The following is a 122,078-nucleotide window of genomic DNA, read 5'->3' as shown; positions in this document are numbered from 1 at the left end:
TGTAGCAGAAAAACAAATATGGAAACTGAACGTCTTGATGTATTCTCAATCATCCAGGAAAGTAAATCTCCAAAAGTTGATTCTGTTCATCTGGATGTAGCGTTTTGTGGGAGAAACGTTTCGTCACTCATCCAAGTGACTTCTTCAGTCTCAGCTGACTGCAGGTTTCCCCAATCTTATAAACAGTACATTTGCATAATGACTGAAACCAGCCCACTGAAGGAACAATGGGCTGGGAGGTCAGTTCCTTAATCATAATTATGCAAATTCTCATGACCATTGATCAACAACCACTGACCAAACCCACTGATCAAAGACCACTGATCAATGGCCATGAGTACCATTCACAGAGAGTTGGAGAATGGCTGCAATCACAGCATCCACAGCAACATCCTGGACAGGGAGGGACGCTGGTTTGAGCGCGGAGTCAAGGAGGCCATTTACGTGAAAAGGGGAAGACCATCTCTGAATCGAGGAGGGGGCCTAAGGGTTCATCTTTCGCCATCTTACAATGCTGTGAATGGTACTCATGGCCATTGATCAGTGGTCTTTGATCAGTGGGTTTTGGTCAGTGGTTGTTGATCAATGGTCATGAGAATTTGCATAATTATAATTAAGGAACTGTCCTCCCAGCCCATTGTTCCTTCAGTGGGCTGGTTTCAGTCATTATGCAAATGTACTGTTTATAAGATTGGGGAAACCTGCAGTCAGCTGAGACTGAAGAAGTCACTTGGATGAGTGACGAAACGTTTCTCCCACAAAACGCTACGTCCAGATGAACAGAATCAACTTTTGTTGATATGGAAACTGAACTTTTTAATATTTTTATATTTTAATATTTTGTTATGGTTTAATTAATTAATTAAATATACAGATTTCTGCTGAAAGCATGGTGTGTGATGTGGTGATGGTGGGGGGGGGGGGGTCTGCACTTGCCTCTAATCTGCTGGCTTATACATCCGTCCAATCCCCCCGTTCTGTAATGCTGAAAGACAGCAGGCTGAACCAATAAAACGTCGCTTTAGCAGAGCTTTCAAGCAATCATCGACAGCAGCGACTGATTTGGGCGGGTCCCTAACAGAAGCGACAGACTGGCTCAGCGGCCATTGAAGCATCTTTATCTTCAAAAGAACAAGCAGAGATTTTTTTTGTACATCTGCGGAGTCCTGCGGACTGAAGCCATGGTCTATCATTCTCTCGCCCTGCCGATGATCTGCTTCACCACGTTATGGGCGTTGGTGGGGGTCGTAGCTCCGTTTTTAGTGCCCAAAGGACCCAATCGGGGGTAGGTGGTGTAACTGCTTTTAATTGGATACAATTAACGACGCTCCCTTTCATCTGACAGTGTTATTATTATACTTTGTACCTATAATTGTATTTTCCTTGCTGTTAGTGTTTTCGCTGTGTCGGTCGGAAAGAATCTTTAGACATATGCGACGCGCGCGAGCGTGCTCCTGATCCTCTTCTGGTGATGGAGGCCCAGCGTCATCCAAGAAACAGTCATTCAGCCATCCCTCCAGCCAAACACACACACACACACACACACACACACACTACCAGTAATTTCAAAGGTCGAGTCGGCAGGGATAATGTGGGCTCGTTTGGACAAAAGTCATTCTGATGGTTTTATTTGTAAAAAGCAGAGTACGGGGAAGATTGTAAATCGTGGAGGCAGGGCCAATCTCCTGGAAAAACTGTGTGATTACAATATTTCTATCGTTTGTGCGTTAATGTCCAGTATTGCTCAGTATGTGACTCGGGATCTAATGTTAATAATGTTTGCTTATGAATGTTATAATAGTAAAAGTGGGCACGTGTGACTCTGACTCCTCTGTTCTCTCTGACAGTGTGATTGTCACCAGTCTGATCCTTACAGCGATCTGTTGCTACTTGTTGTAAGTACCTACTTGCTTACTCTTCTTTGGTATGTAGCTGTTGTCATTTTGCATGTTGGCCACTTTGTTAAGTACACCTGCTCAAGGGCTCATTAATGCAGGGATGTAATCATCCAATCACATTCGAGCAACTTAAAGAATTTAGGTATGTAGACTCCTTGCTGAAGCTCAAACTGAGCGTTAGAATAGATAAGAAAGGTGATTGAAATATGACTTTGAATGGGGAATGGCTGTTGGTGCCAAGCAATGGTGATCCAGTGAGCAGCAGTATCCTGGGCTAAAATGCCTTGTTGATGCCAGAGATGAGAGGAGAATGGCCAGACTGCTTTGAGCTGATAGGAAGGCAACAGTAACTCAAATAACCACTTGTTACAACTGAGGTATGCAGAAGAGCATCGCTTAGCACGCACCACTTTGAAGCTTCAAGCCGATGGATTACAGCAGCAGAAGACCACACCGTTACCACTCCTGCTCTTTTATTTATTTATTTGGGGCGATCGTGGCTCAAGAGTTGGGCGGTTGCCTTGTAATCGGAAGGTTGCCGGTTCGAGCCCCGGCTTGGACAGTCTCGGTTGTTGTGTCCTTGGGCAAGACACTTCACCCGTTGCCTACTGGTGGCGGTCAGAGGGCCCGGTGGCGCCAGTGTCCTCTGTCAGTGCACCCCAGGGTGGCTGTGGCTACAATGTAGCTTGCCATCACCAGTGTGTGAATGGATGTGTAAAGTGCTTTGGGGTCCTTAGGGACTAGTAAAGCGCTATACAGGCCATTTACCATTTTTATTTAGCACAAACTCACAAAACATTTTCAAAGGAAGACTGTAAAAACAATGTCTGGTCTAATGAGTCTTAGATTCTGTTGCAGCCTTCGGATGGTCTGGTCAGAATTTGGCGTAAGGAACATGAAAGCATGGATCCACCATGCCTTGTGTCCCCAGTTCAAGTTAGCTGTCGTGTAATGATTTGGGGAAATGGCTTCTGCTACACGCTGGAGCTCAAATCGTCTCAAACTCTTGAACATGACAGTGAGTTGACTGAACTCCAATGGCCTCCACAGTCACCAGATATTAATCCAATAGAGCACCTTTGAGATTTGGAGAGCGAAAGATAGAGATTGTTAGTGAGGTGTAACTAATAAAGGGTCTGATGAGTGTATTTGCCACAGGGTTACTAGCAAATTGAGAATTTTTAGAGGCACAGAGGGGACAGGGTCTTTTTACCTGGCTCTCCAAGGGTAACTTATGCCAAACACATGACATAATAAATAAATAACATGGTTTCATAAGAATATGAAACCATGTTATTTATTTATTTTATTTTTTTACTGTAAGTAAAATGTTTTTTGTGGCTGTAGCATTTTAGTGACTAACATATGAAGTATGAAGATAAACATCAGTGTTTCCTCACACACAGACCAGTTCAGTGACCTGCCCAGGAATGTTGACTGCTGTGGAAATATATTTGGTCACTCACGTTAGGATTTATTTATTTATTTTTTTACAATTTATCTGACAGAACAACACCATCAATGATCAGTTCACTAGCAGGCAGTCCCCTTGCTCTTATTTTGAAAGTTCACTCACTGCTTACCATTGAGGTCTGCCCTTCCTGTGTGTTGTTTCTGTGCCTGTTGAACTCTTGCCAGGCTGATATTGTGCCACTCCTCAGTGTCATTCAGCTGCTTGCCCACTGAGGATCTCACTCCCACAGTCACCCACACTCCAACATCTGGGACTGCAGCTGCACACGTAACTCTTGCTCTACTCTTTAAAATCTGCTCTGTGCTGGAGAGTCACTGTAGTCAGAACCTGCAGCAGGTTGTGTGGTGGAAACCGGTGCGTGCTGATACACATGAAGCGAGAAGATCTACAGCTACGTTTTAAAAAGCAACAGTGATGAATAGGTTGTTAACTAAGCAATAATGTTCGTCATAGTTTTCTTCTACAAAAACAAGATGATAATGCATGAGGACAAAAACTCTGATGAAATGTATTGACACTTTTGTCAGTAAACAAGGTGAAAATAGAGATGAGACCCAGACAGAACCAGTTAAGTTGTGCAGAAAGGCGATCCAAGTTTGGAAGTGGTAAGGATAGACGTGCTGTTTGATGTCAAGGAAAATAAGACGCTTTGTAAACCGTGTGGATCAACTCTCACCAATAAAAACACAACAGACTTTTACACTTTGTATTTTGCTCAACGGAATCAACTACAATCCAACTTTTAACTGGTTATTTCTATCAGCTAACAGCTCCATGCTGCTTTCATGGGAGGCGAGGGAAAAGGATGGGAATGGGATCTAACAGACATGGCGTTACTGCGTTACAAAATGGATGCTCTCTTCCTTTCTTTCTCTCAAAAGCATTAATTATGCCCAATGGGACATCTGTTTTACATTTTATGAGGAGGATACTTCTGCATTGGGTTAACAACATCCCGTGTGTGCTGGAGGTCCTACAAGTTACACACTGATAACAAACCCTGTAAAACAGGGGTGTCAAACTCAATTGCACAGGGGGCCAAAACTCAAGGCACACTTTAGGTCGCGGGCCAAACAAGATAAACATTTATTGAACACACTAAAACAATGTTTTTTAAACATAAATATGAATAAAAACAGACAGGAATATCATTCCAGATTAAATAAACTTAAAAAAAATAAACTTTAACTTTAAATATTTTGCTCTTTATAAAACTATATCCTGTCAAAATTATGCAAGTTAGAAATATGAACATGCTGCCAAAACCCCAGAAAAAAATAAATGAAAGCATACACAAGGTTCGAACTGCATCAGGAATGGAACTAATAAACTGTGCGGGCCATTCAGTGTCGTACTTTGCCTTGAGTGTATCATTACACTGCAGCTCCATCTGAATCTGCACAGGTGCAGTTCAGCAAAGTCCGCTGACTTGGTTCAACATTACTTGGCAACAGGGAAAGTGAGGCAGGTTGCACTGGTGCATTTGTGACAGCTTCACTTGAAATGCCTTCACCGCATCATACAGGCCATGTCCATGAACTGACAGATTTCCTTGCTGAGCTCAAAAACTCTATTGAGAATTTTTATCCCAACTCAGCCAACGGACCTCTGTATGATAAGGAATGTTTTTCAGCTTACGTTTTGTCTCGTAGTGCCATCTTGAATTAAAATCCTTAATTACAGCCACATTAGCTCCACTAATAAGACACACGGGTTTACCGGCAATGTCTGTAAACATATATTCAGTCACCCACTGGCGCTGAAAGGCTCTGCTTTCAGAATCAACTTTTCTCTCCACCATTGTGAGCGGCTAGCTTCGCAATAACAGAAGTTTGACTTGATTGATGCGGGAATGTTCCCAGTTAGCCTAGCGTTCAGCAAGGAGGCTGCAGCGCTGCATTATGGGATCTGTAGTTTGTTTATTATTAGCGCCTCACATCGCCGGGCCATGCATAACAATAATAATACATCTATATAAAATGATCTCGCGGGCCAGATATAAATGTACGCCGGGCCGGATGTAGCCTGCGGGCCTTGACTTTGACACATGTGCTGTAAAACATCTGCCACCTGACGAGCTGAGTCACAGCAACGCTATCAGCCAGCTGATTCCTGCTGAGACACAAGTTTTATTTTGTTTTTGTTTTTCCCAAGTGCAATAAGAGAGAGAGAGAGAGCACAAATTGGGGTTTGGTTGAGAAAGAAATCAGAAAGCTGAGAAAACTAACCAGGCTTGTTCTCCTCTGATAGCACAACGAAGGTCAAACTCAAAAAGATATGAACTCTAAAGTGTCCCAGTGTTGTAGATACATATGTATGTGTATGCACCTAGTGGGGCTGTCTCAAATCTGTCACTTGGCCTTCTGTGTCTGTAATTTGTCCATATCCACATTTAAAATACCAGCATACTAATAAGACTACTGAAACACAGGAATGAACCCAGACAGGTAACAAAGACTGAAAGATCAGATGATCTCAGTGCCAGGAAGCATCAGCTAACGGCTCAGTTATTTTCCTTGATAAATCTCATAAAGGGTTTGCTGTTTAAGCTCATGTAGCCTACAGTTGGTGCACAGCTGCAAACTGCTTTGCAACCCGCAGCCTCCCCGATCAATCAGTGTGGAAAAACCAGCAGATTATGTTGATGGCAGCACGTAGCCAAAACATCTTCATCCCCCTCAGCATGAAATAAAAAGAATTCATAGTTTGTGTTTGTCTGCAGTCTGTGTGTTTTAATATTTGTATTCATATTTCATCAATGTGTTTGTTGTCTCTGATATCTGCTCTGTACTGCGGTTAAGTCCTGCTTCTTCTATCACTGCCTCCAGCTTTGTGTGTAATCACATGAAATGGTCAAAAGAGGTCCCAGAGGAGAGCTGCGCAGCGAAAGTAAATTACAGCAGATGAAAACGACCACAACAGTAACAATATTCTTCTCAGCATAGTGGTCCCGACTGAAATACTTTATAAAACAAACAGCAGTTTGGCATATACGCAAAGTAACATGGCAATCAGCATTCATTTTCAGGGAACACCAGTACCCTGCACTCGTTTGGCTATGGCTCTGTGGGGGACCTGCAAATGTGTAGGAGGGCTCTGGTCCTCTGGTCTATCATCAGAAATGTTCAGTTTGAAAGCAGTCAGCGTTTTAAGGGGGATTAAAAAATGGGGATGCAAGGAGAGGTGGGATGTGCATAAATAAGATTATCATTCCACCACTAGAGGGAGCTGGGCACCCTCAGGATAAACCTCCACCAACAACAGCATTCACACTGTAAACATACACTGTTTGCACAGTTTTAGCCTGGAAATGATGTACCTGGATCAGCCGTACAGATCTGTCCCACAAATCTCGCTGTGTGTCGTGAGTGTCTGCTGTTCTTTTCCCAAAAATAATAACAAGCTTATTTATGAAGAGCATTTAAAAACATGGACAGATTGGCTTACAGGAAGAAAAATAAAAGCAGAAAAGGTTTTAACCGGTTTATTAAAAGCGCAGTGAACAAACGAGGACACTTTCTTTTCCATTTCGTGTTTCTCTGCATTGATCAAACTCTTCCTTCGCTCAGGCTACAGACTGCTTTCTACAAGCGTCTACAGTTGGCTTCAGCTAATTTATAACCCAGTTTTCTGCCTCTGGCAGAACTTCAGCAGTACTTCAGAAGATACCGGTTACAAATAGAACACTACAGCCAATCTGTTTTCTTTTTCTTATTTTTGGTATTTTTACTGAAGCCCTGAGATAATAACAGAAAGTGTTTGTGTAAGCTGACACTGATGCAAACTGTGTTGGAGGGTTTATAACACATTGACATTTAGAGGAGCCAGATTGGAATTTCATCTTTCTTCTGTTTTTCATTATTACTATTATTATGTGGGGCAGTTCTACATCCTGCTTTTAACAGTCAGTCGTTGCCTCGATTCTTTGTCCACATCTTCTGAAGTGTCCTTTTGCTTTCATAAAGATAAAAAGTAATTTTGTCGTCTCAGTCGAGACCACTCAGAGAGACTGATTTTTAGACCCTCACCACTCCTTTTTCTTCACCTTTACAAATAAGCATCCTGCTTAAGTTGCTGTGCCTGAATCTTAATCAGCTATTAATCACTTTTTCTAAATTGACTCTATAATAAGTTCCCAGAAGAGTGTCTGACTTAAAGTCCAGTAAAGAGGGATGAAGGTCACACTCCTCTCTCTCATGTCAGTTTTGTATTTTAAAAAGATAGAGATTATGATGGTATTGAAGTCCTTGTTTTTCTTGTTAGTAATGATTGGCATAAATAACTGATAACATTTTATAACAGAATCATTTTTTTAAAGTTGCTTCATTTGGAATCAGATTTTTTTTCCTGCTCGTACGATCGAATGGTACCGTGACCTGGTTACAACCAAGATAAATGCACCCATGTTCTTTCACCACACTGACAGTGCTTTGTCATTTATCTGCTCTCTCTCCCTTTCTCTTTCTAGTTGGTTGATAGCCATTCTGGCCCAGACCAACCCTCTGTTTGGTCCTCAGCTCAAGAATGAAACTATATGGTACCTGCGCTACTTCTGGGAGTAAACAGGGTAAGTTTGGCAGAGCAGGACCTCAGAGGCGATCAGAATCTAAGCAAAGTGGGTAACTGGCTCACTGAATGTCAGTCCAACACAAGAAATTGGCATTAGCACCATTTTCCTGTCTCCACTATAAACAGCTACAAATAACTATTTAAAAAATAAATTTATTTAGTTATTTATAATGACTTTACTATTATAATGGTAAATGGTCAAATATTCTAATAAGACGTTCTGTGTTATGTACAGGTAATCTCTGCCAGACAGAAGTTCAGTCTAAAGACTACTTAAGGTGGCTTTTTTAAGAGGCTGCCCCACAGCCTAGTATAAGATATATAAGGATTATTTTGAACATAATCATGCAAAGCTAGTCTAGATGACTCCATGCGTTATCCAAAGGCAGCACGGTGGTGCACAAACATGCATGCAGGGTGTAGTACAGTCCAGGAATAAAAGTGTGGAACTGGAAATGAGCTTAATAGGTCTCTTTTATTTATATAAAATCTCAAATTGTTTATATAACTGTTTCTTTTCCTCATAATTTTTTGGGGGGTGTCACCTGGTCGTATGTAATGTCCTGCTGTTACCAGAAGGTGGCAGTTGAGGACTGCTCGGATATGATAAGCGACTGTAATTTTGCTTGAAATGCCCATCCCTGGTAAAAAATTAAATACAGTCTGTACAGTCGCTGCAGAACCACAGATCTTTTTAAGTACACCCACACACTGAACATCACCCTTCAAAACAAAAGCTCACTGCTGATTTTTTTTTTGTCATAAAATGACCATTACTGAGTAAAAGCAGTGGCTGTTCATAAATGTTTACTGTGGAAAAATGACTTTAAGTGTAATCAAATCAATGAATTGGATGAATTACGGGGTAAGAAATACACAGGTTTTTATGTAGAGACCTTTTGATACATATCACCATGTGCATGTGTCGTATATGTGGACCTTTAAGAGTTTAAATGAATGGTTATTTCATAGCTGTGTGGAATCATTTTATGTTTTGAAGAAAAAAACCAAGCCGTTACCATAGGCAAACAAATTATTGAGAAGAAACCTGAGAGCTGTTTTGTTTTTCTGTATTTCCTTTTCTGCCACTCAGTACCATCAGTTCCTGCGCCTTCATTTGTTCTTCGCAAATTAAAAAAAGAAAAAAGGGAAAAAAAACTCAGTTTTTCAGTTTTAGAGCACAGTGGGGGGAAGAAGGGGAAAAAAGAAAAAAAAGCTCAGTACTAAACAGCCCCTGGGGACAGAGGTGGCATTCAGGCGTGAATATTTATCAACTCCATGGAAATATGAGCCGGGTGAAATAGAAAATAAGGGCACTTTTATGAATTTTCAGAGGACATGTTTGCCACACGAGTCCCCTGATGCTTTTGGTCACGCAGCGCTGACAATATTTGAAAGAGGCTGTTCGGGGAGGGGGTATTGTTGGCTACAACAAACACGCTGGTTAGATTCAAGCCTTAAGATGACATATTTGTGATTATGCTGAAATGTTTGCTTTCCTTTCTGTTGCAGGGCTGCGCGATGTGATGCCTCTCATCTTTCCTGTCCTCTGGTTTGCTCGCCTTTAGTTTCAGCATGTCCTTAAACACCCGAGCAGCCTGCAGAATGGGTGGATTCATTTTGTTTTGCCACCTTGTTTTTTGTAACCTTGAGGAATCTTAAGAATAATAAGAGTTTTTAAAAAAAGCTGATTTCATCCTGTGACTCCAGAACAAACCAAGATGAGGAAAGTGAAGCGTAACCACCCCCCCTTTGAAATGTGCAATCCTTTAGTTTAGTTTCCGTGTACATATTTTCTTTTTGCGTTGCTGCCATCGTCAGCGAGGAACATGGATTTCTGTGTGTATTTATTTTGGCTTGCCGACACTGATGTAAGCCCGGTGTAATCACCTCAGTGTCCGCGAGGTCCTGTTATATAAGTGTTGTTACCCGTGATGTAATGGGGTATGAGTGTGAGTGCGTGTGCGAGCGTGTGAAGAGTTCATTAATGTGGGCGCTTGGACCGCGGCCACGAGAATCTCCTGAAAGCGCGTAAAAAAATGAGAAAAAAAAAATAAGCAGAGAGCGATTCCTTCCACTTTGGGGGCACTTCAGCGTGAAACTCCCTCCCACATTCCCTCGTGCTCCGCACCGCGGAGGTCCTCGTTGCCATGGTGATCTCATCGCCCAACTCAGCCCCTCTTCACTTGACCCCTTTTGATGAAATCCTGCCCGATTCTCGCCTGCCTGTGTACAGATGTACTGTAGGTTGTACTGTAGGGACGTGTTTTTGGAGCGAAGCTGCAGATAGATTGGGTGTTAACATTTGCTATTTTTAAAATGTACCTTCAAACAGCGCTTTCACTGCGTTCCTCATTTTAACTTCAGCAAATGAACTCAGACTCTCGGGAGCTTTTAGAAAACAAAGCGACGAAAATGTGCGTTATTAAAATAAGATGTGAAGAAACCTGCAGCATTGTAACCTCTGATAGGCTGAATATGATTTTTTTTTCTAATTCAAAGGAGAACAATGCCTGTGCATGCATCACTAATTCTTGTTTGGGGAAATAATGACAAGTGCTCTGAATTTATTTTAATATAAGAAGTCTTATCATTGCAGTTATTGGTTATTTATCTTATTTCATCTGCAGTCCCTGCCCTTATAATTGCACACAGAAAAAAAGCATGTACACAATAAAACACCCCCCAAAATTAGTTCATTGCACCTTACCAGCCACTGCCACAATTACACCTCCCCTGTCCAAACCTTGAGCACCTGTCCTTCCCTCCTCCCTGGCACTCGCCCTCCCTGTCCTCTTCTCTGAAACCGCTTTGCTTCAGCCAAAAAGAATCCAAATCAAAATACAGCTACTTTTTAGAAAGACCAAATTGTGTTCTGTCTTTCCCCCCCCCTCCCTTGCCTTTTTCTGTAGTTGTGGTGGTGGTGGTGTGAGTCTAAAATCGGATGTGTAACAATGTGTGCATTACAGCAGTTTACACATGCAGAGCCCCGTGTCAGTGGAGTGCAATTACACTTGATTACACTCTCAAAGTAGCCTTTGCTCACCAGTAAAGTTTGTTGTAGTTGGTATTTAGTTTCTCTCCAAGTAAACCAGAGTGTGTAAACAAACATCACATGGACTCCCAAGTAGCTCACTTATTCGACAAAGTTTTGGTGACTTTTAACTGCATGTAAAAGACGGGCGTGCCCACGGCGGCGTCACGCATTGGTTCGTGAACACCTGCTTTTGAAGCGTCGAACTGTCATCGTCTTTGTTTTTTGAAACTGGACGTGATGAGCACGGGGCAGAACTGACTGAGAAACCAAGGAAAACTGCGGGCTCATAATTTTCTTTAGTGGCTTTTTTCTTTACATAGAACTGTATTTACAAAAAGTGAACACCATGTTGTATTAAATAATACTTCAAATTTTCAAACTGAGACTAGAAACTCATCAAGAAGGTGTTTGTTAGGGTCACAAGTTAAGGGTCAAAGTAGTCTGTTAGTGTTGGTAAACCATAGACTGGAATATATATAAAAGATAGATGAAACCACCATAACGTCACCCACATGGATGTGAAGACCAGTGTACAAGCCTCAAACTGAGCATTTCAGCTGTTAGCAGCATGTGTGACATCATCCAGTGGTTTTTCAAGTCCCAATTTGATGCCTCCAGATGTCCTGGTTGCAAAAAAAAATGGCTGGCATAAAATCGTTAGCCAGTGATAGTTTTTCCATTTTGAAACACGATTCGACACATTACTAAATAAACACATTTTTTATTCGTGTGACCCAAGATGAGTGACTGAGCCCATACACTTTTTTTTAAATACTCAAAAAAAACAACAACTAGCCAATGAAAAGGTGTCCATGCTGTGCAACTTAGTCAGCCTTTTCATCTATTTTACTCTAAATTGGACTATAATTTGCAAGGTGAACATGCTGTATTTTTTTTAAAGGCTTGAAACTACTAATTGACATCATAAACTTACAAGATGAAAGAATGCAGGTTCAAGGCATTTCTACACTGGCTTTCAGACCTAAACCACCTACATCTTTTATATGCAGTCTTTTGTCAAAACAAATCTGTAACCATGTCTTGTAACTTTGGCACTGTTTTGTCTTTGTGCCAGTTGACTGCATGTGAAGAAAAGCTGAAAATGTCTCTGGTTTTGTCCTGACATCTGAATTCTGTTAGACGTTCTGACCGTACAGTTTTGTTTTGGGTTTGTTTCCTTTGGTTAGGATTACCATATGAAACAAAGCCATTACATTACAGTATCAATCCCACTCATCATAAAACAAACCACAGTTTGCTTGCAGGGAAGCAAAGTCAGTCCGTCACTGGACACCAAATGTCATTATTCTCCCATATCCAAGCTAATCGACCTAAAGGAGGGAACCTCTGAGACGTCAGATAACCCGTGTAAAATGTGCAGAGTATGAATGCTCAAGAAAAACATTCAAATTTTCAATTTCATTTCTTTTTCTCGTGACTTTTTTTCCTTTTCATTTTTGATAACTGGCTACTGTTCATTTGTTAAATGTTCCTGGCAGCATAGACGAGGATAGATTTTTTTTTTTAAGTGTGTTAAGAGTCACCATGGTAACAAACATTCAATAAATCACAAATCGGATTGTTGATGGATTTGAGACCCTGTATGTAACCTTGTATTACTGTGAAGTAAATGCTTGTATGTGAGTGGCACTGTATGTGAAATACTTAATAAAGAACTATGTCTCATAGGATACAATTGCACTCTTCAAGTTATTTATGTTCCATCTGAGCAGTAGCTTTCAGTTGTGGAAGAAACATTTGCAGACACACCGAGAATATACAGGTATGAACTGGCTGGTCAAACATACAAACACTGACAGGCAAATTTAAAGAAATCATTAAACTGACTACACTTTGTTGCACACTAAGCCACACCCCCATGCAAAACTGTTCGCGAATGATTCCAAAATACAAAGAGCCCAAAGTGATGCCCCAGCTTCTAAATTTGCCACGTCATAATCCAACCAAGCATATGTGACTTTTTTTTTTAAATTTCTGTGAATACCAAGAACACTGATGGGAAGTTGTAACAGGATTGTAGATCTACTGTATCGCTGTGTATTTGCGCTAAGAATAAAAATATCATTGAACCTCCCTGGTGTTGACCTTTTTGCAGCATCTCTGTTGATATTTTTCCACTATCTCTAAAAGGTAGGAGGTCTATGCTGTAGGGCTGAGCTAGTTTAGGTTACCTTGGTAGTCAAGGACAAGGTTGACTCCCTCATGCAAGATTGTCACAACAGAACAGTAAGACAAGCATGCATCTATCAAGAGAAAGTGCATTGCTAAAAAAAAAACTAGAGAACTCATTAATTCAAGTCTTTTTAGGAGAAATGTTAAAAGGAGCCTGAACAGATGGAGGAGGACCATATATATCATTTAAAAATAAATGATAAGTCTGACCAGTGTAATATTTAACAAATATTTAACAACAAACCAGGCAGTTGTGGGGATACTGGGCCCCAGCCAAACTCCCATGTAGGGCTGGGCCATATCATACCGTTCACGGTAATACCGGTATAATGTCGGGCAACGATAAGAAAATGAAATATCCCGATAGAATATGGGTAAAATGCATATGCGCAGTGCCTTTGTTTTCATATGCACATGGCGGAAAAAGCATGGCGGCGACGGAGAATGAGAAGGGCGAAAGCGGATCATTGAATGAAATGGATGGATTGGATTGTAAAAATGCTGCAACTCCAGTGGTGCGGGACTAGTTTAGCTTTCGTCCATCAGATACACAACAAAGCACTATTTTTGGTAGAGCATGCTAGCGGGCCGTCGTTATTACCGTATTGTTTGGAAAATACGGCACACTTAAAATCAATCCTTTGATTTTTCTGAAAATCGACAGTGCCCCTTATAATCCCGTGTGCCTTATGTATGAATTCTGTTTGTGTTTACTGACCTCGAAACGATTTTATGTGGTACACGGCGCTCGAAAATCTGTCAAAAGTTGTAGTACGACTTTGCTAAGCTACAAAGCCGCACCGCTTGATGGATTGTCGGAGCATTACGGCTATCGTAGGCAGGAGCTTCGCGGAGTGATATGTACTGTGCTTCAACATAGTATTACGGTATTGTGTGTGTATAACCTCTTTTAAGTTTTGTGGATATTATACATGGTTATGCTGCGGATATGTCGGCCAATTTCCACTGGAAATGCCTTTTGGTTAAACTGTCAGCGAGGAATTTGCATTGTTAAAGTTTATATAACTTTAATGCACATAAAAAACAGCTGCTTGTTTAAGTGAAAATGCATTGATGTTGGGGGGTGTTTTTGCACTAATAAAGTTGTGGAGTCGTAAAGTATTTTGTCTAGTGTCAATTACATCGTCAGTTATATCGTTATCGCAAATTTTCAAATGTATATCATGATAAATATTTTTGGTCATATCGCCCTGCTCTACTCCCATGTCCAGAAGGATTTTGCTTGCATTGCAGGGGAGACTAGGGACATATTGTTCGAATACACTATGTTCAAGTTCTTTATTGCAGGGGTGGCTGACAGGAGCTGTGGTTGTAAGACGATTGATGTCTGCCATGGCAGAAAACTTTGGGTCCCTCTGTTGGAAACCAGTGGTAGGGAGGGTCATCAGCTGAAGAAGGAGGGTTTCTGGACTTAGCTTTGAACTCCTGGAGCAGGAACGTATTGGAAGACCAAAAATGCAACTGCTTTATAATTGTAGAAGCAAAAGTTCAGGAGTTGGAAGAGTTCAGGGAGACCATGGTAGAGGCGCTCTCAAAGAAGTTCTGGCAAGCCATCAGATGATTCCAGAAAGGAAAGCAAGGGTTGGCTCAGGACATATTTGACTGGGGAGTAGAACATCTGCCCTGGACTGGGGATATTGTTGTTTGGGGGAAAGAGCACTTTGAGGAATTCCTAAACCCAGTCAAAAAATCGTATGTGGAGAAGGCAGATCCTGAAGACTAAGGCAAAGCCTCACCAATTACACTGGCAGAAGTCACTGACAGGGTAGATGAGAAGAGCTATGACAGGAAGCACCAGGTTCAGATGAGATTTGCCCTGAGATGCTAAAGCCTCTAGACATTATGGAAATGTCTCAGTTGACACACCTCTTTAATGTTAGGTTGTAATCTGGCATTGTGCCTGTGGAGTGGCAGACTGGGGTGGTGATTGCAATTTTCAAAAAGGAGATCCTGAGTGAGTGCTCCAGTTATTGGGGTATCGTACTGCTCAGGCTCCCGGCAAAATTTCTTTTAGGGTGCTGGAAAGGAGGCCCCAGCTAATGGTGGAACCTCAGATTTAGGACAAGCAATGCAGATTCCAGCCTGGTTGTAAAACAGTTGCCCAAATCTTCACCCTTGCAGGACTTCTGAAGGGAATAGAAGAGCATCTGACCATCTAGTCTACTGGTGCTTTATAGGCACAGAGAAAGCTGACAAGTATGGAGTTCTGGGTCCGCTGCTATTGGCTATCAGGTCCTTGTAAAACCAAAGTGAGAGCTGTATCTGCATCCTTGGTATAAAGTCAACCAGTCAACCATGTTTTTAATGGATGTTGGACTCCACCAGAGTTACCGCTTGTCTCTGATCCTGTTTTTGACGTTTATGGACAGCGTCTCAAGGTGTAGCCAGGCTGAGGAGGGCATCTGCTTTTTGAAGCTCAGACAAGCATTTCTTCAATTTGCAGAAGATGTGGTTCTATTGGCTTCATCAGAGAGTTCCCATCAGCATGCACTGCAGTGATCAGCAGCCAAGCATGAAACGACTGGGGTGAGAGGTCAGGGTTCTCCACTGAAAATCTCCTCCTTCTGCTCCTTCTGAGATACAGAAGAGAGGAAAAAGAGTTAAAATATGTTGATCTCATTTAGAAGTGATGAGAAGATGAAGTGTGAGTTGGACCGGCAGATTGGTGTAGTGTCAACAGAAATGCACATACCAGTCTGTGGTAGTGAAGAGAGAGCTCAGCTAAAAGACAAAGTTTTGAATTTACCAGTCCATTAACCTCCCAGCCCTTTCATGTGGTTATGAAATCTGGGTGAATACAGCCACAGCTACTGCATGTCAAAAGAAGCCAGTGGAGGTGGTTTGTGAATCTGGTTAAGATGCCTCCTTCACTTTGAAGCCACCTTTATCAAATTTTGCAACCACCATCTCAGTTTTTGGAGTCACCAATGAAAACAACAGCTAATGCAAGCAACTTTGGTTAGCAAGGTACTTCCACAGACTGTTTAGAGGCACAAACACAAATACCTCCTAATTAGTAACACAAATTTCCAATGCAGTATAGAAAAATACAAAGGAAAGAAATTCACCAATTCAACAAAAACACTGCCAAACATTTTATTTAGCTAAGTTGAAGCACAGCAAACGGCTAGAAGGCTAGCTCCAAGAAACCACGCCTCTTAAGATAACTTTATTGCCGCCTAGACAGACGTCAAGAAGGGGTAAATTAAGACTACAGAGAACTAAAACCTTTTTGTGCTAGGTTGTAAACATATTTGATTTCTGCTGTAAAGTTTATGGAAGTCTATGGAGATTTACTTGTTTTGAAGCAAACAACCAGTGGCCAGTTAAGAAGCTGCAGTTTTTTTTGGCACTAAAGCATTAGCCAGCTGGAGATTGCCATCTTTTCTGGAGGCATGGTTGAAAACCCTGCAGACATAAGTAAAATACATAAATTCATTTGTTTAATTATATAAAGATTTAGTTTTAAGATTTGGTTACCAAAACACATTCCAGAAGTCGGGTGTCTCAAGCTTATGCTTTGTCTTAACCCTGTTTTTTGCTAGCTAACTCAAATCCAGCTTGGGGTGACACTGAATCATAGCTGTACCTTGCTAATGAAACAAGATAGCAGTGCTGGCAACAGCAAATCACACAGCCAGTTATGGGCTCTGCACTTTAAACATAGCAATCTTTGAGAAGAAATAGTAGTTCATAGTCAAAACAATAATGTGTGTTGAATGCAATCACCAAAGAAAAATTTTTTATATTAATTATTAAACCAGTATTGGTGTTGTTGTTGAAATACAGAGCCATGGAGAGCTAAAGGCTGATGTCATACATTGTGGATTTTACACCTTATACTTTTTACATTGTTATTATTTTACTGTGCCTATAAATCAAAATCTCTTTATCAGAGTAACAAAAAAGGTAGGTGATAGGTAGACATTTAATAAATGAACTTTGAACTCATAGATGACACATCGAGATGTATCAATTGAAACAGAACCATACAAAGTAGAATGCAGTCATGTATAAATACTAAGAAAAAACATGATTACAACCTTAATATTTTGAAATGTAGCTTAGAATATGTGTAACAGAGTGGCAGCAGAAAAAAAACATTCCGAGTTCAGAAAAAATAAGAAAATCTCATTTTGCATGTGTATAAATATTAATACTTATTATTGAGGGACTACTAAGTAGCAATGTACCTGGAGGGGCAGTTCAGATTGCTGTGCTCGGCTGTGACTATTACTCATATTTCATTGCGATATAAAATTGAAAATATTAATTTATATTTCTCAGCTGCAATTAAATTAATGGTGGGGCAGAACTGCAATCTCACCATGGACATAAATTAATGAGTAAACAATCCTTTAAATCTACACAACCTTTTGAAAACACAGGCGTGTTTTTGGTAAATGATTGACTAATAAGGTGGGTTATAGTTCCCAGTGGTATTTTGGTTGAAAAGGTTAATATTGTTCTTTAAGTGTGTATATATCTATATATGTATGTATGTATATATGTATGTATGTATATATATATATATGTATATATATATATATATATATATATATATATATATATAGAGAGAGAGAGAGAGAGAGAGAGAGAGAGAGATAGATAGAGGGCACACATAGACATATTCACAGACAGTTGAGAGGGCAACACATATGGGCTTCAACTGGCAGACACAGATAATCACAAACACCACACAGCTTATCCTCAGTAATATTCATAAAATGTGGTGTAATGTGCTCATGCACCATGACAACCTACTTTCCTCTGAGAGTACATTAAGAATTAACTATCTTTACACAAGCAGCTATAGCTGACCTAAATATCGCTGCCTGAACTGTATGGCTGTCTCTGTAATATAAGGCAGCAGCCAGCTTTTGCTATGTCACTGCTATGTAACTGATATAATATAAACATAATCTATCAATATGACATAAAAATAAACCATGACTGTAAGTATAATGTTGAATTAAATGCAGTTATTAAATGAATACAGTGTGTAATCATGTGCAGACTACAAAAGTAAGAATTTCTATTATCAAATTATGACGGTAAACCTGGCTTATCAATAGCTGCTCTATACACCCCAGTTTCCTAGGAGGCTGGAATACTGTGTGTAAAATAAACAAATGTAGACTGCAACGACCTGCAGATGAGCCGAAAGATGTTATCTCAACAGCAGCATATTTTGTTCATATATATGCATGTATAGATGCATCATACATGCATATCATGAAGCATTAATGGTCACACGCATTGAAGTTCTCCATACCATATGTGCTGCTTGGAGCAATTATTTTAAATAACCTGCAAACCATTGCTCCATGAATCTGCATGTTACAAACCATTATTTTTGTTTTTGGAAAGTGGTGGTTGTATATCCACAGTAATCAAACAATCATTTAGTTTTTAAACATTTCAAATTTTATTAATGCTCTTCTTCTGCTGAATTGACTAAATGTTTGCTAAGCGTATAAAATTAGCATAGAAACACAGTTTCTAGCTTGCACATATTTACAGAGTTAAAAATATCTGTTGCCTCTGTTTGTAGTTCAAAGAAAATATTTGTGATGGAAATCTACTGCATACGTTTCTTACATGTTAAGAAATTGTTCTTTATTATTGTGCAGAATGTTTGATCTGATTACAAAATAAATGAATGTTGTTATTGACCATGATGAATATTAATATTACAGCTTATCGTCTTATGTTTACTGAACACGTTCTGTCAAGTTCGATTATTCTACCTCAGTTGTATCTATATTCACAAACCGGCCTGTCTCTAACTGGTTATTAATGCGAATATAAAGAACTGGAATTATATAGTACTTTTATTGCTTTACAGAATAGTACTTTAGAAAAAGACTTGCTGGCTGTTCAGCAACAGTAAAGACGTCTGCTCCTCTGTTTGACATGTGGGTATGTAGGTGAAGTGGTTCCAGCGGGGTTCTGCTCTGAAGTCGCCCCAGAGCCCCGCTGAGGTCAGTGGGTTCGTAGCGTGAATCCTCCCGGTGTCCTTAAAGACGGGTCGTATGACCACACCCCTATGACGACACCGTGTCGTAGATCAAACTGTATCCGTTTTCACTCGTGGGTCAAGTTATAAAAAGTGAACGAGCGCAAAACCGGCTGGTCTGTCTTTCATAATAAAAGTCTGATCTCACGGGACCCTGGGCACAAAATCACTGCTATCATATAATACATTTTCAAACTCGTGATGAAATGTCTTGAGGTTAGAATGTACTCTTTTAGCTTTTACCTGGTATCTGGCTTGTTTGTCATGAGAAAACAACTTAACATATATAACTTATAAGATTTCTATTTTCTATCCAAATCAGGAATCATGTTTTTGGCCTTACGGTTTGTATGGATATATCTTTTTTCTTTTCATATCCTACATTTTGTTACAGTGAACATATCCCCAGGGCAATCACAGTAGAATGCATGCTTTTAAAATTGTATTTTATGTGTGGAAGAACTTCACTTCGTGTTATTCCGAGGTATGTAATGGGAGAGGGTTACAGATGTGAAAATAAGCTATAGACCTAACAAATACAATCCTTGAACACAACAGATATGAAGGGATATCAAGGGGAAAATAGTTATAAAAAGTGTATGTACCCCTTTTTAATTGATTTAATACAAATAGGTGAATATTATTTAAAAATGTTGCATTATAAAAAAGTATGTCTTTAATATAACCCTAAATTAATAACATACATTTCATATCTTATTCTTCATCGCGACTTTTATTTTGAAAGGCCATGCCAGAAGTGCAGCCTAATCTTTTAGCTCTGACACTCGCTCTTCGGGATTATTCGTAAACTCAAGTGCCCCCCAGCCCACCGATGAGAACTGCAACTGTTTTTTACAACTGGCACACTTCCCATTTCGATCAGGTCAGTCTCTTTTTCTCTACTTGTATGGCTCGCTGAACCCTGAACCTAGTAGCTAACCACAGCATAGCCAACAGCAACAACAGCGCTGTTACTCAGTGACAGCAAACAGGACGCACACAGCACGCGCGGATCCACGCCCTCTATCTCTCTGCTTGTGTTTATATTTCATTCTGAGCCCGTAAAAGTGGTTCTAACCCGCGGAGCCGACTCCAAAAGTGTCCCCCAGTGTTATTTTGTGAGTCCCGCGGACGGCACCAAGTCAAACACAGAGGGGGGTCTGCTGTACGAGCTCGTAAAAGTTTATTAACGACGGAATTAGCTTCAGAGGAGAGATGAGTGCTTCTGTTCTCCCACCCTCTCATCTCCAAAACGTTTGGTTTCTGCACCAATGAAGGGGAGGGAGAGACAGGAGGAGGAGGAGGACGGGGTGGTGGTGGTGGAGAAGGGGGTGTTTAACAGTCCTACAACCATCTTCTGTCCCGTTTATCCGCCATATAGGCCAGCTCGATACTGCTGTGAACTAACTTCCTGCATGTGGCTGTAGCTTGAACGGGATTTCTGGGCTGAGCGGTCACTGCTGCTGTCCATGCGTGAGCCTCTTCTCCCCCCTCCGTGGATGGTGCGGAGTAATATCATCTGGAGAGGCCGAGGCCGACATTTTACCCCGGTCCGGAGGAGCATTAACTCGGAGGGGACATCCGAGGACACGCGTTTAGGTAAAGCCCGTCTCGCAGCTTTGTGCCTTTGGACAAATACATAAGCATTTACGTGAAGTTTTACGACCGAGAATTAACTGACAAAATATTTAAAGCACATATAGAAAAAAATATGACGGCTTTTAACGGTCTTCTGTGATAAAAAAATGGCTACTTTCACACGGATTTACACACTGTAGCTGCACGATAAAGAACTATACTTTTGAATTTGGAATAATAAATGCACCACGTTCACAAAAACATCTGGAAATATGTTATTTGCATGTGCGATATACGTAACAAGTTAGCTTTTTTATTATTTTTTTTAAATGTACCAAATTACACTTTTACTACCCCATTTCACGCTACATAAGACATTTATACCGTTTTGTTTATGTTTCCTATATGCGCGGACAGGCAGCTTTTGCTCCCGGTGTTTATTCTCAGTAATGGCTCAAACTTTACAGTTTCTCGCCGACAAAGCCTACATTTAATGACGGGCATAACTTGCCTCGGCCTGTAGCAGCCACCATCAATCGGCAGCAGCACCTGCAGGTGGACCTACAGAAGCCAAAGTTGTTCTGAGATTTATTCAACTTTAATGTAACGAAAGTCCGAGTCGGTGTGGACAGATAGCGGCCACCTGACCGCAGCTGGGGCCGTTAAAGTGCCGGAGCCCATCCACAGGCTCTCAAATCGGCCGTATTAACAATTAATATTGGACATCCGGTGGCACTGCCAGCTGCGCCCCATTTTTATTGTCTGTGCGCTGAAAGGATCCCTGTTGTCTCGGCTGGATACTCCGCGAAGCGTGGTGGCTGCTTTAGGTAGGAATATTTCTTTCTGCGTTATATTGCAGTTTTAAAAAAGTAAAGTGAAAATGCATAAAATGTGAATGTGAGGTGTGAAAGAGAAAGGAGGGAGGCTGGATGTGGGAGCGCGGCTCTCCGGCTCGCCGTGCCATGCGGGACACGCTGCTGGCTGCCACCATGGCACCTTCCCTTCGTGCTCTGGCTCTTTATGTGCTGCTGCTGTTGTTGTATCCAGCTGTGCGGAGGCACAGCACCGTTGTGCCCCGTCAGTTCGATTCCACCGTTTGGGTCAGTGATTAAAAGGTTTATTCGGGAATATTGCAGACGCGCACTGGATGGACGGGGAAGATAGGCGAGGGGCGGCAGAAGGGGGCCACTTTTGCTCTCCATCGTTACGGGAAACGGAGCTCCAAGGACACGGAGAGGCGGGGGCGCATCCAGGTCGTTTTGGGTGTTTGTTCTTGTATTTTTTTTCTTTGCAGTTATTAACATGTTTTAATTTTATTACTGGAGATGCGAAGATTTTTCCCAGGCAGACCGACCTTTGTCCGCCGCCCAGATTTTTGGAGCTTTAATTTGGCAAATTGGCTTCCCAGACAGACTGACAGCCAGATCGTCTCTCCTCCCCGCTCTCCCGCCTCCTCCTCGCTGTTTTCGGCCACACTCTCTGCCATCACAGCCTCTCACTGGGCTCCTTCTGAATTTACTTTTTTCTCACTTTCAGTCTCTCTCCCTCGTGCGTAACCTCCATTCATTCGTGCAATTCGCCATCACCCTGGAGTTTTTTTCCCCTGATTATTTCTGAAGAGGCCTCCAGCTGCTAAAGGTTCAGTGTCTGGTCAGACTGCTTTAAATTTGCCTCATGGTCCAGTGTCAGAATGACTTGCTTCCAATCTCAGATGTGTGCGTTTTACCCAGCTAGCACTATACTACGTTAATTCTGAAAGTGCAAAAACAAGTTTTTATGGAGAAAGTATGGTAGTTTAAGGAACAAAAATACCATAAGTTATCACATGACTGTTTGAAAACTTCAAATAATAATAATAATAATGAAGAGAAATAGCTTGCACTCCTGGGGCAGACGCTATACTTATATCCTTGCTTGCAGACTGTCATGAGGTAAGCTGCCACACCATGGACATGTAGTCCTTCCTGTTATACTTTCAGTTAGGTTAGGGGCCAATTTAAGCAGTTATGTCTAGTTGTTCCATTGCAGTGTTTCATTAATGAACTTCTGAATACTCAAGAACTCTCACTCTCTGGACTTTGAGTTTCATGTGGTGAGATAGTCCACAACTACTGGAGCTCTACAAAAGGCAGAAAGTGAAAAACTGAAATTTTGACTTTTGACTTTTTTATTCTGGTAATTTTAGCATTTTTCATTTTTTAGTTTTTTCTCTCTGTTTTCCAGGTTTCTCTATTAAAACACCTTTCTGTGAGTATTAGGGACCTCACAGCTCCAAGAGCCACTTTACAGTGACATCTGCTGTATTGATTCCAGACATAAAGCCATTGAGTTCAGTTACATTTTTATTTATATAGAATCAATTCACCACAACTATCACCTTATGTCTCTTGACATTGTAAGGTAAAGACCCTATAATGCTAGAGAGTAAGCACCAACAACCAGATGTTCTCATGTGAACAGCGTTTGGTGACATTGGGAAGGAAGAGCTCCCTTTTAACAGGAAAAGACCTCCAGAAGAACCAGGCTCAGAGAGGGTCAACCATCTGCAGGAGAGAAATTAGCAGTGGCCACCTGGTAGCAGTCACTTTCAACCACCATAAGCTGCTGCTTCTTATAGGCACATGGAAGTTTCAGTTGTGGTTGAGCTATGCTCTTGATCTGTTTTAGTTATCTTTTGGAAACAGGCATCGTCAGGGCAGACTCCTCTGCCCTATTCACGGAGCAAAATTAACATGCATTTGCGAGATGCTAGCATGCTTTCTGAGAAAAACTAAGACATAAGTGTCATTTCATTTCAGTTTGGACATTACAAAATATATAAAACTTCACTACTGTTCATTGAGCTCCCTCTGCTGCAGTCTCACTTTCACAGCAGCCAGTTTCGTTCGACAATGGCATTAAAAGGACGATTTCTGAGAGAGTAAATTGGAAAGCCCTCAGATTTCTGTCCAGAGCCTCATTAACCCTCTGATAGTGAAGTCCCCCCACACTTACTTTCATTCTTGCAAACAGGGGAGCTGTAACTCTGGTGTCATGGCGATGCTCTTTACCCAAATAAAAACCCCACCACAGGCAAACCATTTTTAACAACTGCCCGTGTTGGAATACAGTGGGGCTGAAACAACTCATGGATTGGTCACCTAGTTCATCAGCTGAAAATAACCAAGAACTCATTTTGAATTTTAATGTTGTTTTCTTTTTTTTTAGTTTGAAGCAAGAAGTGCGTCCTTTTTCCAGGACGTCATTTGAATGACAGTAAATAGACTGGATCTGCATTCTTCATTGTAGCTTGAGTGAAACAATGTGTCAGTTTGGAATGTAGGAAATTGTAAATAAGTTACGTGCCTTTTTTATGATTATTTTCACACACAACAATTGAGAAAACAAATGCCAGATGAATCAATAATAGTGCAACTGTTTGCAGCTCTTGAATGTACTGTAGATGTGTTTTGGAAGGGTACGTTATGGCGTGACACAGATTCTTTTGAATACTCTGCCCCGTGTTACATAACAAGCTGTTGCAAGGATATGGGTTCAGTTTTATTTTGCATTTTTCTGTGCCCACACAGTGTTCACAGGATAATTGCTCCAGTGCATTTATAATAGACTAATAGAAAAGTCAGCTCTAAGTGTACATGGGGTTAGAAATGGCTGCAATTACTGTAAGTTCTGAAGGCATCGAAAGGTCCTCTGTGGCGGGGGATGGCTGTTGGGGGGGGCTCCATAACAAGGAAAAGTAAATTTCGTCATGCACCACCTGCACTACATGAACCATTTTCTTACCGCATTGTGAGTGTTAGCATATATATTTACTTTGTCAGTGTGCGTCCAGTGTTGTTACATAAGCCACAGTTGTGCAGGCATCCTCTTTGCTTGCGGAGTCTTGTTTACAAAGCGCTAAATGCATCGTTGGCTGAATGTAAAGCCTATGGTTATTGGTTGCTGTTGACTTCTTTGTTTCCCCGCTGCCTTACTGTGAACTCTGTGAGTGTGTTTATGAGCAAAGAGCCCTTTGGACCGTGCCCTATATTTAACCAATGTGCACAAAAGGATTTCTCAGCTGTTATTGCATGAAGCCACCTATATCAGCCGTGGTGTGAACAAATATAAATACAAGTCTGTTTGGTGTATCTGTTTCATTGTGCAAATTTCCCCTGTAGAGGCAGCAAATAGCTAGAGGAGCACTGTGTTCATATAAACAAGATTAAAAGAAATGGTAAATAGTACGCCATGGACACATTTGCATGTGCGCTTCGCTCCTGTTTGCAGGATATATCAGCACCAATGTTGCATCCAGCAACAGAGGGGAAAGTGGCTTGGTAGCCTACTAAATGCCATTTTGATTTATCATATTCAAAAGCTTTTTTTTGCTCTGGGTAAGTGCAGAAACATTCAAAGCTGGCACTCAAACAACTTTATTGTTGGTACAAGTGAACTGCTTCCTTAATAATCTACATAGCTTTAACCCTTAGCGCAAACTCCCAGAGCTTCGCGTTTCAAACGGTCCCGCTCTTTGTGCTGTAAGCTTTATGATAAATAATGTGTATCTTTTATTCATTTGTATGAAGCCTGGATTATTATATTTGTTCCACCCGTTGGTTATCAGCTTCAGAGCCCTGTATGTGTCTGATAAGTGTTTGTGTACACAGTATGTTGGTAGCTGGCTTGGCTCATGTGCCAAATACCAGTTTTCCATTTGGCGTGCCAAGGCAGTGTCATAACCGCCCAGCCAATCCTCATTTCCTCATTCTTGTGTGCCTGAGGTCAATCCACAGAGAACATATTATGGCATTGTTCTCAAACACTGAACCAGGGTCTGTGTGAGCTGCTTTCTTCGACTTTTCCACAGGTACTGAACAGTAGGTCTGCATTGTTCCTGCAGTGTGTGTGTGTGTGTGTGTGTGCGCGTTATGTTGCTCGGTATTTCATCATGTTGCCATCTGAAAAGAGCCGGGTGTATTCGGCGCCTGCAGTGCGGCCTCCTCCCTTCTCCTTTAAGGGAGAACCAGAGTTTTGGTTACACAAACATTAATGAATGGAGCAGCTGAAAGCAACGTCAATGCTCAAGTTTACCCGTATGAGGCGGAGCTAAAGAAGCAGTTCTTCAGTGGACCAGTAAGATAGTCCGATGAAAAGCCATTTACTGTGTGTGTTCGTCTGCGCCGCTGTTGCTCATAAACAATTAAAACACATCAGTGAGTCACACTGTTGCACTGTGACATGTAGCTTCAATATTATGAACACACTGCGGAGGTTTTTTTTGTTGCTTTTTTTTAATCTGGCGTGCAATCTGTGCATCTGTACGTGGCTGAAAATGGTCCCCGACAAATGCACCATTTCTTCCTGTTCAATGTGGAATTGGTTGAAATCTGTGAATTTTCCACCCGCCTGTCCTGCACCTCTTGCCTCTCTTCCCTTTCTATTCTAAGCCCCTTCAAACAGACAAGTACACGACACATGCTTCATGGGGCTACAAATAGGTCAGTGCTGACTTTTGACTTTATAATTCCTGCGATACCGTATTCAGATATGGGTCCAGTCTTTACTCAAAAAGCTACGCCTTATATCAGTGACAACGTGCAGATCTGTGAGGTCAGTTGTTTAATTCTGTGTTTAACACACCATCCGTCAGTGTCGGTGGGCCAGTTGTTAGCAGGAGATGTAACATAGTGTGAATGAAATTATCAGCAGAGGGTTAGAACTTTGTAGTATTTTACAGTAGCATCGGTAATAACTTTGCTTGTGCATTACTGTCCAAAAGTCTTGACTCACCCCTCATTTCTTTATATTTTGCTTGCAAGAAGCCACACTTTATTTTTTAAAGAGGTCTTGAGCTACAGGTTTTTTTTTTCTTATACTAATTTTCAGTTCTTGTACCTGTGTGAATCATTCAAACATAAAAAGGCATCTGACTCAAGGGATAAACCAATGTTCTGTTTACACATAACAGACAGTTTGGTGCCAGACAAAAGATCTGGCAGGCGTAAAAACTATCTGCAGCAGATGAACTGTATCTGAAGGTCATGTCCTTAAGAAATACGAGAAAATCCAGCAAAGACCTGACACTGGACACAAGAGATGCATCTGGTCTTTCTGATAAACCATCGATGTTTACCAAAACCTCATCAGAAGTCTCAGTGGAAGGGAGGTTGTCTTGACAGAGAGAAAGCGCTGAAGCATGCCAAATTACCCAAGAACTCGACTGAAAATCCGTGGCAACAGGTCTTATAAAGTAGATTTCAAACTTTAAATTTTTGGTTCAGATCACTATCAATATGTACAGAAGTGGTTAGGAGAGAGATGCAACAGTAAGTCTCTGCAGCCACCTGTAAAACACATTGGAGGCCCTGTCGTGTTTTGGGACTTGCATATCAACCAGTGGCGTTGGGGATCTTGTCATAATTGGTGGAATTATAAATACAAGAAAACACAAACAGATTTTGAGCAACCTTGAAATCTGGAAAGTATCTTATTGGCAATGGAAAATAGGCTGCCAATTCAGTAAAAGAATACCTGGATAGAAAAAAACACATTGGAATACAACAGTTTTGGATTGGCCTCCTCAGAGCCAGGCGTTATTGAAAGAATGTGGGATCATGGTGACAGAAGACGTAACAATAGGCTGGCAGCAAAGCCTGCTGGAAAACTATTCTGCTCCGAGAAATTCTGAAGACGACTTAAAGGAATGACAAGAAACCTTACCTGATATTTCAGGCTGTGTTGAAAAATAAACATGGTCATACCAAGTATTAACTTTAAGCTAGTTAGAATTGTACAAACTCCAGTTTTTGCCTTATCTACTGCATTTTCATGTGTTTGCACTGCTAATTTCCCTTTTTTCTAGCTAAATGTAAAAAAAATAAGGGGTGGCTCAAGACTTTTGCACAGTACTGTATGTTTGGAGCGGTTGTTCTCAAGTTAGTTGGCATGACTGAAAGCTCTGATTATGATGCTATCCCTGTCAGGCTCTCTGTCTCTTCCTCTTGGGAAGCTTTTATTGCACTCAAAGTTGCAGAGCGTTTTGTCATCAATGCATTTATTATTGTTTCACGTCACCTTTCTTTTGTGATAGCCAGTCTACATGCAGTGTGTGCAGATAGCTGGCCACGGTATCTGTAAGGTACTGAAACTGGAAGAACTGGATGCATATCAACTTTGTACTTATCACCTGATCTGACCTGAAAAAATAGCAGTTTGTCAGTATGTGACCACTTCAATAATATAATGCTGAAACATTATTTAGGGTTTTAAGTAAGGTTACTTGTGATGTTTTTAAAATGTAAAAATAAAACAAAAACTTCTTTTTTGATATTAATAAAAGAAGGAGTGAATCAGTTGGGCAGTTAAGAGAGCAGACAGAGATGGACTGACTTCTTTCTTTTTTTGTTTGTTTGCTCATGACCTTGGCAGTCATGATACAAGCTAACACAGCTCAATTCAACTTGTCAGCTAAGCTTAACTAGCCTGCTTTGCACATTTTTCACTTAGCTGGACAAGAGCTAATATTTAGCCTTGAGGATATTGACTTCCTGCTGCCCTGCATACTTTAGCCTTTTGATTCCATAGCATACAAAGCATGGAAGCTGTGTTTTATTGACAGTTTAAACTTAACTAGTGCATTTGAGAGCTGTTTAACTTTAGCACTAATCTTTAGATTATCTATCCAAACTCTTCTCCTTTCCAGCTCATTGATCCTCATCCCACACTGGTCATGTAATGTTTAACAAATGAACATCAAAGTTCTCCTTTAATGCACATAACAGTAGAAATAACAAATGCCAGTGAATCACATGAATGCTTTGACACACAACAGAATTCAACCTTTATCTGGTGCATGAAAGCTTTTGCATTTGCTGTTTTAAACACTCATTGTTAGCAGGGGTTTCTCAGGAAGTGATATGTCCTACATTTTTGCAGCACCAGCATGTTTTTTTTTCATGTTGAATGAATGGATGTATTAATAGAAAGCTAGCCAACTAATGTAAGTAACAATAGCTGCCGCTGTTGAACAGACAAAGAGCTCTGAACTCATTAATGTTTTGCTTTACAAATACAAAATATATATAAAAAAAACACCACAATAAACAAACAAAAGTGAATTTCACAGATTGCCCTTGTGAAATGTTTTCTGTCAAAGAAGCCCATTCATCTAAGAGCGGCACTGTGGATCTGTTATTAAAAAGACACATTTAAAACCTGCATTTTATCATCTGTACCGCTGTCGTCTCCTCCTTTTGTGCCGATCAAACAAACTGAAATCAGTAGCAGCAAAACAGACAACTTGTGCTGCACGAAGCCAACAAAACAATATAAGGCTTATGTAACACTGTAACATTTTTGTGTTCATATTATGTATTGCATCCCGAGGTTTCATTGTCACATTGATTTGCTCCCTTTTTTATTGTTTTCTCCTTCAGGCTGAGAAATCGAGAGCTGCAGAGCTGCGACATGTGAAAAGAGCTCACCCACTTGGCCCACTCACCTCTCAATCTTAGGTAAGTACTTTCTTCTATTTCTCTTTGTCTCCTTTTATCTTCCTTCACTTCTATCTTTGTGATGAACTCTTCTTTCCCTCTTGTGTCTCTGCTGGTGACATCTCAATGCTCAGACCTGAACTCAGTCGAGTTTTTGCTGCCGAACTCACTCACACTCACGTTGGGACTGCGACCTGACAACCTCCTGCCTCGGGCATGCCTCAGGTAAAGTAGGAAAGCTACAGTGGCTCTCACCCATCACCTCTGAATTATCCTACTACTTGCTTCGGTGTTGGATTTACTCTGTGTCTGTGTGTGTGTTTTACCTCCTTTCCAGCCGGGTATGAATGGGATGGAGCCTGCATTTGGCGAGGCCTACGGGGGGCACAGGGGTCTGATGAGCCCCTACCCTCTGGCCATGTCGCCACAGGGAGGCAGGACAGAGTACGACCAGGTAAGACAGCACAACATGGACAGAGCCAAAGCTCACGCAGCTTATAGTGTGACCTCAGGTAGTCAGTGTATAGGACACACAGATATATTAATAGCTGCCTAATTTAAGTTGGTGACTCATTGTAGCAATTTAAATGATGTCATTAGTGATTGATCTATTAGTGGACAATACCGTGCTCTTACTTTGAAAGTATATCTTATTGGCTAGCTTGCTGGCTGTCAGTGCAGTCACGGTTCAGTTGCTTCCCCAGAGAGAATTTCACCCTGATGTCAGATCCAGATCCAGCATCTGCACCTGGTGATACTACAGGAGGAGGAAACCTGGTTCATGTGTCGCGATGCTCAGCTCAGCTCAGCTCACTGAGGCTGCAGAACAGAATAAGCACTGTGATCACCAGCCTATTTGTCTATAAAGTGAAAGACTTACAGGAGCAGCAGCTGATTATAATGCTCAGTTATAAATTTGCCAACCTGCCAAAAAACAATTCTTAATCTCTGGGAAAAAATGTGTTTTTCTTTAAGGACAACAAAATATGACCTGTTTTTTATTTGTAATGTAGATTTTTTTTGCATTGTTCAATCTGTACTATAGTTTTGTGTTTATTTTCTTCAGGAAAATAAACACGGGCCACAGGCTTGATGATGATTGGATCATGAACCATTTCCAATCCACTTGATCTTTAACCATTACAGCTTTCACTACACCGCACATTAGAGCCATTTCTCAACTGTATTTAAACACATGCTTTTATAACAGCACGGGAAGAAGTCTGGAAAGACATATCATTAAACAGATGCCCAGGTAAACTGTGCTTTTATGATAAAGCCTATATTATTAGGTTACATACAGCGATGAAGTCATCCTTCCGTTTCAGTGCTGTCACATAATCCTCCTCCTCTGTCTGTGTGTGCATTGATGCATTAAGCTGCTGCATGTCTCTTCTCTTTAATGTCCTATCATACCTCTATTAGGAATATAATGAGAGCTCAGCAGCAGTAACCGCAGTGGCAGAAGGTCAGGTGGTCAGGCTATGGCAGAGTGGGAAATATAATTGGGACACGAGACCGTTGTTTGTATTCTGCTTTTGGTTTCTGCTTGAAAAGCCATTAATCCTCTACCACTCTCAATCTTTTTGTATGTACATATATATACATCGCAGATACAGTTTATTTATTTATTCAGCAATGTTTAAACATCATGCCTCACATGAAAACAAGACAGAATTCTTCACGTGGCATCTCAGTTATCAACAGTCAGTGTATGTGGGCCAGGTGTGAAATAATCCTGACAGGATTACGGCACTGGGGGAGGGTGGGTAATTTTGATTAAGGTTTTTTTTTTCCCACACACAACTCATTCTGTCCTGTTTTAGTAGCAGAAGTAGATTCACAATTTAAAATGCTAGTAAATGCTGTCATTTTACACCAAAATAATTTTTAAAATACTGAATTATTTAAAAGTTTGTTTATTTTTTTGTCACAAATCATATGTTTAAGTGTCATTTATCTCTGTCCCCCTTTTAGAGTGTGCTCCTTATGCTGGGCTCCCCAGCATTGCCAAGGAAACGGCCCTTTGAGTTGCTAAGCGACCTGGTGGACGATGGAGGCTTTGGTGAAGACCTGCACCCAGAGCGCTGGGATGTGTCCGCGCTGGATGAGATGGCTCGTTACACCAAACTGGGCCTTGGGGTCGGAGGGGAGCTGCTGCCCTGCTCCGAGGAGGCTGTGCTGATGGGCTGCTGGGGGAGGAGCCGGGAAGAGCAGGAGGAAGAGGATGAGGAGGAGGAGAGGAGGAGGAACAGACACGCAGCCCCTCCTGGCACCCCGGAAGTCCAGAAAACTGCTTCAGGGAAGGAGGAAGAGGAGGAGGAAGGGTGTATCTCTGTTGCCCGGACAACAGAGCTGTGTGTTTCAGGAAGAGCGACTGAAGGTGGACAGGATGAGGGGGTGTCAAGGGAGCGCACGGTGGAGGTGTATCAGGTGGCCCAAGAGGAAGAGGAAGCAGCAGCAGCTGCAGTAGGACTGGCTCTGGAGCACTGCAGCGAGGAGCACAACTACTCCCTGAGCCAGGGAGGGGAGCTGGGGGCAGGACCTGCTCACAACTCCCAGACAGAGGAGGTGCAGGTGGTGGAGAATCAGCAGGAAGAGCAGGATAGGGAGGACAGCCAGGCCGAGACCAAACTGAAGCTGGAGGATGAGGATGAGGAGCAGGACGAAGACGAGGAAGAGGAAGAGGAGGAGGAAGAGGGAGAGGAGGGAATGGAGGAGACAGTGGTGGAAGCTGAAATTTCGAGCTCCTCGGAAACTGAATGTGGTGAGTTCTGGCTTCAGTGTGTGTGCGTGTGTGTGTGTGATGGCGAGGACATCTCGGCTCATCACAGCGCGGCCAGCAGCCTGTCTGCCCACACACAATCCATTTTGTTCTGTCTCCAGTCCAGACGAGACCTCAAACCGTCTCGTCTGACTGGGTTGGCTGAGCACAGGCACATGTGATACCAAATTTTGCGGGTGTAATTCCCAGACATCACACTGCTTCAGTGACTACAGTGTTACTGTTATAAAATGGCTTTGAGGGCTGAAGTGTCTTTGGGTATTGAAATACCATCTGTAACAGGCGCGCTGCTTTGTTTCTGGGATGGGGTGGGGGTTTAGCTGAGCACGTTAAATAGGGTATGAAAGTTGGTACAGATTGTTAAACAACCATTACAGAAGAACTGGATTTCTAAGCAGCTTCAAAAGCAACACAAACATGCCAGCTACAGACTGCAGCATTCAGCTGGTGGCTCATTAAGAACCATTTTTCTTGCCTCATTATTTCTTTACAGCCCACTTATCTCTCATTCACAAATATCAAAGGTATGTAGTACGACTCAAAAGCAGACTTGATCAGTTAATTCTACAACTATTTTGGTAATTGCTTAACTGTAAAGATGCCAAACTATTCCAGGTTTTCTGCTTCTGTGTTTTATGTAATACAAATAGTAGAAATAATCTTTGCTTTTCAGACTCTAAATGACAAAAGAAGAACTTTGAAGCTGTCACACGCGTTCTGTGAAATTTGGCATTGTTTCATAGTAATTGATTTGTTGCTGTTGTCTTCAGGATGCACAGTTTGTGTGCTAAAAAGCATTCCTATAACGTGTTTCAATGACCAGTCAAGTGGACTTTTTGTAATTACTGCCAAAGAAACATTTGTTTTCTATGGCGGATTGAAGTCTCCTAGTCATAGCACCTTCGGGTGTGTGCCAGTACTGAGTACCAGAGTTATCATAGATGTGTGCTTTCTAATTACATATTTTCAGTATTTTTTTTTAAATTTTCAACTCTAGTTTCAGTTAAACTCTGGCGTGAGTTTACTGTTATTGTTGTTGTTGTTGTTGTTATGTTTGGTTTAGCTTTCATTCGTTTTAGTGTCAGTTTTTGTCTTTTTAATTATTATTATATGAAAGCTATTTGTTTGGGACAGAATGTTGAAGTGTTACATTACAGACAGATAATATTTTGAACTTGATTTGAATTAGTTTGTGAGGACACTGTAATGTTTCTGGGGATGTTCAGGCAAATTATTTGCTAGTTGTTCATTCTGACAAAAACATTTAAACTGAGCTCGCTTTAAGAGGATGGAGTTAAATATTGGCCTAACAAATATTTTGTGGGTATTATAGGAGCTGTATGAAATTTGTAATCACATTCCTCCTTAATCAAATGTTGTTGAAATGTGTGGCACTTTGAAATGTGTGTTTGCGCTCTGTATGGTGTTGCAAACACACACTATGTCAGATTAGTTTGGCTAATTTTAGCAGTGTTATCAGCAGTAGCCTGACTTTCTTCCGTGCTACTGTCCACATCATGATACAAAATATGGTTATATGTAGCTTTGGTTGCTTCGATATATTCCACGTTATTCTGACAAAGCTGACATACAACTGCTCTGCTTTTTTTTAAAACATCAAAGTAATGCAGAACAGAGCCGGTTAGCACGCCTGTCATCTGTTTACTTTCACCCTCGCTCATTTACAACTTCCTTTTTTTAACATAGATTTCCCACCTGTGTATAAAAAGTGTGCCACATAAATGCATACAGCTAGATAAAGTAGATGTGTGTACAGTAAAATAGTAAAATGGGTAGTAAAAAAAGGCATTATTAAAAAAAAAAAATGTTAGTCACCTCATCAGCTTGTACTTGTTTAATATTAGCTCAGTGTGACTTTACTGTCTTTACTGCACTTTCTCTTCTTCAGTGCACGTGCACACCCTCTCTCTCTCTCACACTCTCTCACAGACACAAACACACACACACAGGTGTGGGGTGGAGCAGACAATAGATAGGTGATGTGAACAAAATATTCAGTTTGAGCACAATCTGTTTAATTATTGTAAATGTAATGAAAGTTTACCCGCAAGAGTTGAACCCAAAATAAGAGAGATAGAGTGAAGCCAGCAGGGAAAGTCATCAGCTTTTCACTCAGCTTTAAATAAGTTAAGAAAAGTTATGAAATGAAATTTGCACTTAAACCACAAACTAACAAGCCTGACATTAAAAGCACCTAAACTGCTGCTGGTTGGTGTTAGCTTCTTTCATGCTGTGTTAATATGAAGAGTACACTGGTGCTGTAGAGCACAAAAGTGCCCACCCACTTTTTGAAGGTCTCCCATGAAGGAAGTGAATTGCCCTTTCATTTTTTCTATTGACATTTCAGACAATTCCTTTTTTAAAGGTAAAGGTACAAGATAGTGTACATAGATACTTTTAACAACGAAGGAGCTACTGATGCAACAATGCCATACAATTCCCAGACTCTGCATTGAATGACTTCCAGCCTTCCCAGATTTACTCCTTTTCATTATTCCAGTATTGTACAATATCCATCCACCCCTCCATTTTTTTCAGCTTCATTGATTCAGGATCATAGTTGGGCTGGACGCTATACCGGCTGTCGGTGAGTACACCCTGGATGGGTCGCCAATGTAGCCGACATAAAGAGAGAGAGAGAGAGACTATTATTCACACTTACATTCACACCTACTGCCAATTTAGGCTCACCAGTTAACCCATGCATGTGGGAGGAGGCTTACATGCCCCCAGGGCCCATGCAGGAAAGGTCTATATGGCCTAGTTATCCGTATGTTACAGTGCTTGGTTCCTGACTGTCTTCACTTTTAAGATTTCTGAAGTTTCATCCTTATTCTGACATTGGTGAGTTGACACATTGCTATGGCAACCGTAACCTCCACCAGTCAGAGACGTCACTGCTTCAAGGTAGAGTTGTGGGTAGAGTAGTTATTTTCTGCAACATCATGAATTAAATTCTTTTTTTCTTTTCATATTTTTATATTAATATTTATATTTTTATATTTTATTTTTATTCTTTTTATATTCTTTTTAGAAAAAAGCTATCACTAGGTCACTATCACTAGGTAAGTCAGCGGTACAAGCTGATAATCAGAGAATATGAATATGGTTTTTCACTTCTTGAACTTAAGTATTGGGGTCTTTATATCAATACAAGCTATATGTTGTTAAAATACATACTGCCACCAGTTTGCTGCATGACTATGACTGAAATGGATGCAGTGTTGTTGAGTTTAATTTCTGCTGCATGAAACTGAGTAGAATCACTGTGATACTTCAATATCGTCACTGTTTATTGACTTGATGCTGTAAGGCTGTTATTTACTCTCCTGCTGACTGTTTTGATTAGATGAAAGTGAAAGAAAGTCAGCTTTTTAAATGTCACTCTGGTTTGCTCATAAAAAAGGAGCTTTCATTGTATTTCAGAATTCAACTGAGTATCTCTTATGCAGATGTGGGGATGTTTATTCTGGAGGAAATTTGAAAAAAGCATGGAGGTCTTATTAGGTCAGCACAATATGAATCCTCCCTCCCATATTTGCAACCTGTCAGTGTGAGTTTTAGGGCAGCAGTTACCACTGAGACCTCAGTGATATTTTCAATAGGAAATTGCTATATCGCAATTCTGATCACTTTCAGCGATAAACACAGCTGTGATTTATTTTTTTCATTCTTGCTACTGCACAAAAAGATCTGGTGCCATGACTTTTAAAATCCTGCTTACAATCCAGACAGTAAATACCATCGATTGGATTTTCAAAATTAAACAGATGAAAAATTGTTGGGCTCATTCATGGATTTTATGTTTAAAAATAGTACAAAAATGTCACTCAGAATTCTTGGATTGGCCACAACAAGCAGTCAGTTGTTGCCTGAGTCATGGCTTGCTACATAAAGGCTGATAGAAAGTGTGCTCTGATTCACATTTCTTTGTCTTTGGCTTCTGAACACTTGTCTATGACGTGTTGCTGCTCTGGAGAAATTTACAGATAGCTTGCTAAAGGTTTTTGTGTTAACAGGTAAAAGATCAGGTTACATTGACATTACAGGGAAGCAAAGGATGCAGAGGTTTAGAGTTGAAAGACTTTGTTTTGTGATAACTAACATTCAGACTAACAGGACTAAACTGGAGGCTTCTTGGCGGCGTAAGTAAAATGTTGTAGTGTAACAATTAGGTACATTGTAGCGGCCTAATCCCTCAGTAATAAACAGATGAAGTCACTGTTTGCCGAGAGCACAGAGCATCATCAGAACCCTTTAATGTGAGAAGAGTTGTTATTCCCAAACTACAAGCCATGAAACATAAGCATGTATGTTGATAACACCTATGTAAACTGACTTCCAATCAGATTAGCATCTTTTCCCAGGCCTTTTCTGCCTCTGATCGGCTTTGCGTTAGATAAACAAATCTTAGGCTTCTCGTTACAAGGTAATAGAGAGGTCGGTGGCTCGCTCTCAAGGAGCGGTCCAGCTCATGTTTCAGCTGTCGCAAGACACAATTGTTGGTCCTTTGTTCCTGTGGTGTGTGTTTGTGTGTGTTTGTCCTGTTGAGCTTTTATTACCATTAGCCCACAGCGATGGCAACGGTATGAATGACGGATTGTAAAAATGTGATGTGTACTCGCTAAAATTGATGATGGTTGAGTGAGTTTAGGAAACCAGACAAAAGGCTGAGAAACAGAAAACCATGGAGCAAAAGATCGAGTTGAGGGGGGAGCGCAGACAATGGCGTTATCTGCAGACAGGACCAGACACCATGATGTTACATAAGCTGTCTGTGTCTGTGTGTGTGTGCGCGCGTGTGTGTGTGGACTGTCCACTCATGAATAAAAGCAAGGGCAGGACTTCACAGTTATCAAGTTCAAGTCTGATTTAATCACAGCAGAAACGACTGTGTTCGCTGTGACAGCGTCTTCTTTCTGTTTGGACGTCTGTGTAGCGGGTTCGAAGAAGAGCTTCTTCTCTCCTGCTGGTGGAGCTTTGCACGCTGTATTATTTATGACGCCATTATTCGTGGGTCTGCATGCCTGAGGCTAATCTTCTGTGACGTCTTTGTGTGAAACGGCATACGTGCTGGTGGCTTTGTCATGAGGACATACAGCATGTGTTTTTTGGATTTGGGCTCACAGCATGATCTCATAGCGACCAAACATAAACACGAATAGCTGTCAGTTATGATTGGGTTGCATTCGTCATTTCACTTGCTGGGTATTCTCTTCTAATAAATATTGCATATGTGGCTGTCAGCATTGTCCACCTCCAAGATTCAGTTTCCTCCGGAACAGTGTGGCCTGGAGCATCGATGCTGGATTTGGATTATCTCATCAAGCGATTCTGTTGCAACATCTTAACCAGATTACATTCAATAAATGTTATTTGTATGCTTAAAAAATAATGAAGATTTAATTTTCTCATTGCTATTTTTATCAGATTCTTCCAGTCATTCTGAAGAGCCATAAAAATATTTTCTAATGTGAACTATGGCTTGTGGAGCCGGTGTTGTAGCTATAGGTTTCTATGACACTTTACATTTCTGGCATCCTGAACGACTGAATTGAGTAGAGGGTATTTTATCACTGCAGTTTCATATTCATAAGTTAAACACTGCAGCTGTTCTGTGATCACTCAGAGAGTCAGAAGCAACACAATTGCTCTCACACAAAGCGCACGCTCTGCCTGGGTTGTGCTGAATGGTGTTGAGTAAGTATGCCTCACTCTGAGCTCGAGCTCCAGCAGATTATTTTATCTAACTGCTAACCGCTAAATCTTATGACAAAGTAACTGTGTTTTCAACAGTGAGGTGAACTTAAGCATGATTATTACTGCTGCTGTGGGGAAAAAATACACGCAACCTGTAATTACCTTGAACAAAGAACCGCAATGAAAGGGTTGTCTAATGTCATTATTCGGACATCATCTGACACAACGCACAGGTTAAAGATGATGCATCGCTGAGAGAGAACGGTAGAAGCAACAGTAGGTCTGGCACTTAGCTCTCGGTGCACAGGCTCTGTGGGGATACAGCTGCTGCGCAGAGAGAGCAGCAGGAATGAGCGAGAACTGTGCGGTTCTTAAATATTTTCCCTAGTTATAGCTCACCAGAGCGGTATGAAAGTGTGCACCGACAAAGAGCCTGATTATCACGTTTGAGATGAACTAAAGCTCATACACTCACTTGCCAATTTATTAGGTGCACGTAACCCTAACAGGTTTCCCTTTCCCTGCCTTCCTCCTGGCACAGATTCTACATTCCTCAGAGATTTTGCTCCCTATTGACATGACACACTGTCACACAGTTGCTTCAGATTTAAGGGCCGCACGTGATGTGAATCTCCCGTTTCACCATGTCCCAAAGATGCTCTACTGGATTGACTGGCATCTGGAGGCCATTTGAATACAGTGAACTCATTGTCACATTCAAGAAACCAGTTTGAGATGATTTGAGCGACATTGCACCTTATCCTACTGGAAGCAGCCATTAAAAGTTGTCAGGAGCAATACTCGGGTAGGCTGTGGTGTTTAAGGATGATCGGTTGGTGCTCAGAGGTCTGAAGTGTGCCAGGAAAATATCCCCCACAGCACCACCGACCTGAACCGCTGACACAAAACGAATCTGAATGGTGCAACAGAAATCGGGACACATCAGACCAGGCAACGATTTTTCAGTTTTCTGTTGTCCAATTTTGGTGAGCCTCAGTTTTCTGTTGTTGACACGTGTGGTCTTCTGCTGCCATAGTCTGTCTGCTTCCAGGTTTGGCTTGTTGTGTTTTCAGAGATGCTCTTCTGGATATCTTGGTTGTAACAAGTGATTATTTAACTTACTCTTGTCTTCCTATCAGCTCAAAGCAGTCGCGTCATTCTCCTCTGACCTCTGGGATCAACAAAGCATATTGGTCCAGTGAACTGTTGCTAACTGGATCATTTCTGTTTGTCTAACCATTCTCTGTAAACTTTAGAGATGATTGTGAAATACTCAGACCAGCCCACCTGGCACCCACAACCATGACACGCAAAGACACTTTTCTTCATCGGTTTGAACTTCAACATCTCGTCTTGACGATGTCTGGCTAATTAGATATTTACATTAATGAGCAGCTGAACAGTAATCAGTGTTTCCTTCCTTCTATCCTTGTACTGTTAAAATTCTAAGTGATAAAAATTACAAACATTTATGAAAATGCAGGAACCAAAACGATTACCCCAGAGTATTTCTGCTGTGCTTCAAACTGATGATACCCACTATTCTAGAAAATATCTTAAGCTGTATTATCATGACCCTGTCAGTGTTTAAACACTTGTATTTGTACTTACATGTAATTTAGTGCAATGGTATCCAGCCAGAAGATAAGATGGCACAAGATAAAAAGAAACAGAGCAAAAGAGAAACTTGCATTTTATACAGAGCTGACAGGGAAGCCTTGTCAGGACAAAAAGGATTATAGGAAATAATTTGCACCCACTCACATGTCTGTTTGGATGCAGCACCAGGGGGAATTCAAGAAACCGACAAGATGGCTTCCGATTTTTCTGGAGATATAAGTTTTATGAAACACTTTCTTCTTGGCTGCTTTCCTTACTCACCGATTTTTTTCATCAAATATTTTGTTCTTGTGTCTATTCTCTGTCACTTGGTTTGTTTGTTGTTTTAACAGGCAAGCAAGTTGCTTGAAGAACTGCGAGGTTTTTCCCACATTAGTGCCTAAATCTTTGCATATTTGTCCATCTAGAGGTGGAAGCAGAGCCAGCCAGGCAGCTGGGCGAGCGACCGTCGAAGCGTCGCTGTTTCTGGGAGTACAGACGTGCTCGGGAGTCAGCCACAAAGAAGAAACTTGGCGGTGACGTCCACTGGTCTCTGTCCTGGAGCTCCAGCACTCTTCCCAGCACGCTGTACCGCCGAGAGGGTGAGAATACAGCATTACAGCATTACTGCGTTATGCTAGTGAATGCTATTTAATGCTGATTGTTTCATACAAAAAATAAATAAATAAAAAAGTCAGAAAAGTTACTAGATTATTAAGTGAAACTGGTTTACATGGTTGTTTCTCTGGGGAAGACATTTTTGGAGTGCCGATGACCTAATTATTAAAAAAGATAATTGTCAGATTGATAAGTTAAACCCTAATAAAGGGCTGGATTGAATGTTTAGCAGCAGGAGTCATTAACCCGACGTGCACGCTGCAGTTGGGATCGTCCCATTTCCTTTTTCTCCCGTGACACAGATCAGACCTGCACCCTCAGGCGTGTGCCCTACATACAACTTGCATGTCAAAATGTGGATTTTTCAACATTCCTCTCGTATGCAAATCTCACGTCAGGCTCAACAATAGCTTTGCTGCAGTGCCGCAGCCCGTGTTATGCTGTACAAACCAGAATGGCAGTCCTTTAAACTTAGTCCAGTCAAACCACTCAAACAAGAGTCAGCACTGATAACAGTGTACGTGTTGTGTAAATACTCCGTAAATCTATCAAACTATTGGGGTGGATGCTTATTTTAAATCATGTCATTCATTGTACAGTAATTTCTATGTGACATCTCTATGATAGTTCTGTATCATGTCATATATCTCTAATATAGTCATTTCAGGGGGGAAACAATAGCTCTTGTAGAGAGCTCAGATGATCCACCCACACGATTTGCAAATCTTCTATTTTAAGGGGCTAGCAATTAGTAGAAAGTTGGTTTAAATAGCAATTTAGCAAAGTGCCTTGGGTGCCTAATGTTTATTTCAAACTTTAATCATGCAAAGCTGCTCTAGAAGAGTCCAGTACTAAAAATATGGAGCTGCAAACCATAATACCTCCAAATGAAAGCAGATATTAAAACAAATAGATGCCTTGCCTTGTACCACTGGGAGATTTGGCATCCTGACATTTTAAGGCCAGGTTTGGTAGAGCTGCACTGTTTTTACCTGACCGGACACGTATGGAGTTCATTTTGTTGTCGTTAATTCAGGCAAAAAGGGGCGACGCAAAGCCCGGAAAACAGATGCCAGCGACCTGACGCCGAACCCTCAGAAGCTCCACAACATCGGGGAGCAGCTGCAGAAGCTCAACGCAGCGATCGATGGCATGGGTCCGGTCAACGACCTGCCCGCCGTGGCCCGAGCCCGTTCACGCAAGGAGAAGAACAAGCTGGCCTCCAGGTATAGCATGCTCTTTACTGCCCTCCTACATCCTCTGCACTAAGTGAGAACACTGGAAATGCTCTGTATTGATTTATGAGGCCTGAGTGGGAATTTTAAGAGGGTTTCAGCTTTTGTAATTTGTTGGCAGAAAAGAGAAGCCTGCGGGGCTCTGTGGTCTAGTATCTGCAGTCTTTAGCCCTGTCAAGATTGGTTTTCAAATATGTGCAGCATTTAATAGTTGACCTTCTAAATGCGGGTGGTGGAGGACATGGACGGTGAAGAACACATGGAGACGTGATATCTGTGTGGATTTTAGACCATCAGTTGCATTCATGTGATGGAAAATAAAAGGATCTTGGGAAATGGGTCGTGTTTTTACTGATTTGAATTTTTCCTTTGATGATGCCCTCATGTCGTAGAACTCTGCAGATCAGCGAGCCTTAAAAGAAACTACCATACTATGCTTTTGTAAAATTTCAAACGGGCTTTAATTTACTTACAATATGTCCCTCAGAATAACACACACACACAACACTGAAGGTTGAAAAGCTTGGTTTTCAGTGTATTTTTGCATTGCCTGTTTCTTTGTAACAAACTTACCTTGGATATTATCTTGACAGAATAAGTGAAGGAAGGACGGAGGGAAGCAGACGAAAAAACAAGAGAGGCGGGGAGATGGAGGGGAGCAGGATGAAAAGCTGAATACAAGGAAATCAGGCAGGATTGAAGAGGCAGACGAGGAGTAGAGGGAAAGATGGGTCATATAAAGTTCATCTTTGCAGGGAGGGAGGGGGAGATTTCAGAATTCAGGACATTATTACAGGCAGTTTTGCAGGAGCCTGGGAATATCTTGTAATTCAAAACATACATTAAACACGACACAAACATGTCATCTAATAGAAAGTTTGGCAAGGACTTACAGAAATAAAGCTGAAAAAGAGGCTGAAGGGGAGGGGAGTGAGGGAAATTTAACGTCAGAGGAAGTGTGACTGCGAAGTCACCGAGTTCATGTTTTTGTTTAGTATGCAGGAATCTCATGTGAAGATTCACTTCTTTTACTCTGTCATAGCTGTGGCTGCGTGAGTCCAGGTTGGGGTTAGTAGTTGGATTAGCCTGACCGCCTTCAGACCTTCCCTCTCATTCTTTTCCCTGCTCATGTCTGAAATAACCTGCCTGGCATTCAGGCGGCGCAAAGGAAAAACACTGGGCTGGTTCTTAGCCCTCGCCCAGTTTGGCACAACATTCCAGCCAACACGCTTAGCAATGAAAACTGTCCCGGATGCTAACTTACTAACTAGACTCAGCAGGAATACACCATCATTTGGCAAAGTATTGTTTAGCTTCTTCAGTGGTTTCATGATGTAGTGATTTTGACCAGTTAGAAACCAGAGGAGACACAAATCCATACATCCGCTGAAGTGAGCTCTTTCAAGTAATGAACCAACAAAAAGAAGCTTTATTGCTAACTTCTTCATAGAAATGGACCTATATCACTGCTTTTTTTCTTTCTTTCTTTCTTTTTAAACAATTTTATTTGTATTTTATCAAAGTCCCTCCAGAAGCAAGCCTCTCCACTATTCTGAATAGTAAATCTGGCTGCTTGTTTGAAGCTCTTATCTAAATACATGTAAAAAAGAAAAAAAGGTGTAACGTCTATTTCAGTGGTGTTTCGGGCATATGAAGTGCAGCTATAGGATCACCAGTTAAATTGGATTAAATAACAGCAAAATAAATGAAAACTTTAACATTGTTGCCATCTTTGCCAAAAAATAAGATATAAATAGCATTTTTACAGACTAGAAAAATACACAAATATTCACACCAAAAAAAAAGGTGAGTGGTAGGTGTTGTATGAACATGAGCAAAAGAAAAGCTCTGGCTCATTCCACCAGAGCACTGAACAAACATTAAGCTAAGTCATGTTGTAGATAGAGAAAGCTAAAAATAAAATCATACTAGAACTTACCGTCATCTTTTCTGCTACTATCTTATTATTATACTGTAACTGTATTTGCTTGCCACTACCCAATTGAATGTGAGTGAATTTAATTGAGTTGAATGCAGTTTTATTTGTATAACACCCAATCACGACAGCCAACTCAAAGAACCCCCCTCAGTACTCATGTTAAGAAGGTTAATAATCATGTTTCACAGGATGCATAAATTAAGTGCAGAGAATTGCCAACTGTCATCAGATATCATCAGATTGTAGATTTCCTGCCTGCTGCATTGTCCACAACACCCCATTGTGGCTGGCCACAGGTTGGCATACACTTCCAGGTTTCTTAAACACAACCATTTGCAGCCCTTTTCCAAACACATGCATGAACCAGAAGCTTTCAACTTGGTGAACACTTTTCCTACCTTCAGGCAGCGACTGATTTTCATTCAGTACATTACTTAAATCAATTTGCAGCTGTAGGTAATCCATCACAATAAACAGTAAGATCTCTCAAGCCTATTTTTGGATTTGCATTAAGAACAGAAACTCTATATCTCTATAATCACATTTGCAAATGTAAAAACCTGTGGTACATATTGGAACCTGCTCAGTACTTGGTTAAGTCCCATCCCTGCAGTGATTAGGAACATTTAAATTGTTGTACTGTCGTCCACATCCTCCTCAAACCAGCAGGGACTGTGGTACAAAAAAGAAAAACCTGGCAAGGCTCAAGTCAACATGTGGAGAAACACTGAGGAAATATTCTATCCAGCGCCACTGACCTGCAAGTATTTTCTTTCCCTAAGTTTCATTTAGCTCACTCATAGCTGCAGGAAAAGAGAAATTCTCTCCACATTGCACAAAATAGTCCCCATGAGAGGCATTAATATTTAACATGCGTTGATTGTTTTATTCTCAGCTCCCTTTTTTCCAACACTCTCAAACCAGAACTGGATTTGCCCTTTTGTGGTGTCAAATGGTCCTTCAGAGGGGTTAAAGAGGTTTTCAATCTTCCTCATGGTGTGGAAATACGGTCAGCATGAGCCAGCTGACTCAGTAACGGGGTCATGTGGAGAATGGGAATGCTCGAACAAAGTCTAAAGAATGACAGTGTTTTATTTTCCTCTGTTTTCAGGGCCTGCCGGCTGAAAAAGAAGGCCCAGCACGAAGCCAACAAGATCAAGCTGTGGGGGCTCAATCAGGAATATGGTCAGTACTCAGGAAATCACTGGGTATTCTTTAGCAGGGGATTTCAGATGCCTGACACTTCTCACTGTTCCCTGAACAGATAGTCAAAATAGTCATTAAACTCTATACATGCTCTTCTTATAAATGATTGCATCTAGATTTTTATTTTATGTTTATTTTTATATTTCTCTCTTTTTCAAATGGGTGACCCTTCTTGCTGTGGGTGGCTAACGATAATGATATCTGCTTTTTCTTGTGATACAGTTATCTATACAGCAGCACCAAATATCAGCATTATAGTCTAAACATTTAGTCAGTTCCCATCAACTTTTTGGCTTCTCCCAGTAGTGACGGTGTTCAAATAAATTAGACTAAAGTGAAGTTAAATGGAGGAGAGCAAGAAAATGCAAATCAGCTGCTAATTAATTAAACTGCTACATTCATAAAATTGTCTTGCAGTTGACTCTGTTGAGTAACCCAAGCAGAAACCCCCAGGCTGAAAAATCTAACCAGTGCTCATTCCTCACAGACTGTCATTGCAAGCTTTAGAGCCCACAGTTTATAGTTTACAGTTTATTTTTTGCTAGCACCTTGCTAACAAATCTTGCAAGCATTGGCTAACAATCTAGCAACACCCTCTTGTTCAAATATGGTCACCTCTAGCTCTGAAAGACCAAAACTCTATCCTGGAGGTTTCCACAAAACCAGTGAGTGGTGTCACATGGATGTGTCCATCTTTTATATACAGTGTGTGGTCCCACACCTAGTCCTAACTGCTTCAACATGTGTGTTCAGAAATCTTCTTCTACTGTTTGAGTTAGTGTTGCTTCCTCATCAGCTTGCACTAGTCTTGCTTCTCTTCCTTAACCTGTTCTATCAAATAGAAGACAAGCTTGGCCTCCTCTATCAGTTGTGTGTGAAAATCTTAGTAGATGAGCAGTTTCTGAGACAAGTTTGTCTCGCACCACAGCTATGTTTAGTTCAAAGCCACATAAATCAACTTTCCGTCCCATGCTCGGTTTGCAATTTAGCAGCTCGTCTTGATCATGTCGAAATGCTCTGAATTCCTGCCAGGTGATTGGTTGATCAGATCTTTATATTGTTGAGCCGTTAAACGGGTGAAGCAGTTTAGTATGTACAAAACTTCTAAACATTGTGAGTCTTTTTTCACTTCAGGTGAGTTGACTTTAGTATAGGAAAGAAGTGGGAGAACTGGCTCTGCGGGACAGAGGGGAGGTTTTTTTCTCATAGTCAAAAAAACCAAAACATTGTCAGACTGTTGTAACACTATATATGAGACGGAAGAGCCTGACAATTTAAACTGATAGATGATTGAATGAGTTAATTTATTATACCCAGCGTCAGTTAATGAGAGTAAAACCACATCAGAGGCTGCAGAGTGGCAAAGTGGACATTTTCCTTACTAATGAAATTTAAATCAAGCTAAATTAGTGAGAAACCATCTTTTCAAATAACACTGAAGATGCTCTGTTTAAGAAAACAGGTTAATGCAGAAAACTGATAGTAACAAGACCACGAGGAGCAGGGAAACCCTTGGAAGTGCGACTTCACCTCGCTCCTGATAATCAACACCTCGACTCTGCCAAATCTATCAGCCCAGTTCTGCCCACCTCCTCCTCCTCCTCCTCCTCCTCGTCCTACTCTTCATGCTCCTCGTCTGGTTTTCTATCGATCTCTGTGAATTCCAACCTTACTAGCATCAACTTTCTATGTCCATTTCTCCTTGATTTTCTCTGAACGTTTCAGTCTTTCCTGATTTTGGCCCAGCATTTGCTCGCAAAGATTTTAGTTGTGGCTTCTGCTTTTGTGTTTTTTTGCCTTCTGACTGGCCCAAATACAGAACTTAACCTCACAGATTTCCTTCCTTCCGTTTTTCCTCCTCTGCTCCTGTGTCATTTGTTTTTCTCTTCCATTCACTCGCTTTATATCGCTGCTGTTTGCATCTATACAAAACACACTTTTACATACTTAGCCGCAGATTCAACAGGAAACTTCAAACAAAGAGCACTTTGGTACCATGCCAGTGCTGTGTGAAGCCTCCGGACTTGCTTTGCGTGTGTGTGTGTGTGTGTGTGTGTGTGTGTGTGTGTGTGTGTGTGTTACAGAGACTTGGGGAGCAGCTGGTCAGACCCACTGTGGTCCTTCGCCCACACACACACTCCCTGCTGATATGAGCCCTGGACAAAAGAGAAATCACATCAAGGCGAGAATAATGTACACAGACAGAAGGGGTGTCATGGCACCATTGGGTCACATGACCTGACAGGGGAGGAGCCACTAGCATAGGAGGTGCCGATGATTCACAGCACTACTATCTGAGCTAAACTAAACAGTTTCTGTTTTATAAGCAAACAAAAACACAGATGTTTGGGGAAAACTTTCAAACACTGGAAAGAAGCGGGACTTACATAAATATACCTTTATAATGTTAATATAATAATTTACTCTTAAACCACTTTTGCTAATTATAGATGTAAAACAATCCATTTATTTTTAAATTAAAAACTAAGATTACCTCTTCTATTAATCACATGCCCACCCACTGGCTGGGCTTGCTGCTTACCATCCGCAAACCTCTCCAAGTATAATATTAATAATAAGAAAATACTTTTTATTAAACGTACATTTTCCAAGCCAATTTCAACCCTACATTTTCTGCTTTCCCGTGGGCCCAACCAGCTGCTTCTCTGTGCCACGTGTTGTAGCAACCCATCTGCTATTATCTCACAGACCCAAGAAGGATTCCTTTACCAAAAAGTGTGTTTCTTGACTCCAGATGCTTCATATTACTAGTCAGTATCTGTTGGCCACTGAGCAGCTCCACTTGGACAGTTAGGAGTTGAAGATCGAGGGTTGAGTCACAAACTCACTCATCTGACCTTTCGGGCACCACTTTCACTCCTTTAGTTTCAGCTTGATGTTTACTTTCCCTTTCTTTTTCTCTCTGCTTTCTCTTCTGCTTTCTGAAAATAAACATCTGCTCCGTACCGCTGAGGGGAGTTCTGCGAGAGCAGCTTTGCATGATTGGCAGTTCAAAATAGTTCTTATTTATCTCACAGCCTTTCTGTAGCCCCTTCAATTCACCCTATCTCTAAAACAAGCTGTTTCAGCTGCTCTCTCCCGATTAGCCACCCCTTGCAAACAGAAGGTCTGAACAGTGAGCTGTATGTTTGACAGCCCTGCACTAAACACTGTAATTTGTCTCATGTAGGCGACTAAAAATGCACCCCTTTAGATTCTGTGGAAAAACTCCACAGCCCTGAATGATATCAGTTATTCTCCCTCGACTTTCAGAAACAGAATTCCACCCCTGGCAACGCTTTTCTGATTCACGCTGCTGTTTTTTCCTCTTTTTGCTGCACAGAAAACCTGTTGGGAGCTCTGCTACGGATTAAGGAAGTGATCAGACGGCGAGTGGAGAGCAGCGAGGAGGAGGACACAGACGAACGAGGGATGACCCAACGGCTCGAAGACATCCTCAGAGAGTCGAGTGGTGAGAAACAGACTAACATTACCGATATGTAATAAGCAGTTTGGATATTTCGTGCTATAAAAACAGGTTTGATTTTGCTTGCGACTTGTCCTTTTCTTTCCATTGCACCTCCTAATTTATCTCCATGGCTACCTCAGGTCCCTTAGTTGCTGGGCGGACCAAAGACTTTGTGCAGAGGATTTTGGCAGCCAGCGCAGGCGGTCAGAACCAACGCAAAGAGCCCCCACAGGACGGGGATGAGGCATCGGGGTAAAACCCCAAAACAGCAGTCCCTTTTCTCTCCGTACCCTCTTCTTCCAACCCCGCCCTCCCAGCACCACCAACTTGTCGAGACCAAGCTCCTCTACACCTCTTCTGCTCTCACGTCGTACACATTTAAGCAAAGAGACGGCAAAGTGGAGAGGCTGGGAACCAAGAGGAGGAGAGGAAGAAGAGGAAGGAGTAGCCTAAACAAAGCGATAGTAAATTGCTACCTTGCTCCTGGTCCTCTCCTGTTGGTCCTCCAAACAGCAGCCGTCTTCACCGCTCTGTCTCTGCAGGCTGCACCACAACCACCAACAGGCCAGAGCTGCTGCTGCTGCTGCTGCTGATGTCTCTGTATTCTGTGTTCTCTGTGTGCGTGCATAAGTGTGTGCGTGTAACATACTGTATGAGCGTGTATAGTGTTCCTCTCTCCCTCTCTGTGCTGTATTTGTACCCCATTGTGCCTATGAATAGACATTGCACTGTTTTGTAGATGGTCGTAGTTGTTGTCAGGGGGCCGTTAGTGAGCCGAGGGCAAGGGGGCATTTGAGGATAAGAGGAAGTTCTAAAAATAAGGAAGTGGGAGGAGCCCAAGCACGGGAAACAAAGAAGAGGGTGTGTTTGTTTTGATTTGGTTTGGGGTTTTTTTTTTTTTGTTTGTTTGGCTGGGCTCCTATAGAAGCTCTGCATACCATTTGAATCGCACCAGCATCTGAAATGAGACCCAATGCCAGACCAGTCAATGGTAACTGGTGGAAAAGTCCTCAGAGCTTTAATAGTCACCCATCCCTCTCTGACACCCCCGTCACCCCATCAAAATGTAAGCAGAGATCAAAAGAAAAAAAAGAAAACAAACTGCACCTTAATTTAAACTGACCAAAGATAAGTGATACTGCTGAACCACTCTGACACCTCTCACCACTTCAGATGCTGCCAGCCATTAACACACCATCCTGTCCTGCTGAGAGAGGGCTGAAGTGACTGATACACTTTTAATTCTTGTCCTATTTACCTGCGTGCATCATTCAAAGATGGGCATCACCTGATAGACTTAGATCCTTTTCACGTAAATGCACTACCGTCACGGACCCGAGAGGCCGTGGTGTAGCAGACGGGACTTGACCAAACGCCTTGTCGATTGGTTGGCCGTCTAGCTCTGCAGCCTGGTGCTCCTTTAGCTGATCTGTGGTGGATTTATTTTTTACCCCAAAAAAGGGAAGTGTCCTCGATGCCTGCCCCAAGCCCTCTCCTCAACCCCCTGACCTGATTATGTAGCGCAATTTCCTGACTTGCAATGACAAATAGAGAAAAAAAAAACACACACACACACACACACACTTGTAGAGCTAGAAAGCAAATAATTTGTTTTTGTTGATATGATTTTGTTGTTATTTGATGATGCCACAGCCCACAAAGTGGGCGTCAGTCTTGAGAGTTTTGAGAGAAAAAAATCTGCCTTTTTATTTTCTTTTTTTCTTTATTTTTGTGTGGTCTCTGCTAAAGCTGGAGACCAACCTGTCCACACTCTGTAAATGTTGTTGGACGCTAAAAAAATTAATTAAGACCTTTGAATTGCACTGTGGTAAGAGCAACAAAGCACCTTTGAAGAGGGCTTCAAATCCTCCAAAAGAGAGAGGAAAAAAAAGACTCTTGGCACCTTTTTCTAAAGACAGATATTGATTGAGAGACTTGAGGGCACCAAGCGCTTTGCGACCAACTGCTGGTTTGGGCTTGTTTCGGTATGGTGCTACTATATGATGACAGAAAAGTCATGCAAACACATTTGGAGGCATGAGGCAGTAACTGCTGACTGGGTTTTGGCCTGTGAGGACGTACTGTTGTAATAGGCGGTTTGTTTGCATAATGACGCCTTTCTCAAGTGCCTGGAGCTTAAAGCCACAGGGACCTGTGTTATTAAAACCTATTACAAGGTAAAACTTAACTCGTGACTGCTGCGCCAAGCTTGGCATCACTTGACTTTACTTAGAAGAAGAAGAAGGAAAAAAATGCAGGCTCATCTGGGGTCACCAAAAGAAAAGGTGAAGCAGAATGTTTTCCTTTTAAATTAAGTCTGTACATGGAAACCTACATTGTTTTCACGTATATGTTGAAATCTATTTGTGGAAACAGTAGCGGGCACTGGTTTCTGTGAACATCATATCTGGGAAATATACATAGGGGAGCGGCTGTTCACGGAGCAATTCCCTTTTGTTTTTTAACCTTGACAAGCTCCCATCTGGGCTGCATTCCAAAGCTGCTGTTCTACACACTGCCCCCTTTCTATGGAAAAAAAATTGGAAAAACAAGACATTTCCTGTCTCATTCAGGAACGGAGTGGTTCAACTTAAACTCTTCACCTCGTGGACGTCTTGCTTGTTGTCATTTTTTAGAAGAGTGAGGGGCAGCTTAGCGTCGCTCCTGCTTTTAGTTTTCTGCATCCGCTCTGTTCTGGGAAATGTTGCTCATGGTTGTATAAAGCTGTACTGTAAACAGAGGATTCCTGTCGCTCAGCTGGAATGGCTTCCTTGTGGAGCTCTGCTGCTGGTGAACAGAGCGTCGAGGCTCTGGTGCCAAAGACGGTCTGAGAATGAAAAGATACCTGATTCAGCTCTAATGTCAATGAGGCGTCCTCAACGTTACCACAGAAACCCGCTCAGGCTTTCATGTGATCATCCGTGAAGAGACGCGTGATCTCGGGGAAGGTCACTGAGTGTAGCTAATGGTGTGCACTTCTACACCCATAACCACCCCCCCCCACCCCCCCCAAACACACACTTTCTCCCGGGGGGCTGGGAAGCTGCTGATGCTGCCAGCAGAGTCACAGGATTGTGCGCTGGCAGCAGCTCGTGCAACAACAACAGAAAACAAGAGGAAAGAGCAGAGAAACAACTGTGTAGATCGCCGAGCTTTAAAACGCTCTCCCACCCATCTGTCACGTCAGAGGAGGAGGATGAGGTCTTTGTGTTTAAAGACTACACAAGTTTGTACAGATATTTTCCTTCGTTCAGATCGCTGTTACGTAACACAGCGCACCATCTGCTGTGTACATTCATCTATATGCCAAAAACTGCAAACAGTTGTAACACAGTGAATTCCTGCCTCTGATCCAAACAGAAAAACAGCCGGTTTTACACAAGTGGTGCACTCATCTAAGGGCCTTAACTGATGCTGTAGCTTGTTGTATTGTGGAATATCCCTTTAACTGTAAAGCTTTAATAGGGAGTGGCCGGTCTTGGCAAGGCCACTTGTTTCTGTTTCTCACATTCCTGATTCAGTTCCTCTGTAGAGTTTCTGTTTGTGTGCACCTGGAAGGAGGAGAGAGAGAAAAGTGAACTGACCCAAAGATGTCAGTTGTGTGGTCATTGTTCACTTTTTCACGGTCAGAACAGGCCGAGCCCGGCCCAGGCTCAGCCGCGGATCTGCTGGGGTTTAACAAACAGCCCAGAACAAACAGTCTCGGCTTACAATTTTGTCCACATCTGACCTAATATAGACAATGACTCTGCAGAAACTGGACGATTCTTATCTGACTGGCTTCCTCGTCGGGTGTCACCATCTGCCAGACGCAGAGAGAAGTAAACAATTGTGAAACTTGCCTGTCGCTCATGTGCGCGTGGGCTTTTTCTGAGAAAGTTCTGGAGAAAAGGGGAAGACGTTGAGTGGAGCACTGGGTCCAGCTCAGCAGTTTAGGGAATGGTGACAGTTGAAAGTAAGGGGCTTCTGCATATGTGGTATACAGAGAGGACACACGTCTGAGGCTGTTAATGATTGCTACCATTGTGGAAATTTCCACTGAAAACGTTACAGGGAGGTTTTAATCTTTTCATCCATTTATCTCAGCAGACAAAGTTTCACGTTTCAAAGCATGTATCGTTGACTGTTGACATTTTAAACGTTAGAGGTGCATTAAATGCTGGCACGGAAGTATAGATACGAAAAGATGCAATATAATTGAGGCAGGTACTTATTAGAACAACAACAAAAAACCCTCTGTGGGCTTATAAAACAGTAAAAGCACTGTATCTCATACTGCAAATAGGCTGGTGAAAGCTGTGCTGTGTGGAGATGCTCTGCTTTTGAAAGACTTCCAGTGGAATCTTGAACTGCAACCAAAACATGAGAAAATGAATTAACAGTAATTCTGGTCATAAAGTGATTTCACAACCGAGATGACCAGACCGTCCCCTTTTTCTGGCTGCTGTGAACAGGATTTTATTTCATTGTAAGTTTGTCTGTTATCTTCAGTAACTGTTTAAAGTCACGAGATTAACCGATTGTTTTCTTGTTTGTTTTTTTACACTCTGATGTTTTTATAGCTGCCTGAGAAAGAAGCGTTAACCTCTATGTGTGCCATGCTTGTAAAGTGTAGCTTAAATCCTTGAAGCAGCAGTGTTAGGGTGAGAACAATTAGAAGTGGTTGACCTTCCTAAGCTTACACATGGCTGCAGTGGCTTTTTGGACCAGGCATTCAGGCCCTGTGGACCCGCTGGGCTGAATAGACTCATCAGTAAGACTACACCGGTGGGACGCTGCTGACCTCCAAGTGCCCGTCCCCGCTCTGCTCCACTGCTCGCATTGTTGGAAACACTCTGGCTTCTCCAGTTTCAAAGGCAGAGGAGGCCAGGGAAGCGGCACTTAGTCAGGGACCCTGAGTAGTTTATCCGAACCCTTCTAATCCCCACCGTCACCTCCACCCTCTGCCACACTCTGATATCTTTCAATCGCCCTGGTGGCCTGCGTCTCGATGCCCTGCTTCCTTTATTGCTGACCTGGAAACTTCCATCTGGAAGGAGCCAGATGGGGCCCAAGTGTCAGTTTCAACCTGCAGGTCCATATTACTTTTCTCTATCAATTAAATTGAAGTGGAAGGAGCTAGACGAGGCTTTGCCAGTCGGTGCCTCGTGTGTTATCATTGCCTTTAAATCAGAGAGCGGAACATCTGTTTTTAGAACATCTGGCAGTGGTTGTTTAAGGACTCTGATCCAGCTTCTTTGTATGATTAACAAGGTCCTACTTGTGCACACCATGTTCTGCCAAACCTAGATTGCTTGCAAACTTAATGATAAATTATTGAACATTTTATTCAGGCAGAGAGATACCACAACTTCAAGGCTTTAGAGGAACTGGTTGGTGCTTTGGGAAACACTGTTGCTAAAGGTTAAATCGTACCTTCAGGTGGGTTATGTGTGAGGTTTTGGTCTTGTGTTAAAGCAGCGGTTGCAATGTCATCTTAACTAATTTGCTAATCTTTTATATGTCTTTATCAGAGTGGAATTTGAACTCTCACCATTAACATTTTGGCAGCGGCTCTGTTGTTCTTTTTGAAGCTGTATTTAGGCTAGAGGGTGAAAGCACTGTACTGTCAGCTGAGGCCAGCAAACTATGGTTACAGTACCCACAAAGAGATTACTGTTAATTAGGTATAAGTGATAAAATATTCAAATTGCAGTCATCAAGACTCAAACACAGACTTGTTGAAAGTCCACACAAGTTAGAAAGCCACATTGTTTGTCAGATAATTCTGTTAAAAAAATCCTCAAAGGCACCAGCACCACCTTTAAGGCCGGGACATGCAGTTCAGGGGCTTAGCAGGATTCATATGTCCAGCAGAAGCAGTGCGATCGCTGTCCGCTGGCAGTCTGAGAAAGAATCATCTCCCTACACTGAGCTCCGTTTCCAGGTGGAGGACGTGTACAGTCTGGTACAACTGGGAGCTTCTCTTGCTTGTGCTGTTGTTGGTCCGTCAGCCAGCTGTGGAAAACAAAAGTTAGGCTTCCAATGAGCTGAAGGGAAACCAAATGTTAAAAGCAAGAGAAAGTGTCACTGTGGCCATTCTCTGTGCTTTTCATGCCGTATTTTTTGGATCTTAGACACGTACATCATCCACTTCTGCCGATGTGCTGTCAGGATCTTGGAGGACACCAAAGGAGTGTGTTTGGAGTTGGTGAACGCCGTTTATGCAGACAGACACACTTAAACGACTTCTGCTTTAGGAAACAGTCATTGCCTAGAGCTGCCTGTGTCTGCACTTGTCAGTCAAACTGGCCATGGCCAGAAATCCAAATGGGTGAATTGTAGTTGCCGTAAAGTGGGAAATTAGCTGTAAAGACCAAAACTGTATATTGTACCAGGCTGTAATCATGTTCATAACAGAAGTTGGGCATTTTAACATGGGAGTCTATGGGGATTGGCTTGCCTTTGAGCAAGCCTCAAGTGGCAGTTAGACACGTCTGTGGTGCCTTTGTTCTTCAGCCACAGAAGCTGGTGTTTAATAGAAAAGTCCAAAGGAAACTTTCATTTCTGTTAAAAAAGTTATTCCTTTGTACTTTTCAGGGGAAATACAGCTGATGTTTTGGCAGGACAGTAACGTACTCAGTGACCAAAAATGCAGACATTCATATTCATTCTCACAGAGCATTTCGTACTACTAGTGGGTTTTGAAAACCTGCATGGTTGTAGCATCCGATACGTTAACAACGTGCTGCACATGTATTGTTGGCATAGCCGGTGGCAGCTGAGACACACCTCGTGGCTTTAACCAAAACCGAGTCAGTCGTTTCTGTCCAGATTGATGATGAGTCGAAACCAAAGGCCAGTTGTGGATGTGAGCAGTTTAAAAAAACAAAAACTGAAAAACATGTCTCATTAGAAATGAAATAATACTTTAGTATTCTAGAGAAAAATCCTGTGGAGAGAATAAAGAGTGAACAATCACATCCCTGCTGGTTCTTTAATCTGTCTGAAAACACACTGAAAGATGGGAGGAAAGGAAAACTAAGAGACTAGCAAACATTCCACAATGCCATGTCATATACTGTACAGCAACCCTGTCTCCTCCTCTTCCCTTTCTCTCCCCCTCCCACACCCCTCTGTCTGTCTCTCAGTAATCCAGTAATCACAATACTACAGTAATACTTTGGACCTGTTAACACATTAACACATCTTTATGTAAGTCAGTACGTAATCCTTAATAATAATCAAAAAAAAGAAAAAAAATACAAGAAGTGCCGTACAAATAGAAGCCTAATATTTTTTGTTTTGTGTGAGTGTACTGTACACCTGTATAATGTATATTTTAATATTTATATGCAGCTGTTGTATTAAAGTATATTTTTAAAATAAAACATGAGTTTGTTCTTTTTATGTTTGTGCAGTATATCAGGTTAGAAATGAAGCATGTGGTGATATTTCCTGTATTTAATGTAAAACTGTATCTGTGCTAACTTTTGTAAACACTTCAGTTGCTGTTTTTGCCCCTTCTTAGTGTGACAGAGACAGTGTTATCAATTTAATGTGCTCTTTATTGTTTCTCTTCATTTCTCCGAGTGGCAGCCACAGTCAGGATTTGCATTTCCCTTTAGGGATCCTGGAAAGTTCACAAATACTCAACAGCTCCCCCAGCAGGCCTCACAGGGTTAGAGCGGCAGTTATTAATGTGGGTTTTTACATGATATCATACCGAACACAAATGTTTAGGAAACATGTAAACGTGAAGCAGACAGTTAGAAACAGAAAGACTAACAGTAGTCTGGCTCACATTTCTGTTAGATAAAACCAACGCCTCAGAGATGAGCAGAAATACTGAGGTATATGCCTGCAAACAAAACGTTAGAGATAGAATCAGCAAGGGAGAGTGATACACTGGGAACAGTATTTATACATTTTTTTAAAAAGCCATTCAGTTTGCAGAAGAAGATGCCCAGAACCAACAGCTTTTGGATGAGTCCAAATCAGCCTACATAGAAAGATTGTGTGGAGGAAAAAAGCAACTGGAATACTTCCAGACAGAAAATTTGGATGCAAACCTAAACAAAATTCACCAAAAAAATGTACTTAAGTAACAGAAAATGATACTGATCCAAAGCATATCAGCTGACAGAGTGTTAAAATGTCCCTTTTATAATCCTAAATCCCCCACCCCCAAATTTAAAGTTACCAGTTCTTACCAGACCTTCTGTTGGCTGTAGCATAGAGGCAACTTTCACCACAACTATTTCAAAGATGTCTCGATGCATGCTCAATGATCCAGGTAAGGAAATCCCAAAAATGGGATCTGGATGTAGCAGTTTCAGTAGGAGAGATGTTCAGTCAATCATTGAGTGACTTTGCTCTCTCTTCAAAGAGAAAGGGAATGTCTCAGACGAACAATGGGCTGTGAGGACAGTTTCTTGATCATTAATATCTGTTTCATATTATTGTGAAGCACTTTGTGGTTTTTATCCTGTGAAGAGTGCTATATAAGTCAATAAAGTAAAATAAGTTAAGTAGTATGCAAATTGGCATTATCATTGATCAACAACCACTGATCAAAGATCATTGATATCATTCACCACATAAACAGGGTGTAACTTTAACACCAATTGTCTGTATGTGTCACGATCCTGGGCCTGTGGCCCAGTGTTTTGATTCTATATTATTAGTTATTGGGCTGTTTTCCTTTTGGTTCTTGGCTTATGACTACTGGTGTTTTGGTTTCTGTTCTATATTTCTTAGCTTGTGTATTCCTTTGCCCCTGATGTCACTCTGGCCCCTGTACTGTGTTCCTCCTGTTCTTGGTCAGAGTTATCTGTGTTCAGTCTGTGGATTTCCTGTTTTATTTTGAAGGTTCATATCTTATGTCTATGTTCTAGTTTCGCTTCTTCTGTCTCGTTTAGTCTAATTTCTCCCGGCTGTGTTCCCACCTGTTCCTCGTTCCCTCATGTTCCTGCCTGGGTATTTATAGTGTGTGTCCTCCAGTGTTCTGCGTCGTGTCGTTAATGTCAGTTCTCCCTCGTGCTGTGTCTCTCCTGATGTTTTCTTGTGTATTTTGGTTCTAGCTTTCCAGTTTAGGTTTTCTGTTTGGTTTTCCTTTGGTCAGCATTAAAGCTGCTTTCAAGTTCACGTTTTTGCCTCCATGAGTCCGGCATTTTGGGTCCAATTCCTGCCTGCCACACAGCACACCATGACAGTATGATCAACTCGGTCACCTATAACATCTCAAAGTCTCTGGCTTTGATCTTCAACCCGTTGGTAGACAGCTCTGAACACCCCATCCAGAACACTTTGGATTTTGTTGAGAAGGTGAGAAATGTCCTATGGAGGCAGATTAAACCATGGTCTTGTACGATGTTACATCTCTCTTCACTTGTGTTCCAGTCACTGAAGCAGTGGAGGTTGTTCATAAGAGATTACAGGATGACCCCAACCTCAGCAACAGGACCACTCTCACCACAGACCAAGTGTGTTTGCTCTTAGAACTGTGTCTTAATTCCACGTATTTCAAATACAAAGGTCATGTAATACTGACCCATGGCACCATGACAACCCATGGTGCACTAACCCGCGTGTGCCATGGGTTCACCATTGTGACCAATGTGGACATGAAAGAAGTGGAAAAGAGAATTCTGTTATCATACCCTGGAACAGCACCAAGTCATTGGTTCAGACACCTTTGTGTCAGGATGAACCACAATTCATGGATGACATTAATTTGGTGGACCAAAACATCAAATCCACCAGGGAGGATATGAAAAATGTCAGGTTAGCCTTCTTAGATTGTGACATTTCCATCAGTAATGGGGGATATTTAAAGTAGATGTTTAAACCTATGCATATGGATCAGTATTTAAGGTTTCACTCTCATCATACACCGGAGCATAAACTGGGTGTCATCAGGACGCTACAACACAGAGCGAACACCATCCCTACAGACACAGCGGCCAGGAAGAACATCACATCAAGAAGGCCCTGAGTAAATGTGGTTATCCCAGCTGGACATTTGTCAAAGCCTAAAGAAAGCTCCAGGAGAGAAGGACAACTGCTGCCTAAGCGGAAACCCTTAGTGATCCCGTATGCATCTAATAATAATGATGTATACTTTATTGATCTCCGTGGGGAAATTACTCTCTTTGCATTTGACCCATTCACTCAGTGAAGCAGTGGGCAGCCACTGAGCAGGAGCTCCGGGGAGCAGTGTGTAGGGACGGTACCTTGCTCAAGGGTACCTCAGGGTACCCGTTCAGTGGATTCGAACCCCCGACTTTCCGATCATGGAAAGGTAGGCAACCACCCTACCTACTGAGCTATCCCTGCCCTGCGCTTTCTCTAAACGCCACCGCGTCTCTGTGGCTTTCAAACCCTAAAACACGCTGCGTCAAAAATCGCAGGGACCCCAAAGATCGGGTCCCTGTTTTGTCTGTATTATCAAATTGAACATATTAGACCTTGATGTTCTTTCCCCATCTGATGATGCAAAGAAATCCTTTATCCTTTATTACGTTAATTATTTATTACGTTATCCTTTATTACGTTAACGTAATAAAGGAGCGGGGGGGCTAGGAGGAGGAGTTGGCCGTCCGACTGGGGTCTGGAATGTGGGGCCTCCCTGCTGCTGCGGAGTCGGGGCGGTCTGCTTCTCCCCACCGCAGGGAAAAGGGTAACACCACCTGGGTCTGGGCGCAGTTTCCCCCTCCAGGGGCAAGGGTACCTAGACCCGGGGCTTAGAGTACGCTTGGGGAGTGTGATTGTGTGTACAGTGTCTCTCTATGTCTGTCTCCACGTTGGGTGAGTGTTGAGTAATTGTATATGAGAGCATGAGGGTGGGAATGGATGTTTGTATTTGAGTGTGCCTGTATGTCTGTGTCTATATGTCAGGTTGGGTATCAGACGCCACCTCTCTGGGGACATCTCAGGCCCTCCAAGGTTTGGAGGCCTATCTCCCCCCACCACTTCCCCTGCCGGTGGCGGACGCCCTCAGACATCGGTGCGTTGGTGGTTCTTTGTGTCCGGGGGTGGGCGCCCAGGTACCCACCGGCTCACTCCTTGGCGGCTGCTTATCGGGGCCTGGAGCCTGGGGCTCGCTCGGGCCACTTCGGAGATGGGGTGCCCTCGGCCTCTCGGCCCGGGGCTCGGTCACTCAGGCGCAGCTGGCTGCCGGCGGAGCTCACGGGCACATCACTGCAACCCCCCCTGGCTTCTGCTCCGCGGCTGCTGAGTGATCCCTCATCTGGGGCTCTCCTCAGCTCTTTCTGGGATAGTGGCGCGGCTGCCCCTCTGTTGGTCTTCCTTGGTCTCTTGTGTTCTGGGGGCCTCTGGATGTCTGGAGTTTTGATCTCCTCCATACCTGCTTCATGCCCTGGAGGACGGGGCAGTGGCCCCCCACACCCTCTAGCAGATCATTACATGAAGGAACCTTTTAAAAAAAAACAAACAAAAAAAACAAAAACAACAAAAAAAAAAACAAGCGCGTCCATGCTCACAGGTGTACACACAGGTGATCACACACACAAACTACACCCTTTTTGGCTCCTACCTCAAAGCACACTGTGCGCTGTCGATCTCACGTGCTGCACAATAATGTTTAATATTTAGTATTTACTGTCATATTCTCATATATCATTGTGATGTTGTTTATTACTCGTTTTCTTCTGCTTGCTTTCTTTTTTCTTTCTCAACAGGTGATCCAGGTGATCGATATATGTATTTTTTGTCTGCTTATTCTGTTGGTTTTTGTTTTTTGCCCTTTTTCCCCGTCCCTCTTCTCAGTTTTTTTTTTCTTTCCCTCTTTCTTTCTCCCCTTTCTTTCCACCAGTCAAGTCTGTCCCGTATTCAGCAAGTGAAAATAAAATAAACAATAAAAGGTGAATCAAATGGACCATTACGGCAAGGCTGGGATGGTCCATTTGGTAAAGTAAATCCGTTGGGGATCTTTCTTCGCCTTTAGACAATAATTCTGATGGCAAAAGAACCAAACGGGACAGGTGGGGGAAAAAAAAAAAAAAAAACGTAATAAAGGAGTTTTTAGCACAAACTTTTCAGATGGCCTGTTTGAAGACCTGCAGAATTTGTCACTATTTGTTGGTTTCATTTTTTCAGATTTTTTTAAATGAACTAGCTTTCTGACTATAAATGCCATTTGGTATCACTTTTGTTCATTTTATACAATAAAAATCATGTACTTGTGGTGATTGTAGTATCCAAATACCATTGTCCAGAACGGGCACAGTGAAAAGCAGTCTTTCTCAAATCCATTCACACTCCCATCGCTCTGTATGAAAACTTATGTAAGTTAAAGATGAAAAAATGCCTAAAAGAAATCTTCAAACCCTGCTTACATTCTGATCTCCTCACACATGCACAGTCACTGAAGCTTGTCAGATTTTTTAGTTGCACTTTAGCTGAAGCTTATTGGCATGTTCATAGATGAAAATATAGTGATATAAAAGAGTTTCTGAATAAATGTTACTAGAAGTGAGGTAGGGAAGTTTATTTAACTTCATCAAACCATCTCTCAAAAGATCCATTAAATGGCACCATTTATTTGCTTACATTTATATCATCTACATATGATCTGTTGGTTTATTACCTCAGACTAACAAAAATGAAAAACCCACAGCAACTTACTATGAATTGTGATAGTTTCAGTTCCAATATTTCTTTTCCTAAAAAATTTACCGTTAATACCATAAATGACCTGATGTGATTTGATGGGAAAATTTCGTCATTTGACCACAATGAACTATATAACTGGGTGTTTTTGTTTTTACATTTTGAAGCCTTGACTCCAGCTTTAAGCTTAGCTGGATATTGCACAGACATCCTGCTAAATATAATTTCATATACTGAAAAGTTAGTCCTCTTAAATAGTCTGCTAGTATATTTAATCACACAGCAAGCTTTATTATTTTTCAAACAATAACAAAAAAGGCACTAAAAGTTCCCACATTAGAAAGCACAAAAGTCTGTTTCAGTGACTCAAACCAGCTAATGTAAAAAAACAAACCCCAAAACAATTTAAAGGGGTCGGGTGATCATAGAAAAAGTTGCTAATCGGTGTCACTGTGGAGATGAGTGTCTGATTGTGTCACTACTTTTCTACAGTTCCAGCATGATTACACTTGAACCCTCATATGCAGAGTCCAGAAACAGTGAGTGAATGAACGTGGCTATTGCCATTATTTGTATACAGTCTTTGATTTTAACATGGGTCTCTAGGGGAATTGATTGGACTGACTCACTTTTTCAGTCAGCCATTGGCTGCCCAAAAGGATCCCATGGCTATTTTGGCACTTGGATGTTGGATTTTCATATCCAGCAGTTGTTGCTTTGCTTGAACACAGCTGACACCATTTCATGTCTGCAGTTAGTTCTGTGCATTGTGTGAGGTGTGCTATCAAGAGTCAAATCACTTGAATTACAAAGAACCATTTATTGGGATTGATTCGGTTCACATTTACATTAAAAGTACCACAATTAAAAACATTGAAATCAAGTCTCCTTTTCAGTGAATTACTGTTCAAGATTGCACAATGCCCAGCTCTGGAAAGACAGTCAATGACTGGTCCTCTGTCAGGAGTCAAAATATCACAGAAGCAGCAGAAATCTTAAAAATCCTCATCAGGATGGATCAGAAAGAGGTTTGCAGTTTTTTTAACATAAGAACTGGAATGAAACAAAATGGACCTGTTGGCACTCAAGTCTCATTGATTAAGAATACAAGAGTGAAAGTATTTGTTGCATACAGATGGGAGAAATGTTACAAATGAACACTGACGATTTGATGAAGACAAGTCAGAACTCATCTATAGGAGGAGAAGCAGAACGGAGAAAACAAGAGAACATATTTAACCTTCTGAAATGACGCAAAGCTCTCAAACGGCTCCGCTTCTCTAAACAACAAAACATTCACATTAGCACCACTTACAGCTTACAAAAGGACAGTTTTCTTTGAAAACAATGGAGTCATCATCGTTCAGCTGGATGAATCATGCCCCGTCCCACTGACTGAAATCGCTGTGAGAAACTCTGAGCCATACATTTGAACATTTAAAAACAATCCACTGTAGGATCTATGATTTCTATGACTTCTCAGGAAATGTCACCAGGTGTGGCTCAAACACATATTTCTATCTTCATGGTTTGCTGCACAGCTCAATCAGTTTGTCAGCACATGTCGCTCAAAAACAAACAAAAAACAAAACAGTGATTTCAATTTACAGCTATACAATACAGTAGACACAGAATGGAATAAACCTCTTTGTCTGCATTAGGCTCTACTCCTAAAAATGGCTTTAAAGTAGTTCATCTTGATATTAGAAACACAGACTGAGAGCTGTTCTGTACATTTGTTCATGTCCCAGTATCCATCTAAGCCTGAGGCACAGGGAAAGTTTCCCTCCCCCTTTCTCTGAGTTATTGCATTCAAAAATCAGACAGCATCTGCTTAAATCAGGCCTGCAGGTTCTTCTTCTGCTTTCAGTGCCTCTGTCCAGACTCTGATTAAGCCTCCTTGCTTATTTCAGCTAAAAAGCTTCTTGGCCCTGCCTACCCTCTGATTAAAATTTGGTTGGACGGGGGTCTTGGCAGGACAGCAGTGGAATTCAAGTATCAAACCATGGTCTGAGGCCAAAGTGATGCAGCTGACATCATCAGTCTGCAGGATTGCTTTCAAGGAAATCTTCCCATCGAGACGAACGGAGCTGAGGATGAAACCCGATCTTTGATCGTGGAGAAATGGTGACAACAAGCTTTAAATCAACTTGCACTAACTTATAATGAAATGCCAGTTTTGGAGGAGTGAGCAATTGAGCTGGGCACAAAGGCTGAAACAAAAATAAGTTCTCAGGTATGAGGCAGCTTTGTTTGTTACAGATGTCATTTCACAGATAAAGGGAAGGTAACACTGGGCTACAGAAATGATGGCGGGGGGAAAGCACAGGACATGTAGGATACAAAAATATGTATGCAAAAGTGGCAGATTTTTCCTGGTATTTCCCATCTGCAGCAGCCACTGACACAGGTGAGTAATGTTTGGCATGTTGTAGCATAATGTTGTGTTTGTGTGATATTTGGAGATGTAAACAGCATGTAAACAGGATTTGCGTTAAAACGGAAGTCGCTCTATAATCACATGCATCATATACCATCCAGTCATATATGTACACAACCTGTCTCGTGATGGGTGGTCCATATAAACATCTGGCACTCATTCAGCCTCTGCCTACTCTCAGCTCTGCTCACATTAAACTTAGAGCAGAGCTCAGGCTGCCTGGGTTTGTTTTATGTGGACCTAATATGCTCATTTTTATCCTTTGACTGTACCAGAGTAGCTCTGTATGATTCACGTCTAAATATAATCCTTGTTTAACTTATACTGGGTCTCAGTGGAGCCCCCCAGTTCATCTTCTATCTAAAGTGAACTGCTTTCGCTCTTGCGACCTTCCCTTTAAGCCAGCGGGGGCTTCTGTGCTCACAGTGAGTGTAATGTGCCTGAGATGCCCATATTTGGGCTATCCCCTGTCACTGATATCATACAGAGCCAAGGGTAGAAAAAACAATGTCAAACTGAGTGTTTAAATCAGTCTGAAGCCTGAGCTTTTACCCACAGAGATTATTGCCCACTGACTGACCTCATTACTTGACACTTTTATTTCATATGACCACCAACCACAGTGACACTACATCGGTGGGAAAAATGTTAAGGTCCCCTTTAAGAACTGAATTTTTGTGCAATCGCTTTGACTTTCAATATGATAAAACAAAAAACAAAACAATTAGATGATAACGAATGACCACTCCCTCTGCTGTCCTTTTAGGTGACTTTTCCTCTCCAGTGAGCCCATATTGCAAAATTATCTCTATCCTCTTGTGTTTTCTCCTCAGTCAGCAGTGGAAACATTAACAATGACACCACATCCTGTAACCTGTAACCTAGAAATAAGATATTGGAAGGAATGGGTAGCCCCCCCCCCCCAAAAAAAGGAGTGGTTTGATCCTGTAAACCTGGGGTGATTCTTTTCATCCAAAGTGGTTGTGAAGAGAAGAAAGTGAGCCCAGAGTCTGCCTTTCCAGTCTGAGGTGAGCTCTGTACGATCAAAGGATATACAGAGGTGTTTGATTTCGGGGCTCATTAAACTGTCTCCATGCTGCGATGTTTTTGTCTAGTCTCCTCTTACATCATAATCTACCAAGTCACACACTTTTCCACTGAGTAATTTCTCCCTTCCTCAACTGTCCTCCATACTCACATTTTTCACACACAGTGAGGCACATATAAGACTGTATGCGATTAGTGTGGAGCCTCCCGTCCCAGACATATTTCTCAGGGGAGGAGAGCCTCTCCCTCTTCCACCCAGAGGAGGTTCAGGACCTCAGACTGCCGCTGCTCCCGCTGGTGAATCCTCCGCAGGCGCAGGATGTAGAGCAGGATGGCCAGCACCACCACCAGGATGCAGAGTGAGAACAGGTGGTGGTTGTAGACGAATGAAGAGCGCAGCCAGCTGGGGTGGTTCTGCCGCAGTGCTTCCTGCTGCAGGTCCCTGGAGAAACAAGCGGGGCAGAGGAAGCACATGTTTAATCCAAAACAAATCCTTGCTAATGAGCAGAGCAGCAGGAGCAGCATTCTGTTTAGCTGGTGTATTATTTTTGGGGGGCAGTTTTGGGAGGTGGGAGTCAAGTTATAACTTTCTGTAACTGTTTCATTTCAGTTTAAAAATCTTTTCAGGTAAACAAACTCTGTTTATATGATGCACTGTGCTTGTTATTATTAATTTGTGGCTCTCTTGCACAGCGTGTCTTTTGTCCCCCACCAGTCAAAGCAGTTAGCTGCTCCTGTCTCAGCCTGGTTCTACTGGAGGTTTCTTCCTGTTAAAAGGGAGTTTTTCCTTCCCACTGTCACAGAGTGGTTGCTCAAAGTGATTGCTGGGTTTTTTCTGCATTACTTTAGCGTCTTTACTTTAGAGTCTAAAGCCCCTCGAGGTGTCGGGTGACAGTTGTTCTGATTTAGTGCTACATGAATAAAAATGAACTGAATCGCTCTATAGCTGATTTTAGACCGTGACAAGATAAAGACGTAAGCCGTGTTTTTCATAGCGACACATCTTGTGTTTTTCCCCAAACAAATCTACAAGTTAAAAGGTAACTCAGTGCAGGGATAACAGGAGCAAATGAGTGAAAGGAAAAACCAGCGCAAGTTAGTGTAGAGTTAAAGTGTGACATATCTGACAGTTACCTGAGAGGCAGGAAGCGGGTTTTGTACAGGATGGCCCCCAAAGTCCACTGGACCTCTTTGTCATAAACCAACTGGGCTGTTTTCAGGTTCGGGTAGTCGGTGGGGAAACGGAAACCAGAGTGTAACACTTCATACACCCAGGCTGACTTGAAGCACTGATACCTGGGGTAAAAACAGCACAATAATGGGTCAGAGTAGGATGAAAGTGACATCTGAGGGCAGGAAAAACAAAGCAGCCATTTAGATTTACAGCTGCAGATAGAGTCAAGCAAATGTGCACCACCTGCAGGCAAAAAAGGGAATAACTTTTGCAACTTTGCCAGCAGCAGTATATCATTCTTTCAAGAATCAAAACACAGTCTGAAGAGTGATGTAGCTGACATCATTAGCCTTCATTTGCCATTTCCCACTGAGACAAACAAAGCTGTGGGTGAAATTCTACGTCTGAAAGTGGCAAAACGATGGCAGCAGGCTGTTACAACAACTTGCACTTAACTGCAAAGCCATATCAGTTTCTGGGGTGAACATTTCAGCTGGTACATGACGGTAAGAGTTGCTTTTTGCTTTTTTTCCTCCTTTTTTCAATTTAGGGATGTCAGGTCATAAAGACTCGCGTGTAAAATTTGAGTTTGTTTGTGTATTTATACATAATTTATGCATAATTTATAGTTAGTGATGTAAAGAACTGAGAAGTGAGCAATGTGAAAATATTTGTTCTGTTTTTTTTTTGTTTACTGTCCTCGAAATGCTTGGATGTGCCTGCAGCTCCTGGTGTTACTGAAATAATCCACTGTTGTGCATTGGCAGAAGAATTGGGTCAGCCTTACTTACCAAGAGTTTATGGGCTGAAAATCAAGTTCAGAGAGACTTGTTTATATGTGGAAAGCAGGAGAAAAGAAGTATCCTCATTTACAACACACAATATGACAATCTGCAATTAACTGCAGTTTGCTAGACTGAATAAATATGTGTGTATCTTAAATATGTGAAGATTTTAGCCACAAACATGTCCAGTTCTAGAAATTTGGTTTGCTGACACAAAAATAAACACAAACCAACGGCTGACGTAACTTTGCCCATTTTCTACATATGGTCAGTGAAGTAGTCAGGGAGTAACTGAAGAGTTCCTCCTCGTGTGGCCTAATAAAAGTGAATTGGCGATTGTGATAATGACATGCTTTACATCTCAGGTTCTGCGCTTTGCTATGAAAAAACTCACACACAGAACTGGAAAATGCTCAAAAGATGCCACATTTATTTGTGTGTGTGTCGTTTGTGTGCAGGTGTTTCCACGGATAATTTATAATAGCATGAAGACAGCCAGAAAACTGAACTTACTTCAGTCTGCTGTCGTCTGCCTGTTTGGAGTAAAGGTGGTTTTCCAGACGCTGTTTCAGTGTCGACCACTGGGTAGAGCAGTAGTCCTGTTAAATAAACCAAAACATGAAACTGAACTTTCACTGAACAAACACAGAATGTTAAAATCTTTTATCTAATATATTTGTCTAATGGAAGGACTGGTGTTGTGTGTCTGTTACCATAGAAGCTTTGGAGTATTTCTCACTGTTGTACTGTCCTCCTATCCTGAGCACGTCCTCCATACAGTAGTAAAACTCAGAGAAACCATAGAACTCACTGTTGCTGAAGTTGATGGGAGCCTGCAAAAATATTAGATGCCAATTTTTCTTTGCATCTCTACTTTATAAAGAATTGAGGAAAGACTGAGCAGTGATCAATACCATAAACAAAACCTTGTTATCATAAAGATCCATACCTGATAGACACCTCTTGGTGACATAGTGCCATTATGGAGACCCAGGAAGGGTCGCACTGCCTCCTGACACTTGGTCCAGTCACCCTGACCCCTCAGGTGCAGCGTGCGATTGTCCCGGACTATTGTTTCAGTCAGTCCGACGGGCAGGCAGGAGTCCAGGTACGGTTTGTCCTTACTCAGACCTGTCTGTGTGGTTAGATATCTGGACAATAACATGAAAAAAATTTAAAATCTATTTCCTTCACTCAGCTACACCGAAAGAATGTGAGGTTTAGAAAAATAAGTGTCTATAATTAGATAAATCAGTGAACCAGAATTAAATACTTGATCAGTTATAGGATGTTTAAAAGACTGAATCAACATTGTCAAATCAAGATAATTAATTATTCATATCATTTTATACACAAAATATTCCCAGTCCTGAATGTATGTACACTATATTTCACATCACATGCTCCAGATTGGATTTTAGAGAGGATGTGTGATTGTGTGCAGGTAGATGGCGCTGTTTTTTTTAGTTTCTGAGATTAAACCAAGTTAAAGGCAGACAGTATTTTTACAAGGTTCAGCAAAACCTGGAAAGAAGCAAATAGAGAAAACAGCTGTGGGAAGTGCCAGCTTGACTTTGGGTAAGAGTAATACGAAAGGCATGAGAGGAAAAGACACCGTCTAGATGCTGGTCTCTTATGGTAACACACCTGGGAGACAGGTGTTGATTTTTGTTTGCTTCAGATACGTTTAGAGTAAATTAAGTTAATGTGCCAATCAGAATGCTCTGTCGTTCACACACATTTAAATTCAACAACTGAAAATAACTGCAAACAGCTTTTGGACTGCAGTAAATACTGACATCCTGTTCACATCTGTAGAGTTTATTATACGGACGTGGTGACAGTGTAAAGACAACCTGCAATTCTTATTTTCAGATGAAATATGGGAGCTGTTTTAACATTGTGCTCTATGAAAGAGTTGGATGGAGGAGGCATTTACAGGAGGACCTTAATGATAATAACACTGATGAAAGAGGACAATAATGGCTATGGGTAAAACAATGGCTGTAGAGGGAAAACTGTCAACACAGCAGCAGTTGAAAGACAAAAAAATGTGATTCATTTTTGGACTTGTCCCACTCTACCCCACTCTAACCGATCCCACAGACACTCATCATAAACTCTGAAACGGGTGAAAAAAAGCATGAAAACTGGAACTGAAGAAAAACTATAAAAGATATTGAAAAGATAAATACAAGCTCAATAGTTTAATGTCTTGGCTTTGTTTTAAAGTCTGAAAGGTGTCTGTAGGTGAACGTATGTGGAAGCAGTTAGAGTTAAAAGAGGAGCAACTTAAAAGAGGGTTTAAACACTTCTCTCCATTGAAATACATTATAAATTTTGTTGAATAAAGCTGAAAATTTCAAAAAAGCCATGTAGAAAAGAAGAGCAATCTAACGGTGGTTGAATGGTTTTTCTAAGTTGAAGGTGACAGCTGGTGAAAAACATACACAATAGAGGATAATAATAATGAAAAATATTTGCAGGTATCTCACAGTGTGCTTCAAGCATAAAAAAACACATGTGACTAACCTGTTCTTGGTGAAGGTGCTGTTAAAGAGCTGGTCCTCGTAGCGCTGCCTGGCCATGTTTCCTCCAAAGCCCAGGAACGTGGTGACATACACTCGGTACACGTGTTGCGTGTGCTCGACATCACAGCCCAGATTAAACTCTGCGAGGACGCTCTTCCCTGCCTCCTCCTGAAAACCACACAGATGTGTTACGCTAATGCAGACGGGACCAGCCTTCCAGGCTACATCACAGGCAGGACAGGTCAGTACTCAGTGTATTTCCTTACTTCTTGAGGTGAGTTGAAGGTGATGGCGCTGGGCACCTCATAGGCGATCTGAAGCGAAGCTCCACCCATATCCATGATGCCCACTGTGCGCCGTCTGCTGATTGGCTGCTGGTTCTGAGAACTTGTCGTCACTTCGACTGTGGCGTCCTCTAAAAAAATAGTTTTTAAAAAATATTTAAAAAATTCCACCCCCCAAAAATAACAATTTTGCATAAAACACACGTGAAACAAACATTAGTGTGAGTTTGGTAAACATCATGCCTCCGTCACACTCACCCTCATCAGGATGGTCAAAGCGGCCCAAGACAAAGTTAATGCCAATCCAAGCATACACTCCTACGAGGTCAGAGGAACATGTCGTTTCACAGTGAGAAGACACAGAAACAAGCAGGCAGCAGTTAGAAGTGTCAGATTTAAAGAGTGCCACTATCAGCAGGGTAAACAAGCCTGTCAGCTCACCTTCCTGTTTCCCAGAGATGACCTCAACATGTGAACGGGAAAAGAGGAAATCAAACTCCAGGGGGACATCGGTGACAAGATCCTCTATAATGTCTGCCTGCTGTCTACATGCAGAGAAGTACAGCATAAAATGTGAAGTTTTGTTCACAATATAGAAATACAGAACAAATGAGGAAAGCTGCAAACCCTCCATTTACAAGGGACAGCCAATCAGAAGAAAGGTGAGGGAGACTATATCAGCTTTACTAGAGTAGAGTCAAATGGTTCACAGTGGGAGCTGGAAACAACCATACCAGGTCTCCCTTAAAATACCATTAGATTAAAAACTGATGCTGTTGCGTGGTGTTCTGTTTACCTCTCATGCAGCAGCCGCATGCCAGCTGTACAGAGGATGTAGAGTGGAGTCTCTTTGTGTTTGTTCTTCGGGACATGAGCAGCAGCAAAGCTGAGGAGAGGGTGGAGGTAGTCACTGGCCTGCGTTGGTGTGGTTGCCAGAGTGGAGATTCCTGAGAGAATACACACACACAGTACAATCAGGTATAAAATACAAAATTCACAATTTTTAGCTAGCTATAAAATCAGAGCTAGCTAATGTAGAAAGCTAATACGTCGGCCATAATGGAACAGAAAGAAAATCTAAATCTAATCTAATCTAATGCAAGATAAGATGAAGTTGAACGGGGTTAATTTGGGTCATAAAATTACTTATAAATGACTAATATATAGTTATAGTTGAGGTTCCACACAAACACTTTACATGACTTGGTCTAAAATATATCAGTGTGTTTTGGTAGGAATAAATGCTGAATGATATGAAAAATCTGGAAGTATTTGATGCAGATCACTGAACTAGACAAAGCTAAGACATCAGCATTATAACCTTACACACCACACATCAATCATAAAAGCCTTAAAAGGAAAACGATTAGAATGGTTGTTACACAACGATGTCCCGGCATTCAAAGGGTCAGGTTTCCTTTAACTGCAGCATTCTATCTAATCTGCCTGCTGTGGCAGAGATAAAACAAAGTCGCAGGGACTGAAAGCTCCTCACCACTGATGTGACTAATTATTTAAAGGTACAGTGTGTAAAATCTAGTAGATTTTTTTTTACCCCTCTCAATTTAGGTACATAATCCTATTCTTACTCAACATGCCAGATGTCTATTTGTTCTTGAGGAGGCTGTGAACATTTGTGAAAGGAGTCGGATACGAGTTGGGAGGGTCACATATCTAATCTGCTGACATTAAGTAATTGTGATAATATCAGCCATGGATAAGCATGTATAAGCATTAATGCACAGATCTGTGTGTTAGAGCTCTGATTTTAGTTCAGGAGATGAGGCCTGAGGTGAGGAGGAAGAGGATGAGGTGGAAATGAGGGGAGACAGAAAAGTGATGGATGAGACAGATGAAGAGGAGGAGAAAGACATAATGAGAAAGAGATAAAGAAAATATACAAATATTAAATGGTCCTATATCATTTTAATTTTGGGATCTTTCAATTAAAAGTGACTTATAAGGCAGTGTTTAGTCACATACATAAAATGGAATTAAGTGTAACACCATCAGAAAGTTCACTTTGCATGGAAAAACAACCGAAGCCAAATCTGTTAATCTTTTTCCTACTTTCTGTTTTCCATCATGTTCTTTCCAGTTTCACATGCTCTGACTTTCACTTTTCTGGCCGTGAGCCAAAGGGCAAACAGTGAATAAGAAATGATCTCCCTGTCGCCATCATCTTCTGTCTCACTGGCACCATCTGGCACCAAAAACAAAACAAAACAAATAAACAATCATTCTTTGTCACTTTGTTTCTGGTCTGTACATAAGGCTTAAACAGTTACAGTTAAGCAAACCTAGAAACAATGTTTCTTCTAATTGCTCATTCATTTACGTGAACACTGTGATTCATCTTACGCCATCCGACTTTTATTTACCTCGACTGCTGAGCACAACTAGCCTTTCCTAAATCTTTCTGACTGAGTATAAAGAGAATTTTAGTACTCTGATCTGCTCCTGTTCTGTTAAGGGTACACCATTTATACAAATGTAACATTTCCTGTATATGTTTCAAATTAAAAGCCATTTAGCATTTCAATACACAGAAACTGTTCAGTTCTTATAAAAGCCTTCTACAGTGAAACTTTTGCAAACTAATTTCCATCTGAAAAAAACATTCATAAAATTATCAGTGGCTCACAAAACTGGTCAATAACTCACATGTTATTCTACCACAGCAGATAATAAGAAAGGATGTCTATACTACAAGAAAAGCGAGAGAGGGAGAGAGAGAGAGAGAGAGAGAGAGAGAGAGAGGAGGATACACAAGAGTGCAGACAGTAGGATGTGAGGAATATGTAGGAGGATGAAGGACGATAAAAATGACAGAAAGGACTTTTCAAATCCAGACAAAGAACTTTAACCACATATTCATACAGTGTTTAATTCTATATGCTCTAAGCACTTCATCTACCCCACATCCAAGGCCAGCTAGGAACTTCCACTTAACCTAATATCCATGTCTTAAAACTTTGATACGTACACAGACACAGGGAAAAGAAAGGCCCCAGCCAATCAGTAGACCTGAACTAGAAACATTGTGGCTTTGAAGTTCTAACCACTGTACACTCGTGCTGGGCGATATGGAAAAAATATTTATCACGATATGAATTATTTTATATCACGATAACGATATATATCACGATATACCACCTGACCTGTGGTCATCTGGAAAGTATGCAGTCTGTAAACAGCGAGTGGAGAGGGTGCAGTCTTTGTTTTGAGTTACTGTAAAGTATGTCGCAAATCCGGGTGCATGTAAAGCAGCACCATGTTGCAAAACCACAAGACAGTTTCTTTGCGAAAAATATCATTTTTTTATACTTTATTTTCTCTTGCATAAAGTTAAGAGCATGTATAGTGAGAAGACAACACTAATATATTTGCACAGGCTATTTAACCCTTTAAGACCTACCATAGAACCAAGTCCGCCAGAGCTTATCTTTACATTTATTTATTTTGAGTGTCTTCATAGTTTTATTTTTGAGATACACAAATTTTTATATATAAATGAAAATAAATAAATGCAAATTTGCAAAAAAACAGCATGTGCATCAAAATAAACTATTTCCAACAGTGTAATTTGACTTCTAAGCATCCCAGAAACGATACAGAAGAGCATAAAGTCAAACATGACTTTTAAAAACACCAACATAGACTTTGAAGCTTAAAAAACTACATTTTCCGCGAAAGTGACGTCACTTCCGGTTTCGGACAGGTAATGGCGGACATGCGATAGTTGCGCTGACTTATATTCCAACTAGGAAGTGTTATGAACAGCTGATCGGATCGGCAAAGCCTGTTTCTGGAATATTATGTTTTTGTTGCTGGAAGTGCTTTATATGCAATTTTTGCAAAGCTATATGTGGAAGAAAACCGTGACTTAGGACAAGCTAATGGAATAAGATGTAAGTACAACCCCTACGGTTTCATATGCAAAAAAAAAAACCCATTATTGCGCTACCTTACGTGGTTACAGTTCTACAGGGATTTAAAAATAGTTAGGGAAAACGGAGTGTGCCTGCTCTGACTGGTTGTAAAGGGTTAATGATATATTTTATGTAATAATTTGTAAAATTCGGGTTAGAAACGATAGAAACGATAGAAGACAAATGGCACGATAGACACTTTTCTATCGTCCACACGATATATATCGTCATATCGCCCAGCACTACTGTACACCATACTGCCTGGGGAGTGGCAGAGGATCTATTCATAAAGCCAGTCTAACATTTGCTCATGTGGTCATTTATAACTGATTAATATAAAGTGTGGTTACACAGCCACAGAAATGAGCCACAACCTAAATGCATTTATACACAAGCATACATGTTATTGGTGTGCCTCACTACCTAAACGAATAGCACTGCGCTCTTGTGCACGCAAACAGAGCTATAAGTCCTCAGCAAGCTTCCACACACTGTACAAACTCCGAGTGAGCTTCGCTTACTCACCAGGCTTGATCTTCTTGACGACAGTGTTGCGGCTGCGGTCCCTCATTTGTCTGATGTCCAGTAGGGTGTGGGGGTTCCCGTTATGGGGCGGCCAGTAATACACAAAGACCCTGGAGCCACTGCTGCCACAGTCCACCACGATGCCATAATTCAGTGAAGGGTTGAGGATGTCAGTAGCCTCCATAGACTCAGTGAGGGAGAGGTATCTGAAGGAGAGCAAACAGAAACATTAGGAGATGAAGAATATACTCAGAAAACTGCATTTATGTACCAAAGAAAGCACAAAGGTGTCAAGAGCTTAAATAATATCCACCGACATGCTTCTTCCTTTAAATCCACTTGAAACAAATGTTCTACACATTCATACAAAGAAAAGAGTGCATTTACATTTTTCCAAATGATCTGCTTATTTAGTATATCTTTCCCTTGTTTACTGAGGAGAACACCTGCAGTCAGTCCCACACACTGAGTCCTTTCAACAGTGCTCTCAAAGCTGGTTATCTGTTTACCATGAGCTTTCCACTTGAGCACACTTGAAAGAGAGGAGGGCCTGCATTATTTGAGCTCAAAGAGAATATGATCGACATGGCGGCACTTTATAAATTCTCTAGTCTTCATTGCTCAGATTAATGGTGGCTGATTATGAAATGCACCTAAATTTAAGGCATGTTTTGGCACATCCCCTCACCATCCTGGAACCAGACATGCTCGATTACCAGTGTTTTCATGCTGTTTCACCCTCCTATTTCCTTAGAGCCATGCTTCGTTTAGCTTAGCTTCTACAACACTGACTGGAAAAGGTTTTGGGACTAGATTTTTGAAATTGCATTTTCTAAAAAGACAAACTAACACAGGAAGACAAGAATCTATTAAAGTGAGCCCAAAGTAGCATATAAGAGGAAAACACGTTGCCAAAAGGCTTCCAGATTTGCAAGAGGCCACTCTGTCAGCCTCTGTGTACGACTCAAATGAAATGAGTTTATTTGTTTCATTTCCGTCCACTCACTTGTTAATTTGGGTCCCAGACCGTCGCTGGGTGCCCCATAGCTGCCTTTGGTAGGTTTCCAGAAGGAGGAAGGCAGAGGTGATGAGCAGCAGCAGCAGGAGCAGAAGCCTCTGTCTTGGGGCACAGCCCAGAGACAGCAGGGACACACTGCAGTACCAGGAGGCTGGCAGGCAGGACAAAGTAATCCTGTGGAAGACGAAGACACAGCAGATACTGTTATATACAACAGCAGACGTAACTCATGGCAGCCATTTTGACATGAAACACTAGGTAAATACAAGTTTAAGTAATAGCATTAATAAAGGCTCTGTTGTGTTAAGTGCTGAGCCCATAGTAACATAAGTAGTAACACCTGTGTTTCCCACAGCCATGAAAAAACATCTGTTAGAGTGCCAAGCATAAGGGCTTCTCAGTAATACTCTGACAGCAGAAACTGTTATCGGTTTATTACCTTGCCATGTGTCCACGTCAGCAAAAGTACAAAATGTCACAGTCGTCACCTCATGGCGGCTGCAGGCTGATTATGATGTTGTCAACTGTTCTGAATTTTCTTCTGCTGGAAGGGAGTAAGAAGGGGGGGAGAGGCTCAGCGGACTTAATGTTAATGTTCTGTTGTCTAAATGCACGTAAAAATAAAAATAAAATAAAAACTTTACAACACAATAAATACTTTATTCTAATCAGCTGGCAGCTTGTACACTGGCAGACCTAACTAACACTGTTTGTCTTCGTAAGGCCTTAATTTTACTTGCTACGACCTCAAAAAAATCGAATTTATTTGTAACACTTGCAAACAAACAAATTACTCTAGCCTGCCTGCCAGAACAACAAGCATATTGTGCTTCAAATCTGTGATATATTGTTAAATCCCCTGCTGCACTTGTTAGACGCTGTCGTTAAATAGAAGAGGACCATTTTAGTATAATCTCTGCCTTTTTTTCCACAGGTCAGTGTAACTAGCCTACCTCTGAGTTATATAAGCTAAAACTGTTACATAAAACACAATAACTGTAACCCAAACCAAATAACAGAGGGAAAAATACATTCTATGCTGTATTTATTTATTGGCTACAAATGTAGCTATCGTTGTTAATAACGGTTCAATTACAAACCGGCTACGTTTACGAACAACTGATAACCATCACAGCACCCGTATGCTATCACTCGCTCTTATAAACGTACCTACAGAAGCCTCTTCTCCACCATGGCAGTAACAAACATTAATAATACTTGTTTGTAGTTCGACAGATAAGACGATACGATCCCTTATTCTCTCGTCGCATCACCGTAAATTATTAGTTTAGAGAACACGACGAGGAGACGGAGAGGAAATGACCGAAATTTCTAATAAAATTTCCGGTTAGCCGGTTGGCTACGTCATCAAACACGAAAGGCGATGGCTTGCTGCATTCAAGACTGTAGGAATAATCAGAACTATGCAATGGAACAACTTGATGACGGTGGAATGGGAAATATTTTATTTATCCGACATATGGGAATTATTTTATTACAACAACTGAAATAATAATATTAAAAATACATCAGACTATAGCGATCGTTGAGTGTGTATGTACGATCATACACTGGCAATATTAATAACAATAATAATATGTTTATAACATTTTACAGACTTTTTTTTAATCAAAGATTAATTTATTAATTTATTTTATCTTGAAAAATCAGTAAGTTGTGTTTTCTCCAGATTAAAAAGTCCATATGACATATGATTTTGTGAGGTAAAAAAAACAATATACCCTTTTGCTCAAGTTAACATACCAGCATTAAAGAAAAATAACAGCAATCCCCACATGCCCTAACTTTAAGTGTAGATGTGTTTCGTTCAAGTTTACGTTGATGCGTAACCTGGGACGTCCCGTTCCTGCAGGCACATACACATGTGATAAAAAGAAGTTACAAAAGACTAGGTTTAAACTCCACCCACTTTACCCACCCGCCCAGCGCAAACTGGCTAATTGGAGCGAACTGTCTATGATTGACAGCTAGTCTATCGAATCAAATTAATTTGTTGGTGTGCAACACTCACAACCAACCCATCCTTCCTCCCGGTTCCCGGTCTCTCTGCAGCTGGCTGCCGCGCACTTTCTGTCCCCGGCCTGCATTCATAAGCTGCCGGGAAGAACGCGCCAATAGGCGGGCCGCCGGATTTGTCCATATCAGTAGGACGAAAGTAACTTACCTGAATGGAAGCGGATGGTTTCATGTCCCGGCGAACGTCCGTGGAAGCAGCGGGCGTCGATAGCCGGGTCACTGGCGCTGCAGCCAGGGCAGAGATTCGATGGTTGGGCGGCAGACTGCTGGGAACATCGGGAGGATTTCATGTCTCATCCAGAATGGCGGGGGAACAGGACTTTGTCTCGGTGTCGCATCGGTCTAATCCGGAGACCTTGACTTCTGTCGAGACAGAAGTAGACTATGAAGGACTGCCTCAAGGAGTATCCACCAGCACACACATGTTGGCAGGTGCCGTTGCTGGAATCATGGAGCACTGCGTTATGTATCCCATCGACTGTGTCAAGGTATAAGAGCGATGGAATATAATAGGCTACGAGTTTTAAAGTTTGTCGGGCTCTGTTTTTGCAACATTGAGGGGTAGCAACTGGTTGTATAAAGCCGAGCCTGGCGCAGGCCTCTTTACAAGCCTGAGCTCGATTAACGCTAGCTTACAAGCTAACAGGCTAACAGGGGGTAACCTTGCTAACAGAGGTCAGTTAAATCAGCTACCTTACCTAAACCTAAAATTATAAAACCCAGGATTCTCAGGCGGACGCAGTGGGAAGCTTAATATTAGTGTGTATGTTTACCTTTACCCTAGCTTTGATTTGGAAAGATAAGTAATGAGTTAGGCTTGATAGTAGCTCACTGAGGTGCCGTTAAGGAGTGTCGTAACGGCACCTCAGTTTGTCCCAGATTGTTAAAGTTTGTCCCTAACATGCATCCTTTATCGCACAGGGTTTGAAATGCGCATTTTTGGTGTGTTTTCTTTTTCCAATTTCAAGTGGATTCGTAAATTTACACCTTGCTACACAGCACTACTTTTCAACGGGTCCGATACACTTAAAGAAAGTTATCACTTAACCCATTAACTCCATGGACATTTTGTGTTGCTTTGTCCAAAGCCTAAAATTGTGCTACGTTTTAAGTAAATGGTTAGTATCGTAAAAGTAATCCTGACGAAAATCCAACAGGCGAGATTTTAGAATTAACCTTGGAGTTCACATGTGGTCAAAGTCTGATATCAAAGACGTAACCATAGAGGACTAAACAAAAGCGATACTGGGGACAGTTGTTGCTTTCATTCATTTGCATTGTTGTAGCTACCTTTATGGTTGTAGACAACATCACTCTTTGCTTTACTTTGGGAAAACACTTTGTAGAAACTGTCAAAAAACCACGGTGAAGAGTCGGCTGTAGTAACTGAGTAACTCATTTGGGTCATTAGTCACTGGAGCAAAAGTCAATGACACACTAGTTAAATGAAGCACTCCTTGGCAGAAGAGGGTGTGGCACTGTGCACAGGCTTGCTTCTCAGAATAACTGGATAGTTTAGGATTTTCTAACCATGTCTTCCTATGATATAAATGTCTGTGCCAACTGTGAACAGCTGCTTGTCCCATGCTTTAGCTAGAAAGGTTCAGTTGAGTACATTTAAGGATTAGAAGAGGAACTGACTAGTCAAATCTAAGGAGTCAAAAAGCATTTCAGCAATCAAGACAGTGTCTTCCTTTGTTAGCTTAGTGCTCAGTATGCGGCCTATTATTTCCTTTTTGTATCAGGAGATAAAGAAGCAGTAATTCTGTGGTTTCTTATAGCGGTGGTAAATCAAACAAAAGGCTTATTCACTATAAATTCCAAGTCGAAGATTTGGTGAAAACAAGCTCAAGCTTTCCCTTGCAGGACTTTTCATCAGAATCACACCATGATCAGCAGATGTTTGTAGAAAATGTTCCGACTTGCAGATTTGTGGTTATTTCAAATTCTTATTAACAAGGATGTAAATGTGCAATCTGCTGCAGTGACAAGTCCTGTGTAGGTCATTTTAACTGAGCAACAATTGGTAAACAATGATGTTGATCACTTCCTCATTTTTAGAAAGCCTTTAACAAAAACATAGAGCAATTAACATTCAGACCTAATGTCATTCCTGGTAGGATGTCAGCTTATGAAACTTCTGCCCAGGAAGGGAGGGGGGGACTCCGCCGATCTAGTGTTTGCGAAGCAAAAAAAACATGTGCTTCAGGTGTTTTAATTTATAAAAAAGACTTTAAGTTGAGAATTTCGCAAGCCTTTCCTGGCCTTATGTGTCTCAAGACCGTGTCCCTCTTCCAGCAACAAAGCTGAAGTAGAAGGAAGTGGATTACAGAACTTTGTGGTTGACTATCTTTTGTCTGAAGGAAGTTTGGATTTTCTTTACAGTAAACTTTAAAAGACAACTTCCTTTTACTGCTAAGGTTTGTTTTTTCACAATCTGTTTCCTGCTGCCGTCATATGTAGCTGCCAGCATCTTTATGTAATACTGATCATTATGCTTCAGTCTATTCTTCTCACTAAATTCAGTGTCTGTTTGTTCATTGCTTGAAGGCAGGCAGAAAGCATCATCTTACTAATCTGTGTAACTGGAAGAACTTTCTTTCACCAAAATAATATCAGGAATTTTTTTGTAAGTGAGTTTTATTTACTCAGTTGACTCAAGATATCTAGTTTGAGCTTTTTTCATACATAAACGTCTATTTTAAGCTAGGGGAAAAAAATAAATGCAGACTTTTTCCTGGGTGAACCATTAAAAAAACCTTTTGAAAAAATGGTGAAATATGTTGCAAAATGTTACAAAACTCTGATCTATTTAATCAGACTTTGGGAGGAAGCACTGCTGTAGTTTCTTCAGTATCTACAATTGACCTTGCCCTTTGACTGTTTGCACAAAGCTACCCCGTCTATCTAGTTGGTAGATATTAATGTTTTTTAGGGTAATGTAGCAACCTAGCAACAGCTGCCAGGTTGCTACATTAGGCCTTCAGAGATGATTGCTTTGATAGCAGAGGTGGCATTTGCTCTCTCGCAGGGCAAAGATGACACTAGTGAGTTAGTGGTATACAGTGAAGTAAGGCTGAATACATAAACCGGTGAACTGTTGTCATTTTTTTTACTACCAGCTGCTGCTGTTGTTTGCTGCTCAGTGCTGAGGACGTGGATGTTCTACAACAGTCTTGAATGCACCGCTCACATTGTGGATGACTGAGCACATTCCGTGTGCGTTATCGTTTCCCAGAAGCACAAACCGGGAAAGTCCATGTGAACATTTTGCAAAGAGGAAGATGTGCTCTCTGCTCTTCTGTAAATCAGCTGGAAAAATTTGAGGATTGTGACATGTTAGGGGGCTGAAAATATTGCTCATTGCTTTGGTAATCTGTTACTAGGCATGGGCAGTGTTAAGGGTCCGAAATTGGTGGAGAGTACAAAACCAGGACAGTCCAGAAGATTTGGGTCAAAGCAATCTTTATTGAAGTTCACGCGCGGGAAGACAATCACTGCATACATCAGCGAGGGTCTTCGCCAAAATTATACTTCAGATTGCTTTTATATCATCAGAGTATTATGACGCCCCCTCTTGCGTTTACAATCACATAATTTGCATGTACAGAACATTTATGTATTTTAAGAATTAACTGCAGACACAGGAGTTCCCCTTTTGGCATCTTCTTCCAAAGAAGGCAATAAACTCAGGCCTCTGTGGTCTCCAGGGGCTGGTCTTCTCCACTCGTCACCTGTTGTCAAGACAGAACCTCCAGTGCAGTATGTTAACTGAGTGCCTTCAGGCCTCTTCTTAAATCTGTTTCTAAGTTATATGTAATGTATATGTGTTTTGTAAGCATGTGTGCAATCTTTCTTAAGCTCCCCACTTCCTTACCAATGTATCACCCAGACATCGCGCTGAATGAAGCTTGTGACCTTTATTTACCTGGGAAAGCTTCAACTCTTTAAGACCATGGAGCTGCAATGTGTGTAAAGATATAACAATATAAAATGGTTATGACTGCACCTGTGAGAGATTAATATGGTGTCAGTATGTTTAAATGTTTCAAGGCCAACTTAAAGCTATAAGCTGTGTGATTAATGCTATTGGCAAGGCTATGAAATATATTGTAATAATGAAGCAATTTCCTTTGATTCTCACAATCCTCCTTTTGACCTCTTGCCACAAGAGGTCACCACACCGTGTGCTGTGTCACTCCTCGGCCCCCTCAGTCGTTTCTACGTCCATTAATGGCATCATAGACACCGGGGTCACCGCCCCGGGGTCCACTGCCCTCGTAATTACCTTTTCCAACAATCCTCTGACACAAGGAATGAGACAGCATCCGCAGGTGACCAAAATCCCTAGAAAAGCAGATACAGATAACATGGCAGACATTACAAACCCTTTCCACTGGCCAAACACGGATGTCATCCAGCCCTCAAAGGGATTCTCAATTCCAGAATCTTCATGCATGGTTCTTGACAGCGTTTTAAGACCTTCCAGAGCTCGGGTAACTGAGCCATCTGGGGCAGTATTATTAGGAATGAAAGTACAACACAGGTCACCAAACATAGCACAGACCCCTCCCCTCTCGGCCAGAACCATGTCGAGAGCGAGTCTGTTTTGGACCCCCATTAATGAGGTCGGGCCCAACTGCTCCGCCACTCCCTCAAAGGCATCCCTGGTCAGGTTTGAGAGTCTCAGCAGGTTATAATGGACATAATTTATTCTATCCACATTCTTGTTTGGGGTCACTGGAAAAAGAGCAGAAATGATTGGTAAGTTTTCAAAACCAGCTGCTACTTGATCTGCCAGTTTATACTCGTTAGGAACTCCCCTGGGCACTCCTATGGAGTCGATCCAGGTGGGTGAATTCATCCTAGGATCATATGCATGTGTCCCCTTACCCAATACATGTCGCTTACGTCTGGCTGCCAGTGTGCGTGTGTTACTCTGGGGAATTGCTGTCACTCTGTTGCCGATTAATATCAGTTGAGCACCCAACCTTACCATTGCACAGGTCCCGACACTTCCTAGTGGAACACGGACCAAAAGAGTTCTCTCCCCACAATAATAGTACAACCCACTTCTTGCCCATGTACCTATTACTGTGTTTGAGTCATTCTTTGCATTGGTGGTTCTTCCTGTGAGCGTCGTAGCGCACCAGCTGGGATCGATATCTCCCAGCTTGTATTTTATTTTGTCTGTGGAAAACTTAAAGCAAGTATAGTTATCTTTTTTGGGTCTAAATGGTCCTACCTTTGTACCTTTATCAATTGGCGGGAAGAGGCTGGCCAATATTGAACAATTGCCAGTACTCACCGCTTCTCTTGTGATTTGTAGCATGCAGTCATATCCCCATTTGTCCTCTGGATACAGTGGAGCGGGTTCTGTAAACAAGCGCGGCCTAGCTGAAGCACAAGCAACACAGTTAGATACATCTTGTTCTTTTGCATTTTGAGCCACCCAGTCCAGCCACAGGTTACTGTCACTGAAACCGGTGGCGCGTTCAATTAAGTCCTGAGGCTTCAGCCTGGTGTAATCCACAATCAGGACTCGCCGCTTTTGCTCCTCACGGGCAACAGTTAACGACCCGTTTCCCCAATCCCCTGTACTATTTATGACCGGAGGGTTGGGCTTTGGGTTTACTAAATTCACTCTAATCACACCTGTCGGGTCTGTCCCTGAAACATCTACCCCAATCACCAGGTAGAACACGCCTCCCGGACTATTTGACCTGGGCAAAGAGCTCCATGGTCCCAGAGAGAGGGTGATAGGGTTCTGTGAGGCAGAAAAGTCCCTCTGGAAGGCTATCCCTTTCAATCCTTCAGGAACGTGTGGCTCCCACTTCACTCCAGTCCAGGCTACCACCTTGCTCCACCCAGGAATGCACCAGTGCCCTGCGGTATAAGACGCTAGCACTGGGCGGATTCCCCGGCTGGAGTGAGGGTTCCCTCCCCGGGTACAAATATCCGGGTGACTGCAGATCCACACGTCATATCCCCTCCAGCTGCTGTTTGCGCCTTTGCAGTTAATCACTTCGCACAAATCAAAAGAGTATGAACTCGTGGACCCTTTAACGTAGTCCAATTCCATGCCATTATAAGCGCTGAGACACCCATCCCTTTTACCTGATACCTCTCGTTTGGGTCTCTGTAACGGCCACATTTCAGTGTTCTGTTTTTCAGTCAGTGGAGGGCTGGGCTGACCTCCGTGCTCGGGTGGGCTGTTCCAGGCTATCTGCCAAAAATACACAAAAATACATATTAGCAAAAGTAATACTATCTTATATAACAACCATGTGGTTGTGAGGAGCATTTTTACCAATTTTCTCTCCTCACGCCTCCTGCTACGTGCCTGTATGTCAAATGCGTGCATGTTGTCGTGTGAGACTTATACTTCTTTTATCAAAATATATTTATTTAAATGCTTTCCCTTTTTTTTTTTTTTTTTTTTTCTTCAATGTGTTACCACTCCCTTGCGTTGGCGTGGGGATCTCCTCCTTTGCTGTTCTTCTTGCTTCGGCCTCCCAGGTAGACTACTGTTCGGCCCGTTGCACGGGGGAGAGGATTTATTCTGCCTCTGGCTGTCGTCAGCCCCCGTGTTCGGTGGAGCTAGGTCGCTGTCCACCAGGCTCTCGTCCGCTGCAGCACACTGCGTCCAGTGATACCAATTTTCACCTTTTCCTTTCAAACGGACCGCTGTGGCCGTCCGAGCCGTCACCTCATAGGGTCCGGTCCAGCGAGGCTCTTTCCACTTCCTCTTTATGACTTTCAGCCACACTGCTTTTGCCTCTGGAACCTCTCCTTCTGCCGTGGGCCTCCCGGCGGTCACCTGTTTTGTAAAACTGGACACAAGAGCTTTTACTTCATTAAAATATTCAGCATGAGACTTGTTACTTCTCTTAGACTGTTCTGTCGCTGGAACCACCGTCCAAGGCGCCGGAAACTGCCGTCCTGTCAGCAGCTCGTAGGGCGTGAAACCTGTGGATTGGTTAACAGAACATCTTATGGTCATCAAAGCAATTGGCAGGGCTGCAACCCAATTCAACCCTGTCTGTGCACAGATTTTAGCCAATTTGTTTTTCAAATTTAGGTTCATTCTTTCTACTTTTCCTTGGGACTGAGGATGGTACACTGTCCCGAATTTATGCTGGACTCCCAGCATTCTCTCCACCTCTGCTAGATCCTTATTTCTAAAATGGGTCCCGTTATCTGATCTAATTCTCTTGGGAAACCCATGCCTTGGGATGTAATGGTTAATCAGACATTTAATCACACTTTTTGCGTCCTCTCTTTTAGTCGCCCATGCCTCTGGCCAGCCGGTCAGAGCATCCACACATACCAACAAGTACCTCAATCCTCCTGGTCCCCCATCCACCATGTCAGTGTAGTCAATCACAATTTCTTCTCCTGGTCTCTCTGGCATGAGGAACTTACCTGGTTCTGGCTTCACCGCTGGTTTTGGATTGTGTGCCCCACAGATCAGACACGTTCTGGCTTTTTCTTTTATCATGTCTCTCAGGTGAGGGTGCCACCAGTGACACAAGTTTCTCTCCATCTGTGCCACACCCACGTGACCAAGTCCATGTGCCTCACTTACCTTCTTTTCAGCCAGCTTGGCTGTTAGAGCCGGTCGCCCGTGGGGCCCTCTCCACAGACCTCCTTCTTTTCTGGCTCCTCGGGCCTGCCACACCTCCTTTTCTTCCTGGGTGGCTTCTTCCTGCGCCCTTCTGGCTTCCTCCAACACATTAACGGTTGGCTCTTCTTCAGCAATAACCTCCACCATCTGTCTCCGTCCTTTGTAGCCTGCTGCTTCTTTGGCGGCTTCATCTGCTTTCTGGTTCCCTTTTGCTACCATTGTGTTTTCTTGAGAGTGTGCTTTACATTTTATGATACTTACCATGTCTGGGTCGTTCAGAGCGTCTTCCAGTTCCTCCATTTCCTTCTTATGGCATATTGGGGCATTGGTTGCTGTTCTGAAACCTGCTCTCTTCCATTGAGCGAGTTCCACGTGAGCTGCCCCGAATGCATAAGCTGAATCAGTGTAGATGTTCACCTTCATGTTCTTGGCCAGTCTCAGGGCTCGAGTCAGGGCTATTACTTCAGCTCTCTGTGCTGACTGCTGACCTTCTATTCTTCCAGCTTCTTTTACCTCATACTGTCGTCCTCTTCTGGAAACCACCGCGTAGCCTGCTTTCAGTCCTTCTTCATCCCGGTGACAACAGCCGTCTGTGAACCAGTCCTCCGCACCTATGATAGGTTCTGCTTTCAAATCTTCTCTGACCTTCTCTTCAGCTTCAGCTCTTTTGGCACAGTCGTGTGGTTCCCCTGACCCCATCAAGTCTGCCATGTTTATGCCCTCATGTGTAAACGTCAAGTTTGGAGCATCCAGGACTTTGCTCAGTCTCTGTTGTCTCAGTGGTGTCATTGTGAAGGCTTGTGAGTTTACATAGGCTACTACACTGTGTGTGGTGAGCACTTTAAGTGGATGTTCTCTTACTACATGTGCTGTTTTCTGAATGATTTTGGCTACCCCAGCTGCATGCTGTGTACATGGGGGATGTCTTGCCTCTGTTGGATTTAATCTCACACTGACATACATAAGCACATCCCTACCTCCTCCTTTTTTCTGAAACAAAACGCCATTCACAATCTCATTTGTTTCAGAAACATCAAGATAGAATGGTTCATCATAGTTGGGTGTGGCCAGATCTGTTGCTCTGGACAGGTCTTGTTTCAGTGAGATGAATGCTGTCTCTGTTGGTGGTGTCCATGGTAGCTCTGCCTTAAGGTTTCGAACGCCCACCTTTTTGATCAGGTCCCTTAAGGGGGCCGTCTTACCCGCATAATTCGGGATAAACTGTCTGCTGTAGCCTGTCAGGCCAAGAAAGGAAAGGAGTTCCTTCACAGTCCTTGGTTTTGGGTGTGTCAGAATCTGGTCTCTGTGTGTGTTCATTAAACCCACTGACCTGTGTGCGATGACTCGGCCCAGAAATGTTACTTCCGGTCGGACCAGCTGCAGTTTTTCTTTACTTACTTTAAACCCACATTCTGCCAAGCGGTTCAGAACCACCAGAGAGGCTGCTGTGCAGGCGGATGCGGACGGGGCTGCTATTAACAAGTCATCTACGTACTGAATGAGTGTACAACCTTCAGGCAGATGGCACGGTGACAGCGCGTCTTTCAGCACCTGGTTGAAAATGCCTGGAGACAAGGCAAAACCCTGTGGCAGGCGTGTGTATCTGTACTGCTGTCCTCTGTATGTGAATGAAAAAATGTCCCTGAGTGATTCATGCAGAGGGAGACAAAAGAAAGCATTAGCAAGATCAATACATGTAAACCACTTTTGTTCCCACGAGATGGCAGTTAAAGCCGTGTATGGGTTTGGTACAGGCACGGTGTCTGTACGTAGTATTGCATTAATCGCTCTCAAATCATGTGCCATCCTGTATTTGCCTGTCCCGTGCTTTTCTACTGGGAGAATAGGTGTGTTCCAGTATGATTGAGAAGGCTCGAGCACACCTACTTTCAGCAACCCCTCAATTGTTTCTGCAATGCCTTCCTCAGCTTCTGGTTTATGTCTATACTGAGGTCTCTCAATTGGCACTTCCGATTTCAGCTGAAACAGGACGGGTGAACAATTGGCCAGGCCAACATCCGTGGGCCCTGTTGACCACAAACAGTCAGGGAGCTGTGAAAGTGCTGCAACTGCGTCAGGGTGGTCTGTTTTTTCCCTGCCGTGTGTTCTTGAAATTTCTTTGTGTTCTACAACCACCGCGTCGTTAGACAGACAGGTGATTCGGTAGGTTTTGCACTGTGGTGCATACCAGACATTTGGGATTTGAGTACTTTGCCACCAGCTGTTATCCAGGGCTCGCTTGACCATCGGACCCAACTCTCTGGCCTGATGACCGACGTGGACCGCCAAAGTGACATGGGGAGCTGAATCGGAGCCCATCACGTACCAAAGCAGTTGTTCTTCCGTCAATTTTACAGCCGCTGCTACCCCTTCCGGGCCCACATAAATGTTATGGCAACGCACACTCCAAATTTGACCTTCGAGGTCATTTTCAAAATTTTCTCGGTACGTGTCATCGTCGTCCCTATCATAAAACAGAGTGACGTGGTAAGGGTCACGCGGCGGGGTGTAGACGGCCAGGCTCATTATCCAGGGTCTCCACAGCTCATATTGTCTCAGAATGCCGTCTTCCACCAGCCTCCCCCAGTAGATGTCAGCTGTAGCTTGTTCACAGTCTCGTATCAGATATTGAGTCTTTGTGAGTGTCCCCAGGCACGGGAACTGGTTTCCGCCTGGCAAAGTAACCGTCAGGCCATCTGCGGAACAGGTGATAGTAGCTCCTAGCTTCACGAGCAGATCCCTGCCCATGAGATTTACTGGTACCTGCGGCGACACCACATATCTGTGCTTCAAAGTCTGTTTTCCCAGCTCAGTCAGTGCTGGATCAGTTAGTGGCAGAGTCATTGGAACCCCGGAGAAACCAACCACGCTCACAGTGTGGTCAGAGATGGTTGCACTGTTTGGTGTGGATGTAAGCGTGGAGTAGGTCGCTCCAGTGTCCACCAGGAAGGTCAGTGGTGTTCCTTCCACAGTCATTGACAGCATGGGATCTGCCATTCCCACACCGTCCGGTTTCTCAGGGCCCCGTCAATATTGCTCTTCCCAGCCCCAGTCTGCGACTGGATACTGGGCGAGTGGCGCTGCACCTGGGTTAGGAGCTAGGTGTCCACCTCTATACACACCTCTTCCTCTGGGAGCTCCACGTGCCTGGGTTTGGTAGCCTCGCCCACGATAGTTCGGGAGCGCTTGTGGGCAGTCTCTCGCCCAATGTCCGTCAGCTCCACATCTGTAACAGACATTCCAAGACGTGTTGCCGGGGTTCCCCGTTTCACGAGCCCTTTGTCCTCTCCCAGCGTAACCACCACGCCCTCTGTATGTTCTCGCCACTCCCCAATTCCCCGCGGGTTGTCTCTGCCTTGGTGCGTTGACGGGCCAGCGGTCATCAGGATAAAGGTTGGGGTCCAGATCTGGCCACTCAGGCACGGGATCAGGCTGTGGCTTCGCCACCATCATTTTCTTTGTGGCGTCCTTGCTTTCCTTCTTTCTTTCGCTTGCTTTATCTTTTGCTTCCGCCAGCTGCAGCTTCACCAGCCACGCCTGCGCTTCCTCCAGCTCCCTTTTCTGTTTGTTCACATCGTCCTTCTCCAACATCAACCGATGCGTTACATGCCTCTCCCATTGGGTGGAGTCAGCCACAGCAAAGTCTGGATTTTTCTCCAAATCAGTTCTCACCTGCTGAGGCAGCCCTGCCAGCACCGCCGCTCTGAACCACGCTCTTGATTCTCCCTCTTGACCAGGATGTATCCCTGTTTCTGACATCCACTGCTCTTTTGCTTTTGCTAGAAACTCTAAAGGTGTGTATTGTGGATCCCAGACTATTTTAGGAATGGCTCCCGTGTTTGGGGTCGGGTACTTCTCACGCACTGCGTCCGCTAGAGCATTTCGCACATTGCGATATGGCATGTTGTTGGCGTATTCAGTTGTTCCTGCCATTTCTTCCACGTCAGCCAGCCCGCAGGCCACCATCGCTCTCCCAGCGAGGGCGCGGAAGTCTCCCAGCGCAATCTCCTCTCCTTCCGTCAACGCCCCCAGCTTCCTCAGCCATCTTGCTCCTCCTTCTGTCACGGGAGGTAATTGTCTAACCAATGCCTCCAGATCTCTTACCTTATATGCTCGGTATATTGGTTCATGTTTGGGTCCCATTATCAGCGGCAAGTTACGGCTTGGTCTTGGGGCTTCATCCTCAAATTCCACTTCTCTGCTTTTCCCATTCTTTCCTGAATTTCTTGACGTGTCAAATATGGATTGGCGCTCCCCTTTGACGGTGGGCCTAGGTTTTGCATCTGGGGCTCTGTACACTGTTCTACTGCGCAAATCCAGATTTCTGTCCTGCTCACAGGCGCCTTTTCCTTCAGTCTCCTCATGTTCTTCGTCCTCCTCCTCTTCCGATGAGGTCTTGCGATCTTTTACGTCCTCCTCCATCACTCTCCTCAGTACCTTTTTCCCTTTCCATCCAGGCTTGAGATCCTTCATTTCCTCCTCCGCAAGTTCCTTCAGGGCTTTTTGCTTTGCGGCGGTCAACGTTTCTACTACCGCCAGTAGGGCCTCTCTGTCCTCGTGCATACGCCCATGAACTTGCCCGTCCCAGAGGTCCTTCTTCTGTGTGAACTGCTTGCCTGGGTGGCTCACTCTCTGTCCCATGTGGAACGGCAACTCAGCAAATTCTGACCTTCTTTCTTCTTCATCTGGTGAAATCACCTCTTCAGTCGGTGCAGCGGGTAAGGCTTCGGTGTGAGACACCACCGTCGCTGCCGGTTCTCCTGCTGAGTCCTGCATCGTCCGGGCCAGGCGACAAGATTCCACACCTGGACCTGCGGTACAGGCCGTCTGTGTCCCTGCATTCTCCATGTGCTGCTGTCCCACCGCCGTCATTTCCTCAGCTTGTGTTGCCCCGGGCATGCTTGAGTACTGGACATTTACGAGTCCTCCGACCGCAATGCCAGTTTGTCCACCAGGGCCATGCACTTGTCCTCCTTCTATGGTCATTACCGGCATCACATAAGGGGGAGGAGCCTCGGCTCCACCAGGCTGTGGCGGGGCACTGGGAAGTTGAGTGATCCACGGATATATTGTTGGTGTGTGAGGGTTATTCACTCCTTCGCTTTTTAGCGTCAGTTTTATCATTTTGTCCTCCAACTTTCCATTATCTTCCTGTAATTTCTGCATTAATTTCATTATACTTGCCATTTCTTCTTCCTTTGCTCGATCATAGTCTTCCACTTTTTCCTTCATCCAGGACGACACTGCACTGCACATCATCATCCACTTGCAGCAGTTCCCATGCATTGCCTTCAGGGCCGTCATTTCCTTTTTTGTTTTCCGGTTGACTGAGCGGCCTCCTGATTGCTCCTGTAAGCTTTTCAGTATCTTCTCACATCTCTCTCCCTCTGTTTTAAGCACGGCGTCCAGTGGTGTCCTTTCATCTAAACCTTTGTGTTGTAATTCAAGAATTTTGCTTACCTCTTCTTCCATGGCGCGACACTCCTTCTCAGCTGCTTTAGATGAACCTGTACAGGCCATCCTTATGGCCTTTTTCAGCTCCTCCATCTGGTCTTTCAATGTTTTGTAGCGTCTCTGTGCGGTACCTGAGCTGTCAGCCATTTTGTGTCTTCCTGTAAGACAGCACTTACCTCTTCAAAATGGCTGCTGTCGGCTCCTCCCTTTCAGTCACCCACCGGCACTTCCCAGTTCAGCTCAGTGCTCGTCCGTCCGCTCTAACAGTCACTTCCTCTTTTTAATTCTGCTTGGTGACACACACACACAGTGAACTCATGATCCACCACATCATTCGTATCATCAGGCACCCATTCACCCCTTACCCAAAGGCAGTCAGCATAGGAAAATATAGAAAAAGTGAAATACCTACCACTCAATTAATCATGGTTGTGTTAGTGTGTTTGGTTGGGTTTTGTGTGTCACAATGTGAATAAAACTATTTCTGCACCCCTCAAGGGACCTCAGTGTGCCTGTCAGGAAACAGATGCACTGCCATTCACGCACCAGTGAGCAAAGGGGAACCACACCCTAACTGTCTAGGGACCAAGCATCTCTTCAATATATGTCATATAATAATACATCAGACGTTATCAGCTAAAGCAATTATGCACAAGCTTCAGATCAATATTTCAAACTAGCACATTATTACCGCAAATGCAAGGCTACTAAAACACCACATTAACATTATTACTGTCACTCTCCATGTCGCTCATCTTGTGATGTCTCTGGGGAAATCTGAACATCCTCGCACAAAGCTACTATAGTGCTAAATAATGAAAAGCTCGTGGTCAGCCACCAGACAATTTCAGCTTCTGTAATAGTTGTGGCCACTTCAATATCTACAGGGTCGTCAGGCGCTTCTGCCCGTTCTCCATGGAAAACCCGAGTCGCCCTGTAGAGACCCTCCCCCAGAGGAATAAGTTTTATGCTGCAGTAACCAAAAGTGAACATCTTCCTCTTTCAAATTGTTATGTGTGTTCTGAGAAATAGCAAACAAAATTAATTTACTTCCTACCATGTGCTAGGCTGCACAGCACATGTAATGAAGCTGAAACTGAAAACTATACATATAACAGGAAATTAAACATAGGCCTATAACACAACAGTGGCCTATAGCTCTACAGTTCTGCGGCCTCCTCGCTATTGTATTCTACAATCTCCCGCAGGGAGGTTACCAAACGCAGGCAATCATTTAATAGCAGGGGGAATTCTGTTTCAGTCAAATTAAGAGTGATACTAAAGTAATGATCTGTACGACCAACCTCACAGCAAACCCGCAGTTCAGTTTCTACCCACCACGTGTCACCATATGTCACTGGAGTCAACACCAGACTGAAAGTGAATCCAGTCATATTTCTACTAACCGACTCCAAATCAACATTTTGTGTGTCCTCCATTAAATGTACGTGTGTTCTTTAAGACTGACAGTCCAATGTCCTACACACACAAATACAATGCGAGCTATCCCGTCCACTGGAAGTTAATGTCAAAATCCTGAAAAGCGCGCTCACACAGGTCCGGAAAGTCACGTTCCGCCTCAACGGGATTAGTATAGGGATTACAGTATAATTCCAGTGCCCGAAAAATAATCAGACTGCGATTGGTAAAGTCTAATAGGAGTTGTTGCGAATTTCTTATTACTGCAGTTACTGAAAAACCATAACGAACGTCTGAAAGCAGAGCTTCACAACGACAGGTGACGTTTGCAATATCACCTGTCCATGTATATTCAACCACACAAGAGCCGCTATCAAACATGCGAGCCAAATGAGGCAGGGAGTTATCCCCGCCACTCAAACAGAATGTTAAAGTCCCTGAATGCCGTTGCACAAAATATAGCAAAGTCCCGTTCTGCGTCAGTGGGGCTTAAGTTTATATGTTCTCTACAGTACAATCGAATAGCAGTAAATATAACGACACAACTGCATGCAAAGTCTACTAATCTGTCTTCTGATCTGTCTATCAGTGAGGTAACTTTAAAACCGTAGGTAATGTCTGAAGAGACAAGGTGACATCGACAGGTTACAACATAAAACTCACCTATCGGCGTATGTTGAAGTAAGCAATAGCCAGAATCAGGCATGTGTGTATGTGTAAAGTTTATATTGTATACTTAAAATAATAAAAGTACAAAGAAACTACAAAACGCAAGTGCTATGAAGTACTTCAAGAGTGAAATAGTTCCGGTACGAGAAAAATAGAAGCTAGAACAATGCACAATAATTTTAACAACCGTAATATAAACAAAGTAAAATAAAAGTTATTTCCTTAAAACACCATATAGAACAGACGTACTAACAACCAAGTAAAAATTAAAGTAATTCTTTCCTTAAAACACCAGCAAGTCGTCTTTAACCCAGGCTGTGCAGGCAGTCATTAGGCACTCATTAGTAAACCGGAAATGTAACTTCAAGTAAGTCAGAGACACCTAATTTACATAGACACAGACACACACAGTGTAAAAATAACCAACTAGCTGCAGTGCCCTTGGCAGACAGAAAATGTAGACAAACAGAAATATTGTACCAACAAAATATAACCTAGAGACGTCTTATAAGATATACAAATATATACAAGGCCTTAAAGCGAACAACCTACCGAATTTAGAAAAATTTAACTTTAACGGTCCAACCGATGAACTCCCTGAGTTTTTTGTAATCAATTAAAACCAGTCTCGGCCCCGGGCCGTGGTCAGATAATTAAAAATCTAACATAATTTAAAAGCGGCAACCAACTATACTTCCCCGAAGTTATAATTGTAACGTTACACGCCCGAAACCCGGTTTCTATCGACCAAAAAAGTGCAAAATACCGTCCCGGACGGCAAAGTGGTCCAACCACTAGTTATTCAGGAGTGCCCCAGGCTCCACAGTGACCAACTGACTATCCCTCAAAAGAGGACAAGATCTAAGCGTCCTTGACCTTGGCAAGCGTTACCTCTGAGCAATGCACTTCTTAGAACTCCCAGAGTTCCGTTCTACAGAAATTTAAGTACTTTTGAAGACACCCCACAAAACCACAAAACCAACCAAATCGGTGTCCAAGCCCGGCTTTATAATCAATGTAGACATTAATGTCACAAAATTCACTAATTCCCTGTCCTACTACATTCATTTACCACTGTAATTCCTTAACCGTATTTCAATTCACTTTTCCATACACTTATTACTTCTTCATAATCCTTATAACATTACTTAATTGTCTTCTCTGTTTCACTGACTTCTATTCTACATAGAACCTTCTGAAATGCTCACAACACAAACATTTACCAGTAATGAAATGAGTAGACATCAATTTCAATCATCCAATTTGGCACACTTCGGAATATTTCAACAGGTAGTGCCTACCTTGTGAGATGGGCTGCCCTTTGTCCACTCAAATCGATCACTGCCTCCTGATTGTGCGACCCCCTCGGACGTCCACAAACACTCTCTCCTGAACCAACACCGGCCAATGCACCAATTGTTAAGGGTCCGAAATTGGTGGAGAGTACAAAACCAGGACAGTCCAGAAGATTTGGGTCAAAGCAATCTTTATTGAAGTTCACGCGCGGGAAGACAATCACTGCATACATCAGCGAGGGTCTTCGCCAAAATTATACTTCAGATTGCTTTTATATCATCAGAGTATTATGACGCCCCCTCTTGCGTTTACAATCACATAATTTGCATGTACAGAACATTTATGTATTTTAAGAATTAACTGCAGACACAGGAGTTCCCCTTTTGGCATCTTCTTCCAAAGAAGGCAATAAACTCAGGCCTCTGTGGTCTCCAGGGGCTGGTCTTCTCCACTCGTCACCTGTTGTCAAGACAGAACCTCCAGTGCAGTATGTTAACTGAGTGCCTTCAGGCCTCTTCTTAAATCTGTTTCTAAGTTATATGTAATGTATATGTGTTTTGTAAGCATGTGTGCAATCTTTCTTAAGCTCCCCACTTCCTTACCAATGTATCACCCAGACATCGCGCTGAATGAAGCTTGTGACCTTTATTTACCTGGGAAAGCTTCAACTCTTTAAGACCATGGAGCTGCAATGTGTGTAAAGATATAACAATATAAAATGGTTATGACTGCACCTGTGAGAGATTAATATGGTGTCAGTATGTTTAAATGTTTCAAGGCCAACTTAAAGCTATAAGCTGTGTGATTAATGCTATTGGCAAGGCTATGAAATATATTGTAATAATGAAGCAATTTCCTTTGATTCTCACAGCAGCAAGTCTCAGGTCTACCCCGGGGCCTAGTCCCAGTAAGAAAGGCCCAGTCGGAACACCTTACCCAAGAGGTGCCCACCTCAGTTGCCTCCTTTTGGTGTGGCAGAGCAGCGGCTGCACTCTGAGCCCCTCCCAAATGACTGAACTCCTCACACTATCGCTAAGAGAAAGCCTAGTTCACCTTACAGAGAAGGCGCATTTCCAGTGCATATATCCACAGTCTTATTCTTTCGCCTTTTAATTAAACTTTCAATGATAGCATTAACAAAAAGATCAGGCCGAGATTAAGGGATTTACGGTGTTTCTCAACAACAACGCTCCATCTGTTGGCAGATGGCTGCATAACAGTAAGACACAACTATTACACAACTATTTACCAGCATTGGGCGTGAAGTAAAAACAACTAGTATATGTGATACCGACTAGTGACAATAGCGATGATTGCTTGACTGGTCGACTTGTCACACACATCCCTGTCTGTTACTTAGGTAGTCAGATTCATTTATTGTCGACCAGTGAACAGTTGTACTGATTCATGGGCAAAAACACTGGCAGTTACATTTTCTACAGTGATATGTACTTCCATAAACACTGGATGATTTCCAGTGAAAAGGCTGTCAAAATGACACATACTGCATGATATTTGGACACAGAAGTTAAACCGCGCCATCTTTGTCATCCAACATCATTTTGTCTCAATCCTTTACTATATTAGGAGTTGTGGGTTTTGTTGTTTATGACAGGCTTCCTATACGGTCGTCATTTTAAAAAGGTGCAGTTTTCAAAATGCAAGAGCCTCTTCTAAAGATTAAAGTAACTTTATTGTGTTGTATCAGGAACTGCAGCATCAAATACCCAACATAGTAAGAACCACAAACGGAATAGGCAAACCTAAAATTAATCATCTACATCAGCGCTTACCTACTGCGCCAACTGTCCACTGTCCTGTTAGCTGTTCAGTTTCCCTGACAGAGGGATAAGTGTTTATAATGGTTATGCTCACAGAAAGGGGCCATGTAACACTTTCTTTTTTCTTTTTTTTTTTTCCTTTGGGTTGTTTGTTCTCTTTGCTCTCCTGCATCTTTTCTGCAAGAATGCAAAAGTACACCTGTTAACTTTGAAAAGGAAATATCACAATATCCAATTTCAAGTGTTTATAAAATTGAGTGGGCTTAAATACACAAGTTTGTATTTATTTGAAAAATACTTATTATTCCCACCCGGAACGTTAAAAGGTGGGATACAGATTGTAACATTATTCATTGTTTATTTATTTATTTTTCCCCCCATTACCTTAGACTCGCATGCAGAGCTTGCACCCAGAGCCGGGCGCACGCTACAGGAACGTGATGGATGCCCTGCGGCAGATTGTACAGACCGAGGGCGTGTGGAGGCCGATCAGAGGCGTGAACGTACTGGCAGTGGGAGCGGGGCCTGCCCATGCTCTCTACTTCGCGTGCTATGAGAAGATAAAGTTCTCGCTCAGTGACGCTATTCATCCTGGCACCAACAGCCACTTTGCCAATGGTAAGATGTTTCCCAGTCAGCAAACTTTGACTTATAATCAATGGTGCAGAAGTTTGATTGTGTTTTCTTTTTTTTTCTTTATTTTAAAGAACAGAAGAATAAAGAAACAGGAAATGAATTCAGTAGAATTTGGTAGAAGGAAGTTACACTGACTGTGTGACTGTTTATTACTGTCAGTTTGATTATACAATTTTTTAAATTTATTTTTTTCAATTAAACTAGAGCCAGTTATGCTAACGTTTTTAACACACTCCTTGTAATGTGTTCAAAATATTTGGAGAGGCTGCGAGATCTTGTGGTTAAAACTTTTTTTTGTCTGTTGTGCAGGAGTGGCGGGCTGCATGGCCACAGTGCTGCACGATGCCATCATGAACCCAGCTGAAGGTAAACTCTCCTCCTCCATCTCTTTGCTTATGTCAGCTCAGCTGATGTGCACACAGTCACATGTGATACATTCTGCACAGTAAAGACTTAGTGTTGACCTATTTAAAGAACCTCAGCCTACTTCAGGTCATTATAGACCATGTGGTGTTTCTGTGATTAGGACACTTGGTGGAGCTACAGGCTCAAGCTGCAGACAATAAAAAAGCTTTTTACAACAGACCGGTCTGATGATGACAGTTACACGGGGTTATGCGTTTACTTGAGAAGGTTAACATTTTGTTGCAATTCTGTGTGAATATGATTGGATGGATTGATAAGAAATGGTCATTAGATCATAGAAAACACGTGCTTGATCAGGTGTTATTGAATGTGATTGAGGAAGCTGTGTCCTGTCTTTTTCTTTTAGTTGTGAAGCAGCGAATGCAGATGTTTAACTCACCTTATCGTGGCGTGGTGGACTGTGTGAGTTCTCTGCTGAGACACGAGGGCCCAGCTGCTTTCTACCGCAGCTACACCACCCAGCTGACGATGAACGTGCCCTTCCAGGCGCTCCACTTCATGACCTATGAGTACCTGCAGGAGCTTCTCAACCCCCACAGACAGTACAACCCTTCCTCCCACGTTGTTTCCGGTGCTCTTGCTGGAGCCCTGGCTGCTGCTGCCACTACCCCCCTCGATGTCTGCAAGACCCTTCTCAACACGCAGGAGGCTCGGGCTATTCACGTGATCCAGGCAGAGGCAGCGACAGGAGCCGGAGCGGTTGCGTCGGCCTCTGGCAGCCGCCAAATCTCTGGCCTGGGGGAGGCTTTTCGGACGGTGTATAGGATGGGAGGCGTTCCAGCCTTTTTTAAAGGCGTCCAAGCCCGGGTCATCTACCAGATGCCCTCTACTGCCATCAGCTGGTCTGTCTACGAGTTCTTCAAATACATCCTCACCAAACGGCAGCATGAGAGAAGGCTGCATGGAGATCGGGATGGAGACAAATAAGCGCCTGGAAACACGACTGGGTATTAGCATTTCAGAGGTTTATTGCACCGTAGCGATCACTGTTATGGGTGGTGATTTCTGAAAATCTGAAGGTTAAAAAATTCTTTCTGATTCTTTGAGCAGAAAGTCAGTTATCATCTTGTTTACTGATATCAATTATGATATCTGTTCTTATTCAAAGCGGGTGACTACATTTACAACCAACAAAAGTAGCCTCTCATTATAGAGGGTTGGCAGAATGTCCATCTGTAAGAAGATTGCCCTGAAATAACAGGTTCTGGTTCCAACTTTCTTTTGGTTTGTTTGTTTTTTTTTTTTTTTACTTTTACTAGTGTTTGACCCAACAAACTCTCAGCATGGGCATCCAGAAAGGAAATCATTTGTTGTGGCTGAGCAGTGTTTCCCACAGATGTTGTTTCTAGTTGTGGCAGAGAGTGTCTACTGCTAACGAGTTCCATGTACCCTTTGTTTAACAAATTATTAACACCTCTACAGATATTTTATTTACCCACTAACTCATGACACCATAAACTATGGTGCAATGAGCTGCATCGCCAATGAGACTCCGCCTCAATCCTGATGGGTCTCTGGAGCTGACAGCTGCAAAACTCCAGAAACCGTAAATTGGTGTTCATCCTTTAAGAAGTAGCTTAATGATCTTGATAACCAGCACAATGGCGTAGTTATCAGAAAATCAACTTTCTAAATAAGTGAGAGGGACCACTGGTAAATTGGTTAAGGTGGTGTTCTCTCAAATGATCAGAGAATAAATGAATAAATAAACCCTTGAACGAGTCACCAAATACGCCTGGCAGCCTGCCCAAATAATCAGTGTGTGGGAAGCACTGCTAACACACTGAAATTAAGTCTGGATTGGGCCCACCCATTAAGGACCCCCCCGACTCTTATGTATGTTTGGAAAAAAAAAATGACTCAGGTTGAAGTGATGGCTTTGAGCTTTAGTTTGAGGGTGTTTATACTCACTTCTAATGAACTCAGTTTTGATTGTAACATTGTATAAATACCCCAGAAAGGGTAAAAAGTCCCACACTGATGGGAAGATGCTAGAATGGCCTTAAATCTCAGCAGGTTAAGTTACTTAAGAGCTGCACTGTGGCTTAGTTAAGACACATCTCCCGACTGCACATGTTGGGGAGGGGGTTTGGTTAAAAGCGCTACTGCCATTGCACCCTCTGACCACAGGGGGGTGCAGTGTTTAATTGCTATCCTAAAAACTTGAGGACAATTGGAGATTAGATGAAACTTTCAAAACAAGAACTTTAGCTTCGTAGCTCACAGCCTTGAATAACTTTGAGGGACATCCGGCAGAGCAGTGTTTTGAGGCCAGGTCAGGCCGCCTCTTCATCAGATGCAGAGATTTGATTCCTCCGGATCAAAACTTTGTTCTGGTTCATGTCCACAGAGTTCCTTTGAAGGAGGTGTTGTGCAATGTTGTGATGTCCTCTTTTTGCACAGTGTTGGGTTTCTGAATCAGTACTGTCAAATGTACAGTAACGCTTGGCTCAAAATAAGTGACTTTAGTGTGGGATCACCTTTATTTTACCTAACCCTCTCTTTCACGTGTGTGACACACAGATTATAAGTTGTTGTTTCTGTTTTGGAAAACAGAATTGGGTTTGGATGGAAGATTTAGCACTTGAGTGGACGTGCGTGCGTGTAAACTCAATTTTTTTGAGGTCAGTTGTGACTGAGTTTATTTAATCTTAGCACAGCTGTTGTCCTTTAATTGGAAAACAGTTTGAGGAGGAAAAAAGTATGAATTTATTGGACTTTTTATTTCCTTTGCCAAGGTCATCTTGTCACTTCATGTCTTTGCTCTAGAAAAGTGCTTTTTCTGTTGCAGCCATGAGACCAGGCTTCTGGATTTTTAAACCTTTTTTTCCCCTCATTAGCACACGTGGATGTGCGGAAAACCATATTTTTAGTAGAAGCTGTGCAAATAAGGTAACAGTTTTTATATCACCGCAGTCATGATTTAGTTGAGTCTTTTTCTGTTTTTTCTAGCACTTGAAAAACTTAAAAGTTATTGTCGTATTTAGTGGAGAAAAGCAAATTTGGAAAATAAAGAGAAACCGAGGCAACTATTTAAATACACGCCTACAGTTAGCCGCTATACAGCCAACGCACAACTACTACAGAGATAACTGTATACCAGATATAGATTTAATGTGTTTGAAGCCATAAATCTAAAAAGAAATTGTAATAACATGCATAAATAGATTGTTAAAGCTCCAAATATGAGGCTGACTTCTATGCTGAATGATATAAATTTGAACTGTAAGTTTTGTCAACTGTGCTGTAAAAATGCAAGTTTTTGTAGTGCACAAAATCCTCACCTGGAAGGTAGAGGAAAAAACCAAACTGTATTATTTTAAGAGCAGCGACACCTTATGTATCTGTGGAACAAAATAAATAGGTAAAGAGTATTTAAGTATGATTGTGGGACTGATCCTCACGTTTCAAAGTTGGGAAACCAAAGACTGAGCAGTAGAGGGGATGAACTGATGGTTTGTCAAATAGCAACACTAATGTGAAACGCTTGTGCGCAGTTTGAAAGAGACGCCTGTATTTTGTGACTTGTAAATAAACTCGCTAAGGCAGCTCCTCGCAGAAGCAGGGTCTTCTCTTGGTGCTGGCTCGCCAAGCGCTGAGGCTATCAATGTGTCTGCTGGTCTTATTTTTCCTCACCCTCACATTACAACATCCACACACCGCTTCAGTATGTGCACAGTCTGGAGACTATTCATCGATAGAGATACCTCTTTTGATATTGATTGATACACGCACACAGTCTCTACTGGTCCAAAGTTTTAGAACACCCCAATTTTTCCAGTTTTTCTATTGAAAATTATACAGTTTGATGTCTCATTGCACTCTAAAATGAAAGCATAGCACAAATAAGCAATTGCAGTTGAAAAGAAATGGAATCAATTTCTAGACCAAAATTTATTCTAAACCTTTGACTCATCAAAGTAGCCACCTTTGGCAGCTATAACAGCTGAACACATCTGTGGCATTCTTTCTACAATAGAAATCAAATATTGTTCAGAGAGTTCTTACCATATCTGTTGCAGAAGTTCCCATAAACATGCAGCACTTGTAGGTTGCTTTGCTTTCACTCTTCTGTCCAGTTCATCCCAAACTATCTCGATGGGGTTTATCTCTGGAGACTGTGCTGGCCACTTCATGGTTTCAAGCCTACCATCTTGTTCTTTTTTCTTGATGTAGTTCTGGGATAGCTTGGGCTATAATCTTCCTGTAGGATGAACCCCTGAACAACTAGGCACATACTAGAGGGTACTGCATGGTGCTGCAGACTGCTCTGGTAGCCGTTTTGGTTCAGGGTGCCTCTCACTCTGTACAAGTCACCGATCCTAGATCCAGCAAAACAGCCACAGACCATCACACGTCCTCCTCCATTGTTGAGAGTTGATACCACCCACTCTGGAACCATCCTTTTGCCTACTCGACACACCGTTGAACCAAAGATTTCAAATCTTGGTTCATCAGTCCATATGACCTTTTTCCAGTCTTCAGTAGTCCAGTGTCGGTGTTTCATGGCCCAGGCAAGCCTCTTTGCCTTATTCTGACGTCTTAGCAATGGCTTTCTTGCTGCCAGACATGCAGCTTGAAGTCTTCTCTTCACAGCTGAAATTGAGACTTGTTTACTACGACCACTATTAAGCTGTGCTTGAAGCTGTCGTCCTGTGAGCCGCCTATCACGTAAGCTGTTAACTCTCAGAAACTTGTCCTCTGATTCAGTTGTGGTTTGTGTCTGCCAGACCTCTTCCTGTCAGTTTGCCCAGTTTCTGAGTGTCTTTTGATGGTAAAGGAAACAGACTTATTTCTCTGTAGGAAACACCTACCACCTATGTTTAAGTGTTGTGATGGTCTGTCTCTCTTCCCTTGTTAATTGCCTTTTTCTCACCAGTTTTGTAGCAACACACTACTTTCTGCAGTACAATACTGTTCAACTGATGCTCACGAGGGTATGGTACCACAGTGTGTTCCAACACTGCTTTTATGCAGACAGAGGGGGTTTTAAGTAATCACCAGATTTCAAGGCATGATCAATCTCCATTCCTGCAGAACAGCTTAAATTGTTAACCCATTCTGTGTTCCCTGAGAAAGGCCTTTTTGCATAATTCTCAAATGTCCTTTTTTTTTTGTACCTCTGGCAGTTCCCCACTTACCTTTGTACCATTTCAAGATATTTATTGGATTTGAGCAACTTGAATAGCAATAAATAACTGAAAAAAATAGGGTGTTCTAAAACGTTTGACCGGCAATGTATATATCTCTCTATATATCTATATATTTATATCTATTTCTGTATATCCATGTCTATAGATAGATAGATAGACCACTGAGCTGGCTGCATGTCTTACTACCAGCAGAAGTTCAGTGATTCAAGGTGTGATCCTACTGGCTCTTCCACCTCCACACACTGTTATCTCTCTCAGTAATCATAAGTCTGCGTTTTAACATGAGGTATGTTTTTTTTCTCCTTTTGCTTACAGTGTAAAAACATTCATGTTGATAATACAGAAAAACTCCCTGAAATGTGCTTTAACAATGTGAAATTCATTTGGCTGGTTTCTGACTTCTTTGAGAAAACCAGTTGCTGGAGATTTGAAAGCAAACTGTTTTCCAAGTCTTGCTCGATGCAGGATTTTTAGCTGCTTGACATTTTGGTGCGCCAAGTTAAGGCCCTGCAACCATGTGAAGAAAAACCATATATGGACAAGATCCAGAGGCTGCTTTGGCTCGTCAGAGCCCGTTTATGATGGACTGTGGTAAAGTGGAAATCTTTTCTGTGGTCTCACAAATCAAAATCAGAATTTTTATTTATTTTTCTTCTGGGAATCTTCATTGTCAAGTCTCCATGGGTTAAAGAGGAGAGGGACCATCTGGCTTGACATCAGGACACAAAGCTAAGCTAAATCCATGGAAAGTAAATCTTGCATTTCAGCTCCTTAGGTGTTTTATAGATGGAGGCACGAGGTGCACATATTTGGACTGGTTTAACAGAAATGTTATTTGTAGGAATTCTTGAACATACAAGCTTAAAATGTAAAAGTTGTTTTGAGTTGTGGGTTAATAAGCATGGCATAGGTAATATGTGATGGTGTCATCACCTCAAATACACAAGCTGGCAGCCAGAGGACATCTTCACCACAGAAGCTCTTGCTTATTACAGGAAAACAACGGCAAAGGCATTCTGCACATAATCCAACAGTGTGGCTCTGTAGTAAAGACCTGTGAACTGATAAAAGAATCCCCGTGTTTTTGATCAACTGATAGCATCAAGGAAAACACAGCACTTTCAAAGCAATGGTCTCCTCTGTGTTTATCATATGATCTGTTGTCTCTGTGCTATTTTTAGTTATACACAGGGTTTAAATGCCTGCCAAATCACTGCACTATATGCTTTTAACAGTGTCCCAGCTTCTTTGAAATCAAAGTTGTATCATTTATCATTTATTATTTATTTATATAGCACATTTAATTGCAACAGCAAAGTTGACCAAAGTGCTGTACAAAAATACAAAATAACTAGTAAAGTAACTTATAATATTAGTAACAAACATCAAATACCAAATAACTCTCATACTGTATTAAAACCCAGTGAAAAAAAATGTGTTTTAACATAAGATTTAAAAAGATTTACAGTAGGAGCCTGTCTGATGTGTAGGGTAGATTATTCCACAGTTTAGGCACTACGACCCCAAACGCTCAATCGCCTCTGTGAACCAGCCTTGACCTTGGTACGCCTAAAAGCAAAAGATCATTTAATCTAAGAGATCTAGAGGGCGCATAAGGCTGCAAGCGGTCAGATAAATACCCAGGAGCCTGTCCATTCAGGGCTTTGTAAGTCAACAATAAAATTTTTAAATCAATTTTGAAGTGAACAGGGAGCCAGTGAAGAGAGGCAAGCACGGGGGAAATATGTTCACGTCTTTTCAGAAGATGAGCTGCAGCATTTTCGACCAACTGCAGTCTTGCAAGGCAGGTCTGGTTAACTCCAACATATAAGGAGTTGTAATAGTCCAGCTGGGATGTAATAAAAGCATATAAGCATGGATTGCCCATTCAAAGTTTTAAAAAGATTTAAAAAAAAAAGTATGACAGCAAACCACTGGAGAGGTTTGATGAATGAAAAAAAAAACAAGTTCCAAGTTTGAGAAGTAATGCAATAGTGGAACGGATTGTGGGAACATCATCCATCCATTCATCCATCCATTTGTTTAGCGTGGTTTATCTGGGTTCAGGGCATGGGGGCAGGAGTCATTCAGCCCATGGAAAATGAAACCTTACGTAACAAACTACTATATGAAGTTGTTAAGGTGGGTTCATTAGGTCACATGGCATTGGTCATCTGTAATTGTATCATTAAATCTGAACAGAATTTACATATTTTGGAGCATAGAAGTCTGTGTGCCCAACTGGGCTGTTCACGTTTTACATCAGATGGCTCTGTGGTAGGAGTCTGGATGCTAATTTGGACCTGTTACCTTCTCAATTATAAGATTAAAAATGTTTAAGTAAGAGTGAGAGAACATTTGATGTTTTCAGAATCGCTTTTATTTGACTGAACATTATTTGAAATGGGATTGTGAGAGATATCAGAGCTGTGAGAATCTGGATATTAAACTACACTAAGTGATGTTTGGGAGAGGGGAGTGTGGGGAGTAGCATGATAGTGGAAGTGATTCATGAAAACAAAACTTCACATTTAGCAAATAAGGGATACATAAAGGGTTTCTCATCTCAGCTCATCATTTCTATAGCAAAACCTCTACAAAGGAGGTGTGGCAATATATTGTTAGTATGCTGGATGTTTACATTTGCAATAAAACAGAAAAAAGAAAACGTAATTTGTTATTGTGCACATAAATTAGAACAAAATTGATGGAAAACGTGGTCTGCATCTTTTATTTTACCTGTTTTCTGCTAATGTTTGTTTTGAATGCTTAAAAACAAGTAAAATGACCATTCTGAAACCATCTTCATGATCTTTGACTTGCAGGGAATTTTGTTAATAAGAAATAATGAAGGGCCAACAAAGAAATGGCATAAATCATCATTCTGGAATACATGAAACACATGTAGGACGTCCTCTTCACTTTGAGTAATGAACCTTTTTACTGCAGGAGGTGGTCCAGATTAAGCTGACTGACAGAAAGCAGCTCCTCCACCTTCCCTGCGCAGATCCCGTTTCACTCCAGCCCCCATGTTTGTTGTCATTCCCTGTGGCCTACGAGCTAAAATGTTGTCTCTTCATGTCTCACATCTCGCTTTACCCCTACCATCCCTTTCCTCCCTCCATTGTTCTTTTTCGGCATCAGTGCTCTGAGATGTAAGGGGATCTGTTAAGTTGGACAGGAAGGTCTTGGCAAGTGAGGTCACTCCGGGCACATGGCAGCAGGTCTGGTCAGAGCCAAGGTCAACATCAGGCGTGTGCGTAGATGAAAAGACAAACGAGGTGGCTTAAACCCAGCTCACATTCTGCAAATCTCTCAACCAGTCACCCATGTGTGAGTGTATTTGGATGAAAAAAGACAGACGGAGGAGAGATTTGGACCAACAACACACTCTTTCTCTCGCTTGATAAACGATGTGACAGTGATGTGTAAATGTGGGATGAGCTTCTAATCTCTCCATCGGTGACGCTCCACCTACAGGTCATACAAACAGAGACAATGGCACACTTCACACAACTGTAGCGATTGATAAAAACAGCATTAATCATAATTCTTTTGGCAGTGTGGGGGCTGCTCTGCACCTGTTTTACACCTGGAAGTGTGCAGAAGAACACTCCCTAAAACCCACTGAGGATGATAAATATAAGTTCACAGATATGTTTGACTTCATATGCAACATCCACTCTGAAAACTGGCAATTTAGCATATTTGGTCCATTTTTAAAAGATAAGAGAACATTTTTTTCTTTTCTTTCTCATTAGCCTTGGTTTCTAATATAGTGCTGTTCCTGTGAAGCACTTTGTAACACAGATTTTGAGAAAGCGCTGTATAAGTGCCCACTTCTTTTTCATCATTATTGCAATTTCCCCCTCCTGCCTGGATCATGCTACACGCAAATATTAAAACAAAGAAGATCTGTTACACAAGATTGATTTCACAGACTGGGTTGTGTGTTTGCATGACTTCTGTTAGTTCAAGAAAACACACAATCCAATCACCAACCACTTTATTAGGTACACCTTGCTAGCACTGAGTTGGACCCCCTTTTTGGTTTCAGAACTTAATACTTTGTGGCACAGATTCAACAAAGCTTCGGAAACATTCGTCAGGAATTTTGGTGCAGATTTATTAGTTGCACATCCATTATTGAGATCTGATGACTGTGCAGGCCTTATGAGTACAGTGAACTCATTGTTGTGTTCAATGAACCAGTTTGAGATGATGGCGCATTATCCTGCTGGAAGCAGCCATCAGAAGATGGGTACACACCAGATAGGGGCGACCTGATCTATACTTAGGTAGGCTGTGGTGTTTAAACAATGCTCAATTGGCTGAAAGTGTGCAAAGAAAATAAGAAATTGAATAAAGAAAAATAAAACCCCACATCATTACATTACCCACACCAGCCTGAACTGCTGGATCCAGAATGGATCCATGCTTTCATATTAATTATGCCATATGATTGTCGCAGCAGAAATCGAGGCTCATCAGACCAGGCCAATATTCTGCTGTCCGGTTTTAGTAAACCTGTGTGAACTCTAGGTTCACTTTCCTGCTGTTGGCTGACAGGTATGGCATGCAGTGTGGTCTTTTGCTGCTTTAAGTTGGATGCGTTGTGCATTCAAAGATGCTCTTCTGCATAGCTTGGTTGCAACAAGCTGTTATTTGAGTTACTGTTGCCGTCCTGTTGACTCAAAGCAGTCAGGCATCAACCAGGAGTCTGGTTGTGCAGGAAAATCCCATTAGATCAGCTGTTTCTGAATTACTCAGACCAGCTCCTTTGGTTACTTAAATCACCCTTTTCCCCACTCAGATGCACACTGAGCAGGGTGTCTTGACCATATCCACATGACCATATCCGCATTGGATTAGTGCACGTTACTGACATTTGATTAACGTGCAGTTGAACAGGTGTACTTAATGAAGTGGCTCGTGAGTTAATACAATTATGCTGTATTCCAGACTTACAATTATGATTGCGTGTTGTGTTGTCAACCTGTCGTCAAGCAAAATGAAAGTCAAGCCAAACTGAATGATTTTTCACAGCTTTAAAGAAACCCTGAAGTGTGACCTGTGTGTATGCGATAAAATACCTTCTCCATTTCCTTCTTTATTTCCTTCTTTTATTTACTGTCTTGTTTGGATCTCAGCAGCAAATATTACAACCTCAGTGATGATGATAGAAATTACAGCAATGAGGAGTGTAAGACTGGTAGACTATACTGATAGTTTACCAGTATAAACAATATGAATGAACAAAGTAACTGCAGCTTCCCAGACATAATAAAACTAAACTGATTCAACACAAACAACAGATGTTCAGAAGCCTTTGGTGTTTACAGTGTAGATTCAAATGAAAACAGAAACCTTTTAAGTAAATTGAAATAATATTTTTACATTTTGCAAACATGAACATGACAGTTTTGTTTAGTTTTAACAGCTGAGGCTTTTTTTTCTCCTCTGACCAGCTGTAATGGCACCCTCAGCTTATTGCTCTACCTCTTGGTTTACCAATCAAGGACTGGATTTGATTTTCCTTTTCTTTTTAATAAAACACACTTCAGCTGTGTGAACCTGCACCGTGTCTCCTTCCATGGAACAGCAAGAGGTGGAGGGACAACGTAAGAGACCCGCTTAGTATGAGATCTGCAGATTTTGATGGCTTAACCATGATGAGAATAGCATATGTCATCATTGAACAGTGTGATGATGTAGGCTCATTGTAATTATTTCCACTGGGATTTTAGGTTGAAAATGCAATTACGCAGAGTGGCTGTAACTCAAGAGGTAGAGCAGGTCACCTAGTCATCAGGAAGGTTTGTAGTTCAATCCCTGGCTGCTCCAATATGCATGCCAAATGTCCTTTGGCAAGATACTAACCCCAAGTGAACGTGTGTGAAAGTTAGATAGAAAGCACTTGATTATGGAAAGAAAGTGCTTATGTGAATGAGGCAAGCTGTATAATTATGTATGGAGTGCTATAGAAGAATCAGTCCATTTAGATGCCTTTATCTTCTTCTGTATGAAAAGAAAAGAAATAATCAGGATTCCATAATGTTGATCAGCTTGTGATGGTTGCTGAATATGTATTTCACATTTAAGCATAAAACATTAAGGTGATCCATTATGTCAGCAACCAAAGGATGTATTGGTGTATTTTCCAGTCCATTATAAAAAACAAACAATCTTGGATGCTGTGACAAAAAATATAAATGCAAAGAATGCATTTATTTGCAAAGACTTTAAACCTGCATTTAAATTCAAATTATTAAAAAACAAACAAACAAACAAACACACAAAACAACCAAAAACCAACAGCATGCTGAAATTTAAGGTTTTGTAGGTTAAAAGTGCCTTGACTGGGATTACTTAATTTTAACACTTAATCTCCCCACTGGCTTATCTTTTTTGATTTTGGACGCACTTTGTACAAATTTAAACTGCTGTGCAGCATTTAAGCATTATCATGTACTTGTAATTAACATTTTTAAAAACATCAGGTTAGAGTTGAGTTTTATCAGCAACACCTGGACATCAGCTGATGTCGACGTATTACTTCATTCTCTTTTCCCGTCCTGATTTTCCCAGCTGGTGCAGAACTCGAATTAATGATTCTAATGATTTTTAGTGACACACACACACACACACACACACACACACACACACACACACACACACACACACACACACACACACACACACACACACACCACAATTTATGTGTGTTATTGTAAACCCTGACAGTTTAGGATAAATCTCAGTGGGTTGCATTAGATAAACACTGTATACTCGTGTATCTTCCCAGAAACATAACGTTTTAGACCCAGAAAGCCGCACCAGTGAATGGATAAATGTGGATCACAGCATAAATATTTAGATATCTCGGGCTGATGGACGAGCCAAAGCCGTTCTCTTGGCTGGCCTTCATCCCGTCTCCCACCCCAGGACACGGGAAACCAGTTAAAAAGACATTTGCAAACATCCACATTGCAAAATCTATTACACTGACGTCAGTAAGCATTACATGAACTGACAGACTGAGAAGACACTGTGCAGTCTCCCAAGAGCACTTATTCACTAGAGCTTGTAGGTGTCATCTTTTCAATTGGTGGATAGCTCATTTTAAAGATGAACTCCCACAGGCTGCAAGATGAGCACACAGGAGTCTCTTGTGCTATTCAGCAGTTAAAAATATGTTTTAATAAAAGCATAGTTTTGCTGCAACATCATACATTTTCAGTACATTCTCTGCTGGGGGCCACTTAAATCTATGTAATTTTTTTCTTGCTTGTTTTTCTCTTGAACGTTGGCTAACTTTAGCCCTACAGTGTGGACCTTTAATGAAAAAGAACTCCAAAATGGAAAAAGCTCTTGTAGAATGTTATCTTTTGTAAGGGACTTCTGTCTCAGCACTTTCTGTAAACCGTTTTTCACATATAGAAAATAAAAGTAAATACTGCAAAAAAGCTAATAAGCTCTTTCCCCATTTTGAACTCTCCAGCTTTACCTCATAGGTCAGTGCTGTCAAGATAACTTACTGTTGTTCTACAGTTTAAATTCATGTGTTTAAGTTTGCCCAATTTGAACTTGACATGAAAGATTAGTGCAGAATTACTTCACCCCTACGGGTGAACTGATCATTTTCATCACACTAACATGAACTAATTTTGCTGTGAAATGTCACAGCCTAGTGTGAAAAAGTGCAGCCCTCTGAGCTTTAATAGAGCCAATCCAGTGATGCAGCCGTAGTGCCAAAAAATATAAGCCAAAAAAAGCAGAGCCAAAACTTGAACCAGGAAAGTTATCCTGCAAAACCAGGACTTTCCTTGTGTGACGGATTGGCAAAATTCCAGGAGATAGGTGCTGAGACAGGTTTCAGTCTCCTGCGACCCTGGATGGATGCTACTTACCTCACAACTCTTCCATCAAACAATAAATTATATGCAGTTTTATGATTAGACTTCAATGTAACATGTCAGAATCAGGCTGTATTCACAGTGCTTCACTGGTTCCATTTTGTCATGCTACAGGCTTATGCTGAAATGGATTCAATTCATTTTTCACCTCAAAGGGCTACACAGAATACTCCATAATGACAAAGGGAAAAACATTTGCTGGAAATTCTTGTAAATTTATTAAAAATAAAAAACAAAAATATCTCATGTACATAGGTTTTCACATCCTTTGCTCGTACTTTGCTGAAGCTCCTTTGATGTTACAAGCTTGGAACACCTATTTTGGGGCAGATTCTCTCATTCCTCTTTGCAGAACCTCTCAGGCTCCCTCAGATTGGATGAGGAGCATTTTCACATGCCTCCAGAGATATTCAATCAGCTTCAAGTCTGGGTTCTGGCTGGGCCTGGCACTCTGGGGCAAGTTATCACCAAGGATGTCTGTCCAGTCCTCTTTACCTGAGCCCTGAGTGGTTTCCCAGTTCCTGCTGCTGAAAAACATTCCCACAGCATGATGCTGCCACCACCATGCTTCACTGTAGGGATGGTATTGGCCAGTTGATAAGCAGTGGTTTTCTTTATTTCTTAATTTTTTTTCTCATAATCCTTCAGATGCCTTTTGGAAATTATATGCAGGGTGTAATGTGCCTTTTACTGAGGAGTGGCTTCTGTCTGGCCTGGATGGATCCCACTTTGCTCGTTGGGACTTTGAGTGAAATTGTTCTATACCCTTCCCCAGATCTGTGCCTTGATAGAATCCTGTCTTGGAGGTCTATAGACAATCAATCCAACTTCATGAACTTTATTACTTTATGTTCTTAAGTTTTGGACTGCCTGTCATCGGCACAGAGACAGATTAAACAGGCTGGCAGACTTTAATCCACACATCAGTAAAGATAAGTCATAGACTGGGAGTACAGGTTTGAGAAAGTTACTGAATGCTAGAGAGACAAGCAACTACTTCAGATGCAAGTTTATTTTTTATGAGTAGCCACTTTCATGGCAGAGGACTGGACTGGTGTAAAGTGGGTGCAGCAAAAGAATTATTTAGAAATAAGTCACATAATAATTTGATTTGTAAGATTGTGATCAGCTGACCTGTCCTGGTACTGCAATATTGACAGCTCTTTGTTGGTTGAGCCAACTGAATTAAACAAAATATGAGCCGATGTTTCACTTGCTGCAACTTCTTGACATTATAAAGCAAAGTATAAAGTATAAAAAAGTAAAATACTGAGTGAATCTAATGAGTGTCATCATCTTAAATGAAAATTGATATCATCTATTTACAAGCAAAGTTTGAATAAGAATATGTTTTTGTTTTTTTTTGTTTTTGTTTTTTTTGCAGGATATTTTACAAAAACATTATTCAGGAACACATCATGTATAGGTAAAAAAAAAAAGATTTAAAAACTTTAAAATGATTGATATGACAGTAGGATTTAAAATGCCACTTGCTAAGCCGTCCTTAACTTCAAAAATAATTACTCATCATCTTCTCCTGTCCTCTTTTTTCGCTCTTCATTCATACATCTATGTGGCACATTAATGTTTTTATTTTATTTACCTTTTTATTTATAGAACAACTGCACATTAACCCTGAACCATGAAATAATTGCCAAAAAATGCTATTTTTTTTTCAAACTGGAGATTTTCTTTAAAAAATTAAATTAAATCAATTTGCATATATGAGTTTTAATTGGTGTCATTTTTGCTACAGCCTTTTTGAAATAGAGATCTCAAAAGTCAAGCATCAAAAAACATGATGGACTTGGCATTACAGCTAACTGAGCCATTTAGTGACAAATTGTAAAGAAGCTGTGCATTTGAAATGATCTGTCACCAACAAAAAGGGAAATACAGAAGAAAATTATGTTTGTATTTGCTCTTCTGACGAACCGCAACTTTACATCTGCACCATGAAGAGTCCACAGGTGAAGGAACCACTACAACAGGAATGAGAAGGATGTTTCTAGGCTGTCAGCGTGTTGTGGTATGTCATTATATTCTTATTAGTGAGCAAGTATTTTCATGCTCTCACTGAAAGCAACGCCAGGATGATTCTCACAAAAAATAAACTCATCTGAAAGTAATTTGAAGATGCTGCACATTAAAAAGTAAATACATTAAAAAGATCTGTAAAAAAAAATTACAGTGTGCTTTTAAAAAATGATTTTCCATTTCAATTTTAAAGGATTTCACACATTAAATGTGACCATCTACAGAAACCTACTTAAGAAATGGATGATGTACTGGCTGAATTGTTTTGTTCCAATTTTGTACAAGTAAACTACACAATCAGAGATCATTAAGCTTCGTACATTTCGTAACTATTCAGTTGTCTTGTATGAGCTGGATCTGTAAGACTTGTAGAAATATGTGCAAGAACAAAATTGCGACTTTGCTTAGACATCACTGTGTATCACACCCTCCCTGTAGCTGCAGGTAAGTCTACTCATAGAACTATAATAAAAATATGTGATTTTCCTGAATACTATAAAAGCTAAATGACTGGTAGAAGGCGTTATGTGGATCAAACTATATGAAACATCCAATTTTGACTAAATGAAAACATGTCAGTAAACCATTTGATATGATTCTTATTTCTCAGCGTGGCCCTTTGGAAACTGAATTCGGCATCCCTGCACTCAGGAAAACTGACAACTTGTGCATCTCTTTTGCACCATTTTGATGTGTAAACATGGGCAATTTTAACAAAATAAAGTTTATTTAAACTTCATTTACCTTACCTTTACCTTTAAACTAACTTAGCGCATCGTGTAATCTGTTCTAGACAAGACTGACACAACTCTCTAACCCATACTTCTCAGATTTGAATAATAAAGCCATCAACTGGAATATGAAAGAATAGTTTCAAATGCAAGTGAGTCATTTTTCCTCAGTAGGCTCTGTTTAAAAAAAATCGCATACAGCTGTGATAAATTTCCTGACTCATGAAATCCGATTTTCTGATAAACTTTGAGGTTTACAGTCCTGTCTCTCAAGCTGGACTTCCTGCCCCCCCCCCCCCCAATCCTGCTTTGTAACACAAGACTCAATTTGGGCAGAGATCCCTTAATGAAGGATGGGTGCTTGAGTCACTTCTACTGTTGCAGACACAAAGTCTGAGTCATTATTTGAGGGAGCCAGAGAAATTGGGGAGGGGGGGGGGGGGGTCATCTTTGCCCCAGGACCCTATAGCAGCTGTTATACAAGCTTGAGCAGTAGCAGCAATAGCAGCAGTGGTAGTTTTAGTCACTGCATCACAAGTAGCTGTAGTAGGAGTAGCAGGCACAGTAGCTGTAATATTACTGTACATAGCGAGCTTATAGCTGCACTCCTGAGTACCTGAGTAGACCTATAAGCTTAAATGTCTCCACATGTTCATGTGGCCTGTCTGGGCCTGTCAGTGCTCGGCGCTGCAGCCTGAGCGGTCTGCTAATGGGAGGAGTGTTGCTCTTTGATGACCAATAGTAAGAGCTGTATGAGTGGAAGCAGCAGCCCAGCATGGACAGCAGCCTCTACAACAACATGTGGGTGTTGTGACAGAAACAGAGAGCACGCCAAGAAGAACTCCCCAAACTGATAATGGCACAGCCATGAATGATCTCATAGAAAATGTTTTCATATATTGTGTGTCGCCTTTAGCAACATGTATTTTTTCTAGAAGGGAGAGCATAAATTTCTCCTTCTCTCTCTCTCTAAACTTTATACAGCAATTAAACAAAAGGGTGAAAGCATTTCCACAATAGGGCACATCTACATCTACTGCACAGCAGTTTATCTACTGGGGTTATAAAAATGTTGGGGGTGGGGGCTCTAATTATCCCAAGCTCTTTCATAGATTTCTTTATAACAGCGTGACAGATGAACTGATGTTTTGTTTTATTCCCACGGAGACTAGCTTAGACACGTTTAAGACCAGCTCCCAAAATCTGAAACTTGTACAAAATGAGCAGCTTTAGAGGAAGCCGCGGCTTTGTGTCACACTGTCAGCTTACTTGTAGTGCAAAACCCTGTTAATGTGACACAAACATCATTTTGCACACTCCTGCGATGCACTGCATGCCCACAGGATGGAGAGATATGAAGTAAAGGGACAGGTGAAATAAATGCCTCATATTTGAGCTGCTTTTCTAGAACTCAGTAAAAGACAACAAAACAAAGAGGACAAATGGAAGTATAGTTTTCTTGAGGTTCTAGTGATATTTTAAAAACCCTTTTGTTCATGATGAAGCAGACTTGTTTGGTATCCAATTAGCGTTTCTCTTCAGAGTGCAGATTCCAAATGTTGATACTCATAAAGTTGCTGGTAATGATTCACCACTGTCTCGAGTGTGGATTTACTCCCACAGAGTGTCAGCATGTCTGAGTATATCTTTAGGGCACACAAAAGATGTTTAATCTTCAGTTCGTGTTTGGCCAGTGTCCTTAGTAGAGCTGTAAAACCAATTATACCTTATTGTAACTGCTGTGAGAGGTTAGATTAAAGCATTAAATCAAGTCATGCAGACGTATCGCTGTTATTTAGGTTTCAAAGTTCTCCAAACTCAGACTTTGGCAGAAAAAAAAATAACTCAGAGAGACTCTACAAATCAGAGTTGAAAAATCAAACATATTAACACATGCAGGGTGTGCTGCAAACACACTGATGACTGGTGTGTTTGCTCAGCCAGAGTCAGAGCAGCTGCAGCTAACTGTGTGCTGTAAACAAATCAGTAAGCAAATATATGGGCCAAATTAAAAAAAACTGTGACACAAGTGTGTGTGTGTGTGTGTGTGTGTTGAAATGGCTCATTTTACTGTCAATTACCACCACTGATGCACTGGAAGCTGAAAAAATCAGTTCACATTGGTACAACTAAAAATAGCTCCTGGATACTGCAGTGTATTATCATTATTAGCGGTAAAATTTGATTTCATTTACAAGCCACTAAAATGTTTTAGTGATAAGTATTTTTTTATCTGGGAGATTACAATTTTACAAACCATATTTTTTTATGTAAAGCATTTTATATTTTTATACATTAACCGGTCCAGCAGTATGTACAGCAGTTCAGCTTAGCTACAACAACACAGCTCCTAAAGTTAATTAGTAATCCAACACTGTGTGTAATAACGATGCTAAAACTATTACTGGGCTTTGTAATGAATACTTTTATATATTTTTTTAATTTGTAATACAGCCAAAAATTTTCTAAAGAAAAAAATAAATGGGGAAGTTTTATGTTACTTTATGTTACAGAAAGGTTTTATTTATGTATTTTTACCGTAATATTACGATATTAATTTGAGGTAAGGCGCCAATATTTAATGGGCACTATGTAGCCAGATTTTTTTTATTTTTTTATTTAGCAATTACAAATATGTCTACAGATATGTAGACACGGATATGTCTAAATCATTATTGAAAGCGTAACACTACTGAAAAAATGTGACAAATAGCTGCTATTGGCAGATATATAACTGTGTTCAATTAAATTCTGCTGAAGTGGAACAAAAACAACAAGAATAAAATAAACCGTTTCGGTACCAATACTTTCAATAATAAAAACATCGAGACATAAAATTTGATTTTGTAGTTTGTAACATTAGATTTTCGTTTTATTTTATTCTATTATTAGTTAAAGCTGAATAAATGAATGTTTTTAAGATTTTTATCATTTGAGTGCTTTTATTTATTCTGTTGTGTTTTTTTCCAAGTTCTTTTTAGCTCGTTTATTATTATTATTATTATTATTATTATTATTATTATTATTATTATTACTGTTGTTGTTGTTGTTTATTAACTTCCTCATGACCTTGCAGATAGTGGTGTTTACCTGCTAGACGCCTCTCTGTCTCCCTTTTATTTGCCTCCATCAGTCTCTGTCCTGCGGGCCGGCAGCACTTCAGGGCGCAGAGCTTATCAGCTTTCTGTGTTTACCTCTCAATTAATCCCCATTAGTAGGGGAGAAGGCATTAAGGCCGCTCTGGTGGCCTCTAATGTTGTTTTGTCCCAAACAGGAGATGGGCTGGTTAACAGCTCAGACGGACAGATCTCAATCTGAGCACAGAGCCGGACAGTCTAGCAGGGAAGAAGCGTGAGAGACGCACCGATCACCAACAACGATAATTATACTGATATTGGCTGTGTCTGTTCTTATTAACGCAGCCGTTAGTTTAGGACAGTTATACAGATTTTAATTAAATTCAGTGACGCAGTGTGTGTGTGTGTGTGTGTGTGTGTGTGTGTGTGTGTGTGTGTGTGTGTGTGTGTGGACATAAAGTAAGCTCAACTTATTTCGAAGTTTAGATATTACTGACTCACTAAACCCGTGCCCCACTTTCACACAGTAACGCACAAGTGAGGTTTCGGTGTGAGACGCTCTAGTAAACGTAGCTCCCGGTGTTTGCTTTCAATGTTGGCTGCGGTCTCCCATTAGGACACGAGTGTGTGGGTGTAATTACACAAGAATGGGTTTGGGAAACAATTGTTCTCAGGCCGGAGGAACAATTACTCGCAAGAGAAAAACAGCAATTGATGCTTTCCCTCCCTAATTTTCTCATAACTTCCCTCATCATTTATCTTCTTAAGAATTATTTTAGCAAATAGCTGGACAGATTTTTCGTCCCATAAACGACAAAACACAGGTTTGAGATGAGCTTGGTCCTCAAATTATGCCCAGTGCCTGTTTTTGGTCCTCACTTGTGCGTAACGCTCGATTAAGAGCCAGCGAAAAGGAATTCTTCTCACCAAATCACCAACCAGCCAAACTGTCAGTGTTGTTATTTTGGTACTTTCCACCTCTGAATATCAGCTTATAGTTTTTCTTATAAAATATCAGAAATTGGTGAACTGAAATTAATCTACGAAACTTTTCGCAATCTTAGGGGGCATCTTCGCTATTTGAGTATTTTCCGCTTTATTTGTATTGTGTTTTAGAATTTTTTACATTTACTACGTAGGAAAAAACTAGTGATTATTAAATATGAGAAATTTGGGTTGGAAAATATTCCCAAACTGCTGTCTATTCATTTTAAGTCATTAACCTTTTTTGACACTGGACTAAACTCTGACCAATCGAAAATAAATAAATAAAAAAATGTAATATATTTTTGTAGCTTTATTTCATAGTTGAATCAACAACTGACCATTCCAGGGAAATATTCTGATTTTGTACCCTTCGAACTAAGAACCTTGGATCCTTGGCCTGCGCGAAAAATATTAAAATATCCGTGTGTCAACTTTTCTTTCACTAGTGCGCAAAGGTCTTCTGAAATCTATTGAATGTGAATTTTTTTCTGTGATATTGTATAATTACTTGTGTTAATAGATCCATAAATATATGTATTCAGAAGATTTTTCTTTCCGAGTTTGGACTGTTACCTGTGAGAATGAGCTGAAATAACACCCTCATACTGAAATAATAGGCTACACTGCAGCCTCACCGGGCTCACCCCCTTAAAATTCTCCAGTCCATTTTCCTCCTCGGGATAAATGGTGAAACTTGTAGCAATAATACCCTCTTCTTTCACACAAACGCCTCCCCGCTGCCATCACCTCGAGCCCGGCTGCCCCCGAAGCCTCGCGGCTGGGGATCTCGGAGAGCCTTTCTCCGCGAACAAAAAAAGCCTCCTGAAGGGGAACAAAAGTGACCACATTTTTCCTCCATGTCCCCTTCTCCGCGCAGAATAACCCGCTGCCTGTCGCTCAAATGGGAATATTAGGACGTCAATCTCACGGCCCCTGTGCGCTTTTGTCTTTGCTGAGTGCCCAGCTCTGCCTACCACACACCTTTTGTCCGACAATCCAATAAGAGCCATTATTCTCGCTCCCTAGCCCGGCTGCAGCTCGCTCTTCGGGTATTTTAGGTGCCTAATCGCGTCCTTTTAAGGACCTCAAATGGAGAATAACTTCCTCCTTTCACGTCGCCTGGCACCGGGACAAAGAGTTCCTGTGTCCTAGCTTCTACCAGGACCTGTGTTTATGAGCAAAATCTGCCACCACGAATCAGATTCACTAATATTCACCATCTGATTCACTGTTACACCGTATGGAAGCAAATATATACAATCAATAATATTTATTTGGAGATTTAGGGGAAGATAGGATTTCATTTTCTTCTCTGAGATGTATTTTGGTATTATAATAATCGTTCTTTCTCAAATTTAGCACATAAAATAAGATTATTATGCTTCTGTGCGGATACAGAATCAAAACGCACTTTCTTTAATCCCTTGGGTTTATTTGAATAGATGTGAAATAGACTAAAACAATTCTCTGTTGAACAAAAAAAAAAGCATTTTAAAGCAGTTCAGTCTCTCCATAACCTAAAAATATAAACGACAAAAACAATCGTTAAAAAACAGTCTTTATCAGTTCAATTAAGGAGAAATGCGCAAACTTGTGCGTAATTTCCCCTCTGCGCTTCAGTGCCGAACTAGAGCACCAACAAATATTGGACCACAGAATAAAAATTCAACCAAGCCAGTGCTGTTCAGAAATTCGACAACCAGCAAATTACGGAAACTAATTTTCTCTATAATTCTCCAAATATCCGGAGAAGTGAATCCAAACGCGCATCCGTTATAAGCAATACTGTATTCTGGCTGTATTTTGACCAGGTTAATACACACTTCTAAAGGAAAGAATGTGGGTTGAAGAACTCCGTTTAAAAAAAGATACTGGTTCTGTTATGGTGAGGCTACCAGGCCCTGATCCCCTGCAGCGAGCCCTGACAAGATGTGACCGCTGTCCCTTGGTGTGTTTGAGCCTGTGGGGAGCTGCCGAGGCCGCTCACGTTTCCCAAGTTCATGTTCATGAAGGCGTTGGGGGTGCCGGAGGGAGGAAGGGCGGGGATACTGGTGTAGGTGCAGCTGTAGTTGGTGTTATACGCCGGGCTGTTGTACGTGTATGCCGGGTATCCGTTATAGCCGTACGGATTGGATCCGTACGGAGCAGTAGCCGCGGCGGCATAGCTCTGCGCTCCTCCCAGACACGGCTTCCCATCCCGAACCAGCACCGGCACGGCCACGCGCCTCGGCGGCGGAGGATGATGCTGCCCCGTCGCTTCCAGAGACTTGTCTTGCCGCTGCCGTTTGCACTTGTAGCGGCGGTTCTGAAACCAGATCTTCACCTGGTTAGAAGTGAGTTTGAGGGTGGTGGCCAGGTGCTCTCGCTCCGGGGCGGACAGGTAGCGCTGCTGCTTGAAGCGCCTCTCCAGCTCGAAGACCTGCGCCTGGGAGAAAAGCACTCTGGGTCTCCGCCGGCTCCTCTGCTTCTGCACCGGCCTCTCCGTGTCGCCCTGCCCGCCCTCGGCTGCCTCCTCCCGGGACACCAGCCCGCAGTTTTCTGGGCAGGTTGGGAAATTCACAGAAGAAGTATGAAGTTAATATCTCTTTAAGAAAACACGGGAATCATTTCTCCCAATTGTGGCATTTGTTTTAATCCTCACTCAATAAAGTTTTGAACTGAAGCCACAGGCCCTCACGCTCCCGTCAGTACCTGTCAGCTCCACGAGAACCTGTCACCGCAGAGACAACACTCCACTGCAGCTCAAGCTTTTAGCCAGGGCGCACAATTCAAAGATAAAATACGGAACGCCGGAATGGACCAATTATAGTTGGTTTATTTATTCATTTATTTTTAACACTTCTGAACTTAGAAGGATGCAAGTCACCTACCCGCTAATTCTGTCAACAGTTTATGTCTGATGAATAATTGTGTGAACTCTGTAGAGAGGAGCCGAAGTCGCCGTGTCCGCCTGTGTTTATTAGCGCTACTTGTCGGTGTCACTTCTTTTACAAGCCTCTTTAAACTAATTGTCGGTTTATGGTCCAGACAGCATAACAGACTCCAAATAACAGGCAAGCGACTGAACCACTAGAAAGTGTTTGACATCTCCAGACTTTACTGGATTCGTCTCAGGGCTTCTGACTTCCACCATTTGGAAGCTCTTTATTGGAATAATGCCCGGCGTGTGTGCAGATGGAAGAGCCGGGCAGAGACAAGAGGCCCCAGAAAGCCGCGAAACCCAATATATGTTCCACGTATTTTATTAAGTATTTTTTGCACGTATTATCTTTTAAATTTTTCCGCCGGGTGTCATCTTTAAGGTCACGCGTATATTATTTAGAAAATTTCACAAACTATGTTATGTTTTCTCACGTGGCTCACATTAAGTTTAAAGTCTCTTGGTATTAAATTTAATAATGAGCCATACAACTGTGACCAGATCAGTTACAAAGAAAGTGGTGTGTGAAAGTCGATGTTAACATTAGAGGATTTTTACTATTTGCTATTTGGCTGGGTTACAGGTCACTGAGTTTGTGGTAAACATGTAAAGCATTCTGCGGGCACTGAAAATATGACATATTAAAGGTTTAATCCGCTTTGCTCTTTCGTCCTTTATACTGTGAATCTTTCTGGTTTTCTTTAAAAGGCCTGTTGAAATCTTTTAAAATACTTTTACGCGCGTCTTTTGCCTTTTCGTGCAGTTTTTACAACAGCAGCTCGAGTTTGTACTCACTGCTTTCCTGCTCCTCCAGCTCGGCGGCCTCCAGCTTGGCTCCCTGCAAGCCGGGATGCACGTACATGTCCGGAGATAGGCTGGTGTCCCCCCGTTCTTCCTCGCGCACTGCAAGCGCGCTGAGGTAAGCCAGGTTGTCTTCTCCGTCCGAGAAGGAAGGGCTGTCCCGGGCTCCGGCGAGCATGCAGGACGGCGCGGTTTGGAAATGCTGTTGCTGCTGCTGCTGGGGAGGAGAGCGGGACAAGTGCTGCTGGGTGTGGATCCGGTGCGTGAGCTCCAGGGTTCCGGACTGCTGCTGTTGCTGTTGTTGCTGCTGCTGCTCCAGCTTCAGGATATCCTTGACAGAAAACGGCGTGGAGGTGAGCGGGCTCTGCAGCATCATGTCATCCAGCTCCTGCTCTGCAGCATCGAGGAAATGAAGCCCTCCGAGTAACATGCACTCCCCTTCGCCTTTTCCCACTTTTTTCTCTAGCAAATAATTGAGCGTAAAAGCCCCTTGTTTGGCAATCGGAGGTGCGTTAAGCCTCTAAAATCCCTCATCGCCATAAATCGCACGAAAACACGGGTATTAGTCCCGGGTTTGTCCATGCAGATGTCTTGCCTGACAGATATAATATCGGGCTTTGTGAGTGAAGTTTGGACCGGGGAGGGGAAGGAGCACCTCTGCCTCTTCTGGTATCAGGGGGAGGGGTGTGTGTGAAATGGAAAGTCCGTGAAGGCTGGAAGAGAAACGTTTGGGAATTAGAGAGAGAGGAGGAGGGAGGGGCATAGGTGACGCGTTTGCACGGACTGGTTATGTTTTTTTTGAACGTGGTGAACTAAGAATTGTACTGACAATACTCGTCCACTGCCCGGTTCCTTCATGTTTCTGTACATCTTGGGGACAGTCCCAATAGGACTTAAAATCTGGGACTCTCCACCAATTGCTCTTAGAGCTGAAGAAGCTTCTCGGATGAGAGGTGAAACGTAGTCAAGAAACTTAAAGAAGTCCAGACGCTTTGTTTTTCCAAGCTCCTTAGATTGTACTTAAATTAGTTTCCCCACTTTTTACGCACTCATTTAGCTCCAAGAAGCACAGAAACAGCCCTGCAAATAGCTGGCCCTGTACGTTTATTATTATATTTAAATCTAATGTACAGAGTTATTTTTAAATTATTATTGTTATTTTACACTGGTTATACCCCGGGGTCCTTGTAGTTTTGTGTGGCCCTTGGTTTCTGTGCCAATCCGTGTGCTCTTTTCAGAGGCTAACAGTTAGTGTCAGGGGTGATACGTCAAGGTCAGGGTAAGAGTTCCTGCCTTGTAGATGAAGTGTAATTGAGTTGACTAATAGTAGACGTTTCTCTGAAAATCATTATCCAAAATAATAAACGGCAATTTTTAGCGCCAGGAGACATTTTCACAGCCAAAATGTGGAACAAATATGGCTTTAAAATTGGCTTTCCCCCCCCTTTTTTTTTTGGCTTAAAGTGGTCAAAAACAGCAGACAGGAAATAAAATATATATGCGATGGAACACATAATGGTCAATATGTACAAACGTGTACCGTTTTTATTCTTTGAGACATTGACTGCGTTCAGTAAAGGCCGCTCGCTTCCGTCTCACAAAGCTCCAGATTTTCAAACCTTTACTCTGTTTTTTAGAGAAGCTGGACTGCACATCAGGGACGTGCGTAAAATACTCCAGAAAACTTCCCCGTTTCATGTAACAACGGAGCAATAAAAGTGTCTGATGGCGCTTTAAACCTGCCACTCACTGCAGCTCCACTGAGGCGCAGATCCCCGCTGTTTACTGCACAACACGGAGCTGCTATCATTTCTGTTCACTCTCAGAACTCTCAGCAGACTGTTGTGATGCCCGGTCTCTCTGCGCCTCTGCAGCCTCGTCTTCCAGCAGCTCTGCTCGGTGTCCCTCTGTCCTCTTTATCGCTGCTGTTGTATTAATAACCGCTCTGGGCCGATAAGCAGCCCCCCCGGGGCAATTAAAATTCCTCCAAGAAAACTGACTGACGTTTTTAGCCCGGCCTAATCTGCTCCTATCAGCTCCCCTTTCCGTTTTGCAGTGGGACCCCTCGCCTCTTTCACCCCTCTCCCTCTGGTCCTCCTGCGAGTTTTTCCTCTCTGGACACATGGCAGGTGGACGGCGCCTGGTAGCTGGACTCTTCACAAACAGCTGCGATATTAGAATTACTAACTCAGTGGCAGTGCTTCTTTATTGAACCTGCCAACGTGCTGCATCAAAAATAATAGTTTCAAAGGCGCGGATTCAAAACATCTACGTGACTCATTTTATTCAAGTAACTTTTTAAGACAGTTTTCAGCTGCATGTGTTGTTTCATACACACACATTCATAGTGAATGCCACAGAAAACTCTCGGGGGTTGTTTGTAGTTCATTCTAATGGGAGAGCTTCTTCTTCTTTAGAATCAGTAACGTGGAAGTTTGGAGTACGCCTGGGACAATTTGTCGGTCCAAAATTTAATCACACAGTTTAACACTGTGTCCTGGTGAAGTGGAGCTTTCACTGTTGGTTCTTACAGTCTGGGAAATAAAATTAATTTGGTGAAACAAAGAAAATAATATATGTCCTTTTACTGGACTATTAGGATACATCATAAGGACAAAGCCTAAACTCAGACATCACAAGTTGATGACTAAACACAAAAATTAAAAAATTAAAAAAATTATTTCGGGCTCACATGTCTGTGTGTTTGTGTTGTGTGGACACTTCTGAACATCCATGTAGACAAAAAGTGGGCAATTCATTTTCCCAAAGGGCCACATGAGAAACTGGGACTGCTGCAGAGGGTTGAACTCACTTTTATTTTTGACTTTACCTTTAGTGTGGCCCTCTTGGGAAAATGAATGGTTCACTCCTGTAGACATACAGTAATTTTTGTTTATGTATTAATTTGCTTTATATGTGAAATGGGAT

At 42.0% G+C, this 122,078-nt stretch overlaps 5 protein-coding genes across 9 annotated transcripts; 3 read left to right on the top strand and 2 right to left on the bottom strand.

Annotated features, from left to right (window-relative positions):
• The first annotated feature begins 1,066 nt into the window (after positions 1 to 1,066).
• atpv0e2 (ATPase H+ transporting V0 subunit e2) lies at positions 1,067 to 13,072 on the top strand. The gene is made up of 4 exons (XM_063475774.1): positions 1,067 to 1,285; positions 1,848 to 1,895; positions 7,841 to 7,939; positions 9,454 to 13,072. Exons 1-3 carry the CDS (start codon positions 1,182 to 1,184, stop codon positions 7,932 to 7,934), a joined length of 246 nt encoding a protein of 81 aa, XP_063331844.1. The 5' UTR covers positions 1,067 to 1,181; the 3' UTR covers positions 7,935 to 7,939; positions 9,454 to 13,072.
• A 6,923-nt stretch (positions 13,073 to 19,995) lies between these two features.
• LOC134628931 (CREB3 regulatory factor-like) lies at positions 19,996 to 55,199 on the top strand. 4 transcript variants are annotated; one of them, XM_063475770.1, is made up of 11 exons: positions 20,023 to 20,094; positions 20,593 to 20,810; positions 29,207 to 29,284; positions 29,398 to 29,488; positions 29,601 to 29,717; positions 31,241 to 32,030; positions 39,797 to 39,970; positions 41,023 to 41,212; positions 44,272 to 44,345; positions 47,710 to 47,838; positions 47,976 to 55,199. In XM_063475770.1, the coding sequence occupies exons 4-11, from the start codon at positions 29,480 to 29,482 to the stop codon at positions 48,089 to 48,091; spliced, it is 1,599 nt and encodes a 532-aa protein (XP_063331840.1). In that variant the 5' UTR covers positions 20,023 to 20,094; positions 20,593 to 20,810; positions 29,207 to 29,284; positions 29,398 to 29,479; the 3' UTR covers positions 48,092 to 55,199. The 4 variants fall into 4 exon arrangements, with proteins under 4 accessions (XP_063331841.1, XP_063331840.1, XP_063331842.1 ...); XM_063475771.1 differs by lacking the exon at positions 20,593 to 20,810 and having other exon boundaries at positions 19,996 to 20,094; XM_063475772.1 differs by lacking the exons at positions 20,023 to 20,094; positions 20,593 to 20,810 and adding an exon at positions 21,510 to 21,616.
• Positions 55,200 to 61,247: 6,048 nt separating this feature from the next.
• On the bottom strand, positions 61,248 to 75,539 carry LOC134628930 (ectonucleoside triphosphate diphosphohydrolase 7-like). 2 transcript variants are annotated; one of them, XM_063475768.1, is made up of 14 exons: positions 75,354 to 75,539; positions 74,623 to 74,727; positions 74,172 to 74,357; positions 73,166 to 73,371; positions 69,505 to 69,655; positions 69,150 to 69,253; positions 68,967 to 69,026; positions 68,691 to 68,839; positions 68,426 to 68,592; positions 66,843 to 67,044; positions 66,607 to 66,726; positions 66,407 to 66,492; positions 65,069 to 65,230; positions 61,248 to 64,376 (listed from the first exon to the last, which is right to left on the bottom strand). In XM_063475768.1, the coding sequence occupies exons 2-14, from the start codon at positions 74,628 to 74,630 to the stop codon at positions 64,160 to 64,162; spliced, it is 1,818 nt and encodes a 605-aa protein (XP_063331838.1). In that variant the 5' UTR covers positions 74,631 to 74,727; positions 75,354 to 75,539; the 3' UTR covers positions 61,248 to 64,159. The 2 variants fall into 2 exon arrangements, with proteins under 2 accessions (XP_063331838.1, XP_063331839.1); XM_063475769.1 differs by having other exon boundaries at positions 74,623 to 74,724.
• Positions 75,540 to 76,232: 693 nt separating this feature from the next.
• On the top strand, positions 76,233 to 99,132 carry LOC134628929 (mitoferrin-2-like). The gene is made up of 4 exons (XM_063475766.1): positions 76,233 to 76,708; positions 94,856 to 95,084; positions 95,412 to 95,468; positions 95,875 to 99,132. The coding sequence occupies exons 1-4, from the start codon at positions 76,373 to 76,375 to the stop codon at positions 96,453 to 96,455; spliced, it is 1,203 nt and encodes a 400-aa protein (XP_063331836.1). The 5' UTR covers positions 76,233 to 76,372; the 3' UTR covers positions 96,456 to 99,132.
• Positions 99,133 to 117,320: 18,188 nt separating this feature from the next.
• On the bottom strand, positions 117,321 to 119,541 carry LOC134628427 (homeobox protein Nkx-2.3-like). Its single transcript, XM_063475101.1, has 2 exons — positions 119,145 to 119,541; positions 117,321 to 117,967 (listed from the first exon to the last, which is right to left on the bottom strand). Exons 1-2 carry the CDS (start codon positions 119,524 to 119,526, stop codon positions 117,321 to 117,323), a joined length of 1,029 nt encoding a protein of 342 aa, XP_063331171.1. The 5' UTR covers positions 119,527 to 119,541.
• Between the last annotated feature and the right edge of the window lie 2,537 nt (positions 119,542 to 122,078).

This window comes from Pelmatolapia mariae, linkage group LG6 (assembly GCF_036321145.2).
Source record: "Pelmatolapia mariae isolate MD_Pm_ZW linkage group LG6, Pm_UMD_F_2, whole genome shotgun sequence".
NCBI lineage: Eukaryota > Metazoa > Chordata > Actinopteri > Cichliformes > Cichlidae > Pelmatolapia > Pelmatolapia mariae.
This window is presented reverse-complemented; position numbering and strand designations above follow the sequence as displayed.

What these genes read in the sequence shown, in the direction of transcription:
- LOC134628930 (XM_063475768.1), bottom strand. An exon ending in CACCAAGAGGTGTCTATCAG is followed by an intron (nt 66,727 to 66,842) that starts GTATGGATCTTT and finishes ATATTTTTGCAG; the next exon opens with GCTCCCATCAACTTCAGCAA. An exon ending in ACCCGCTTCCTGCCTCTCAG is followed by an intron (nt 64,377 to 65,068) that starts GTAACTGTCAGA and finishes TTGTTTCTCCAG; the next exon opens with GGACCTGCAGCAGGAAGCAC.
- LOC134628931 (XM_063475771.1), top strand. An exon ending in GCAGGACAGAGTACGACCAG is followed by an intron (nt 29,718 to 31,240) that starts GTAAGACAGCAC and finishes TCCCCCTTTTAG; the next exon opens with AGTGTGCTCCTTATGCTGGG. An exon ending in GGGGCTCAATCAGGAATATG is followed by an intron (nt 44,346 to 47,709) that starts GTCAGTACTCAG and finishes TTTGCTGCACAG; the next exon opens with AAAACCTGTTGGGAGCTCTG.
- atpv0e2 (XM_063475774.1), top strand. Translation starts at nt 1,182, where the DNA reads ATGGTCTATCATTCTCTCGCCCTGCCGATGATCTGCTTCACCACGTTA. An exon ending in CCCAAAGGACCCAATCGGGG is followed by an intron (nt 1,286 to 1,847) that starts GTAGGTGGTGTA and finishes TCTCTCTGACAG; the next exon opens with TGTGATTGTCACCAGTCTGA. An exon ending in GCGATCTGTTGCTACTTGTT is followed by an intron (nt 1,896 to 7,840) that starts GTAAGTACCTAC and finishes TTCTCTTTCTAG; the next exon opens with TTGGTTGATAGCCATTCTGG.
- LOC134628929 (XM_063475766.1), top strand. Translation starts at nt 76,373, where the DNA reads ATGGAAGCGGATGGTTTCATGTCCCGGCGAACGTCCGTGGAAGCAGCG. An exon ending in ATCCCATCGACTGTGTCAAG is followed by an intron (nt 76,709 to 94,855) that starts GTATAAGAGCGA and finishes CCATTACCTTAG; the next exon opens with ACTCGCATGCAGAGCTTGCA. An exon ending in CAACAGCCACTTTGCCAATG is followed by an intron (nt 95,085 to 95,411) that starts GTAAGATGTTTC and finishes TCTGTTGTGCAG; the next exon opens with GAGTGGCGGGCTGCATGGCC.
- LOC134628427 (XM_063475101.1), bottom strand. Translation starts at nt 119,526, where the DNA reads ATGATGCTGCAGAGCCCGCTCACCTCCACGCCGTTTTCTGTCAAGGAT. An exon ending in GCTGGAGGAGCAGGAAAGCA is followed by an intron (nt 117,968 to 119,144) that starts GTGAGTACAAAC and finishes CAACCTGCCCAG; the next exon opens with AAAACTGCGGGCTGGTGTCC.